Source organism: Tenrec ecaudatus, chromosome 8 (genome assembly GCF_050624435.1).
Source record: "Tenrec ecaudatus isolate mTenEca1 chromosome 8, mTenEca1.hap1, whole genome shotgun sequence".
Classification (NCBI taxonomy): domain Eukaryota; kingdom Metazoa; phylum Chordata; class Mammalia; order Afrosoricida; family Tenrecidae; genus Tenrec; species Tenrec ecaudatus.
In genome coordinates, this window is record NC_134537.1 from 71601094 (window position 1) to 71745272 (window position 144179).

A 144179-nucleotide genomic window follows, 5' to 3' on the forward strand; every position below is an offset into this window, starting at 1 on the left:
CATTTTGCAAAGCATTGTGGTGATACTTAAAATAGCTGGGAAAAGAAATACCAAGTACAACCCAGCAATATAGTCGTTGGATATTATACCCCAAAGAAGTAAGAGACAGAATGAAAACAGATGTATGCTCTTTCATGTTCTTTGAAGCACAGTTTACAACAGCAAACAGCTGGAAACAGACAAAATAACATTAAGTGTAAGAATGGATAAGAAAATTCTTGTACATACACATTGGAAGATTATAAACCCCTGAAAATAGTGATTGTACCATGAAAGACCTCATGACATGGATGACCTGGAAACCATTATGCGGAGGAAATTAGTGAATCACAAAAAGACAAACATTGTATGAGACCACTGCTATAAGAATAAACACCAAGAGAAAGGCAGGCTTCTACTCTCAGGTCATATAATCTTCTAATCTAGTCTCCCAAGCAACAAGGTGATGTGGCAGCATAGTGGTCTTGAACCATACACTGACCCCTTATTTGTACACCTTAAAAACCACTTGATAAAGTCTCACCTTAACTAGGTCAGCTTCCCATGATGTAGGGATAGGGAGAGGATCTATCAGTTCCTTCCATATAACATAGATACACGGTACCCCAAATTAACAGACACTCTTCAAATAGTGATTAGTGAATCTTACTGGAGATACACGGCAAGAGGTAGAGTCGGGGTATGTCTACCTCAGAGAAGGCAACTCAATTTCTCTTGGAAGGTATGTTAGGCATGGTTCTCTAGGGAAACAAAACCAGGACACTTATTGATTTTTTATATATATATATATATAATATATATAAATAGCTTTATATAGTGAGAAGGAATATAACAAAAATTATTCCACACAGCAGTACAAAGGTTAAACTTACTTTTGTAGAACAGTTAATATATTGAAGGTCTTTAAATTCACAAGGGCCACTGGTCCAAGGTCAAAAAAAGCAGTCAATGGAATCTGGCAAGACAAGCAGAGTCTGCCCAGCAGGCAGCAGGCAGCAGGCAGCAGGGTGGAGCAGCAACAGCCAGTAGTGAGAGAGTGTAAAGAAGCAGGCCCTGAAGGAATCTCAGACTCTAGCAGTACACACCAAGTCTGGTTGGCTTGGCCTGCAGGTAGTGCAATATATGATTGAGGCAAAGGACTAGCTCAAGCAGCAGCATGCTGGTCAAATCACCAGGGAGAAAGAGAGAAGGAGGCCAACTTTCGAAAGCATTTATCCTGGTTGCCCTTCAATCAAGCTGCAACCTGACTAAACACTGCCCACGTGATTCTACGGAAGCCTAGTTGGCACAATAAACCTAACTATCCCAGAGGATAAACCAGGTGGGGCAGCCTGTTGGGGGGATGAATGCTCAACATTAGCTATGCAGACCAACGGGAGAATAAACCTGTTTTCATGTTCCTAACAGGATACTTTTAACCTGCTTGGTGTGTTTGTTTATTTGCCCCGTGGGTGACCCAGGCCATGTACTATCGACAACCAGGACTTTAGACTCCTTTTGAGGTACACATTTTTCATGGGGCACATTAAAGGATCCGATTTGGGACTCCCACTAAGTGAATTGGAATTTACCTTAAATACACCTGTTGCAGATTAAAGCAACTGAAATACTTCATTGAATTTAACACTAAATGCCCTCATATGAGAAGTAAATTATCAGTATTTAAGATCAGCGATTCTCAACGTGTGGGTCATGACCCCTTTGGGGTCGAATGACCCTTTCACAGGGGTCACCCAATTCATAAGAGTAGCAAAATTAGTTATGAAGTGGGAACAAAAATAATTTTATGGTTAGGGGTCACCACCACATGAGGAACTGTATTAAAAAGTCGCAGCATTAGGAAGGTTGAGAACCACTGCTCTAAGACTAAGGATGTGAATATCATTGGACTTTGGTTCAAAATTCTTGATTTTAGGGTGCCCAATAAATGGCAGTTCACAATTACCATATGTTTTCTATTTTCATACTCTTTGACTTGTTAATTAAATGTTTAAATCCAGTAGACATACTATGCCTTTGTGAATGAGCCTTACTGAAAAATTTCCCTATTTCTAACTGTTTCTTTTTTTTAAGGGTTTAACAGTGCATGCTTTTTATTCTCTTGCTTTGTGAGCTTATATATATTAAAAAAAAAAAACCAAGGGAAAACCCTGAACATTTGTTATGCCTCTTGTGTTTAAAATTTATATATATATATTTAAAAAGATAGCCACTAATTTGCTTGGGTACCGTGGTCTGTTACTTTAAAGTTTATTTAAGAATGTTTTTTAAAATAAGAACAACAGGTTCAAACAATGACTACCCCATTCCAGAATTTAAGCAGGAGACAGTAGTCTCAAATAAAATTATGGCAGCAGTTCAAATGTGACCAAAGTAAATGTGTATTTTCTGAACACAGCTAGGACTCTTAGCAAGGCTAAGCCTAAATCAAATCTGAAACACATTTGAAAAGAAAATGCACAAAAACCAAAAAGGAAATTTGAGATGTTTTTCATTGAAGGTAAATCTTAATTCTATTAAACTCACAAATATACTGATTGAAATACCCAGTCCTAGTTGTGATCTAAAACACACATTGTAAACATACAAATATCTATTCTCTCCATGTGTCAGCGCCCATTCGTATCATGGTTTAGAAATGGGAGAGTGGATTCCGCTTAAACTGCAAGTCAGTAGGTGTTTCTTTACAGCTAACTAGCAAAATTCATACGAAATCATGATTAAAAATGATCTTCTTTACTTGTTACCTCACAAGGAAACACCTTCAAAACTACATTTTGTTAACATTTCTGTAATAAAATGTAGAAAAGCTGAACTACACAAATATTGAAAAGTTAAAAATTCCTTAATTTTTTATTCCTGGTACCACTGCCACAATTTACAGGGCAATATACCTGATATAATGAAAAGGAAAAGCTACAACAGATAAAAGACCTCCGGAATGTACATCTCCTTGACACTCCATTGTATCTGTCAATAGCTGCACTTTTGGCAAACTGCCCCCGACAGTCCTGAGCAGGAAGGGCTTCCTGTTGAAGCTGCAGTAACTTTCTGACTGCGGATCGGATCGTGGCTCCTTCTGTGGCAGACTTTGCCAGTTGCTCTACGCACTCAGGACGGCTGTCTCAGAGTGACCTGCAGCTTTCCTGACAGCGCCTCGCTCTCTCTCCTGCTGACAACTGGAGTCCTTTTCTTGGGAAGTTTTAGAGCCCTCCGTGACCACCACTGTCACCACCAGAGCCATAACCACCACCCGGAATGACTGCCAGAGCTTCTTCCACCAAAACTAACTCCCCCCCACCCTTGGGTCCATAATTTGATTTCTGTTGTCCACTGTAATTTCCACAATCATTATAGTTCCCACAAACACCCTAGTTACCACCGAAAATTTCCTCCCTCATTGCAACCATCATACCCTCCACCTCCACCACCATATCCACCACCTTGGTTCCATATCCTGGTCCTCCACCACCATAGCCCCCTCTACTACTGTAACCAGGACCTCTGCCATAGTTGCCACCAGCACCTCCAAACCCCTTATAACCACCATCACCTCCTCCATAACTCCCTCTGCTGCCACCACCTCCACCACCATAGCCTCCTCTTCCACCAAAGTTCCCACCGGGACCAAAGTTACCTCCAGCACTTCCAAAGTTTCCTCCTCCACGGCCTGTAGAGTTGCCAGCTCCACCTCCACGACCTCTCCGATCCAGCAGCCTGCATCTCTTGTTTCGACGGACCCTTTTCACGTCACAGTCATGCCCATTAACAGTGTGATATTTCTGAACAACAATTTTATCAATGGTATCATCATCAAAGGTTACAACGGCAAATCCTCCCTCTTTTCCACCCTGCCTGTCCTCCATGACTTCTATGGGTTCACTCTTGCCGTACTTTTCAAAGTAGTCTCTCAAATTTTATTCTCTGTCTTTTTTTATGCCACCAACAAGCATTTCCTTCACTGTTCAATGGGCACCAGGCTTCATGGAATCCTCTCTTGAAACAGCTCTCTAAGGTTCCACCACACGCCCACCAACCTTGGGGGCCAGGCACACCCTGCTTCTTCCACCTTTTCAACACAAAAGGAAGTTACTTTAAGACTTCAGGTGCTATATATTTTGGTAGCCGGGCACTCTAAGCTTTCTTCACCCCCATTTGCTTGTACACCCATTCTCTTCAGCGGCTTGAGGCGCTATATCTTTTGGTAGCTGGGCACCATCAGCTTTCTTCACCAAATTTGCTTGTGCACCCATTGTCTTCAGCAACTTCAGGTGCTATATCTTTTGGTAACCAGGCACCATCAGCTTTCTTCACCACATTTGCTTGTGAACCCATTGTCTTCAGAGATCGTGCCAGGAAGGTGATCATCTCAGACTGCCCAATTGTTATAACAAAGTGTTCTTTTGTTGAGGGAGTACTTGTGAAGGGGCCCTCTGTTCTTCTGTTTTCTTAGCACTCAACCTATAAATATATGTACATAGATCTATTCCCCTCTCATCATATGTATATTTACATCTTTATATGCCTATATTTAAATCTCCATGACTACCCTTTGCCTCCTAGTCCTTTCCTCTATTTCTTTGTACTTTCCTCTTGTCCCACTATCATGTTCTGCCTTCATTTGGGGTTTAGGAATTCCTCTCGGTTGCATTGCCCTTGATCCAGCCCTGCCAGACCTCCCACACCCTCCTCGACACTGATTTTGGATCACTTGTTGTTTCCTTGTCCCTGGGTTTGTTAACCCATTTCCTTTCCCCTGCCTCTCCTACCCCCTTGTCCCCCTGGAACTGTCATCCCATTGTTGTCTCTTCTGGCTTGTTTATTCCACCTATCCCTTCCAGGTAGACAAGCTATGTACTATCACAAGACTGATTACAATGAGGCAACAACAGAAAGTAAAACTATAGCTACAACAACAACAACACACACACAAACATACATACAAATAGTTCAGGGTCTGTTTGTTGTCCTTCAGGGGTGCTTTCCAGTTGAGTCTGATGGGGTGTCATGCCCTGGCACAGCCTGTATCCCTGGGGACTTCATTGTTCTGCTCTCCCCACTGCTCAGCTGCATGCCCCCAGAGGCTGGCGTTGGCGTGGTGAACTCATGGCGGGCACAATTCCCACCATGTGTCTCTAATGTTGTCCCAAATGGTGCTATGGGTAAATGAGGAATGCTGTGGAGCAGCCATCTACCTGAAGAGACAACAAAACCCACATGGAAGAAGCACATCAGCCTGTCCTGACTTGATTGCTGAGGACAAAGTGGGTACATAAGCAAAAGTGGCGAAGAAAGCTAATGGTGCCCGGCTACAAATGATATAGCATCTGGGGTCTTAAAAGTGTGATGATAAACAGGCAGCCATCTAGCTAAGAAACAACAAAGCCCACATGGAAGAAGCACACGAACCTACTCTGACACGATCGCTGAAGACAAAGCGGGTGCATAGACAAATGTGGTGAAGAAAGCTGACAGTGCCTGGCTGTCAAAATATATAAAATCTGGTGTCCTATAGGCTGGAAGATAAACAAGGGGCCACCTAACTGAGAAACAACAAAGCCCACATGGAAGAAGCACACCAGCCTGTGAGATCACAAGGCGTCGTAGGGATCAGGTATCAAAAATTCAAAAAAATCATAGCATTGTGAATGAAGGGGAGTGCAGAGTGGGGACCCAGGGCCCATCTGTGGGAAATTTGACATTCTCTTGGAGAAGGTCTCCAGGAAGAAGACAAGCCAGTCAGGGTGCATTATAGTAACAGTGAAATATGCAATTTCCCTCTAGTTCTTGAATGCTTCCTCCCCCCCCCCCCCCAACTATCATGATCCCAATTCTACCTTACATATCAGGTTGGAGGATGTTCACTGGCACAGATAGGAACTGTAAATACAGGGAATCCAGGACAGATGAACCCCTCAGGACCAGTGGAGAGAGTGGCAATATCGGGAGGGTGGAGGGAAGGTGAGGAAGAAAGGAGGAACAGATTACAAGGTCTACATATAACCTCCTCCCTCGGGGACAGACAGCTGGGAAGTGGGTGAGGTGATATGACCAAATGGTGTGAGATATGACAAAATAATAATAACTTGTAAGTTATCAAGGGTTCAGGAAGGGGGAGCAGCGAGGGAGGGGAAAAATGAGGAGCTAATGCCAAGGGCTCAATTAGAAAGCAGGTGTTTTGAGAATGATGATGGCAACATATGTAAGAATGTGATGGACACAATTGATGTATGTATGGATTGTGATAAGAGTTGTATGAGCCCCTAATAAAATAATTAAAAAAAGAAGAAGTCACAAAACCAAAGTCCCTGGGACGTTTTGTTTTGGGGGTTTCTCATCACCACACAATCTGTGAGTGTGCCCCATTTCTCAAAATAAACTATCATCTGTAGTTTCTAAGCTCAGACCACCAATAAACACAACTGCTCAGATTCCTTTGGCTCATGACCAACCCCAACCCCCCACATCCTCACTTGGTCTGGGGGGTACCGGGCAGCAGTTTTACTTCCATTTTGAGACTGGTCTCCAACTCCATTTCTTTAAAGAGTGTATAGTTACTTAAATTTCTAATTTGTACAAATCAAGTATTCATGTATTTTATTAATTTATTTAAATTGATACCATTGGATAAATTAATTATAATATTAATAGAGTTACCATATGACCCTTAGAAATAATTTATATTTTCCAATAAAATAGTAAGATGTCTTTAAAGCAAACCATGGATATATATATATAATAGATATATGAATGGATTTTGAGATTGCATTTAATCATAATTATAATCTAAGAACACTTAGTTCTTATAATATAGCATTGCTCAATACTTGCCTTAAAGAATAGATCACTGAAGATATGGGCACTATAGCATTTGAGCTCTTAAAAACTTGTCATAAAACAAGCAGCTACTTAAGTGAGGCATCAGCGAAGTCCATTTGAATTAGCCCACCAGCCTGTGTGATCCAAGGATTGTAAATAATAAAATGTAAATTTAAAGGAGGGAACTGTAATAGAGCTTAAATTGTGAACACTCAGCATAGGTCTCTGGGTGACAATGAAAGCCCCAAACCTAATTGCCGAGTCCCCTATGTGGATTAAGCTTCTGCTGGTTCTCCCCTGACTCTGCACCGAATATGGAAATGGCCTTTTTACTAGACAGGTTCATTGTAGGATTGATTACTACTATTGTAATTAGATTAGAATATGACACTCTGATAATTGATCTCTCTTTTGATCCAATCTATGTTTGTTCTGTTTTTTAATATCATCTCCTTTTTTACAAATGAGGTTTTTCTGTTCTATTCTGCCATTGCTGTTGGGTTTTTGTTTTGTTTTAATTTTGTATGATTTTTGTATATGAAATCCACTAAAGATAAATCTATAGTGATAACAAGTGAATTAATAGTTTCTTCTGGTCATGGTAGGAGAGATTGGGGGGAAAGGGAAAGTTAACAACAATGAGTACAAGGAAGAAAAATGTCCTAAAATTGAGTGTGGTGATGATTACCCAATTCCTTTGAACGTGATTGAATTACTGAGATATAGGATATGCTAACTATATGTCAATAAAATTGTTTACAAATGGTGGGCTAGGTAGACACAACACCTAGAAGCTCTCCCACAAAGAGCACTAATCACTGTCATTGAGTCAATTCCAACTCCTGGTGACCCTGCGTGACAGAGTAGAACTGTTTCCACGACTGCAAATCATTGGGGGAACAGATAGCCTAGTCTTTCTCCTATAAAACAGCTGGTTGATTAGAACTGCTGACCTTGTGATTGGCAGCCCAATAAGTAATAACAGATAGGCGAGACAAGATGAAATGCATACAGATGATAATATCAAAACCCCGAGTTTAAGAAGAAAGCATAGAGAAGTGGATCGCATAGAATTAGAAGAAGCAAAACAAAAGTGAAGGAGAGAGGCAAGAGAAAGAAAACGGGGGCATTCTCAGCTGGCACAAACAGCATGGCCGTTTTGAACTATTGCAAGCAGCCTTCCTTTAAGACGGTGGTCCGAAAGCCCAGACACACACCATTGCCTGGTAATGAGAAAGGGGGAGTCCTCCCTTGTTCCCGACCTCCTCCTAGTGACCAGAAAGGTGGCTATCCCCATCCTCACACACCTGGTAACCAGTAAAACCAGCACCCCAGTACAGTTTCTGCTCTGCCTGAGGCTGGGCTGCATCCTTGTAGACTGTGCTCCCAGTGCACCAACCACACTCTGACAGACCAGCAGCAAACGCAGTGCTAAAAAAGCAGTCTGTTGTCAACAATCATACGCAAACAATAACATTTTCCCGTTACAACCTGCCCAGCCCTCGGCTGTGGCGTGGGCACCAGAAGAGTCTTCTGTGAACAATCATACTGACTTCAGGCACAGTTTTTTTGTCTTTTTAAATCCTTCAAAAACATAGTTTCCTTTCTTCCCCCAACCCTGCATTCTTCTGTCTCAATATCCTCTCCTTCTCCCTCTTCCTGTTCCCACCCCTGTCCTTGGTCTCTTCTTGTCATAAAAATCTTCTCTTTGCGTGTAAAAATATTTCTCTTGCTTTGCTTTTCCTTATAAAAATGGTGTCATCAAATCTTTATCTTTGTAAAACTGACTTAGTTTGCTAAGCATAATATTCTCTAGTGTTGTCCATGTCTTGCAGTGTTTAGGAGAATTGTCATTGTTTTTTATTGATGCATAGTATCCCATTATATGATTGTTTATCCTTTCCTCTAGAATTAGAGGTTTTGGTTGTTACCATGTTTTTGCTTTTTGCTATTATGGAAATTGCTGTAATATAACAGGTGTGCATATGTCTGACCATGTTGTATTGTTTTATTCTTTTAGGGTATGTACCCAGTGTATACCCAGATTGCTGGATCATACGGTAATTGCATTTGCATTTGTGGAAGGAAGTGCCATACTGATTTCCATAGCGGGTCTACAGTTTCACCAGCAACATAAAAGTGTTGTGAGCACTCCACATCCTCTACATTTATTATTTTCTATTTCATTTAATTTGGCTAAAAGTGTCCTCATGAGTTGGTATTGTATTGTTTCCATTTGTGTTTCTCCTCTTGCTAATGAATATGAACTTTCCTTCATATGGTTGTTATGAAATTATCTATCCATGTCTTGTGCCCATTCTTTGATTGGGTTATTTGTATTTTTCTTCTTAAGATGTTATTTTCTATTAGATTTAGGAGATTTTCCCTCTTTCTCTTCCCATCACCCTCCTCCCCAAATCTGTGGGTTCTTGTAAATATGTCATAATCTTGGCTCATTCTCAGTCTCTGTCCTGTCTCCGATGATGTGGATACTTTTCATTTTGTTCAGTACTGTGTTTATACCTTGTATTAGGGTCCTTAAATTTGTTCCCATTTTGTTGTTGATGGTCTTCATGACTGTATGCTTTATATTTAGGCTTGTGATCCATGTTGAGTTAGTTTTTATTCATAAATGTGAGCCACATGGCTCCTGCTTACACATGGATCCTGTTTCATTCTTTTGGAGATGAAGAGCCAGTTTTTCATGACCATTTGTTGAAAAGGCTATCTCTTTCTCACTTCATGCGGTTTAGTCCTTTATCAGAGGTTAGGTGTCTATGGGTTTTGGTTGCATTTCTGGGTTCTCAATTTTAACCCATTGGTCTTCACATATATCACTGTACCAGGCTGTTTTGATTGCTGTGACTATATAATAGATTTTAAAGTTTGGTAGTGAAAAAACTCCTACTTTGTTTTTATTTTTTAATACTGTTATATTTGTCCTGGGTTTCTTTCCTTTCAATATAAAGTTGGTGATTGTTTTTCCCATTTCTTTGAAGAATTGTAGTAGGATTTAGATAGTAAATGTGTTGAATTTTTAAGGTAGTTTAAATAATATTTTCAAAATGTTTATTCTGCCCATCCAGGAACATGGGAGCTTGTTCCATTTGTGTAAATTTTGTTTTGTTTATTATAGGAATGTTTTATAGTTTTCCTTGTGTAATCTTTTGTTTCTCTGGTAAGATTTATTTCTAAATATTTTATTTTTTGTTTAGTTATAATAAATGGCATGTCTTGAGCATGTATAAACTATTTCCCAATTAAAGTCCATGAGGAAAGATGACATGTAGGTTGGCAAGAATTCCATCTAGGAGCAAGTTCCCCTTCTACCTGCATCCTATGCTTCCACCCTGCTTTGCAATCTCCTTGGCTGGAAGAGAAGTTCTGCCAATGCCTTATTTTTCTACTCTTCCCACCTTGCCTTAAAAAAAAGGTTTATTTTTCTACTTTTCTTTTTAATTTTCTCTCACCCTCTTTCTTTAAAAAATTTTTCCTTTGCTAATTTTTCTCTTCCTAATTTCTTTTCTTGCTAGTTTTATGCACTGTATTTTCTTTTTCTCTAGTTTTATTTGTCCTTTAATATCTCATTCCTTAGAGTTATTAAATTATCTTTTGTCATTGATTTCCTGCTTTCTTCAATTAATATTCATTTTGGGTGTTTGGGTTTTGTTGTTGTTACATGTTTTCTCCCTCCATATCCTCCGTCATTTTTATGTTAATGGGACACAGAAACATTGTCCAAATGAGCCAGCCAAACTTGTATCTCCTGTAGCCGTACTTATGGGAATCGGCCACTCTTCACACCTGTACTGCCTGATCACAGATAAAGAGATGCTAACACCAGGAAACAATGACCTTACGTGTGCTACTCAAAGAGTGAGCAGAGAAGAACTATGGGCACACTAACATTCTCTATCACACACAATAGAAAACAGGTGGCGAGTGCCTAAGATAACATGAAATGTAGTCATCAATTAACTACAACACCACCACAATGACTCACCTAAAAAATTGAGACATATTGACTCAAACAAGTGACTGAGTTGCAGAGCCAGATTACCTTTCGAGTAAGAAATGTCATTGCTACTATCTGATAAGAAAATATTTTACATGCTTTTTAGATTCTATCAGCCAATTGAGAAAATATTGAGAACATTGAGGATAAAGTCAAGGAAAATCTAGAAAAACTAGTATTAAAAAATACAAGAACAAACTGGAAAATAAATGAAAAATTGAAACTGTAAAAATAGCTAATTAAAATCCAGAAGTTTAATACTAATATTTTTGAAATAGATCAAACATTAGAAAAACAAAGAAACCTGTCTAGAGAACTGGCCATAGTTCAAGACATCAGGTCAGCTCCCTAGATCACAGACATATAGAGGACAGCACTAAGAAAGAGTTCGGAGAGAGCAGCTGGATCCACAAAGCCCCTCAGGGACTTCCAGAAGGAAACTTCTGACTCAGGGGTCAGCACTTGACACCTCATCTGGACTGGTCAGGGAATATTCACAAAGGTCAGCAGTTAGACCTGGAACTATTCATATGTTTGTTATATATATATAATATTTATATATTATTATTATTGGTGTCTATCTACATAAGATGAACAGGTTAAGCAATCCCAAGGATAAAGCCATGGAACTAACAGTTGGGGGTGGGGGAATATGGGAGAGGAGAAGATGGGGGAGGGGAGCAGTGAGCCAATTACTTCAGGGACAGGGAGATAGCAAGGGATCTAAAATTGATGGTGAGGAGGGTTTGGTGTCCCTGGCAGGGTTTAATCAATTGTAATGTATCTGAGAGGAATTACTGAGAGGTGAATGAGAGTTAAGCATGATAGTGGGACAGGAGGAAAAGAAGAAAAAAAGAAAAAAGAAAGGAAGGAAGGAAAAACTAAGCAGTAAAAATTATATATAGATATATATAGATATATAGGTATAAGTATAGATATGTATATATTCAAAGATAGGTGTATTTATTTAGATATGATATATAGGTACATATAATAGGGATGCAGACAGACTTTGGGCCTCTACTTAAATCCTACCTCAGTCCAAGAATGGTTTGTTCTAATAATGTGGCAATGTAGGCTACTCATCTTCCCAGCACAATCACTAAACACAAAATGGGTGCATATGCAAATGTGGTGAAGAAAGCTGATGGTGTCTAGCAATGAAAAGATATAGCGCCTAAGTTCTTAAAGGCTTGACGTCAAACAAGTGGCCATCTAGCAAGAAAGTAATAAAGCCCACATGGAAGAAGCTCGCCAGCCTGTGTGATCATGAGGTGCTGACAGGAAAAGGCATCAGAAGTTTAAAAACAAGCAATCAAACTGATATGAAGGAACATAGGCAAGGTGGAGACCCAAAGCCCACCTGTAACACAATTAGTCCCTCACCGAAGGGATCATCTATCCAGGGTACAGAATAGCACTGTTGAAACACACAACTATCCTCTAGTCCTTTTAAATTTCATCCTCCCACGATTATGGTCCTAGTTTTACCTCACTAATCTTGCTAGACTTACCTATGTGTGTGGATACAACCAAGACCTTTCGGCGCACAGATTTCAAGATAGAGTAGCCCCTCAGAAGTAGTAAGGGGAGTATTGACTTGCTGTGGGAAGAGAGGGGGAGTGGGGTGGGGGGAGGTGGAATAGACAGCTCTGATGACTCTACAACACCACAGAATGGACATCAAAACTTAAGGAGAATGTACATGGGCTGGTGTAAGTTAAGGGAAAAATTAATATATAAAATATATTGAGGGTTCAGGAGGGTGATAGGGTGGAGGAGGGAGCAGAAAAGGTAAACTGATATCAAGGAGTTCCAAAGAAAAGAAAATGTATTGAAAATGATGAGGACAGCAATTGTACAATTATGCTTGATTTAATAGATTGCAGATTTTACATTTTAGATTGTAGATTTTATTCTGCAAGAGCTCCCAATAAAATATTTTTTTTTAAAGACAAAACAATAGAATTGAATTAATGGAAGACCAAAGCAGTGAATGTCAAGACAAATCTTCTAATAGTGATGTACTAGAGAGACAATCATAGAACAGGCAAAAAAATCCAAAGAAATGCTACAAATTATGTGCTACACCATTAAGAGGAATACCTTTTGTGTGACTGGATGTCCAGAAAAGAAGAAAATTTTTTTAAAAAGAGAGGAGTGGTGGAACAGAAAAATTGTCAAAGAATTGAGAAAGGTTATATATACATTCTCAATAAAATAAAAATATTTATTAAACATTAGAACAACAATGAAGAACATACCAGAAAAATTGCAAACAAAATGCATTTAGCACAGGAGACTTGTGGATCAAAGAAACCAGCAGCATGACAAAAAAGATACAGCAAAATGACAATGATAAATTCATAACTATTGATTATTGTACTCAATAAATTAAACAACCTATAGAAGAAACAGAATAGCAAAATATACAAGAAAGCAGGCTTATTCAAAATACTCCCTACAAAAGGCATACCTTACACACAAAGAAAAACAGACTAAAACTTATAGATGAAGAAAAAAATGTCAAGCTAATGAAATTCGAAGAAGAGCAGGAGTGGCAATATTAATTTCCAGAAAAGAGGCCTTAGGAGAAAATATGCATAAAACACAAAGAAGGCCAAATGTAATGATTAAAGAGTTACTGTAACTGAGATAGAAGTTGTGACCACAATCAACATACAGGCACCCAATGAAATATCCTCAAAATATGTAAACAAAACTTTCATAATTGTAGAGAGAATTAGAGTGCTCTATGGACTCATAGTGAGGAGCTCTGTTGATATGGTGGTTAGATGTTCTGCTTCAATCTTCAAGGTCATGGGCAGTTCAAAACCACCAGCAGCTCTGAGGAGAGAAGGGGGTTTTCTACACCCACAAAAAGTGACCATCTTGGAAATTCACAGGGTTATAAAGGAGCTCAATTATTATTCATTCACAGTAATCATATATTTATGTAATTCATGTAGTGTGGTAATTTTGATTTATAAAAATATAGTAATTGTAGCGATGAAAACATTCAGTACAGCTCTTGGTTACTGAAGTTTATTTCAAACATTATAATGTCAAAAGTGTATGTTCGTTACTTTTATATATTGTACCTGGTAGAGCCTCATGTGAAAACTAAGAATTTTTGAAGAACCTGAGATTTTACCCTACTTGCAAGCTAAAATGTTGTCCCTGCGACTAAGTCTATTCTGATTCATAAGACCCCTTTAGGACAGGGTAAAACTATGCCTGTGGGATTCTGAACTGTAACTCTTAATGGGAGTAGAAAGCCTCATCATTCTGTCTCAGAGCAGCTGGGAGGTTTGAACAGCTGACCTTGAAATTTGCAACCCAATGCATAATCACTGAACCACCAGGGCTCTCTCTTATGAATTAATGGATGTTGGTAGAAGAAAAAAGATTCCAACTTCAACCTTTTTTTTAAAAAAATTTTTTTATTTTAACAATTTATTGGGGCTGATACAATTCTTTTCACAGTTCATACATATACATACATCAATTGTATAACGCACATCTGTACAGTCTTTGCCCTAATCATTTTTTTCTCTTTTCTTCTTTTACATTTTATTAGGGACTCAAACAACTCTTACCACAATCCATACATATACATACATCAATTGTATAAAGCACATCCATACATTCCCTGCCCCAATCATTCTCAAGGCATTTGCTCTCCACTTAAGCCCCTTGCATCAGGTCCTCTTTTTCCCCCCCTCCCTCCCCATTCCCCCCTCCCTCATATGCCCTTGGTAATTTATACCTCATTATTTTGTCATATCTTGCCCTATCCGGAGTCTCCCTTCCCCCCTTCTCTGCTGTCCCTCTCCCAACTTCAACCTTTATTTGCCACTGCCACTTCAAGACTATTGAGTCAGTGGAATCATATGACCCACGTGGCAAACTGACTGCACAGCAGCCTGAACCTGGTGCAGAACCTTCTCTTTTCTGGGCCCCTCCCCAAACTAGCAGCTTTTCAAGTCACTTCAAAATTAAGCTAGCGCATCATACTCAAACAAGGGACATATTGCCTCTGAAAACCCAAGAGGCTCACCAGGCATTGTGCCTTCCTTTTAGTTATAGGAGGAGATGCATCCAATAACTTACCTTCACCTTAGTAGGACTACCTTGACATTCTCCATTCCCCTAGAAATTTCACTGACGTAGAAGGCATCTGAACTCGAAGTTAATTTTTTACCTCTAGCACAAGATATTTTACCAACAAGTCTAGAGCCATTGATATTTTTTTCTTACTGTGTCTAAGCAGCATAATCCTGTCAATATAATGGACCACTGAGGACAGGGAAGCTGATCAAGTTACTGTGGAATACATTGTGGCACAGTGCTTGAGAGCTGATGGAACTGTAAGGAGGGTCGTGACAGTGTATTTTTGCCTTTGTGGGTTGAAGGCAAACTACTTCTAATAGTTCTTTGGAACAAAAATTGAGAAAAAATCATTGCCTAGATTAATAACAGGTACCAGGAGAAGTATTAATTTGCTCAGGCAATGAAATCGTGTCTAGAAGAGCAGCTTCAATTTGAGCTCATACCTGCTTAGGCTACACTGATGGAAAATGGGAAATGACTACAGAAGGACGTTTGAGACCCACTGGAACCACTATAAACTGAATTTGAGCTCCATTATTAACTTGACTTTGATATGCTCCCACTCTGACTGGTAGGTCTTCAAACATGTTGAAAATTCAGAGCTAAGGCTGGGTCATCTCCCCAAAATAAGCTTGCTTCTTTTTCCCCAATGAACTCCGAGGAGAAGGCTGGGAGAAAGATGAACAGTATAAACCTTTTACATTGTAATGGAGTCCTTCCTCAGAGGGACCTGACCTCCTTTCCATTCAGAGGTGTCGGTTCTGTAAACAGGCTCAAGTTGGGAATTGACTGAAGGGTCGTGACTGTATATTCTAACAAATTGATTAGACTGCCCTTCACTTGATCTAAATGTTTTCTCCTTGTGTAAATCAAGCAAATATTTAGTAGGTTTCCCATCAATTTCACTCCTAGGGACACCCTTCCTGAGTAGCTAACACCATCAGTCTATACAATGATTACTACTTTAACTCTGCTGTCCACTAAGGGAACCATGCCCACAGTCTCTATCAGTGCTGCTCTGTGCCACCTACCATCCTGGGGGCCTACTCAGCCCTATTGCTCTTGTGTCTTCACTCAACCACAGAACTTTCCACTGTCAAACCTAGTTTTGATAAAATAGCAATCAAATGTGTCTTCAGAGATGCTGCGACTTCCTTCATAATGTATATCTTAATGTTTGGGTAAAGGCCTATTCTTGGGGCACTCTATTATGAGTCTATGGGCCTAGCCTGATAAATACACTACAAGATGCCAATTTTCCGAATCCCTTTTTTGACAAGATAGGTCTGATACTTCAATTTGATTTATAGGCCATATCACCAAGGACATTTCTTTCAATTGTATTAAGAGTGTGATCAGACTAAGGGGAAGAATACCTGCCCATCCTTTCCCAACTCCTTGGTTGATCACAGAAGATCCCATCATAGACTTGATTACATTAAATTAGTTCACATCATGGTAGAATTCTAACCCAATAAAGTTGACATAAAACCTAAATACGATAATATTATAAGTACACTGAATCGATGGGGGACAGAGTTATGAAAATGTCTTTGTTATGGACCTCAGTGTCCACTATCTGGAAAGCAGAAGAACTCGATGTCTCCTAGCTACTGCTACTGACTGCTATGATCAGCTTCTGTTGGCACGTTCTGAATAGAGTGGGAGAAAAGTGCACAATAAAATACAGAATCATGTAAAAGATATGGCTTACTGGTTAGATAGTTATGGATAATAAAGACTGATGAAACCTCCAAGAGTATGGCTCTTCATCATCATTCAAATACAGAAGTAAACTCATCCACTGTGGATGAGTTATCCAATCCAACAATATATAGATTTATAAAGTGAACCATAGCAATAGTGATTTACACACTACTTAGAATAATCAACTACTTTGATATCAAAAGGGCAGCATTTGCCCAAGGTTCAAACTCAAAAGTCAGGAAGGGTTAGGAAAGCTAGAGGAATGGAAAGAGGAGGAAAGAGGGAAAAAATGGGATAAGTGCTGCTACATTGTGGGAATTTCAATCTACATGGAAAAAATGTCCAAGAGTTGTTGAATGGAAAACTGGTTTTCCCTGAACCCTTTACTAAACTCATAATAAAAAATAATAAAAATGAGCAAAGTAGCCCACAAAGTCCTCATTGAGATGGTAAGCTGAAGGCAACGTCCTAGATCACGTCATGAGGACGGACATATTGGTGAAAAGTAAGCCTGGCAAAAGGTTGCTGAAAGTGCGGTGAGAGAGACTAAAAAGAAAAGCAGCACATGAATGTAAAGGGGCTAATGAGGGGCAGCTTTACACAAGAACAGCTCTAACGAAAATGTAGATGAGAAGTGCAGGGCACACTAGCATAGGCTGCTGTGACCATGGCACGGATTTTGGCTTTCATTCTGAGTGAAATGAGTGAACTATTTAGATGGTTCTGAAAAGCAACATTATCAGCTGAACTTTTTTAAAGGATCACCTTGGCCAGACGGGAAAGTAGGAGCCAAATTATGGGGCTATTGCAGTATTCAGTCATGGTTAACACGGTCTTATTTCTGGGTGTGAAATTAGGCTTGAGGCACTTAGGAGGTTTGCAGGGATTTTTTCTGTGTAACTAAGAATCAGGGCATCAAGACATAGCCTCTCATTTCCAATACTCGCATAAAGCATTTTGTTTTCCTCTTAAATATACCCTCAAAGATTAGAGCAAGAATTCGCTAGGTAATTGCAAGACTGAACATTGTCCATTTCAAGACAGCGACACTTAATTTATTGAGTTCTATAATAATGTTCTAGAGGACCCTGTAGGCACTTCCTTAGATTTGATTTTCTTTAATATCTACAATTACCCTGAGAGGAAGATTTAATTTATCTATTTATGGAGGGAAACGTTTTTCACAAAGAGAAAAGAAGCTTTCTCACAGTTTAAAAAACAACAATCCCTATAATAAATGGAAGATGAAGGTGTGTTCAGGATAGGGGATTTTCTTCCACCAAATAAATGTGTAGAATGCAGGCTAACATTTGGAAGACTTGCCCTGTTAGTCCTCTCTCCCTGCCCAACATGACAAAGTTTTGTCTCAAAGCCAAAGCAGATGGCATTGCTGGTGATCCAGAAAGTGGAACAGTGGTCTGACCAAGGGGCTGAAACAGTACTAGAGACTATCTGAAGTGGCTTAAAGAACATTGACAGGCAAGATAGACGGGGATGTCAAAGTTGTTTTGCTGAGATTACTTTATTTTATTCTAAATATTCCAGAATATTTTTGTTCAGTCCTAAAAATGGGAAAATTAGAATCCAGAAGTATAAGGAACGATATAATGAGATAAATAAATGGGGAAGATTCAAATGATGCATGTATAGTTGAGAGAATGAGCAAAACCATGGAATAAGTCAAGATTTACCCACACAAATAAAGAGGGAAATAAATTGACTTACATGTGACTTAATACAGACAGAAAAATTGGAAGATGAGAAAGTGTATGCATATATATTAAAGTAGGATATTGTACCACATTGAGACTTTTTGGAAGACAGTATTAAAAGAAATGCATTATTTTAAGCAATATTAATTGGTCTTACTGGAAAAAAACTCCCACAATATTTGAGACAGAGGGCATTTTTGGAAATGAGCCAACTGTCACTGACCTTGATGATTATCTCCTGGGGCCTCTGATGCAGGGAGGATCCTGGGAGAATCAGAGCAAAGCCCTACCCAGGGAGCTGAAACAAGGCTTTTCAAGCACGAGCGGCTAAGGCTCAAGAGATCCTGGAATCAAGCCGGGACAATGGATGCTGGCAGATTACATAGTGCATTACGAGGGAAGGAAAAATAAATCCCTTCCCCGTGCCATTATCTTCACTGTTTCCATGATTATCCCAAGGACAAAAACTAGGCTTTTATGCTAAACCTTTTCCTTTTAACAGTTAAGAATGCCTGTCTTTGGAAGCTCTCTCTCTCTACTCAAACTCTTTAATTTGAGACACTAGGGAACTCTTGGCTAGTTAACAAACCTTTTCATTTCCAAGAAAATCCATGGGTTTGACCACATAAGCAGTTGGAAGCTCTCACCTACGAACTCCTAATATGATTAGAAACAGAGTTTGTTAAGTTAGTGCTTCTCTTTGAAAAACAATGGAAAAAGTTATATATATGCATACAATTATATATAGCATTTATATGTATATGTATTCATATATATGAAAATTTTGTTATACATTGGGGACATGGATGAACGCTTCATGGGACAGATCATCAATTCGTATGCATTTTGCTTCATCTCATTTGTTGCAATCTTTTCAAGATACCATCACATATCTCACTTTTTCTTGTGTTTCCTGTTTCCATTCCTCCTTTCTTTTCTATTCTGAGTTTTGTCCATGCTGCATTAAAAAAAATCCCAAATGACTGATCATTCTAAGATGTGTGTACCTTACTAGTATTATTGACTCCTTGTGTTCCTGTTTTTGTGTGGATAAAATTGAGCCATGGGAGTGAATTCATTTCTAGAGGTAAAGAGCAGTGAAGACCATAGTCTCAGGGATTGCACCAGCCATCATGGACAAGTAAGCCCAATCTCTTTTATTATTTTGAGGTTTCCCCCCACATCTTTCTACCACCCTGTCCAGGACCTCCTAATGTGGTTCATTTCAGAACAATTGGGTGTGGTAGCCTGTCACAGTCTAGGTCATCTGGTCTCAGAGTCACAGAGAATGGTGTTCATGTGGTCCTTGTGATAATTAGGTTTTGTGTGAACTTGACTGAATCAGTATTCTCAGTTGTTTAGCGGTAACACTCAGTAATCACACAGGACTTGACCTGACACAGAACAATCATTGTCAATCAATTGGAAGCCTCCCAATTGGGATAATATTAGGGTAGGATGCAAGGCACTAAATCAGGTCACAGGCCTGAAGCCATTAAGTTTTCTTGGTGGTGGACTGCTTCCTATATAAGTGGAAACTGTGGAGAAGCTTGTTTGTCTTTTTCTAGCCCTAGGTCTTACATCTGATTCATTGACCTCTGATTCTTTGGACTTGCGCTATTGGCTTGCTGTATTGTTTGCCAATTCTAAGAGTTGTAAGAGACCAGCCATCTGACCTGTCTACTTTGGATTAAGCAACTCTGAACCCACCATCCTGTGGTCCTCCTACCAATCACCAGCCCACACAGTTAGTTAAGTCAGGAGACACCTCTTGCCAACTCCCTGACCCACGGGCTTGGAACCTTCTTGGACTAGGACCTGGCCACTCTACAACTACATAAGCCATTTTCCTATGTAGATTTCTCTCTGTATGTACAGACATAAGTTTCACTGGTTTTGATTCTTTAGAGAACCTAGCCTAAGAAAGTCCTTTCGTTCATTGGACTAAATGTTTCCATGTGTCTTCAACTTTTACTACTCTTTTTGCCTCTCAGCAGAGACATATAAATAGCTGCACTTCAGATTGCTCATCCAAACTTTTAAACTTTTAAAACCCCAGTTACTACTCATCGTCTTGTGAAATATGTTATTCCAATATACCTAAATGTTTTCTGGTACAATGGTCCTGAATCCTAGGAGCAGCAATTCATTCCCTTAAGGTATATTATTTTAGCAGTCAGTGTGACTTTCAATATTCTTCGTGAGCACCATAATTCAAACACATTGATTCTTCTTTGGTCTTCTTTAGTCAATGTTCATCTTTCAGGTGCATATGAGGCAATTGAAAATAACTTTTAAGATCAATGCTACATTATTAACTTAAAGAACTAAATGGTGAACTAAATTTTTAAAAATGTTTTATGCATAACATATGATTAGCACCTCACTAACTCATAGCAATCCTATAAATCAGAGTAGAACTGCCTCAGGGTGTTTTTGAGACTGTAAATGTTTATGGGTGGAGAAGGCCTTATCTTTCTCTGAGGGAGTGGCTGGTGGCTTTGAACTGCTGACCTTGTGGTTGGCAGCACTTCACCACTAGGTATCCTGATCCCTACTCCTATACTGGAACATGACCATTTACAAACATGCGAGCACCTCGCTTTGTAGGCACCACTAAACTAGATCAAATCAGAGACTCATAGCTTTTCGAGAGAGACAAGCAGAAGATTTCCACACAAAAAAATCTTTGGATCTTAGCACCTTTGTGGGATTAAAACATGGCTACTTTGCCTGTTTGAGTAAATTATCAACACCATTAAAGATAGTGCCATTTTCACAATGTGATCATTTACGTTAGTTTCTTAAAAGGAAACCATTGTTTCTTTTGATAAGTGTTTAATGAGTTCTTTAAAATTCTAAGCACTTTTAAAACTCACTGTAATTAAATTGATTTTGATTCACAGCAATGCTATTGAGAGAATAGAACTTGCCCATGAGACTTCCAAGTTTATAAATCTTTATGAAAGCAGACCATCACAACTTTCTCCCAATGATCATTTGGTGAGCGTCAACTATGGACCTTTAAATTAGCAGTCTGGGGCTCAACCAGTGCATCACTAGGGTTTCTTAAGTATTCTTTACGCTTCTAGAAAGAGAGCAGTGAAGGAGATCCTTGCTCTCATGAAGCGTAATAAGGAAGTGGTTGGTCTTAGGAAACACACGAAGAAACATTATATTATAAATAGCAGGAGATATAAAATGATTCACACCCCTTCATTTCTCTAATGTACAAAGGGTGTCTTTGTCATGCAGAATGATTGTCTGGCCTGTAGTAAGGAAGAATGACCTTTGAGTTGCTTTGTAATCCACACACCTTCTTTTCAGACCCCATTTGTCTTAGGGAGCCTGCAACTGAATCAGGTGAAAAGGGAAAATGCACACGTTACATCTGTAATGAGAAGCTCTTCTTGAAAAGTGTCAGTCCATCTCAAATGAGTCGAGGGGACTTTTATTTTTCTTTATTTTGCTTGCAGCTATATTTTATTTATGTAATGTTATCATCTTTCTATAAGGCAGAGAATTCTTTTAAGTAATAGAAGTCTCAGTGGTAAGGCAATCTTTTGAAAACAGAAGAAAGTAAGGAAAGGGAAGAGGTTGGTGTTATTAGGTGACTTCTACCAACCCCAGTACCCCACTGTTAGGGTGCTAATTCTGACTCATGCAACCTTTCATGATAGAGTAGAACTGTCCCTCTAGATGTGAAGGCTGTAAGTTTTTACAGAAACAGAAGGCGTCATTCTTCTCCCAAAGTGCCCGGTGGCTTGGAACTGAAGGCGTTGTGGTTTGCAGCCCAGTGTGTGCTTCACTTTGCCACTAGGGCTTGTACAGAAAACCCCATGGTACTTTTTTTTAATTGCCTCGTATGCATGTGAAATTTGGACAACAAATAAAGAAGACCACAGAAGAATCGATGGATTTGAAGGGCGGTTTTGGTGAAGATTATGAAAGCTCTGTCAAGAATATTGAAAGACTGTCAGCAGAACAAACAAGTTTGTTGTAGAACTAGACTCAGGATGCTGCTTAGAGATGAGGGCAGCAAGATGTCATCTGCTGTGTTTTGGACATGTTTTCAGGAAAGCAGGCCCTGAAAATGGACACCACGCCTGGCAAAGTAGAAGGCCATTGAAAAAGAAGACAAGCAACGAGATGGATTGACGTGGTGGCTGCAACACTGGGCTCAAACATGCAGTGCCAAGTTTCCCAGAGCAATTGTTCTTCTGTTGGAAGATCCAAACATGCTGGCAGCCAAACCTGTGTTGGCTGATGTGGAAAAAGAAAAGGGGACTGCGGGTGGGGGAAGGTGCCGTTTCGAGATTTAGAAATGATCTTTGGAAAAGGCATATATGTCATTTCAATATTTTAAAGTTTTTGTTATAAACTATGAAAAGGTAGGACAAAATCTAACTAATGCCATTATGAACTAATAACACGACTATTCAACCTTGTGGTCAAGATTGATTGGTTTGCTCAGCTTTCTAAAGCTTTGCTGCCTGAGGTACTGTCCTAGACGGGGCCATAATTATTATACATAATGACATTTTGAAAACTCAACCATATCGTTCCCAGATAGTCCCACTTCTCATTCATCCTTTCCTGGACGAGTGCAGGCCGTGTATTTTAAATGACATTGCTAAAAAAATAGACATCCAGTTAATTTCTTTTATATTCAGTGTTCCAAATACACATTCTGGAGGTAAACATATCCTGAGGCAGGCATTTTTTGCACCTGTAAATCAGGTGGATGTCTTTGGAGATTATTAGTTCTATTATGCTGCATTGTAGGTGGGAAGTAATTTGCTTCCTTTGTTGTTTTTGATCCATGTTTATCATCTTCTCCAAGTTGAAGTTATTTATCCAAACAGTGCAAGTAAAGAACTGGGAGGAAGGGAGATTAAAATAAGAAGGATGTTCCCTGCTTTTAAAATGTAGCACTGAGCTAACATATCTCATGAGATGAAACCAAGTTTCAGACAACCTAGGAGGAGGAGAGATTAATTAAAATTCCTGGCTACAATGGGGAATTTAATATGTGTTTGCAAACTATTTGGTACATTGTTTTTAATAATTATTAGCAGGCAATGAGCCTGAAAGGGCAAATGAAAGTTTACCAATCTTTATCATCTTTATGTAGTCAGTCCTGACACAACTCCATACTCTTGAGGCTCTGTCCCAGGAGAGGATTTGGTTAAGATTTGGGTAAGGTAAATTTAGGCATGTTTTAAAGATAGCGAACTTGGTGACTTGGGACAGAATGAAGACTGACAAAAGACATGGAATTAAAATAGAGAAAATTCTGTGAGCTGCTGATGCAGTATTTGCAGTTCATGTGTCTCTTCCTTCTTTTATGCCTTAACGTAGGCAAAACAATAATGATATGCTACATGCTTAATAATATTTGTTTATTATTGATTAGTGTTTTATTTATTTACTCTTGCAAAGCCTGGATTTGGTCTAATTTGCTCATAGAATGTTTTTTTAATTTTTAACTTTTTGCTGAATGTTTAAATAATGTGTGGTGATTGACAGAGATACTACTACTAAAACAGACAGTGCCAGGCATAGACCCTTTGTTACTGAATTAATTCCTAATTAGAGTTACCCCCTGTATAATAGAGCACTTTCTTGGTTTTATTCTTTCTAGAACCATATCACTTAGATTTTCTTCCATGCCATTGTTGGGTTGGTTTGTGATCCCAACCTTCAGGTTAGTACTTGAATATAATACTTGAATAAAATCCAAGGATTTTAGCAGGCACAAAGCTAATGCATAATTAATGGTCATCATTTCTATCTGCTAATTACATCCTGGATTTGTTATTCATTAACTTTGTGGCATTGAACAAGTAACTTTAATCCTAACTTCTTCATATAAAATGGAGACAATATTCTTTCCTAGCTTAAAAGGTATATCCTCCTCAATACTCTTATCACTTGAGATATGTTATATGTTTATTTGTGTGTTTCTTTCTTCCCTTTCTTGTAACCTACTATCATTTAAGCCCGATGAAGGTGGGGACTTCATCTGTTCACTCATTAGTATTTAAAACAGAGTCAGGATTTATAAAAATATTTACTGCATGAGAGCCCATATACAGTTGTAGAGATGTGTTTAATAAAGAGCCTATTGCTTATTAAGTCCTTATAAAATTAACACTAACACTTACTATTCTCATTACTAATAGATATTGTCTAAGCCACAGAGTAGTACAAATATGGGGTTTTGTAGATTTTGTTACATAAAGAAAGTTCAATTAGGATAAATGTATAGTTTTGGGTTAATAGGTGAATGATATCATTTTTATAATTAACATATTACTTGATTTTATGTAAATCAAAACTTTAAATGTATTTGAAAATAGTCCTTATATGGAATACTAATTCTTTTAATTTATATTTATTTTTAACTGAGTTACTAAACAATACATTTTTACTAACTTTCAAAATCATTGCATGTTTAAAGAAAAAGTTCACTAATGTGTTTGTGGTGGCTCTAAATGAGTAAAGAATTATTTTTAATTAAAAAAAATTCAGGCAACACTGTTTCTGAAAAGACTCTTGTTTCTAAGATTATATGATAATTTATATTTTAACTATTAGTAGTAGATAAACCCTACCTGTCGCTTGGGATAATTAAGCTGTATTGTACATGCATGAAAACAAAACTCATCGCCACTGAGTTTATTCTTATTCATTGTGACCTTCTAGGACAGGTGGCATTGCCCTGGAAGGTTCTCAAGTGTCACAATCTACGGGAAAGCTCCTAATTTCTCTGTATAAACATATACTGTTTAGAATTCAGATAACGATTTCTTATGGGTAGAAGATAAAAGGAACAATACTCTGTAGGGAAAGTGGTTTTAACATCACCAAGTCTTTCATTAAATTTTCATTGAAATTTTTATTTCATTCAGATAGTCAAGAATTGCTAGACTTCAATAAATATTTTCTCTTTTACAGGTCATTGGTTTCCAGTTTTAAGAGTAAGTATTGTTTTTAAAAATGTGCACACTGAAAAATATTCTGTACACAGAACATTAGAAAGAAAAGCACTGCATTAATTGACTACTTAAGAATAACATAATTATGATATCAATTTGCTACATGATATACAAAGCACATTTCCTGTATTTATTAAAAAAGAAATTACTTCAGTAATTATCTAGTGAAAGAAGCCTATTTATATTTCAGTATACCATCTTTGAATGTTTATTATTTTAATGTTTTCTTTCATTTTTACATTAAATTTCCTCTCTTAGTTGTTCTTCTACAACGTGTTTTCTAGATTTCATATTACGTGATGATGATTCTAAATCACTTATTTGATAAAGCAAGCAACTTATTTTATATGTATTAGAGACATAAAAGAGACAATGGAGCTTTTATTTAATTATTTTTAATAGAAAATTATACCACAGTAAAAATCTTTTCCATACTCAAATACTTTCGATTTAAGTACTCCTGCTGACCTGGAGTCCCACTCAAGACAGGCTCATTTTAGTCCATGTGAACAGAAGTTCTGATACTTTTCTAAGAGTAGTCGAGGGAAAAAAATATAATTCTTTTTTAATCATTTTATTAGGGGCTCATACAACTCTTATCACAATCCATACATACATCAATTGTGCAAATCCCATTTGTACATTCATTGCTCTCATCGTTCTCAAAACATTTGCTCTCCACCTAAGCCCCTGGCATCAACTCCTCCTTTCGCCCCTCCCTCCCGTCTTCCCTCTCACTCATGAACACTTGATAATTTATAAATTATTATTTTGTCATATCTTGCTCTATCCGGCGTCTCCTTTCACCCATTTTTCTGTTGTCTGCCCCCCAGGGAGGACGTCACATGTATATCCTTGCATTCGTTCCCTCTTTCCAACCCACCCTCCCTCTACCCTTCCAGTATCGCGACTCACACCACTGATCTTGGAGGGATCATCTGACCTAGATTCCCTGCATTTCCAGTTCCTATTTGACCAGTGTACATCCTCTGGTCTAGCCAGATTTGTAAGGTAGAATTGGTATTTTGATAGTGGGGGAAGAGGAAGTATTTAAGGAACTAGAGGAAAGTTGTATATTTCATCGTTGCTATATCGCACCCTGACCGACTTGTCTTCTCCCCGAGACCCTTCTGTAAGGGGATGTCCAGTGACCTGCAAATGGGCTTTGGGTCTCCAGTTCGCACTCCCCCTCTCATTCACTATGATAACATTTTTGGTTCTGATGATGCCTGATCCCTTTGACACCACGTGATCACACAGACTGCTGTGCTTCTTCCATGTGGGCTTTGTTGCTTCTAAGCTAGATGGCCGCTTGTTTATCTTCAAGTCTTTTAGACCCCAGACGCTATCTCTTTTGATATCTGGCCCCAATCAGCTTTTTTCACCACATTTGATTATTCACCCGCTTTGTCTTCAGCGATTCTGTCGGGAAGGTGAACATCATAGAATGCCAATTTAATAGAAGAAAGTATTCTTGCATTGAGGGAGTATTTGAGTGGAGGCCCAATGTTCTTCTGCTGCCTTAATACTAAACCTATAAATATATGCACATAGATCTATTTCCCCATCCTCATATATAAATATATTTGCATATGTACATGCCTTTATTTAGACCTCTATAAATGCCCTTTGCCTCCTAACTCTTTCTTCTATTTCATTTGCCTTTCCTCTTGTCCCACTATCATGCTCAGTCCTCATTTGGGTTTCAGAAATTTCTCTTGGTTACATTACCCTTGATCAAGCCCTACCAGGCCTCCTACGCCCTCCTCACCACCGATTTGGATCACTTGTTACCTTGTCCCTGGTTTTGTTAACACCACTACCTTTCCCCCTACCTCCCACTCTCCTCTCCCCCTGGACCTCTTGGTCCCGTTGCTTTCTCCTCTGGATTTGTTCATCCAGCTTATCTTATTTAAACAGACCTGCGGAGATAATAACATGCTCAAAAACAAGACAGAGCAAAACCAAGCAACAATATACAGCAAAACAACAACAACAAACCAATGACAACAAACAAACAAAACAAAACACAACAAGAAATAAAAGCTTATAGTTAGTACAATAAGTGTTTATTGGCCTTTATTAGTGTTTTCTAGTACAGTCTGTTGTGGGACCATACCCTGGCCCCAAAGTCCACCTTCAGCATTCACTGGGGACCTCGCTGCTCCATTCCCTTGCTGTTCTGTTGCACTCCTTTAGCGTTTTGTCTCGGTGTAGCGGGATCAGATCAGGGCACAATTCACACGCTGTATCTCCGGTGTTGTCCCCTGTAAGGCTATGGGTCAGTGAGGGACGTCATGTGTCATAGTGGGGCCAGCCATGTGGTCCTCTCTGTGGACTGGCTGCTCTAATCTGGAACATTGTCCTCAAGGCCTGGTTGGCCAGGATGTGCTCCACACTCTCCTCCTCCCTCTTCATCTGCTCCCGTTTGCTCTGATCAGACATGTCCCTCTCCTGGAGCTGCAGATTCAATGCCCTCCTTTGAAATAAATTCTTCTGAGGGAGGGGCAGGTATCCAAGTAGTAGTTGGGATTGGGGCCAGCCCCTCAGACCTCTCCACTGGTTCCCTACTCCACGCTGGCATGTTGCATTCACATCTTGTAGCACTGGGTTGAAATGTGCTCCCTTTTTCTCTGTGGAGAGATCAACAGCACCTTCACCTCAGGTGGGTTAGCGCCCTGTGTCCCCGCTACCCATTTCTTTTTTATTATTTTTCCCCTTTCCCCATCTCCTTTATAGTTGGCTACCATAGGTATCCCTCTTTTTGGTTTGTACCCTGCCATATTGCCCGTTCCTCACCCCAGGGATATTTGTATACAGTAGATTTTTCCCTATGCCTCTTTTGCATTTTAGTTCAAAGCTTACCTCAGTGGACTCATGTTGCATTTGTCCTTTTTTGTTTGGCTTACTTAGCTTAGCATGATTTCCTTCAGTTCTTCCCATGCAGTGATGTGCTTCATTTGTTCATCATTGCTTTTTAGCGATGCATAGTACTCCAATGTGCGCATGCACCACAGCTTTTTAATACACTCTTCAGTTGAGGGAAATTTGGGTTATTTCCATCTCCTTGAGATTGTGAGCTGTGCCATGAAGAACATTGGAGCACAGATGTCTGGCTGTGCTTTGTTTCTTGCCTCTTCTGGGTATATGCCCAGTAGGGGATTGCTGTGTCGTATGGTAACTCCATATCCATCTGTTTTAGGTATCGCCAGATCAATTTCCATAGTGGCTGTACATACTTACAGGTCCACCAGCAGTGGATGAGAGTTCCTATCTCACCACAGCCCCTCCAACACTTGTTGCTTTCTGACTTTTTAAATTGGGATATCTTTGATGGTGTTGGGTGGTACCTCATTGTTGTTTTAATTGGAAATTTCTCTTATGGCTAAAAATCTGGTACATTTTCTCAAATGTTTGTTGGCCATTCAGATTTCTGCCCCTGTGAACCTTCTATTCAGGTCCTTTGCCCACCTCCTCAGTGGGTAATTAGTTTTTTTTTCTTTTTGGAAGCTAGCAGAGTATTATAGATTATACGTTTGTGTCCTTCCTTATTTTTGATAGTCTATATAGTCCCTTTGCCAAAACTCTCAAGTTGGTCCCAATTCCCTCATTGGTTGTCTTAAGAGTTTGGGGTGTTATCTCAAGGTCTGTGATCCACCTTGAGTTTATTCTTGTGCTTGGAGTGAGTATATTTTCCATTGGTCTGAGTTTCTGTCATTTTTCCAATTCCATGCAGTTTTGACAACTGTGGCTGTATAGTATGTGCTAAAGTCAGGTAAAGCAAGCCCTCCCATGGCGTCCTTCTTCTTGAGGAGTTCTCTGCCAATTCTGGGCTTCTTCCCTCTCCATATGAAGTTGGTAATCAGTTTTTCCATTTCTTTGAAGAAAAATGAGGGTAATTGTATCGGGATTGCATTAAACTTATATAATTCTTTTGGCAGAACTGACATCTTATCTATATTGAGTCTTCCAATCCATGAGCATGGGATATTCTTCCATTTGTTGAGGTCGCTCTTGGTTTCTTACAATAGTGCTCTCTAGTTTTCCCTAAATAGATCTTTTGTTTTTTCAGTCAAGTATATCCTAGATATTTCAATTTGTATGTGGCTATTGTGAAAGGTACCACTTTTTTTTATATCTCTTCTTCTGTAGTCTTATCCGATGTGTTTAACAGTCTGATGGACTTCTGTTTGTTGATCTTGTAGCCTGCCACTCTGCCAAACTCCTCTATTGCTTCCAGTATGTCCCTTGTGGAAATTTTGGGATTTTCCATATATAAAATCATAGCATCTGCAAATAACAATAATTTCACCTCTTTCTTCCCCAGACGAATACCTTTGATATCGCCTCTTTGCCTTAATGCTGCTAGCTAAAAACTCCAGCATGATATTAAATAAGAGTGGGGACAAGGGACATCCTTGTCTGGTCCCTTTCAATGGGATTGTGTTAGTCTTTTCTCCATTGACTACCACGTTGGCTGTTGGTTTTTCATATATAGCTTGTATTGTCTTGAGGAACTTTCCTTCCATTCCTATCTTCTCAAGTGTCTTAAACAGGAATTGGTGCTGGATGTTGTTGAATGCTTTTTCTGCATCTATCGATATTATCACGTGGTTCTTATATTTTTAATGTAAATGTGATGAATAATACTAATGGTCTTTCCTCTGTTGAACCATCGCTGCATCCCTGGTATGAATCCCACTTGGTCATGATGAATTATTTGTTTTATATACTTTTGTATTCTGTTGGCTAGTATTTTGTTAAGGATTTTTGCATCAATGTTCATTAGGGATATTTGTCTGTAGTTCTTGATTCTTGTGGGATCCTTGCTCGGTTTTCGTATCAGAGTTATACTACCTTCATAGAAGGAGTTCAGGAGTTTGCCATCTTTTTCTATGTTCTGGAAGAGTTTGTGTAAGATTGGTGTTAGTTCTTCCCTACATGCTTGGTAGAATTCTCCAGTGAAGCCATCTGGCCCAGGGGATTTTTTTGTTGGTAATGCCTTGATGACCTTTTCCATTTCTCCTATTGCTATGGGTCTGTTGAGATTCTTGACATCCACCGAGGATAGTCTAGGCAAGGATTGTTTTTCCAAGAATTTTTCCATGTCTTCCAAATTGTTGAATTCATTGGAGTATAATAGTACTGTGTAACTATCCTTTTGATTTCATTAGCGTCTGTTGTAATGACCCCTCTTTCATCCCTTATTCTTGCTTTTGAGATTTGTTTCCTCCTTTCTTTGGTTAGGTTTGCCAGTGGTCTATTTTTCCTGTTTATCCTTTCAAAGAACCAATTTTAGCGATATTAATTTTTTACATAGTTTTCTTATTTTCCCTCTCCTGAATCTCAGCCCTGATTTTTATAATTTCTTTCTTTTTTGCTATAAGTAGGATTGTCCTGCTGTCTCTGCTCTAGTTTTTGTAAATTTTGTGTCAGCGTATCAATCATGAGTCTCTCTTCCTTTCTTAGGTGTGCTTGTATTGCTATGAACCTTCCTCTGATGACTGCCTTTGCTGTGTCCCATAAGTTTTGGTATGTCGTGTTCTCATTTTCGTTGGTTTCTAGAAATTTCCTAATTTCATCTCTGATCTGTGCCAGTACGCACTCCTTTTGCAGTAGAGAGTTATTGATCCTCCAATTGTTTGCTCTTGTTTTCTTTGTCTTCCTTTTGTTGATTTGAGCCTCATGGGACAGTAGTGAGAGAAAAGGTCTATATTATTTCAATGTGCTTAAATTTAAGTAGATTTGCCTTGTGCCACAGCGTGTGGTCTATCTTCGAATATGTGCCAATGGGGACTTGAAAAGAATGTGAAATTATTTGTATTTGGATGAAAAGCTCTGTAAATATCTATCAGGTCAAATTGTCTAATTGTGGAGTTTAGCTCTCTAGGGTCCTTGTTCAGTTTCTTTCCCTGTAATCTATCTTTCTCAGTGAATGGTGTGTTGAAGTCACCCACTATAATGGTCAAGTCTGTGGTTTCTTTTTTAATCTTTTGGAGTGTTTGACATATTCAGCAGTTCTCTCATTCAGGGAATATATGTTCACAATGCTTAGTGGTTCTTTGACTACCATTCCCTGGAGCATTATATAGTGTCCCTCCTTATCTCTTTTTATGGTTTGCACTTTGAGGTCAATTTTATCCGAGATAAGGATTGCAACCTCTGCTTTTTTTGTATTGCTGTTTGCTTGGTAGGTCTTTCTCCAACCTTTGATTCTCGGCCTATTTTTTGTCTGTAGCCTTGAGATATATGTCCTGTAGGCAGCAGATTGATGGGTTGTGTTTTCTAAGCCAGTCTGCTAGTCTTTTAATGCCTGAGTTCAGGCCATTGATATTCAGGGTTATCATTTCCATCTTCAGACTCTGTGATGTCATCTTATACCTTTTGTGTTGGGAGTTTTCCTACTTTCCTTTCTCATTAGTGTGTGCTTTGTGTGTGTGTATGTGTATCATTCTTGACTTCTTTCCATCCTTAAACCATTACTATCTTGGGGTCTGTTTTCTCTTTGTTGCCCTCTGGGTGAGGTTGTTGCATGTGATGGTCTCTTATTTCTGCTTGGTGAGTGTTGTTCTTCTGCCCATACTGAGTCGGCAAGGATCTTTTGTAAGGCTGGGTTTGTTCTAACGTATTCTTTGAGTTTTTCCTTGTCTGGGAAGACTTTTACTTCTCCATTGATCTTGATCAATAATTTGGCTGGGTAGAGTATTCTTGGATTTGCGTTGGTTTCCTTCAATTTTTGGAATATGTTACTCCACTCTCTCCTCTTTTTCATAGTTTCTGCCGATAGGTCTGAGCATATTCTTATGTGGGAACCTTTATATGTGATTGCTTGTTTTTCCCTAGCTGCTCTCATGATTTTCTCCTTTTCCTCAAAGTTGGACAGTTTAACTATTATGTGCCTTGGTGCCTTCTTCTTGGGGTTCAGTCTTGCTGATGTTCTTTCAGCCTCCTGAATGGTTCCCTGGTTTTCATTCATTAGGATGGGGAAATTTTCCTCCAATAATTCTCTCACTATTGTTGCAGATGACTTCTTTGTTGTGTCTTTCTCTGGTAAGACAATAATTCTAATGTTGTTCCACTTGATAGCATCAGACATAGCTCTTAGGTTTCCTTCAGCTTCTCTGATGATCTTATTAGATTTTTGTTCACGTTTGTTAAAGTCTGCTTGGCTGTCCTCCCAGTCACTGATGCGGTTCTCTGACTCCTCCAATCGATCCTCAAGGCCCGTGTTTCTCCTACTGGTTTTTGTTATCTCCTCCCTAACTCCTGTATTTCCCTTTGGTTTATGGCCTTTATCTCCTCTATCATTTCATCCTTTTTCTGTATTGTTTCATATCCTGTATGACTCCAAGCAGCATTCTAAGAATTTCTTTCTGTGGCATCTCAATGTCTGCTTCTTCTATGTATGTTGTTAGGATCAGGGCATCTTCTGCCATTTCCTTTTGTATTTTGTTGTTTCCTGTTTTTTTGTTGAGGTCGTTGGGGCTAATGGCTGTTTGCTTTGCATTGTTTTAGAGGAACCAGGTACCATTTTCCAGGGAGTCGAAGAGCACTGGCGCTCTCTGGGAGATTTATAGGAATGCTTCTTCTAACTGCCTACAGCTAATTTTACTATGGGATTAACCTACCTCTTTATCCTCCTGTGGCTTCCCTATAAGTGGAGTTCCCCAGAAGGCTGGTGGGTTGCCTGCTTTGGTGTTGCAGAGGTTGGGCAGAGGTTCCGGCAACATTTTGGAATGTTGACGAGTGTTGGCTGAGCTGCCTTATGCCCCCAGGTACACAGGCAGGAATTCCCTGCTGAGAAATTGGCAGAGTATCCCCTGGAGGGAAAGCGGGCCTTTCCCTAGCCTTGGGCTAGCTACCCAGGATGGAGCTCACCTATCTGAGTGTGGTACAGGCATAAATGCCCTAGGTCAAAGGGGGTGTTCTGTAGGTCAGCAATGGAATGTGAGAGAACAGGAAAGAGGCAAAGAGAGGGAGAAAAATTAAAAAGTAAGACCGTTTAGACGATGCAGGAATACAGGGAAGTGAGGGAAGCAAAAGCAACTATGTAGCTGAGTCCCACTCCCTTTCTATGGAGCTGCAAAGGGTTTAGTCCCTGCCCTGAGGCAGCACAGCAAACCCTCTTTGCAAGCCGCAGCTGAGCTGCAAGAAAAGTCGGGAGAAAGCCGCTGAGCAGCCCTTAAAGAAGTCGGGGGGCAGAGAGCAGAGATGTAAACAGAAGCAGCAATGTAGCTGAACCCTGATCCCTGCCAGTGGAACTGCGAGGGTTTGGGTTTAGTCCCAGCTCACACACGGCGGCAGCAAGCTGTGGCTGTGCAGTGTAAAAAGCCCTGCTCAGCCTTCCATTGCTGTGTGGGAACAGAGAGTAGAGATGTAAACAGAAGCAACAATGTCGCTGAACCCTGATCCCTGCCCATCGGAGCTGTGAGGGTTTGGGTTTAGTTCCTGCTCACACTCAGCAGCAGCAAACTGTGGCGGTGCAGTGAAAAAGCCCCTGCTCAGTCATCCAAGGCTGTGTGGGAATAGAGATCCGAGATGTAAACAGAAGCAACAATGTAGCTGAATCCCGATCCCTGCCTGTGAAGCTGCAAGGGTCCTGTCCCTTCCATGAGGCAGGCAGGGGGGTGGGAGTGGGGGAACTGCAGCTGTGTGTGAGACCAAACCCCGATACAGGTTCCAAATGGTTCTGGCTCCGGCAGAAACAGTGGCTAAGTCAAGGTCAAGTCCCAGCCAGCTTCAACAGAGGTAAGTCAAAAGCCCCCAGTGCTTCAAAACCCCGTGGGTCTGTGCCTACTTATCTTTATGATGCTCCTTCTGCGTTCTAGCAGTGTTGAATGTCCCTCTGAGCAACTCTCCTGGGCTGGATTCTGTGGAGTCCCTCTGGTATGTGTCACTCTGTGCATCTTCCCGGAAGTGTAGATTTAATTTTCTTCAGCTTCAATTGAGGTTGCATCTGAGCAATTGATGCTGTGTTCCTATTCTGCCCTGACCACAGTTTGGCTTCTCCGTCATCTTTTTCCATAGGTGTAATTGATTTGATTTACATGCATACTATCACACGAGACGCATGTGTACAGTGGCTATTTGCATTGTCAAAAAAATGTATTTGTCATGTTTTTCAAAATCCTGTCATGTGATCTTCAGGGTTCTTTCTACGAGCAGGGCCATGCTTTCCCACTGCTGACCCTTACTTGTTGCTTCGCATTCCAATCGCCAGTCGTTACCCATGTGTCTGGATTGCTTGTAGAGTGCAGTGAATTATTTAATGCGTCTCTTCTAGCAATAGTTAGTCTTCATTACTCCTAGTGACCTTCTTCCTCATGGGTCTGGGTAAGAAGATTGGGGAAGATACTAATTGGATAATAAGACCCAGCTGTGAGTCATTGTTAACAAGGTTAACGGTGGTTGCCATTCTGCTGGTTAGAGGAAAGGAGAAAAAAGGGGGATTTCACTATCAGCATGAGTGAAGAGCCAAAAGTGGAGCGCACCCATGGTGCCCTCAGGGTTATGTGCATTGAATCTCCATATGATATGAGGAGAAGCAGAGGAACAGCAACAACACAGCCCAACAAAAATTTTTTTTCTTGGTGTCTTGGCTTGTAGGCTTGTTCCTGGATTTATTTGGGGCACTGACTCAGAAAATTGCATTCAATAGGCCACATAAGCTCTAGTTTCTTAGATATGGTGTACCACTATATTTTTAACTATTGAGATAAAACTTATTAATTATTTTTAAATATGAGAAGAATCCAGACCCACGGAATGTAGGATAAGGCAAATGGTAGAAATATTTGAAAAAGACGGAGCTATCTAGGAACTTCCAAGGAAACACCTCCATAGATCCTGGTGGCTAGTTGGTTACACGTGGAGCTGTCAATCATAAGGTCACTGGCTCAAGCCCACCAGGTGCTCTTCAGCCTTTGAACGATTTAAAAAGTTTTAAACCCAAAGGGGAAATTCTCCTCTACTACAAAGGCAAAACACAGCTTGAAGAGTGAAAAAGTAAAAAGAAAATTGAAAATGCCCACAGATAGAAGTTTTGAGGGCAGTCTAGAGAGTTGAAAATCTAAGACTTCATAGCAGTTTTCATCAATATTTTGAATATCTAAATTTTTCTTCAAATTATGTGGTAAACCTTTCAGAACACTTTTTAACATATAGAAATCAATGGATAATTTGTGTTAAAAGTTTAACTCCAAGTTTCCTTATAAGCAAAATTCTAACTTTTCAGGGCCTCCGTGCCCAGGTGGAGCTGCTGTGCCATCTTCTAGCAATGCTGGAACACGGTAATTTTCATAAAGAGACTTGAATCTGCCAGACCTATTGTGGATTTCAGAACATTTTAATCTCTACTTGTTGAATCACAGTCAGTCAATTACAACTCATAGGGAATTTACAGAAAGAACAAAGTGGGATTTCTCCCGTGGGTTTCTGGGAGCAGAAAGCCTCGTCTCTCTCCTGCAGAGTGACTGGTGGGCTCCAAGTGCTGATCTTGTCAGCAAACACAGCCCACCATCCCACCAGGCTTCCTGGTTTACTGCGCGCGAACTCTGATTTCTGGCCCCTTTTTGAGATAACAAATGGAAACTGCCTGTTATTCAGTTTTTTAAAAAGGATAAAGTGATACTTGGCCCAAGTAACTTGGGGGAAATTCTAGGTTCGTGAAAGTTGCATAGCTCAAATCTATCTGTGGATCTAAGGACACTACGTGAAGTATAACGCCTATATCTAGAGATGTAATCCCCTATAGAAATAGGGTTTCTCAGTTAAGTTAATGAGGGCATATTCGGGCAGGATGTGTCTCAGGCCTTTTAGATAAAATATGACAGATTACGGACAGAGGAACAGGTAGAGAGGAGGGAACAGAGAAGACATGTCTCACAAAGATCACTGAGAACCTGAGAAACAGATGCCAAAAAGAGAGCAGGACCACTGCTCAAAGCCAACAGAACATTTTCCCCAGGATCCAACTCCTGGTCTTGGTCTTCTACCTTCCTACACCATGAGAAAATATTATTCTGTTTGTTAAAGCCCCGTACTTGTGCAAACTCTAGTAGAACGAAATAACTAGATAACAGTGCTGAAAAAACTGAGAAGGGAAATGGTCCCTGAAAGGAGAGCTACAAGTAATCTGATTAATAATCCAATAATTGGAAGTAAGATAGACAGAAATTATCTTTGTACATTTTAATAATGCCCACCTCAGAGCGCCTACCACAGGTCTAAACAACCAGGTGGATGGGATGGCCTGGTCAATAGATGTCAACCAGAGAATAGCAGGGAGCTCATTGGTCCAACCACATAGACTCTTATGCTATTAGAGTTCTTGGTTTGCAGAAGGCTCTGCATAGTAGTGAAAGCCTTCAGAGTCTCTGAGTGGATTAAGCCTGCATTGAATTCCTTCTGACAGTTAATCAAGGATGTGAAGAGTATTGCCCTCAGTCAGAGAGAGGAGCTCTGGGAAGTGGATTGCACCCCCTGACCAGCCCAGGGATCAGAGGTCTTGGGGACTAGCTTTGGTGTGTCCTAGAGGGAGAGACAGCCACACTCGGCTCCTATAGTCATGACTCATGCCCTGACTGCCTTGGTTGGAAGGCCCTGGACAAATCTTGTAAGATCTAGTCAGTTTGACATCTGTGTATTCTCTTTGAAGCAATCCATCTGTATAGTTGCCTTTTATGTTGTTGAAAACTGGATTTGTAATGAAAAAGTCATTGGTCTTTTAAAATTTTATAAAAATTTTCAGTTCTATCACCAAGATCCTATTTTCCAATCTCTGTCTTTTCATCTTTCCAACTTTTCATTCCATTTGCCAATAATTATCAATGCATACACTATTTTACTTCAAGATAAATCTTGAATTGTTCTTTTTGACAACTTATGGAAAACAATTCATTTCGACGGTGTCATTCCCTCCATAGAAAACTATGTTTTTGTGCTTCAAAACCACCAGTACCAATCAATTTCAGATCACTAACTCCTAGAAGATTGATAGTTATGCATTCCATTTAATATTTTAATTCCAATTTTTCTAGTTTCATACTTTGCACATTCTAAATTTCAATGGTTAATCGATGCTTTCAGCTGTTTCTTCACTCTTTGAGTCATACTCCATCTGCACTTGAAGGTCCTGAGGGTTTTACTCCATCCAGGTCATTACCGTCCACTCTATTTTTGAGAAATCAACTCTTCCTCAGTCTCATTTTGAGTACTCTCTAACCCGAGGGACTTAACTTCGGACACTATCTCTGACAATGTTCTGCTTCCGTTCATGAAGTGTCTGAAAGCAGTTTTCCATAGTCGGTGGGTCAGGAAGCCACCCACCGCTCTGTCTTGTGCTGGGGCTCCTGGTTCTTTTGTTGCCTCTCTCTGCTGATTCTCTAGGGTTATATCTCTCACACAGTCTCCATAGAGTTAGCTCTCCTGGATTTCATATACAGAAAATCAGACAACACAAAAGGAAGAATCAAATAAAAATGCCCATAATAATGACAACATAAAATAGAGGAAACACCTCAATAGAAAAGAAAGCACAAAATAGTAAAAATGCAGAGAGGTCAAATAATAAAAACTGGGAGGTCAAATGAAAAGATGTTATATTTTAACTTAACCACATCTTCCGTAATTGACTTTATAATGTTCTCTGTCTGATAGCATAGCTATTCACATACCTGGATTATTGGAAGAGCGGATTCACTGGAGGCTTAATCCATGTGGGGACCCTGAACATAGATTTGGGGCTACCACTTTCATTCATAGCCTTCTGCAAACCCAGATTTCAGAATTTGAGCTCTGATGCCATTCTCTCATTAAGATTTGGACTATATTATTTACAATTCTTGGACCACACAGGCTGGTGTTCCTCTTCAGTGTGAATTTAGGTGAAGCCTAACTTAGATGGCTACTCATTTTAAGACAAGCCTTTAAAATGCTAGACCCTATTCTTTATGATAAGAGGACACCATTTGTCTTCTTCACCATATTTTGTAGTAGCTCTCATATCTTCTGTGATCTCTTTATTCATATGAGTATGGATTAGGACCATTTCAAAAGGACTAATTATTCTTGCATTAAGGGTACTATCAAGTGTGAGCTCAACATTCTTTAAAGTATCTGCGGTTTATATCTGTATCTGGCTCCGTTTTGATACATCATTACAGTTGTCTGGGAGAGAACACTATATATCTAACATGACAATTCTATTGATATTAGCATTAATTTTGTCATTGTTATTGATTTTAAAACTGTCTACAAAAGGAAATTGTACTTCCGGAGGTCTACCTTTTATACCAAAAGTCATAAATTGTTGGTTTATACAGATTAAAAGCTCACATCATTGTACAGTATTTACAGGAAAAATGAGGGTTGGGGATAGGGCAGGGCTTATATAATCATTTACAAAAGCATAATTATGCCTGCTAGAATAATACATGTTATCAAAAAAGCAAAGAGAGCATGGCAATAGCAAATATGTGGTAGTCTTATTGACGGCCACCCTCAAAACAAGAGATTTGAACTAAAGTCCTAAGAAATAACTTTGGAATAGTGATCATTTCTGCTGCTTCTTACACTAAGTGTTTAAGCCTTAATTCCAAGGGAATATATCAGTTCCTTAAGCCTGCTCTGTAAGTTTAAGTTTGTAAACATTTTTAAGATTTGGAAATCTCACTCAGCGAGTCCTTGAGTTTCTAAAGAGACCCTTTTAGAATGCTATAGGTGGACAATGTAAGAAAAGAGTTGTTAACAACAAATCCTCCCTCCTTATGACTAACTTCCAATTATTATGGATTTATTTAATTTGTTTTATGTGTCCTACTCACATTTGATTTTCTAAGAAGGGCAATAGAACAGTCTTAAACTCACTTTATAACTTTAGTCTATGACGGACATCTCAGGATGTTAATTATTGGGTTCTGCTTCCTGCCTTATTACACCAGAATACAAGAAATGTTAGTTGTGATGTTTGTCATTACTAAGATAATTCATTATTTGATCTCATAGACTATAAATCCAGACTCTTAATTGTTGTGCATCTACTTTGAACAAAACAAAATGACATGCATTGCCATCTGGTTGATTTCAATCCATAGCGACATTCTATGACAGGGTAGAACCAGCCCTGTGGGTTTTCAAGACTGTACATCTTTCTAGAAGTAGACAGATTCACTCAGTAGGACTTCAAAGAATAGAGTTGAAAATATTTTTATGTATGGTTTCATATTCAGTAGCCTATGTAAATGAGACACAATAGCACTTATCAACTTTTGAAATATGAAAAAATAGCAATTGCTCTCCATAAAGAAATCTATTAGAATAACATTCACAATGAAGATGATATAATAAACAAATTACTTAAATTTGACTGGAACACTTTCCTCTCCCTTTCAGGCTTTCCTTAAAGTATTAAAAATAAACATTTTAATAAAGAAAGTGCGATTAAATTCCAGCAGGAAAAAACAGTACTTGTTATGAGATTCTTTGAAATGAGGAAACAAAGCTTAATTGGTTAAATGAAAATAAAACATTAATAGGTGATTATTTTCTTAGGAACAAAATAATGAAAATAAGGAACACCTGTAGCTGCTCATCAAGAGTAGGTATCCAAAGAGATGTATTTTTTTCATGTTAGATTTTGTCTTCTTTTGTCATTGAACTAAACACCAGGAGATCTGGATTTGGCTCTCAGTTCGAAACTATTGCCATTTTGCCTAACAACATGAATTCCAGGATCTTGGTTACCTCTTCCATAAACCGGATGCATCATCTGTCACAGCAATAATCTTTTAAGAGTTTGTTTCAGTGATTTTAGTTAAGTGACTTCATTAATTATTGATAAAAGGAGAAAATATTGAAGCTGTCCAGGATTTCAGTTATGCTTGGATTCACAAAAAGTGCTCATGGAAGCAGCAGTCAAGAAATTAAAAGATGCATTGCATTGGGAAAATGTACAAGATGTCTTTAAAATGGTAAAGAGTAAGGATGTCACATTGAGGACTCAGGGGGTCCTGACCTAAGCCGCTTTCCCCCCCAATCATATTATATTCATGTAAAAAATGTGCAGTAAATAAGGAAAATGGCAGAAGAATTGGTGCATTGTCAACACTGGTGAAGAACGCTGAAAGTATGGAAGAACTAGCAAATCTATCTTGGAAGAAATACAGCTGCCGTGTGTACTTTGGACATGCTATTAAGAGAGACCAGTCTCTGGAAAAGGACTTCATGCTTGGTAAAAGGTAAGCAAAAGAAGGGAAATTGTCAAGGAGATTGCTGGTTACACTGGCTCAAACATAATGATTGTGGAAATGGCATAAAAGTCAGAACTGACTCAAGGCCCCTTAACAGCAGTCTCTATAGAGATTTTAATCAGAAATAATCATTTGTCGAAGAGACCTAGTGGGCAACATTTATCCACATTGTTCATAAGAGGAGACAAAAATAAATTTATTGTCATATATTGTCAAATAGCCTTGTCAGTGAGAACAGACTAAGCTTTGTTCATTTAAAACAGTCACAAAAAAATGGAACACCTCTCACAGCATCCTCTCATTGGGATTGGTTGTAAGAAGGGAAAATGGGACACTGATCGATTTGTAAAGAAGATATTAGTGTTTATCAAGTTTGTCTTTGACTCATGGTGATCTCACGTCATTCAACACTACCACAAGTGGTTGTTGACATCCTTACTGTGTTTCATAGTACTTTTATTACTGATTCTTTGGAAGTAGATTTCCATAGCTTTCTTCCTAGTTGCATTAGTCTAAGAGCTTTGCCAAAACCTGTTAGTTCACATAGAAATACGCAAACAGCCACTGTCAGATGGGCGGGGGCTATGCATGAGGTATATTGGTTTGGAACAGAATTTAGGACTTGCACGTGTTAATTGAGATTTTTACTACCGAACTTCTATGGCAATAAGGCCAATATAAAGACCTAGAGGGAAATGGGATACATATAACATAACTGAACCAGGGAAAGAGCTTCCAAAGCTCAGAATACAAAAATCAAACTCAAAGATATGTGATGTTGGATTAAAATCAGGATAGATGGATGATTAAAAAAATCAAACCTATTTTCATGATGAGGTTACAGATCCCTTGTGACCTGAATTGCCTGGCAACATTCATGTCCAGAGTAGTTGAGAGCCACCTTGGACCCACCAGCAGAAAGACTTTTGGCGGTTCTTGTGGAATTATGAGTTTATACTTGACTTTTGTAAGTTTTACCAAATGGTGCCTACATGTTGGCATATTTAAAAAAATGGTTATTGTGGTGTTTGGCCAAATTGCGAGCCTCGGAAACACTTCTTTTAAATTTCAACATATGGGGGGCATCTAAAGGGGGATGATATCAAGGGGTACTAAGAAAATATCGAATGTTTTGAAGCTGATTGTGGAAGCATTGTAGAGTACTGCTGGATGTGATTGAACTATGGAATGATATGATAACTCTAATAGCTCCAATGAAATGGTTTATGGGGAAAATTCAAACCTAAACTATCATCAAGTTGATTCCAACCCATAACAACCCAGCATAAGGCTTCACATGCTTTATCAATCACCCCAGAACAGACAACCTCATATTTCTCTGATGCAAAGCCGGATAAGTTGGAATCAATGACCTTATGCCTATCAGCCCAACATGATCGGACAGTATTTGCAGGGTTCTGAAGCTTACAAATATGTAATTAACAACATTTCATCCAAAGATGATTCTTGGTGAATACAAAACCAAACCAAAGCAAAACAAAAAACAAAACTCAAATGATCCATTGCCATAGAGTTGAATCTGATTCAGTGACCTATAGGGCAGAATAGAACGACTCCAAAGGGTTTGTGACGAGATAAATCTTTCCAGGAGTGAACAGCCTCCTTTTTTCCATTTGGAGTAACTTGTTGGTTTGTACTACTGACCTTGTATTCAAGCAGCCCTGTTTTTAACCGACTGAGCTATTAGGATTCCTTTGGCGAAGCTGTGGAGTTCTAAACCACGTCAGAACTTTCGACGTGAGTTTATTAGTTTAGGAATGATACCAAGAAACTCTGAACTGAGCTCACATCAAAAGCCTCTACACAGTTCAGTATGGAACAATTTCTGAATGTGCTGCCTAGTAGTAGAAATCTAGGAATATGTGTTCAATAACTAAAATAGGTAATGCTTGAATGAAAAGGCTTTCTATGAAGGGATATTTATAAAACTAACACCAATGGTGTAGATGAGATATTAGCTATTTACCCGAATGAAGTTTTATTTTCCCCTCCTTTCAGGCTCATTCATCCAGAATAAACTGCAAGGCCACAAGTAACCTGAGGGGCAGTGCTTCCTGTTCCAATACTCACAATTACTCTGCATCTCTTACCCCGCCCCCGGCCTCTTCACAAAAACGTCCCTGGCTAGGACAGAAGAAGGACCTCAGGGGCCTTAAGAGTTCAGGGTCCTGGGTGTCCATGGTAGGCAAACATAGGTAGAGGTCGCTCTTCTTCTCTATTCGGATCACTGAGCACACTGCTTATTAGGTAGCTGGATGGAAGGTGGTAAACATCCTAAGATTCTGGTTGGATGTAATGCTGACTGAAGATACTCGTCTAGACCCAGAGCTTAAGCCGTATGTTTATGCATAGATTTTACCAGAGCTCTCCTGTAGATGTTAGTGGTTACTCTCAAGCCTAAAAATAAAGTGATATTTTCATTTCCTTTGTTCCTTATCTGTACCACATGCCCAAAGATTTCTTCTGGGAAAATAATGTAATTTCGGTGCTGATGCATTGGGAATCCCTTAGGAAAATTCTCTACTTGGGCCCTGAGATTCTTTGCAACTGCCGTACAATGGTTTTATTTCTCAGGAGAGGCAGCTGGTACTAACAGACTGTGGCTATTGTCTATTTTCAATAAACAAGAGAGAGGCTGAAGAGCTTCATGACATGGCTGCTCATCCCTCTTGGTTCAGAAATTATGCTTGTTTGAATGTCATATTGCTAAAAAACAATATAGAAAAACTGCCCCCATGTCCCATATTAAGTAGAGTGTTGCCATTGTATATTACTAGAAATTCACAATTTTCCATATAAATATGTACACATACATTCCGTATATATGTATGTGTATATGCATATATGTGGTATATGTATCTGTATATATGCATATATATCCATCCTGCTCCTGTACCCTCTAACTTATGATAGCTGCATGCTTAGAGAACTTTTAGGGATCACAAATCTCAGACAAGCTTTCATGTTCACTCCAATTGCTAACAAATTAACAATGAATGGAAGTGAATTTTAAGATGCAATTGTTAGGCAAGGGGGTAGAGCAATGTGGATAATGGATGCTATTTATACCCAAATTAACATGAAATAGAAGGAAAGCAACTCACTAAAATAAAAATAAATCCATGCATTATTTTAAACAACAACATTGCTGACATTTAATCGATTCACTCTTAGCTATCCTGTAGGATATGGCCTTGTAGGAATTTCCTAAAGTGTACATCTTTACAGGAGTAGAAAGCTTCATTTTACTTCAAGTATGGTTTTAGGACAGCAAAAATCCCATTTAGAGAGATCCTAAAATTCTGATGTCTACACCTGTAAAGAAAAAACAAAACTATTATTTGCTGTCAAGTTGATTTCCACTCATACTGATCCCATGGAAGTCAGACTTGATCAGCATTCCACAGGATTTTCAATGGCTTGTTTTGGGTCGTATATTTCCTGGTTCTCTGAGGTGCCTCTTTGTGCGGGAATAGTGTCCCCATTGCATTGGGGCGAGGCACTGATAGCATGCAGTGAAGCAGGAGGGGGAGCAGACGGATGAAACCCCGGAGAATACCAAAAGCAGACTTTGGAGATAGAGTGTGGAAAACACTGCAAAACACTTGTAAAGGCCAACAAGCAGACCTTGAACTATTTGTAGGCATTTCCATTTTTGTCAGTGGATTTCTCTTTGTTACTGTTATTTTGTTCTTGCTTTCCGGTGTTGTTTTCATTGTTTTGTTGATCTTGACTTCCTTTGTTGTTTTATTTGCCTTTGCCTGGTTTTTGCACTTATTAATGTATCTGCATGTGTATCTAGATAAGATAGGTGGGATAAATAATTCACAGAGATGAAAAGAATGGGACCAATGGTTCTGCGGGGATACGGGAGAAGGGGTGTTGGGAGAAAGGAAGGGTTAGGGGAAATGAATCCAGTGACAAGAGAACAACAAGTGAACTAAAATCAATAGAAGGAAGGTGGTAGGATGCAGTCTGTGTTATGTCACTTCTTTATGATCTATGCCTAGAAGAGGTATTGTGGGATATATGGAATATCTCCCCCACAAAAAAAAAGCATTTTATTGGGAGCTAATACAAATGCTATATATATCATTCTATAATTCAATCACATCAAGCAGTATTGCACAATTGCTACCACAATGAATTTCAAAACATTCTTTTCCTTTTTGAACTCCTTGATATCAGCTCCCTTTTACCAATCCACCACCCAACCAAACACACACCACTGTATTCAGAAATCCTTATTCTTCTTGCTGTTCTCTATAGACTCATCAATCCTGGGTTAATATACTGAAAAACAGAAAAAAAACATATAACAAATATTCAAGAGGGTTATCTCCACTGACAAAATATATCTGAAATAAACACCAATATGAATAAAAAAAAATACAGAAAAAGTTGGAAACCTGATCATCCCCAATGTGCATCAGACGGGCGATCAGCTAACACAGTTTTAACCGCTCAAGTCAGGTTTCTCATTTAGATCTTCTATAGTTATCTATACAATGCACTCTTTGGCCACCAGTTTCTTCCCATTCTTTTTATGGAGAGAAGGGAACCTGGAGGCTTATTTCCTATGTGTTTCTCACAAATGTATCTTGGGCTCACCCTGTCATGCAAAGCATTCTGCAAACCAGAATCTCACAGATTAGGATCCTTACTATTCCCTCCTTCAGTTCGGATTATATGATTTACAATCCTTCTGATGTCGGTTTGTTTCTTTCTTGTGGACTTGGTTGACATTTTGCTTAGATGGCTGCTTATTTAGAAACAAGCCATTAAAACCCCAGACACTGTTTTATCTTATAGCTGGACACCATCTAATTTCTTCACCACACTTTGCTATAGCACTTATATTTTCTGTTTTTCCTTCTTGAGTGAAATCAGGACCATGATGTACGAACTAATTGTTCTTAAATTGGAGCTAGGATTTGGTTCAAATTCCAAACCCATTCCTGGATCTATGTTTTTTTATTTTTTTAAATCTGCCTTGTGTCCCTTTCAAAATCTCCTTGTTAATTTATGGTCGAGAGTCTTATCAATAATCCTCTGGGGAATAAAGATTTTCTATTAATATTGTCATTGATTTGTCCCTGGTACAATTTTTTTTAAGTACTGTTGAGAGAGGCCTATTGGATCAATGCAGCCTTACTCCAATATATGGGATTTCTATTCCCAGTCATTTTATCACTATATCACTTTCCATGATGGTTGTACATATTTACACACCCACCACCCTTTCCACTTTTTGTTTTGTTTTCTTCTTCTTTTTAACTTGGGCTTTTATTGTTGGTGTAAAGCAATATCTGACTGTTGTTTTGATATGCAGGTCCTGGATGACTAGTGATCATGAGCATTTTTTGTAGTGAATATCATTTTTGTTAAACTGTCTGTTCATGAGTATAATTCATTTAATTTAATTGATAACATATTCAAAGATACAACTCAAGTTCAGAGACAAAAAATAGGATTTGAACATATATTCTGGAAGGCACAATTCAATTCAGAGTAGCTAGTAAGTAGAGTTATTTTTAAATCTATATAATCCTGTTTCATCTCTTTCTATCTATCACTATTATATAAATGTGAGTCTATTTACCCATTTTATGAAAGTTATAGCACAATATACTCATATTCTGAACCAAGTTTTAAAAAACATAAGACTACATTTTAAAGATGATTCCAAATTTATCTATGAAGTATGATAAAATCATTTATTTATTTTATTTTAATCATTTTATTAGGGGCTCATACAACTTATCATAATCCATACATATACATACATCAATTGTATAAAGCACATCTGTACATTCTTTGCCCTAATCATTTTCAAAGCATTGCTCTCCACTTAAGCCCTTGGCATCAGGTCCTCTTTTTTTCCCTTCCCTCCCTGCTCCCCCATCCCTCATGAGCCCCTGATAATTTATAAATCATTATTTTGTCATATCTTTCCCTGTCTGATGTCTCCCTTCATCCACTTTTCTGTTGTCCATCCCTCAGGGAGGAGGTCACATGTAGATCCTTGTAACCAGTGCCCTCTTTTCAACCTACTCTCCCTCTACCCTCGCAGTATCGCCACTCACATCGCTGGTCCTGAAGGTATCCTCTTTCCTGGATTCCCTGTGTTTCCAGTACATCCTCTGGTCTAGCTAGATTTGAAAGGTAGAATTCAGATCATGATAGTTTGGGGGTGGAGGGAGCATTTAGGAACTAGAGGAAAGTTCTATTTTTCATCGATGCTACATTGCACCTTGACTGACTCATCTCCTCCCCTAGAACCCTCTGCAAGGGGATCTCCAGTGGCCGACAAATGGGCTTTGGGTCTCCACTTTGCACTTCCCTCTCCATTCACTATGGTAAGATTTTTTTTGTTCTGATGATGCCTTATACCTGATCCCTTCAACACCTTGTGATCACACAGGACTGGTGTGCTTCTTCCATGTGGGCTTTGTTGCTTCTGAGCTAGATGGCCGCTTGTTTACCTTCAAGCATTTATGACCCCGTACACTATACCTTTTGATAGCCGGGCACCATCAGCTCTCCTCGCCACATTGCTTATGTACGCAGTGATCTTTGTTGCATGCTCAAACTCAGTGGTGGTTCCACCAGGGGGAAGACCTGGCAATCTTCTCCAGTAAAGATTACCACCGGTGAAACACACCACGAGACAACCCCACTCTCATACAGGTTGGAATTGAATAAATGGTATACAATAACATCAGTATGACATTGCATGCAATTAATTTAACTCCTTCCTATCTCTCTTTTTTTTTAAATCATTTTATTGGGAGCTCCTACAGGTATCATAACATTACATAATTCAATTAGATCAAGCATAAGTGTACAATTTCTACCTCAATAAGTTTCAAAACATTTTTCTTCTTGAACTCTTTGATATCAACTCCTCTTTATCCCCTTACTCCCCCACCCTACCCTTCCAGAATCTTTATTTTATATTATTTATTTGATGTATTGTACCCCATCTAATATATACAGTCACCTACAATTATGTTATTTACTCCTTACAGGTGGGGTTAAACCAACATTCTTGGTATCAGCTCGCCCTCTCTTCCCATATCCTCGGGAATCATTACTCCCATTACTGTTTCAGAAGGTTTATCTATCTTAGTTTTCATGCATTGAACTGTCTTAATTATACAAATGATCAAATGCAGATCTAACAAGATTAATGAGGTAAAACAAAGACCATAATAGTAAGAGGAGGAAATATTAAAGAACAAGAGGATAGTTATGCGTTTCATCAGTGCTATATATTGCACCCTGGATTTATATCCCTTCATATAGCCCTTTTGTGAGGGACTGCCCAATTATCATACAGGTGGGTTTGGGATCTTCACTTTGTCCATGCTCCTCATCAATTTGATTGCTTGTTTTTGAACTTATGATACCTATTCCCATTGATACCTCATGTTCACATAAGCTGGTGTGCATTTTACATGTGGGCTTTGCTACTTCCCTGCTAGATGGTTGCTTGTTTAACTGCAGTGATTTAAGACCTCAGATGGTATATCTTTCATAGCTGGACACCATCAACTTTATTCATCTTTGCTTATGCACCCATTTTGTCTTCAGCAATCATGTCTGGAAGGTGAGTATCATACAGTGCCACGTTATTAGATAAACTGTTCTTGTGCTTAGGTAAGATTTGAGTAGAGGACCAAAGTCTATTTGCTTCTTTGTTGCATTTACATATACATACACATAGACAGATACACCTATATTTATATTTGTCATATCTAAATTTATACCTATATGTATAATTTTATTTTCTTTCTCTTTTAATATCGTTTTATCTTTACTTGAGTTGTGTTCTAGTTTTTATTATGGCTTTGGGAAGACTGTGGTGCATGAAGTCTTTCTGTCCAGTTTCATTGTTGACATTAAAATTTTGTTTGGTCCTTGTTATTCCATCACAAAAATAAATGCAGTTGTGTAGGAGTATTGGAGTATTTTAATAAACATTGAAGCAATACTTCACTGCTGAGACTAAAATAAACTACCAGAAAATGAAATACACACACCCTGTCCCCCACACAAATGTAATCCCCACCCCAAAAAGCTTTGTATTTATATATTTTTTAAAATATAAACACTCGTTATCTTCAAAGTGCTCTCCATTACACTTAATCCATTTGAAAAATCTACAAAATCATTCCTGGAACTCGTCTGTTTGGATGGTTGACAGCATCGCGCTCGTTTTTTTTTTTAAACTTCACCTCTTCTATGTTGCCAAATCCCTGTCCCTTCATGTCCCTCTTCATTCGTGGAAATGAAAAGAAGTGACACAGAGTGAGGTCAAGTGAGTAAGGTGTGAGGGGCAAGAGAGGCATGCTTTTTGCGTCCCGAACTGCAGCACTGAGATGGCTTCGTGAGCAGGTGCATTGTCGTGGAGACAAAACCAGTTCCCCATCGGCCACAAAGCAGGCCTTTTTTTTCGCACACTGTTAGAAAGATTTATTAACAGTCTGATCTGGTGGAATGAACTCCATATGCACTATGAGTTGTTGATCAGGAAATTGACAGATGTCCAGAGCAAGGTTTGCCGTCAATCAACATTCCACCTTTTTGGAAACGAGTTTTTCCCATAGAACTCTCCTGGAGTTTTTCCCATAGTGCTGTCCTTGTAAACTGTGTTCAACATCACAACAGTTACTGAGACATTTTTTTCCTCAGCAGGAAGCAAAATTTCACAGTCACACAGTTCTCTTTTACTGGCCATCACAAAGAACGAGTTTCTGAGTGAAACTGCTTTTACAAAAAAAATTCACTGTTGCTGGAAAGAACCTTCCCAGGTGACGGCACTTGGTGCACTAACTCAGAGTGAGTTTCTTGATTCCTGCCTAGTGGGAGAAATGCATACTATAAAAGCTCTGTTATGCCCAGTGCAATTCCAGGTTTGTTTGTTTTTATTGTATATATAAAATCGGAGGAATGTCATGTACAACGTTGGAGTGGAAAGTTTTTTCTAATGATAATACAAAATCCTGAAGCTATAAAAAGCCTCATATATTCATCTAAATAACAATCATACAAATATATCATAATAATCTATATGGAAATTCAACCATGGGAAATTACAGATGTGAGACATATTTGTAAATTCTGTAGGCGGTAAAGGGGTAATTTGCCCATAGTTGAGCATTAGAGGAAGAAGAATGACAAAACATAAACTTTGAGTTAAGCTTAAAAATATACTAGTAAGCAATTAAAAATTAAAAAAAGAAAATCTGTGATTATTAAACACAGGAAATGATAACGTGTCTTATAATAAGGGAATTAAAACAGTTACCTTTGAGAGCAATAAATAACAACAGGATCAAGATATTTAAATCAAGGCATGTTTCTTAGGCAGCTTATATATTTAAAAGATTCGTTTTTAAATTAATGGAATAAATAATAAAAAGAAAATTGTGAAAAAATATGGAGGCTAAAAATCTCTATAATTTTTATCTAAGGATGGAAAAAAGTCAAATAATCTGTTTATATTTTATCCCAATTTCTTTTTATCTCCTGATGATTAAAAAAAGTAGTTTTATTGACATATACTTCACGTGTCATATAATTTAATAACGCAGCCATATTAAGAATAGTTGTGCAATCATCACTACACCAATTTCAGAATATTTTCTCCTTCTTTTACTCATTGTTGTTAGTTCCCCATTTCCCTCTAACCTCCCCTGCCATCTTATCAGGTAATTATTCATCCAGTAATTTTCTCTATAGATCTGCCTATCCTGAACTTCATATACAGAAGATTATACAAAACACAAACTGGAAATCAACAAACAAACAATCAACAACAATGACTAGACAAAACCAAAATTCTTTTGTCACAAAAAAACAGAAAATATTAAAAACTGAACCAACTTTAAAATGGGTCAAAAGGGAAATCAGAATTACATTTTAACTTAGCATTTTCCATAATCATTTTTACAATGCTCTTTGTCTAATAGCAAGGCTACTCATGCCCTTGGATTCTGGTCATGGGAGATTCACCAGAGGCTTAATCCATGTGGGGCTCTGAAAATGGACTCTGGGCTTCACTATCATCCAAAGCCGTATGCAAACCAGGAGTTCATAATTTAAGCTCTCATACCATGTCCTCTTTCAGATTTGGATTTTATTATTTACAGGTTTGGATCACCCAGGCAAAGGTACCTCTCCCATGTGGACTTAGTTAATGCCTCATGTAGAAGGCTGCTTATTTGAAGATAAGCTGTTAAGACCCTAGATGCTATTCTCTTTGAAAAAATGGGTATCATCTGGTTTCTTTACCACACTTTGCTATAGCACTCATATCTTCAGAAGTCTCTTCATGTCGGTAAGTATGGAGTATCAAGTAATGCTATCTCATAAGAACTAATTGACACTATATTGGGTCTAGAATTAAATGTAAGCCAGAAATATATATGGTTTACAGATATCTCTCATTTACTTTAGAGACATCATTATAATTTTAACGAGAGAGAACACAAGAAACCACCCTCCTGGGGACATAAGATGATTCTACTGATGCTGTCATTGATTTAGCCAACAGTATCGCTTTGAAGACATTGTTAATAACCATGGGAATTTATATAAGCATAGGCTAGCTTCAAACAGAAATACAAGTATTGTTAGCTTGGAAAGATGAAACTCTTAAGTGACTGGACAATATTTACTTGAACAATAGGGGTTAGTGAGTGAGTTTATTATGCCAACCTGGCCGATAAACACATGTGAGGTTAATTGAAGTGCAGGGAGATAAATGGCCCAGTGAGCCTTGCCTTTCTAGATCTCGGGTCTCTTGCTTTGTGATGTTTGGACCAGGGTGCAGCTGCCTTAGAAGTTCCCTGCTTCAGCTGGCAAGGCTGACTTCCTGCAAGTCCTGCTCAAGGAGAAGCCACATGGACCTACACCCCAATGCAGCCCTGGGTGCTGGAGCAGCTGTGTGGAGACCCCTGCCAGTGCTGAGATGTTTACACATTCACTGACTTGGCTTTCCTCCTGCAGTCGGCATGTTTGCATCTGTTTTGTGAGATGCAGGAGGACTATGTGGATTGGTGTTAGACATATAGGTTTATGGGTTAATGTTGGACTTGTGGACTTGGGCAGCACTGGGTTGGGATGTTTTCTTCATGTACACTTAACCTTTATATAAAACTATATCTTATACATGAGTTTCTGTGGATTTGTTTCTCTAATGTACCTAGACAAACACAGTTGGTGATAGGGGAAAACTTTCAATAAACTCAAACATAAAAGTATAACTACGACTACCAGACTAATATATATTATATGAAAGCAAATTTAAAAATCCCCAAATACAATGCCATTGAGTCAATGCTGACTCATAGCACCCTGTAGGACAGGGCCTAACTGTCCCCTCTTATTTTCTGAATCTGTAAGTTTTTATAGGAGTAGAAAGCTGAATCTTTCTCTTACATAAAAAAATCAAAGAGAGCATTAATATAGGAAATAAATGGTAGTCCTGGTCCACCATTTATTGCGCACCCTCAAAACAAGAGATGTGAACCAAAGTCCAACGACCATCAGTTCCACAACCTTGGGATAGTAGTCATCTGCTTCTTGTCACACTAAGGTGAAACTGGTAAATTTGAAGTAAAGGCCAATTCTGAGGTTTACACACTGAATTCTTCTGATGAGGCCTACAGAGGATGTAATGCTCCTTGAAAGGACAGAGTCTAATCTCTTGCTAGGTTAGGGATAACCCAAGGCTGGTTTATACAATTTTTAAAGTACAGAGACATCAGAATGAGCATGGATTTTTAATTTTTTGATAAAAACCTCTTTATTCAAATAATTTATTTTGCTAAAAATTTTGTAGTGGTTTCGCCGAACATCATCGTGTGCTATTTTAATGATTGTTGAGGGAGCTAGAAGAGAAAATCAAGAAGGAAAGTTTTCAAATTGTGCTGTTTTGCATTGAACTAATCGTAGGTGTTATCCAGTTCTAAAATCAAATGTATTTCTCCAATCTGGCCTTGTTTTCCACAAAAGGTTTGTCTATTTACTTTCACAATAATATTGTACAGACAACTCATTAAACATTCATAGTGATTTTAGATATGAACTGTGGTGGTAAACATTACTTCTATGTGTCCCACCTGAACTGTTGGGACTCAAAGTCAGCATGTGAAGCCAACCTCCAAAAAACAAAAGCACAGTTTCAAAAAGGCAGGTGAAAACTCAATTATTTAGGAGTGAGAGAAATCAGTCCAGGAGAGATCTGAAGTTGAACAGGAGCTGCAGAAAGACAGAGTAAAACAGAGATAGGTTAAAACAGATATAAGAGAGTCCTGAAGATACGCTCTGCTGACTCTTCTTTTGAGTTCTACCTAAACAAAGATTTGTTTTCACAGTAGAATTAATATGTGGTGGAAATGAGTTTATGAAGTTCTCTGCCCAGCTTCTTTGCAGTTATGTTCCTATTAGAATCTGAGTTTCTTTGCAATCAATGCAACTGCCTTTGGCATTTCCAGAAACTAAACTAGCTTGGTCATTCCTGATTAGGCTGGGTGACTGTTTGCCCAAGTGCAGTGTTCCCAGGCTTCGAACAAAGTACCCACTGCTGACCAGTATCGCCATGATGATGTCCCTAGCAGAAGGCATCATGAATATGTATGTGTGAGTTAGTAGCAGCATATTATAGTATTGGTTGCATGGCTATTCTTTTTTTAATCATTTTCTTGGGGACTCATACAACTCTTATCACAATATATCCATCCATCCATCCATTGTGTCAAGCACCTTTGTACCTTTGTTGCCATCATCATTCTCAAAACATTTGCTTTCTACTTGAGCCTTTGCTATCAGCTCCTCATTTTTCCTCTCCCTTCCTGCCTCCTCTCCCTCATGAACCCTTGATAATTTATAAATTATTATTATTTTGTCCTATCTTGCACTGTCCGACGTCTCCTTTGGTCCACTTTTTTCTTGCCCATCCCCCAGGGAGGAGGTTATATGTAGATCCTTGTAATCGGTTCCCCCTTCTTCCCCCACCCTCCCTCAACCCTCCAGGTATTGCCATCTCACCACTGGTCCTGAAGGGATCATCTGTCCTGGATTCCCTGTGCTTCCAGTTCCTATCTGCACCCGTGTACATCCTCTGGCCTAGCCAGATTTGTAAGGTAGAATTGGGATCATGATAGTGGGGGTGAAGAAGCATTTAGGAACTAGAGGAAAGTTGTATGCTTCATCGTTGCTGCACTGTACCCTGATGGGTTCGTCTCCTCCCCGCAACTGAGTCTGAGGTTTGGCTGTCCAGCAACTTAGCTTTCTCTTTTTCATTTTGGTAAATTTGAAATTAAGAGGAAATCTCTTAACTAAGATTTTAATCTTCTTCTTTTGTTTTGTGCTTAAGACAATCCCTTAGTAACCAATATAAACTGAGAAGGTCTCTGTTGCTTGAGAAGGACTTGTCATTCTTTGGATGACAAAACATTAGCCCTTCTTTTAGGTGTCCTCTTCCTAAGCCTTCTTTATATATTTCAGAAATTTCCAACCCACCCATCTTGGTGGAAGTCAGGGACTTCTATGTTACTAGATTTGATGAAAGCCCCTTTCCCATGACCCATTTCCTGCAAGAGTGCAGCTAGCGTTGTAACCTAGCCTCCAAGCATCTGCTGTACCCATGCTGGACTTCACCACGAGAGCTAGCAATTCTGCAAAGGAAGGACTTAATGGACTTCACTCCTAGAGTAGTTGCAGTAGCAACATCATTTACAGAATCAACAATAATAACAGTTTGAAAGATAGTAGGTTAATGAAAACATTACCAATCACATCTTCTGTACTCAGTCATCAGTATGTCTCATGGAAACCATTGTGCAGTGTAGCTTCTAGACACTTTGGTTGCTTGCACAGTCTCTGAGTAAGCTTTCTCAGCATGAAGGTTCGTTCTCTTAGCTATATGGAACTATCAAACAAGTCTGATTTCTGATCATATTGACCACAAGTAGTGTTTATCACTTACACAGTGCTGTGAATTATTTGTAAAAAGAAGAATACATCCAACCCAAGTGTCTCAACTTTCCTTTTGCCTTAGACCGCCCATTAGGGAGAAATTCTTTGATGCAATTTGCTAATAAGATTAGGGGGAAAAGGAGTTTCACTGTTTCATAAACAAACTATTAGACGTTATGTAGCATACCACATCCTTTTATTTTCACTGCGAATGCACTCCAGTCCCCAGGACAGGAAGAATCGAATCTAGTATTTGGAATTCACCGGCTCAGCATGCTTTTTTCCTTTCTGTTGTTATTGGAGACGTCAAGGGCAGAAGTAAGAAAGAAGAGGAAGGATGCAAAAGAGAATGAAGAGAAAACCCAGGGAAATAGCATTTTTATGGAGGAATGTAGACACTGGGTGAGATTTAAGAGTTACTTATAATGGTCTCCATTTAAGAAATGTTCCTAACCTATGTGAGAATGAATAAGCTACTATTCTGGTAAAAAACAAAACAAAACAAAAAAACCCTCAATTTCTCAGCTGCAGCCAAGGTTTGCTCTCAGTTCCTGAAACATTGCAGTTTGGATTTCATAATGAATTCCTCTTGACCTCTTGGAAAGAAAATAAGGAAGATAGAAAGCTGGGGGGATATTCTGAAAATAATAAATTTGGGTATTTGTTTCAGGTGGTTCAGAAGAATTCAGACCTAATTTATGGACTAAGAATCATGCACTTCCTGCTTGTCCACTACCTTAATATTTCACATTTATGGCAGTAGTAAAACAATACGCAGTTTTTGAGGGGTGCCCTCAACTGAGTTTTGGCTCATAGTGACCCTATACACAGAAGAACAATACACGCCCGGTCCTGCAGCATCTTCACAATTGTTCTATTTGACCACGTTGTTGCAGCCTCTGTGCTTTCGTGATACATATCTGGTGGGAACAATAATGAAATGTGAGGCAAGAGTACTGCTGGTGGTGGTGGCAAGGATTAAGTGTCAATATCACCTTGACTGTGCTACTCAGTGGTTTGGCAGCTATGAAATAATGTCATTTGGTGTTCATGTAATTGGGTAATCTGAAAACCTTAATGTAGTCATCCTCCATTTTGTGATCTGATGCTGTTATCCTCCATTTTAGCACAATGTCTTTGTTTGCATGATGGCATTACCTTTGGAAGCTAATCTTGTTAATAAGTGAGAAGTGGTTGGAGATAGTTTCAGATTCGATCCTTGTGTCATGCTAACTTTTCACCTTATGCTTAATTATCCCAGATCTCCACTTCTGGTTTCACACTGGATGATCTTCCATGGACCTGAAACACAAGCGTTTTCAGTGTGCTAATGGAGAGTTCAATACTGCTTTTGGATAGAAAGACAAATGAGAGTAAATGCCTCCAGGGATCCAGAATTTTGGCATAAACAACATGGAACACAAAAAAGAGTAGGACCAGGCCATCATGACAAAAGCTAAAGTGATTATTTGTCTTAAGTTTTTGGGGAAAGTCCCAGTCTATGGCTATTGGCCCAGTATAAGAGTACCCCCTTCTCATACAGGAATTGATTCCATGGCAATGAGTTATGTTTGATTTGGGTTTGCCCCTTTTTAATTTTAAAAGTGTCTCAGTTTGAATGATAAATCGCGGAGTCACATTAAAAAAGACTCACTGCAATTGAGACCATTCCAACTCATAGCAACCTTATGAGAAGGTCACGTTAACAGTTGCTCAAAGGCTCAGCACAGATTTACCTCATTTGATTTACGTTTCAAACCAATCTTTGCTAGTTGAGTTTTGGAAACAATGAGATTTAGGGTATGGATGTTGCACCTACCCACCCCCCATACCTTATATTCTCTTATCTGTCACAAATACCCTTCCCTTCACTCTTTACTTTGAAATTTCTCTTTCATCTTCTCAAACCTAATCAAATATAGAATCAGCTATGAAATCGCTTATCAATTTTCTATGTATTAGTGTTTCTGTATGTATAACCATACCTTAAACTTGGGAATTATCACTCTGTTTTTAATTATCTGTTTACTGGCTTTCCCTACTTGGTTGTGAGCTTTATGATGTACTAAGCATATCATATTCATATTTCTACCTTCAGTTCATAGAGTAAATACAAATCAATGAAATAGAGCAGTGAAAGGTAAGCGCATGATCACTGGTATCAGAGACTTAAGTTCATCTTTGAGTTCTCCTTATTTAACTGTATGATTTGGGTAGATATTTTAATAGAATAAATACTTTACCACCTTTGAATATTATACTTTTTTCCTCAACTGTATAATATGAAATTAAATAGTTTGAAAATTGAAGCAATATTTGTTGAATTCTAAATATGGTACTTAATACAGACCCAGGACTCAATAAATGATGGTGATACGTTTAATTATTATTACATATATATATTACCACCATCACTAGTTTGGTAAAAGTGAGTTATTCAGTAAATTTTGAATAATGAATGGAGAGCTCTGGATTCCTGTTTTTGTTTTAAAACACAAGAAACTAGATTTTGAGGTATGTCTTAGTGTTGCCTCCATTCTGAAATGCTACTGTGCGGGCATTCTTCGCTTGTTTATTCAGGACCATGAAACACCCATACATGGCAGTTATAATAAAGCAGAAGTACTCAGTTTTTGGCTTTTACTTTTCAAACATAAATGTTGATGTCTTAAGTAGGACACTTGGAAGAATACATAATTCATCAGTGATAGCCAATTCCTGTCCTGGTGAAGATGCATTTCCTTAGACTGGAAAGGTATGAAATGTTGGCAGTTTCTCTTGAATTAGCAGCTTTCCTCATTCGTGGGATAAGTTTGTAGAGTGTGGTGGTGAGAAAACAAACTTCAGACTGTTCTGGGAAATCCAAAACTAGAGATGGGAAAATCACACAGAGTTCGTCATGCTGCAACATAAAGAAGCTAGAGAAGAAACTGGAACAGGCTGCGTCTTATGGAGAAGGCAGAGGTATTTAGACAGCCCTAAAACATTTCCTTATCCTGAGCATATATTATTGAATCATTTTCCCTGCTGAGATGGTACAGAGTTTCAGTGTATTGGAATGTTTCAGATGTCATTCCTTTGTCCTCTTTTCTGCATTCATTTGCACGATGATCTCAATCATTCTCCTGGAGGAAGGCTATTGGTAAAGTGTTGGATAGCAAACCATAGGGTAGCAGTTCAAACTTCCGAAATGATGCGTGCAAGAAAGTCCGGGTAATCTGTAAAATCCATATGAAAATCTTATGGGGGAATTCTGTCCTGGCACATGGGATCATGATGAGTCATGATATCAACAATATATTCAAATGACTCTCAAATTGGCTTCTCTGGCTGAACTTTTCCTCTTAAATTCTATCACTATAATTCTAATTCTATCATTGCCTTCTGGACAACTCTATTTGAGTAGCTTTAGGAACCTTGAAATGGACATGTTCGAAGTTAAACTTTTTATCTTTATCCTACAAATTAATTCCTCTATAAGTGTTCTCCAAATTGATCCATTTCAGTTCACAATTTATTCCAAGACATATCAGTTATTTGCTGTTCTTTCTTTTACACTACACATCATTTTTATGTAAATTAAATCAGCTTTAGTTTCAAAATGTTTTCCCAGTGTTATGCTTTTTACCATCTCCACTAACCTGTGCTAAACCTCCCTCATCATTGGTCTAGATCAGTGTTTCCCAAAGTGGTCACGGTCACCCCTGTGGGTGATGAAACTATTCAGCGGGGGCTGTGGGGGTGGGGAGGGGAGATGCAAAAGCACGTTCCTAGGCTGTATCCTGGATTATAAATAGTGCAAACATTTTTGGTTGTCAAGGGTACAGAATAATTTTTTGATGTGACACAATGGTAGAGCAACTAAATTTGGGAAAATATGATCTGGATTCAATGGGCTCAAAAGCTCCGTGAAGATGGCGCACAAGACCGGGCAGTGTTTCCGTCCGTTTACATAGAGCCACTATGAGTTCCGCCTAACTGATCGATCTATGCGTTAAAGGGATTGATCAGGTAATATTAATTCTGTGGCTGAAACCTTTAAAGGACTTCCAGTTTCCTTCACTGCAAGTCAGAGCCCTATGTACATCATTCCTGAGCAATGGGCTTATACTTTCTCAGTGGCTTATCGCCTTCTATTCGGTGACGCACTGGTCTCACCTATGCTTGCCAGGCATGCTCACTCTGGTGATGGATTTTACTTTTTTATCCTCCCTAAAATTCTCTTCCCTTAGAAATTCCAGCCACTGGTTATCTCCAAATTGTCATTCAGGTGTTGCTGTGACATTTTCTGATCACTCTGTTTAAAACTATAACCCTGCGTGTCATCCTGATAACTTCTTGACCCTTCCAGTTCTACTTATTATCTCCAAAGCAATCATTCATATTTGGCATAGTAAATGTTTTTGTATTCGTGTAAGCATATTCTATTTCATTTGACTACACTCTATGCCCATTAAGAAATTTGTGTGTGTGCCTTCTGCTATATTCCCAGAATTTAAAACTGTGCCAAATATGGCATAAACAAAAGCCAAAGCCTGGGCTATTGGGTCCATTCTGGCTCATAGTGATAGGACTAGATACAGTAGAACTTCCCCACAGGGTTTTCAGGACTCCAATGCTGATGGAAACAGATCGGCATGTCTTCCTGTCTTTGGCAGCTGGTGAGTTTGTACTACCAACCTTCCAGCAAGCAGCTAAGAAATTAACCACCGCACCGCCAGAGATACTCAGGTATGGCATAGATGTTCAAAACCATATACAGATCAGGAGTATATGATAATATAGAAAATAAATTAAAATTCTGGAGGAAATTGACAAACAGAAAATTACTTTTTGTACATGTAATCACTTGGCCTAAATTTTAAAACTGCTACATCATGATTCAAAATAAAATTGAACCACCCAGGCCCCAGTGATTGCCCCTACAAAACCTCAGAATTAAATAGCTCTTGGATGATTTAAAAGCATTTGTTTTCTCCTCATCCATGGATAGCATTAAAAGAGTGTTTGTAAAGTCATTCCTAGTGGTAAGACCAGGGGCCTGTTTGGTAGCAAGGAATCACAAACACTTACTGCATAAGGGAGGCATAAGGAGCGTTTTGTGCAAGACTGAGTTCTTTTTACCCTGATAGTTCCAGTGTAAGGAGGTCTTTGATGTTGGGGTCTTATTGCCAGGAGGCTCTTGTGCAAGGGAATGCAGTTTGCTCCAGACTCCTGGGCCGCTCTCAAATTCTCCAGGCTTTAAGTTAATTTTCACCTGTGAAGGAGGCTGAGTGGTCCTGAGAGGATCTACTAAAACAGGTCGATGGGGGACATAGCCTTTAAGACAGAGCTAAGAAGAATAAGAAGTTCAGTATCTAAGAAAGGATTTTCCTAACATGCCCTGCTCTAGATATCTTCAGAGGCTTTTCTCGGCTCATCCGGACTGCACTGCAAATGATGGACCTCATCTAGTACGCTAGCTTACATTTCTATATTTGGGTTCTCTCTGCTGTTAGGGGCTCATCACACTTCCGGGATCAAACCACTTCCTTGGCCCACTTTAACAACAAAAGTCCTTTGGAGATCCTTGGAATGATTTTTTTTCTGGATCTGATGATATAAAAGCTTAAATTGACAGCTTCTTAGCCAAGGAGCAAGATGCTCAACTTTCTTCTGCTCTCAGCCCTGCCCAGGGCAGATGTGCCCTAGTTTTGGAAGGATGAGGCTCAAGGATGGCATGTTTAGTGAATGGCAGTAATCTGGAGAGGTTTGCAGGGCCAGCAGTCAAAGTCAAGGACCTCAATTGGGATGCCAAACTGAGAGACACTGAATAAGTTGGTTCTGAGGCCATCCTAAAAATCTGGAGATGCATATCAAAACAATGATGCAGCCAGCAAGCAAGCAAACAAACAAAAAATCCAACAACAATGACTAGATGAAATACAGGAAAACCTCAATCAAAGAGGAAGTAGAGGATATCAAAAAGTGAAACAACTCTAAAATGGGTCAAAAGGGAGATCAGATGATTGGGTATTACATTTTAATGTGACTGCACCTGCCATGATTGAATTTATAATGCTCTGCCTGATAGCAGGGTTAGTTAGATCTCTTGACTATGATCAGAGGGTATACACCAGAAGCTTAATCCATATGAGAACCCTAAAAATGAATTTGGGCTTCCACTGTCACCCATGGCTTTCTATAAATCAGGTGTTCACCATTTTAGCTCTGATAATATCCCCTCCTTTGGATTGAGTTTCTATTATTTATAATCTTTGGATCATACGGGTTGTGTGCTTCTTCCATGTGGGCTTAGCTGATTTGTATGACTATGCTTTGTTTTGAATGATTTTATGAATATGAAATCCAGGACACGTAGCTCTGTAGAGACAGTGATTGGATAAGGGTATGGCAGAGAAGGATGAGGGTGGGGCGATGAGGAGCTAACAACAACGAGTGCGAAAGGAAATGTTCTCAAGTTGGTTGTGGTGATGACTGCACAAATCAAGATGATTGAATGGTTAAGTTTTATGATATGCCAAGTATATATGAAGAAAATTAGTTTTAAAAATGACTAGATATCACCTTACATTACATCCACACAATAGAAAAATTCAAAATAACAGAATAATACAAGCTGGATCTGAATTCTTATACACTGTTGTTGGCCTTATAAATATTCACAACCACTATTGAAAGTGATATGACACTGCCCAAAACAACTTGGAATAAAAATACCATAAGGCTCAGCAAAACTTTGCTGGGCTTATACTCCAAAGAAATAAGAGACTAAACACGAACAGATTTATGATCTTCCATGAGCATTGCAGCACAGTTCACAATAGCTTGACTCTGGAAACAGCTCAAATGCCCATCAGTAAAATAATGGAAAAAGAAACTCTGGTACATCCAATACAATGAAATACTATGCACCCCCAAAAAGACAGGGATGAAACCATGATACATCTCATGACATGGATAGATATGGAAAACATTGTGCTGAGTGAAGTTAGTCAATCACAGAAGGACAAAAATTGTATCAGTCCACTACTATAAGGATACACACCAAGAAGAAGGCAGGTCTCTGCTCTCTGGTCACATAATATAATCTAATCTCCTAAGCAACGAGGGAGAGAGCCTGCCTAGTGTCCATGAACCGTATATCATCCCCTTTATATGAACATCTTTAAAACTGATTTGACAGAGAATATTTCACCTCATCTGGGGTCAATTTTTCAATCTGGGGTGGGGGCAGAGGAGAAAACTATTCAGTTCCTACCACACAATAGTGTGCTAAGTTCCCCCAAAACAAAGACAGTCCTATAAGAATTCTAAGTGAACCATATTGGACAGTGAATTCAATATGGGGGATAGGGAGAAATGTATGTCTTTAGAGGCAATTATATTTCTGTCAGTGGATAAACTAATTGGAGCAACCTCCCAGCAGAGGGAAAAAAACAATCATACTTATATAGATCCCAAGGAGAAAATACACTGGTACTAGCTCCTTAATTGGGCATATCTGACCTAGTTTCTTCCAAGCCAGTGGTGACCCAGACAATGTGCTCTAGACTACTGGGAATTCAGTCTCTATCCTTTCAAAGCCCTGGGCATTGAAGACCCTGTTCTTTCAAGACCCTATCCTTTCAAGACTCTGTCCCATCATAGGGCACACAAGAAAGATTCAATGTGGAAACCCCACTAAGCGAACTGGGCTTCGCAGTCAACTCACCTATAGCAGATGCACTCTCTTGGACTTCAGGCTGAACCACTCTAGTGTGAGAAGAAGCAGATGACTTCTGATGCACATCCCAAGGTTATGCAGTTGATAGACATTGGACTTGGATTTAGATCTCTTACTTGGAGGCTGGCCACTGAATGGTGGCCCAGGACTAACATATATTAACTATTTCAATGTCATGCTTACTTTCTTGAGACAAGTGGTAGTCTGCTAGCAGATTCTACTTTTGCATATGAGTGTTATGAAAGTTTTGCCCCATCACCAACTTCCATTATTCATGTAAATAGAATCCAGTCACTTAAGAGTTTAAATTGTAAAAGTCAATAGTTCAAGTATTGAAATCTGAAGTCATTCAATTCTTGTATAATATCCTTTTCTAAGCAGTACTCTAAATTCTATACCACTGGCTAAATTAATTAACAATACCATCGATAGAACTACCTTATGAGCATGATTTATAATGTTCTCTATCAATAAAGTGATAATGATGTGGCTAAAGTGAACCAGGGACTCACATAATCCAGAGACACATGTATGTGTTTTGGACTCAAACTTAATTCTAAGCCCAATTTAATAACCCTTCATTCTTATGACATGCCTCTACTGTATGCTTGCCCTCATGAAGAGATCACTGAAGGTATGGGTGCTACAGCAAAGTGGGTGAAGAAACCAGATGATAGCCTGTTATCAGTAAGAATAGCATCTGGGGTCTTAAAGGCTTGTCTTCAATTAAAGCCAGGACGGGAAAGCACACCAGCCCATATGATCAAAGGGTTTTAAGTAATCCAAATCTGGGGGAGGGAATGATATCAGAGCTTAAAATGTGAATGCCTCGCTTGCTGAAGACTATGGGTGATGGCGAGCCCAACATTCATTTCAGGTCCACGTATGGATTAAGCCCCCTCTGCACACAGTCAACATGTGAACAGCCTCCATTCATAAAATCAATAATGCCGGATGTAGTTAGGTTGAAACTGTATCATTTGATCTCCCTTTTGGTCCATTTTAAATTTGCTTCCGTTTTAAACAAAATTTCCTGTTTTTTTAATGGAAAACTTTCCGTTTTGTCTACTCATGGTTGTTATAGTTTGTTAGCTTCCTGTCTGTGTTTTGTATGTTTCTCTGCATATGAAATCCAGGATAGGGAAATCTATAGAGACAGCAGCTGATTAATGATTTAGGAGGTTGACGGGTAAAAATGTGGGTAAATATGGGGCCAACAACAAGTAGAAGAAGAAATTGTTCAGAAATTGCTGGTGGTCATGATTGCACAACTCTTCTTAATATAATTGAATGATTAAATTTTATTATATGTGAAATATATGACAGTAAAACGATTTTAAAAACAGTGAATATACTCATACCCAAGCCTTTCCTAGTCACTTGCTTGAGATCAGATGAATTTGTAGAATCGGGAATTTGGATTCTTACTTCAGTTTGATTCTTTCATTCTCTCAAGAACTAGGGGTAAGAATTTGGAGTCTGCAAAAAATAGAGGGGCAGTATGACTTTGGCATCTTGTGAGTCATTACTGAAGCAGGAAGTTCATGACTGTGAATTCAGAACCCCTTGACTTCAAATTGAACAAATACTGGTTATGCAATTTGAGAGAAAATAGTTTCAACCCTTTGTCCTCTCAGGTTACATTATCTGATGTAAATGAGCTAAGTTTCATACACCTCTAAGAGTATATCACACATTTAAGACCATATTAAGGTTTCTAATTCATGGCTTTTCTAATTTTTAAAATTTCAGAGCAATACCTAATTTATTATATACTTTTCTATCCCATTTATCTTTTCTTCTTTTCTTTTTTCATTTATTATGCCTTAGGCCTGCCACTAGCACCTAAACTCTCTATGGCAAAAAGTTGCTGACATCAGGAATTTAGAGACAATTCAGATGGGAACGTTCATCTGAGGTTTCCCATCATCCCGAATGTCCTGTGAGTGGCAGGGGCATGTTGCCCCAAGGAAGAAGAGGTACTTATCCTTGACCCAGTTACTAGTAGAAGGCTGACAGAGAGTAGTGATGTTAATCCCCAGAAGAGTTAATACTCACTCACATATAGATTTTTCATGTAGCCTTCACTTGGGTGTCTATTTTTATTTTAAAGCATTTCCAAAGTGTTGGATAAAATCAGAATTACTGAAATTCTTTTCCAAGTGGATCATCACAAAACTTGAAACCAGACAATTCCATCCAAATTCCTGACCGTTTCTAATTACAATCTCACAGTATAGATTTGTAAATACATTTATGCAAGGTGTTTTGTCACAAATCCAAATGCAGTCTGATCTTCTGTGAGGAAAGCCCCAGATGTGTTAATACACTCATAACCCTGGAGAGAATGTGCTATATCAGGGCTTAAGGATGACTTTCTTAAGCACCTGGCTAGTGATCACACAGTGAGGGGAAGGACCCGGCCCCCAGCTGTCTTGTACCACAAGGCAGGGCTTGTTACCTACTCGCACTTGGAATTGTGCTGCGTGTCCCCAGGCTGGTTCTTTGCCAGGCTGAGGATGACATGACCAGGTCTCTGACTTCAAATTACTGGATTCTTGTCTGTGGTAAACTCAATCTGATCCCAAAGTTCTTAATGAGAATAGGAGAACTAGCAGTTTGTAGCTGGGACTAATTTTTAAAATCAATAATAATTTTTCCTCAAGCTGACAGATGGGAACTGTCAATGCTTTATTTATTTTATTGAAGAAACCCTATAAAAAGGAAGCACAAGCGATAATGTGCCAGGCAGAATGATGTCATCGGAGAAACCAGGTACTGGGAGAAACACACATGCACTGCCTGCAGAAAGAAGCAATTTACTAATAACAAGGTACTTCATACCTGCCCTGCGTGGCAATCAGTAACTGGAGATTTTCATGGGTACTGAAGACAGGTCGGAGTATCCTGAGACATTTTCACTAAAAGTCAATAGGACATTGCCAAATAGAGCACTGATAGAACAACACTAATCAAGATGACACAAGGTAACGATTTTAATGGAAATGAACTCCTCTTTGGGAAATGTCTTCTTTAGGTCCACCTCTGGGGGGTAAAAAGTATATTATGGTGTTCATGTGGGAATAAAGTTAATTAGCATTTACTACATTCATAATGATTATAATTTGTAATGAAAAACCTTACTTAAAAATAACTTCAATTTCCGTTTATGCAAGCAAAATAATGTACAAATGCAGAAAGTTTTTCAAAATTATTCTTAAAAAGGAAATAAAAGACACTAAATTGTAACAGAATAATTTTATTTCAGTTATGAAGGTATTGTGGGTTAGGTTGCAGTTGCTCAGTACAAGGCCAGTGGTTCAAGCAAAATATAAGACGTTCTGTGCTCCTGTAAATATTTTACAGTCACAGAAACCCAGCACAGCATCACTATGCATCAGATCAACTCAATGGCAGTGGGTGACTGTATATTATTATGAATCCTGCTTTTATCCACTAAGCCTCATAATGTAAGCTTAAGTAAAGTAGAACATAAAATCTAGATTAAAGTACAAAGAAGGGTATTAGAAGGTGATTCCATGAGGAAAAGATACATTGTAGAAGGTTTCAACACAGCAAATCTTTACTAACCATTTACATTTTATAGTTTTGTCTCCATGAAAGTTATTGATGAAAAATTCTTCTAATCTTTTTTAGACCAAATATTTTGGGTAAAAGCTGGAGCTATTGAAGATATTTATAAGTAGACCAAGAATTGTGCCATTTATAAGTAGATAAACATATATGCTATTTTGTATTTTATAAATATAAAAATATTTATAAGTAGAATGATATTTTTTTAATTTGAAGGTGTTGAAGATATTTATAAGTAGGCCACTACTTCATGTTACGTTTTTAAGTAAAGTATTAAGAGTTTCCTCTTATTAAACTATGACATTAAAAAGTGAGATAATAGATAACAACTACCGAGGCTGATTATATATGTATAAAACTCAACACCACATGAGATGTGATTCCTTCATTTGGAGATTTAGGGTCCTATTTGATGAGACATCCCAGGAATAGTATGGCATAGCTCTGGTCTACTCCCTTGTTCGCTGTGCAGTGCTTGAAGTTTGAGAAGCTTTCATGCCATCATCCCAAGCACAGCGTGTCTCTATTCACTGGGAACAACAGAAGGAGCATCAGTAGTAGTAGTAGGAGGAGGAGGAAATGGGATCTGTGACCAATTGCCATGAAACCAGAAGAACTAGGGAGCATGCATCTACAATTGCTGAACATTTTGATCAATGATTCCATTGAAAAGATACATATTCCATAGGTAATAGATAAATCACCAGAGTTAGATGTTGTGCTTTGAAATACTAAGTCATTGACTTCATTAAAAACTGAACCTTTACCAAATGCTTGTTTTCCAAATTTGAAGACATGAACTCCCATTGCAAAAGGCTTATTACTCCACGCAGAGGAGTCACAAGAGGAAGAAGTTTAAACATATTATTGAAACTGAAAAAAGAATTTGTTATAATTTTAACTGAACAGAAATACAAATTTTATTTTTTTGTAATGACTTATGACTTTCACAACTGTGTTATTTGTTGAATTTAAAAAACTTGATTAAACTTGCTGCTTCAAAGAAAAATATTTTAACATTTATGCAGGAAGACAAAATTGAAAGTTTTACTAAAAATATTAACATGGAAATAGGGTGGAAAATGGTCTTTAGAAATGTTTATAGCTATAGCTGATTTTATAATTGGAAATATTTTTCCCCAAAATTTAATTGTAGGAATAATTATCTTATCATCTGAAGTGCTTGGAGACACAAGTTCAGAAATAGTTCCTTTTAAATTTTTATTCTAAAAAACTAGATTGAGTTTATGGACCCTACTCCATTGAAAACACACACACACACACACACACACACATACATAACATTCACAGTTCAAGAAGACTTTGCTGAGTTCCTAAGCAATACAGGTTTAAAACATGCATTTCCTGAAAACAACAACACGTTAAATTAATTCTGTCTTGAGATTAGGACAGAATTTCAAACAATTTATGAAATTACCCTAAAATACTTTTGCCATTTTGTACTATGCATTTATTCAAATCAGCATTCTCAGCATTAGTGATTACAAAATCAAGCTATTGATCAACTCTATAAAAACATTAAGAAACTCTATGTCTTGTGGTGTCAAATATTCCACCAATATTTAGTTTTATTTATGTAAAAATAAACAATATATCCATCTCATTAGTACACAAATTTGCTTTAATCTTTAATAAATGATGAAATTATATGTCATAAAAGCATTCTTTTTAAAAAAATTTCTTGGAATGGAAAAACTAATTGCTGAGTTCATATGGATCCAGGGTATATGAAGAACTTTTTTAAAAGAAGCACTGTGGTGGCCTTAGAAGTTGGCCTTATGGGACGATGGCATCTCCCATGAACCATGTCAGAAGGACTCTACAAGGAAGCCAGCTTGAATGAACTTGGCCCTTCCTCAAAACAACCTGTAACCCTTGGACTTAGGACTGAAATTCCCCAATGCAGAAAGAAGCAAATAAATGACGGCCATCCCAAATTGTGGAAGTGGCAGTTGTTGGACCTTGGTTGGGATCCCTTGTTTAGTGGGCATCCAACAACAGGGGACCCGCATATTTTCTATCTCAATGCCCTCCTTGAACTAATATGACATATATTAGTATGATAGGCAAGGATCTGCCCCTGCAAGGAAGGATACAGAAAATGTTCTCCTAAAACCAAACCCCATGCTCAATGTAAACAGAGCTCCATCATTTAAGAGTTCACTCTGTACAAAGCAGCAACTCATGGATTGCAATTCACAGCTGGACTATACTTGCATAAGCTCCATTTTGTCAACAGTACTTAAACTCAATGCCACTGGGAAAAAAATTATTGTTGTTATCAATGGAATGGCCTTACACCCAAAGGAGGTTATTGATAGTGTTTTTCCTTTGACACAAAATGAGAATAGACAGCGGAAGTAAGCCAGAGTCATTCATAACACGTGGACAAGCAGATGTTCTCAAGGCTCCCACCCAATTCTAGCCCCATTGATTCTAATAACATGGCCCTGCTTGATGGCCACCTTCATTAAATGATCACTGAAGATATGGAGGTTAGAGTGAAGTATGCTCAACAGAGCAGGTGGTGCCTGGCTATCAATGGAATAGTGTCTGTGGCCTTAAAGGCTTGTTTTCAAACAAGCAGCCATTTAAGTGAGGGATCCATATAGAAGGGGTAACCAAATTGCATGACCTAAAGATGACAATAACAAAATTCAAACACGATGAAGGGAAAAGTATCAGAGCTGAAGTTGTGAGCACTCAATTTGTAGAAGGTTGTGGAGGCCAATGGGAGCCCAAATTCCATCTGCAGAGCACCTGGTCAGATAAAGCCTAGGACACAGCCTCTGGCTACAGTTGCGGGATTCGACAGATTCACACAGAAATCATTGTAAACTTGATTATGGTGGATAAAACTATGGTAAAATATGACACTTCCACTGTAAATCTTCTCTTGAGGCTTTTTGGGTAATTCAATATTTTGCCTATGGAATCTTTTCAATCTTCCAAATTGAGTCTTACATTTTTGTTGTTGTTCTTTCAATTAAGGAATGCTGTGTATGTTCTTCCATTTTGGAGAAATTGGGCTAAAAAGGTCACTGTGCTGGAATCAAACTTAGAAGAGTGATTTGACAGATTAGAGAGGAGCTTTAGGAGCAGGGAATTTATGTTAATGAGGGAGGATCAGGTTGGTCGGTACAGGAGCGTGAGAAAGTCCGCACAACTTAAAAGACGCACAAAAATCACTAAGGGGACACTTTGAAACTGCTAGATTGATAAGACTTTTGCTGGTTATATCATCAGAAACGCCACAACAAAATAATATAATTCAGAAAAAAAATCACTGGAATAAGATATATTTTAATAAAATAGGCCATTGAGAATTGACTCTGATGCATTCACATATTTTAATATGCTAGTTCCAGATAGAAATCGGCTCAGAAAAATTAATTATTCACACATACCAAGCATAATGCAAAGAATATACATCTCAGAGGAAAACGGACTTTTATGTCCTCTATTTTGTCATAAAACATATTATACACATAATCAGTCCGTGATCACAGATTACATAGTTCACCTTTTAAAACTGTGAATTCCCCCTGAAACTAAAGTGTATACAGTATATCCTGTGTTCATTCTAAATACAATGTGAGGTGAATGAAAGAAAGTCTGCAATATTCTTTCTATCATTGTATCATCTTTGCATCTGGAAAAGACATTAGAAAAAATTTTGTTCCATTACACATCTTAACAGATGACAAAGCAAAGGTCCATTCACAGACATTGAGAGTCGTGAAAATGCTCTTTATTAAACTTGGTTTTAACCAACACCGGGTGACCCAAATGTTTTGTGCTCAACTACTAAACTAAAGGTTGGAGCTTTGAGCTCACTTAGCAGTGCTGAGGAAAAATGGCCTGGATATCTATGCTATGAAAACTATAGCACACAAACAAACCCCAGTGTAGCAATTCTTCTTTGTAAGAGTCAGGATCCAATGAACACAGTTCAGGGTGGTTTATGTGTCAGCTACATATGAGGATGATTACAATGAGCCATTATGAAGATATATATTTCGCAAAATATGAAAGTGAGTCCATTGGGCATTAAATGGCACACAGCCCATAAATGGCTACCTGAGTTTGTGCTAGAGCTTTCAAAGTCAGCACAGTTTTTACTGCATTGTTTATAAGAAACAAAAAAGGTTTTAACTGATGTCTGAGACAGTTCACCTTCAGAAAAGGCAAGTGCAAACCCCAGTACCTTGAAATTCAAGAATAACATAGTGAGTCTAAGGAGTAACAGCAGTTCTCCCTTTCTTTTTTCTTTGGAGGGTAGCCAGTAACTTGCACTGCATTGTAAATCATCTACAACTCACAGGTTGTATTTCTGCCTGCTGTTAATCAGATATTTTTCACACCACCAAATACACGCTCTCCTCCACTTTTTACTGGACTCGGGGAAGCGAGAAGTATAATATATATCAAAAAGCTACACAAGTGGTACTTATGTAGGATTTATTCTGTACATCCATAGCTCTCCAAGAGATGAAGAAAAACTTTGTAATTCTTGGGTGCCCAAAGGAAAAAAGGAAAATCTCAAAGAGAAGTATATTTGATTTCATAACCTTACAAATCATAAATCATGCCCAGTTTTTGTAAAATCACTTATTAGTATGATAGATTCCATTAGCTTAATGTGTGTGCATGAGAACACTACACTCATGAGGCCATCTATTTTCAGCAAGAGAGAAGGAGAAAAAGAGAAAATAAAAAAAGAAAGCAGGTCCTTAACATATCTTAGGAGAGAGATCGTGTTGCCCTCGATCCCTGTCATATGCCACAGGAATTACTTTCTGATTTGCGGACCACTCCCTCTATTGACCTAGTTATAAAATTTGGTACTCTTCAACTAATTATTCTACTTCATTTCCATAATATTTCAATAAGCTTAATTAAGATGAGATATATACTGCCTTACAAATCCCTGCTTCTATTTGTCTGCCATTTCAATGGCAATCACTCTAGTTCACACTTTATTATATTATATATTGATTATGGCAATGCCTCCTAATTGCTTCCCCTGCATCATGACTTTTCATTGTCCAATCTCTTTTCCTTAATGGTATCTCATTTCCTACAGTCAGTATATTCACACATATGGCTGCAAACTCAATGTCACAATCATCCCACTTTCCAGGCTTACCAGATTCGCTTGCAATTTCCCAAATTTACTAAGAATTATCATGTGTCTGAGCCCTGGGTAATGTCCTATGTCTCCCTTCCCACTGCTCCAATCTAGGAAATCTCATTCAACTTCAGGGGACTGGTTAAAGTGTCACATTTTCTGTGAAACATATCTGGAAACTGCAAAGCAGAATTACTTATTCTCTCATCTGTATTCCCTTATAATATTGTCTGTACTATGATAAGACATATACCTCCAATGACAATGCTAGATGATATTCCTTCTACTCCACTATTGGTTTTATGAGGGCTGGAACATATTGAATGGACATGAAAGAAGAAATGCAAGTTATTATGAACTTCAAGGGTATTTGGGAGCATTTTAAGTATAGAGATCGGTTGGTACTTAAAATACCTACAAGGGACCCTGCAGCAATTGTGTATATATATATATATATATATATATATATATATATATAAATAAATTTGTATTGTGACATATTTCTCTAATCCATAATAATGAAAGGACTTGTAACCAAGCATGTTACTAACATGACATTTAATAGTTATTTTATAACATCTACAAGGTCTATGTAGTCTCTCATGGACAAAGTTCCTTAATCTACTCCTCATTTTTTTAATCTATGGGCTCATATCTAATTATGATAAACATATGTAGATATTGGCATCACAGCATCTATATTTCTATATATTTTGGTGACTTTTGAATTGTTTAAGGATTAAGACATATCTTCTCACTCTGAGAACCAGAGGATGCTAATCAGATTTGGCACATGATTAGGACAGAGACAACTGTAAGTTAATGCTGCAACTTCCAATTTCAAAACAGAAATAAATTAGTCGAAGACTTTTGGGAAGATGGTGATGGAGTAACACATACCAGAGAGACCCCGCAGAATTCAGCCCAGGAGAGTGGCTTAGAGGGAAATTCAACACTGCTGGAACACAGGAGTAGCACCATAAAGATAAGGGAATTCTTGACTGTGTGCCTGGGGTCCTATGGTAGTTTGGCCTACACTTGTCAACGTTCTAAGCTGCTGCAGGAAACTCTGCACAACCTCCACAACACCAAAGCAGGAAACCCACCAGCCTTCTGGGTCATTCCCCTGAGAGGGAAGTCACAGGAGGATAAAGTGGTAGGTTAATCCCATAGTAAAATCAGCTGTAGCAGTTCAAAGAAGCATTCCTACAAGTCTCTCAGAGAGAGCCAGTGCTCTTCGACTCCCTGGAAAATGGCACCTGGCTCCTCTAAAACTACGCAACAACAACAACAAAAAAAAAAAATGGGAGAAACAAAAAAACGGGAGAAACAAAAGGTAATGGCAGAAAATGTCCTGAGCATAATGACATGCATAGAAGAAGCAAACATTGAGGTGCCACAGAAAGAAATTTTCAGAATGCTACTTGGGTCATACAGGATATGAGGGAAACAATACAGAAAAAGGATGAAATGATAGAGGAGATAAAAGCCACAAACCAAAGGAAAATATAGGAGCTTAGGGAGAAGGTAACAAAAACAAGTAGCTGAAACACGGACCTCGAGAATCGACTGGAGGAAGCAGAAAACCGCATCAATGACTTGGAGAACAGCCAAGCAGACTTTAACAAATGGGAACAAAACTCTAATAAGATCATAAGAGAAGCTAAAGAAAACTTAAGAGCTATGTCTGATGCTATGAAGTGGAACATTATTAGAATTATTGGCTTACCAGAGAAAGACACAACAAAGAAGTCATCTGCAACAATAGTGAGAGAATTCTTGGAGGGAAACTTCCCCAGCTTAGTGAATAAAAACCAGGCAACCATTCAGGAGGGTGAAAGAACACCACTAGACTGGATCCCAAGAAGAAGTCACCAAGGCACATTATAGTTGAATTATCCAACTTTGAGGAAAGGGAGAAAATCATGAGAGCAGCTAGGGAAAAACAAGAATCCCAAATAAGAATATGCTCAGACCTATCAACAGAAACTATGAAGAAGATGAGAGAGTGGAGTAGCATATTCCAAAAATTGAAGGAAAACAATGCAACCCCAAGGATACTCTACCCAGTCAAATTATCGATCAAGATAGATGGAGAAGTAAGAGTCTTCCCAGACAAGGAAAAACTCAAAGAATATGTTAGAAGAAGCCCAGCCCTACAAAAGATCCTTGTCGACCCAGTATGGGCAGAAGAACAACACTCACCAAGCATAAATAAGAGACCACCACATAGAACAACCTCACCCAGAGAACAAAAAAAGAGAAAAAAGACCTCAAGATAGCATTGACTTAAAGACGTTAAGAATTCAAAGGCTGCTGAGGGAAGGAGGGACCAGACTTCAACCCAGTGCTCCAAGATGTGAATGCAGCATGCCTGCGTGGAGTAGGAAACCAGTGGAAAGGTCTGGGGGGCTGGCCCCAACCACAACTACTAAGTGGACCTGCCCCTCCCCTCAGAAGAATTTATTTCAAAGGACGGCACTGAATCTACAGCTCTGGGAAAGGGACATATCTGATAGGAGCACACGGGGGCAGAATAAGAGGGAGGTGGAGAGATTGGAGCACATACTGGCCCACCAGGCCATGAGGATGATGTTCCCAATTAGAGCAGCCAGTTGATATAGAGGACCACATGGCCGACCCCAATGTGAGACATGATGCCCTCACTGACCTATAGCTCTATAGAGGACAACACCAGAGACACAGTGTGGGAATTGCACCCGATTGAATCCTGCCACACCAAGGCAAAACATTAATGGGGTGCAACAGAACAGCAAGGGAATGGAGCGGCGGGTGCCCAGGGAATGCTGAAGGTGGACTTTGGGCCCAGGGCTTGGTGCTCCAACAGACTGGACTGGAAAACACTCCTAAAGGCCAACAAACGATCCTTGAACTAACTACAAGCTTTTCTTTCTTGATGTGCTTTGTTTTCTTTGTTATTGGTTTGTTGTTGTTTTGTTGTATATTGTTGCTTGGTTTTGTTTTGTCTTGTTTTTGTGCATGTTTTTATCTCTGCAGGTCTGTCTAAATAAGATAGGCTTATGAAAAATCTGGAGGAGAAAACAACGGGACCGACAGTTCTGGGGGGACATGAGAGAGGGGGAGATGGGGGGAAAGGTAGTGGTGTTAACAAACCCAGGGACAAGGGAACAATGCAAATCGGTTGTAAGCATGGTGTGAGAGGCCTGGCTGGGCATGATCAAGGGTAATGTAACCAAGAGGAATTGCTGAAACCCTGGTGGGGACTGAGCATGATAGTGGGACAGGAGGGAAGTCAAAGGAAATAGAGGAAAGAGCTGGGAGGCAAAGGGCTTTTATAGAGGTCTAGATAAAGACATGTACATATGCAAATATATTTATATATGAGGATGAGGAAATAGATCTATGTGCATATATTTATAGGTTTAGTATTAAGGTAGCAGAAGAACATTGGGTCTCCACTCATGTACTCCCTCAATGCAAGAATACTTTCTTCTATTAAATTGGCATTCTATGATGCTCACCTTCCTGACAGAACTGCTGAAGACAAAGAGGGTGAACAAACAAATGTGGTGAAGAAAGCTGATGGGGCTTGGCTATCAAAAGATATAGCAACTGGGGTCTTAAAGGCTTGAAGGTAGACAAGTGGCCTTCTAACTCAGAAGCAACAAAGCCCACATGGTAGAAGCACACCAGTCTGTATGTTCACGAGGTACTGAAGGGATCAGTTATCAGGCATCAAAGAACAAAAACTCATATCATTGTGTGCTCACCTCCCTGATACAACCGCTGAAGACAAATTGGTGCATAACCAAATGTGATGAAGAATGCTGATGGTGCCCGGCTATCAAAAGATATAGCGTCTGGGGTTCTAAAGGCTTGAAGGTAAACAAGCAGCCTTCTAGCTCAGAAGCAACAAAACCCACATGGAAGAAGCACACCAGCCTGTCTGATCATGTGGTGTCAAATGGATCAGGTATCAGGCATCATCAGAACAAAAAATCCTACCATAGTGAATGACGGGGGGAGTGTGGAGTAGAGACCTAAAGCCCATTTGTAGGCCACTGCACATCCCCTTACAGAACGGCTTTGGGGAGGAGACGAGTCAGTCAGGGTATGATGTAGCACCAATGAAAATACAACTTTCCTCTAGTTCCTAAATGCTTCTTCCTCTCCCCTCCCCCTCTGTCATGATCTGAATCCTACCTTGCAAGTCTGGCTAGACCAGAAGATGTACACTGATACAGCTGGTAACTGGAAACACAGGGAATACAGGGCGGATGATCCCCTAAGGACCAGTGGTGTGAGGGGCGATACTGGGAGGGCATAGGGAGGGTGAGTTGGAAAGGGGGAACTGATTTTAACGATCTACATGTGACTTCCTCCCTGAGGGGCAGACAATAGAAAAGTAGGTGAAGGGATATGTGGGACAGAGCAAGATATGACCTAATAATAATATATAAATTATCAAGGGTTCATGAGGAAGGAGGGAGGGAGGGGGAAAATGAGGACATGATGCCAGGGGGGGCTTAAGTGGAGAGCAAATGTTTTGAGAATGATGAGGGTAATGAATGTACAAATGTGCTTTACATAATTGATGTATGTGTGTATGGTGATAAGAGTTGTATGAGCCCCTAATTAAATGATTTAAAAAAAAAGAAAGAAAGAAATTAGTTTTATTTCAGCAGTGATTAGCAGTAGTCTAGAATAGCCATACTGTGTAGCCCTTAGCTCTTAGCTCTTAGACACACTTTTTCTCCCCAAATTATTTTACCTATTTCAAGACACAAAATACTGGGTATTCAGAAAGATTGGAAATTAAGTAAGGTCCCAATTAAATAGAGTCTCTACTCATTCAAAAGTCAATGCAAATAACTCTGTCATTTCATCCTTTGTCTTTCAGACCAGTGGTGTTTCAAGGATCTGTAGAATCCTGAAATGGTGACACTACCTAAAATGTTGGTAAGAGACATACAACAGAGATCTCTTAGGTTTGTGGAAATCATTAGACTCTTCAATAAGACCATAATCTGATTTTGAAGAACTGTTCTAGGCTTTCAGCTTAGAACTGCAAAGATAAAACCCTTGACCATATGACACCAAGTGACTTGACAACCCAACTTGAACTAGTTGTTTTCTGATCAAATCAACCCAGATGCTTTTAATCACAAACAGTAGCCCAGCAGCAGTCCATCTCCAATGGAAAGGGAATACACAGAGACATAGAGCCATGCCAGAGAAGTTTCTGAAGACACCAGCAAATGCAAAAAGAGCTTATCACACTCCCAAAGTGTTGCTTCACAAGGGGAAATTCACTATTATTAGCTGACTGAGGGGAAAATGTAACCTAATTTAAATAGATCTGCATAACATATTAGTACCAGGTGGCAATAAACAGCATTACAGCCTAACTAGGAAAAGTAGATAAACTAAATCCAATGGATAAAACTTTATTTTGTACATGGTTTTCCTGATTTTTAGCAGAGATTGTGTGTTAGTCCAGGTAGACTCGAAAAACAAATTTAGGAAGACTCATATGTGTGTACAAAAGAGCTTTATATACAAGATCAATTGAATATTTAGAAAACATCTCACCCAGTCCAGATAAAAGCCATAAATCCAATATTAGCTCATATGTTCAACAACAATCTATAAAGTCCTCTTCAGACTCACGAAACACATGCAACAACGCCAAATGCAGGAAGATCACAGACCAGTGGGTGCAATGTCTTGTGGATCCAATGGTGATAGAAGCATCTCAGTGCCCACAGGGGTCTCCACATGACTCCTCTAGGTGCCAGGGCGCAGGGTCTATTAGCATAGTGCCATGTGTCATGTCAGTTGAGTATCTTTCAGGGAGTGAGGAGAGAGAGAAAGTGTCTCTTGCTTCCAAGGAGGAAAGCAGGAATTCCCAGAATGCTCAGGAGAAGGCCATGTTCATTGGCTTATGACCTGATTGATAGCCTAGATCCCACCCCTTCACTCGCAATCCTCTGAAGTTCCAAATGACACCAAATTATGCAGCTATGACAGATTGACTCAGGTACAGTTCTACAATGATCTCTGGGTTATTAGAACAACCACACATTTGAAAGAAGGGATATGACAAAATGATAAGGAAATGAGCCATGGTGGTCGAGTGGGTAAATATTGGCTTGCTAACTGAACAATCAATTGTTCAAAGCCATCAGCCACCCTAAGGAAGAAAGATGAAGCAATCTACTGGTGGTAGTTCCATAATCTGTTGTCATTTGAGAGTATTAAGAATGAAGAAGTGAAGCTTAGTCTGTCAACTTGTTCACAGCTTGATGACTTAATTTGGTGGTGCTAAAGAGATAAATAGCTCACTGGAGGAGGGATAGACACTCACTCCCTGTGAGATATTCCAGCTAGTGCCCTGAGCTGGAGAATCCACGTGGAGACCCCTACAGCCCTGAGATGTTTCCACTGCCATTGGATCCACAGGGCTTTTCACCCACTGGCCTGAGATCTCCCTTCATTCGGCGTCATTGCATGTGTTGCATGAATTCAAAGAAGAATTTATAGATTGGTATTGCACATATGGGCTAATATTAGACTCGTGGACTTGATCTGGACTGGGATAGGACGTTTTCTCAATATTCAATTACTCTTGTATATAAACCTCTTTCATATACACATTTGAGTGTCTATGAATTTGTTTCTCTAGTCTACGCAGACTGACACACTTCTGTGCAATTTTACAGCCTCAGAGCAGGTCTACTCTGACTATACGGTCACTATGAGTCAGAATCAACTCCATGGCTGTGGGATTTGGGGCATGATAAGGAATTTAAGACATATGAGAATAAATTCAGAACATCACTCTTTTTTCTCCAAGAAAACATATGGAATATTTGCATTGCCTCTATCTTTGTCCTCAAGGATAATTTTCTCCTATTTTTCTGCTCCATTGAGTAGAGATGTCATGTATTAGTCTGCATTTTAAAATTCTTGTCAGGAAAGAAAGAATTATCAGAACATATTCAATTCCATTTCAAAATAAACATTATATTTTAGAATAGCTTCAATTTATAGAAAAATTATTTTAAATGCACAGGGAGTTCTCACATATTCCTTAGTCAGGTATCCCTGTGTTGACATCTTACATGAATATAATGCATTTTCCAAAATTAACAAAACAATATTTATATATTACTATAACATCTATACTATTCAGATTTTCCTTCAGTTCATCTATAGAAACTTTTTCTCCCAGGATTATATCTATGATATTAAATTTTATATAGTTCTATTTCTTTTTTTGGTCTTTCCGACTATCCATTTCTCAGAACTTCCTGGTCGGGATGACCTGGACAGCTTTGAGGAGTACTATTCAGGTACATTCGTGTAACGTTTCCTGGGTGAGAATTGTCTAATGCTTTTCCTCTAGGTTATCCTTGGTTGTTAGATAGAAGATCACAGAAATACAATGTCATTTTCATCAAACCAAAGATACATGTTATCAACCTGACTTAGTACTACTGATATTACATTATTTGTCACTTGGTGGAGATAATGTTTGTAAATTTCTCCACTATAAAGCTACCTGTCATTTTTCCTTTCCACATTGTACTCTTTGGAAAAAAGCGATTTTTGGCAACCTACACACTAGGACTGTGCAGTTATGTTGTACCTTGGGGGGGGGGGAGGCAAAGTATTTATAAAAATTATGTGAATTCTTTAATCAGGAGATTTATCTATTTTGTCATATTTATCTATTCAAGCTGTGTTTTAAATCAGTATGAACCTATGTGTATTAGTCCTGCTTGTCTAGAGAAACAAATCCAGTGATACTTATCTATGTATAAGAAAGAGGAGGAAAAAAAAAGAAAATGATTAGGGCAAAGAATGTACAGATGTGCTTCATACAATTGATGTATATATATGTATGGATTGTGATAAGAGTTGTATGAGCCCCTAATAAACTGTTTAAAAAAAGAGAAAGAGCTTTATATCAAGAAGTAATTATATATCATTGTGGTAGTTATGTAATCTGGCGTCAATTCAAGGATTCATAGTGAAGGGGTGGAGTCTAGCCTATCAATCAGGTCGTAGCTTGATAACCTAATTTGGAGGTGCTAAGGAGATAAATAGCTTGGTGGAGGCAGGACGCAGGTAGAATCCCTGGAAGACATAGCAGCTGGCAAGGCACATGGAGCTGCACTAGGGCCCTGAGCTGGAGAAGCCACATGGAGACCCCTGCCAGTGCTGAGATGCTTACAAAAGCACTGGATCCACAAGACTTCCCACCCACTGATATGTGATCTTTCTTCATTTGGCATCATTGCATGCATTTCATGAGTCTGAAAAGAACTTTACAAATTGGTATTGGACATATGTGCTTCATCTGGACTGTGACAAGATGTTTTCTCAATATTCAATTGCTCTTGTAGATAAAGCTCTTTCTTATACACATATGAGTGTCTATGAATTTGTTTCTCTAGTCTATCCAGACTAGCACAATCATGAAAACTTTCCAGTTCAGTTTAACTCAAGTCCACAAGTCTGTTGGTAGTTCATAAGTCCCTATTCTGACTCACATAGTCACACGCCAGTGACATGAGGTGAACCAAGAAGCAAGAAGAGCACAGACTGGTGGGTGCAGACTTGTGTGGCTTCAAGGTCAGTGAAAACAAGGCAGGGTGGTGGCCGCTTTCAGGATCGGGTGGGCCACATACTACTCAAGGCAGGCAGAGTCCCAGCAGGGAGGAAGGCAGAGGGGCAAAGAGAGAGATTGTCTCTGTTCCTCTTAACCAAAAACTACTGACATCGAGCATGCATCAATGGGCTGTAACTAGTATTTCCTATCAGCGTATGCAAATTTAATTTATACTTTGGATTATAATCTAACATTCTATTTGCTTTGATGCTCAAGTTATTTCTGCTTAAGCCATATGGAACTCAGTTACCATATGAATTTGACATATCTCTATCATTGTGCGTGTGTGCGTGCGTGCATTGGAGTTTTGTGTGTGTGTGTTTTCTTATTTTGTCATTAAAAGATACTTCAGAATCATTTATTTCCTACTCAGTCCTAGAGTTAGCAATTATTTTCCCAAGGAAAATTGATTCTTTTCATTAAAAAATGAACTTAGAAATAAACATCTGGGTGTTAGGTGTGTTCATTGCAATTAGATTTCCTTGACGTTTAGACAAAGCAAGTAGCAATGTTCGTATACAAAGCTATTTAAATATGCATACATTTAAATATGTCCACATACAACAAATCACGTTGATATTACTCTGAACATGAGCTTATGATGCTTTCTCTAACTTAATCCTTTGCCATGTCACACGCTAGCCTCCTCCCTAAGCTGATGTGACTTTTCACTGAAAATTCAGTGAAAACAGGCTTCCACTTTGTGCTACCCATTTAACTCTAATTTTCTTCAATTCTTTACTACATGTATGATGGCTTCAGGATTGTTCATCTGTATTCGCATGGGAACGTAAGGTTGTTAACATGCAGTGCTTGGGCACAGTTTCCTTTGCTTTCAGTTTTGCAGGTGCCACTCATTTCCAAAGTTGCTCAGTAAGCACTTTGCTCTAGTGAGACTGATTTACGGATTTTTAATAAATGAGAATCTTTCCTCATATTCTGCATTTGATCCCGGGATCCTCAAGCTCCTAGACAACGTTTCTATATATTCCATAAATTACTTGTTGTACTATAAAGTTTTACATGTCTTAACAAATATATATTGTCATGTGTTCAGTTATAAATTGTCATACAGAATCATGTCACCACTTTCAATTTTTCTTAACCTTAAATATGTGCTTTACCTTTTCAACTTCTTTCAGCTGTCCCAAATTCTGCAATCTATTGATCTGCTTACCATCTCTACAGTTTTGCTTTTTCTGGAGTTTCATAGAGATGGAATACTATAGACCATAGCATTTTCCCACTTTGACTGAAGCGCACATTCCATTGTATTGCTCAATCGCACACCATTGTGCTTATGTCTGTTTATTTATTGATCCTACTGAAGAATATTCAACTATCGAGGAATATTTTGGAGGCATCCAATTTGTTATAATTATCAATAGAGTTAATATTGCATATGCAGATTTCTGTGTTGACATAACATTGAAAATCACTTGAACAAATACTTAGGTGTGTGATTGTTAGATTATGTAGTAAGACTATATTTAGTTTCCTAAGCAATTGTCTAACTATCTTTGAAATAGTATCACTTGACTTCCTCAAGAACAATGTTGAGACTGCCGGCTGTTCTGAAACCTTACCATTAATTGGTATCATCAGATTTTTGGATTTGAGCTACTGTAAAGGTTGTTTAATAGTTTCTCATTGTTGTGTTCTCAAAGGGTGTTGTTGATAATCTTTTACTATGCTTATTTTCCATTTCCCATCTTCTTTGGTGAACCATATGCTATATATTTTTTTGCCCATTGTAAACATTTTTTTCCTTTAAGGTTTAAATCTTTTATAGTTTGGACATATGTCCATTATCAAGTACATGTTCTGAAAGTATTCTTTCCCAATTTTGGCTTATTCTTTCATTTTTATAACAGGATCTTTTGCACAGTGGAAGTTTTTAATTTCAGTGAAACCCAAGTCTTCACTTTTTTCTTTCACAGACCGTGCTGTTTATCTTGTGTCTAGATTCATTGTCTTATGTATAGGGACTCTGAATACCTATTTCTTTCCAACACAATTTGGCAAATATCAATGGACTGTTGATCTATTTCTGAGTTCTCTATACTGACTCATTTATCTATGTCTATTCTTTCCCCGGTGCAAAATTGCCTTGATTATCATATCTTTATAGCACATTCTGAAATTCAGTAAACGAGCCCTCTAACTTTGTTCTTCAATTTTGTGTTTGCTACTTTAAGTATTTTATTTTCACAGTCTTTTAATTCTACTTGAGTATTTCATGCCATCATTAAACAACCCAATAATGTAATTTTCTTCTTTATTTTGTGTTTTGACAACCAGCCTGTGACAAATGCTAGTCCAACTAGATAATATTGCTAAATACATGGAGACTTTGCCATAGTGCAATGTCATTAAATTGCAGCGAAAGCATAAAGGCAAAATCTTAAGCATGTTATTATCGAGGCATGATCTTGGTTATGGATTCTTCTGCCCAATCTACCCTGCTTATTTTCTGGGGCCTGTTGTTCTGTTAATTCTTCACAAACAAATATATTTCTCCAAAACTTTTATAGATTTACATTCAATTGCTAGTAACGAAATTTTCAACCGAATTCAACTTTGGAGAAGGCACCAGCAGAAGGGTCAAAAGAGAAAAATAAAAGTGTTAAATTGTTAGGTAACCCATTATTTCTCCTGAGGGTGTAATGGATTCCATGTTGAGGGGCTAACTGCAAGGTCAGCATTTTAAACCAACAAGCTACTCCATGGAAGAAAGATGAGGTTATCTATTCTCATAAAAATGTAAAGTTTTAGACCCTCTAGAGAGCAGTTAGTTATCCCCTGTCCTGTAGGTTGCTCTGCATGGAAATGGACTCTGCGACAGGAAGCCAGTGAGTTGTACAGTCTATGATGAAATCAAATGAAATGATATTATTTATCTTCAAAGTTGAGTGTCTGCCACCCATGCTAGCTAGTGATGAAGCAGCGTATTAAAACAACATCTATGACAACTCACACATTAATTGTGGGGCTGTAAAAGGCAATATCTAACAATCTTATGTGTCAGAACTGGGCAGGATCCATCCCTAGAACTACAGAAAATGAGCTTACCTTTAAGAAGTCATGTCAATTGCTGATCCTGGAAGGCTGTTTGATCTTCTAGGCATAAAGATGGACATCCACATTTGGGTCTTTTGATTTATGACGATGAGATTTTATGCAAAGTTTGATGCTGAGATTCCATAGTGATGTTGTTCAACTAAGTTGGGCAGGCCTTATGGACCCTATTGTCCCATTCATCCTTGAAAGAATATGGTCCCTGCCCAGAGCAGTCCACAGAGGCTACATGAAGCCCCATTGTGCCTCAGCAACATGTTTATAGAGTATGCAACCCACAGAGGCGTATTCTTAATGAACTATTTGTTGTCACCTAAGTATTGAAACAGAGAGAACATTAGACACAGCCTAAGAGATAGTGAATACATAATATGTTTGGGTCTTAAGAGTATCACTTAGTGGAATGTGATAATTACCAATTGTGTTACCCAGCAATTTTAAAAAATCATTTTACTGGGGGCTCATAAAACTCTTATCACAATCCATATATACATCAATTATGTAAAGCACATTTGTACATTTGTTACCCTCATCATTCTCAAAACGTTTGCTCTCCACCTAAGCAACTGGCATCAACTCCTTATTTTTCCTCCTCCCTCCCCACCCATGAACCCTAGATAATTTATAAATTATTATTTTGTCATATCTTCCACTGTCAGACATCTCCCTTGACTCACTTTTCTGTTGCCCATCCCCCAGGGAGGAGGTTATATGCAGATCCTTGTAATCAGTTTCCCTTTCCAACCTACACCTCCTCCCCCCCTCCCTGTATTGCCACCTTTAGCACTGGTCCTGAGGGCTCATCTGTCCTGGATTCCCTGTGTTTCCAGTTCCTATCTATACCAGTGTACCTCCCCGAGTCTAGCCAGATTTGTAAGGAGAAGTGGGATCATGATAATGGGGGAGGGGGACATTTAGGAACTAGAGGAAAGACTTACTTGTGAAGCTGGGTGGCTTCCATTACTAGTAGTTCCCAACAGCATTTTGCTTTTGTAAACAACCAGAAAACAAAATTTAACCACTTGTTGGAAGTGGGTTTTCCAGTAGTTAAAAGCTGTTTGTCTGGCACTTAAGATGGAGTCCCAAACTATTTTTTTCTTTTATCATAGAAATACTCAGAGGATCACGTTTATTTCTTTTAAAAATACCATTTCCATTTAATTCTAGAAGTGTGCTGTACTCTCTCCGTGATGTTGTCAGAACACGAGTGAACCCAAGGCAATGTATGAATACCCATATGTATTATTACCGCTGGGCTCCATGTGAAGAATCAGTCTCCTCCAGTGCACATTGGGAGACCCATCTGTTTCTCAAATGTGCAATTACAAAAGTGGTGCTTTTAGGTGAATGTTTTCTCCATTAACCAACTATTGCAATCATATTTACTAAAAAATACCTATTCAAAATATCCTGTGATTGTTAATTTTATGTGTCAACTGGCTTAGACCATGGTGTTCACTTATTTAGTCAAACAGTAATCTAGATACTGCCATGAAGTTATCTATAAATGATTACATTTAAAGCAGTTCACTCTAAGTGTGTTAGTCTGGGTATTTTGGAGAAACAAATCCACAGAAACTCATGTATAAGAGAGATTTTTATATAGAGGGTAAGTGCAAATGAAGAAAACATCCCAGTCTAATACTGCCCAAACCCACATGTCCACCATTAACCCATATGTCCAACACCAATCCAAAAAGTCCTCCTCCATCTCACAAAACACACACAATAATGCTGACTGCAGGAGGAAAGCTGAGTCAGTGAATGCGTAAGCATCTCAGCACTGGTAGGGGTCTCCACACGGCTGCTCTAGCACCCAGGGCTGCATCGGGGTAGGTCCATGTAGCTTCTCCTCAGGGATGTCTTGTAGGAAGTGAGCCTTGCCAGCTGGAGCAGAGTACTGGCAAAGGCAGTTCCACCCTGGTCTGACCATCATAAAGCAAGAGACCCAAAAACTAGAAAGGCGAGGCTCACTGAGCCATTTATCCCTCTGCCCTTCAATTAACCCCACATGTGTTTATGGACAAGGTTGGCCCAATAAACTAACTAACTCACTAAATAATCCAAGAGTGTTATTTTGAGGATGAAGGTCTTGCTTGGATCCACAATCAATGCTCATGAAAGCAGCAGTCAAGAGAACTAAGAATACATTACACTGGGTAAATCTGCTGCACAGACATCTTTAGAATTTCGAAAAGCAAGGATGTTACTTTGAGGACTAAGGTAAGTCTGAACAAAGCCATGATATTCTCAATTGCACCATATGCATGTTAAATTTGGACATTGAATGAGGAAGACATTAGAAGAATTGATTAATTTGAATTGTGGTCCTGGAGAAAAGTATTGAAAATACCATAGACTGCTCGCAGAACAAATGCATCTGTATTTAAAGAAGTACAGCCCAGAATACTCCTTAGAGGTAGGGATGGCAAGACTTCGTTTCATGTACTTTGAACACATTGTCAGGAGAGACCAGTCCCTGGAAAAGGACCTCATGCTTACTAAAGCTGTGGTGTGGTGTGAAAGGGGAAGGTCCTCAACACGGTAGGTTGACAAGATAATTGTAACAGTAGGCTCAAACATAAGGACAATGGAGAGGATGACAGGGGACCTGGAGCAAGGTTTGGTTCTGTTGTAATAGGCTTACTATGAGTTGGACCCAACCCCACGGCAATGAACAGCAACAAAATTGCAACATATACATCTCTACCTGATGCTCATGTTCCCAGCTAAATTGATCAGATTTAAAGCAACATCTACATATAAGGAGGGATAAGTTCTTAAGTCTAAATGTGATCTTTTGTCTCCAACATTCAAATGGTGCATTAAGTTTCCTTTTGGCTATGAGAGGTTCATAAGGTGTAGAATGGGTTCTCTGGAGAACAAAACGAGTGAAGCATACACACACACACACACACATACATGTAGTATATATCCACACACTCAGGTATGGGGTTGTGCTGTCAAAGAATGGTTCACACAGTTGTTGTTGCTAGGTGCCACGGAGTTGGGTTTAACCCGCAGAAACCCTATGCACAGCAGAATAAAACCCTGCCCAGTCCTGTGCCATCCTCCCAATTACTCCGATGCTTGAGCCGATTGTTACTATGATGGTGTCAACCCATACTGTTGAGGATCTTCGTCTTTTTCACTGTCTCTCTACTTTTCCAAGCATGTTGTCTTTTCTCCATTTGCTATGCTATGACTTCTTGATCCTATTGTGAGATTTTCGGTCTTTTTACATTGGGTCATACATAATCCATAGTGAAGGCTGTGATATTTGACCTTTATCAGCAAGTTGTGGAAATTGTAGAAGCTGGCAAATTCAAGTCCGTGAGTCAGACGTTTGGCTATAGGCTTCCCTTGACTTACAAAGTTGCAAGATCACTAAAGAGACAACACATTCTGACTGCAGAGAAGAATGAATCTAAGATCACCAGGGAAGATGGCGGGCTGATGATGACTCCTAGGCTTAGCAGGCAATTAGATAGGTTGTTGGTTCAAGTCCAAAGATCATGAAGTCTTTAAACCAGATTCAGGCTGCAGCAAAAAGCAAACCTATCAACTACTCCAGAGGAGAAAGATATGGGAGGCAACTTCTGTAAGGAATTATAGCTTTGAAAACCCTTTATGTATGTTCTACTTTGTCCTGTTGGTTGCTGTCAGTTGGAATATGGCAGAGAGTTTGTGTGTGTGTTTGTGTGTGTGTGTATGTGCATGCATTGCTCTTACTTCTACCTCACTGTATTCTTGCTGGAGTGTATGGTCTCCTCTAGTCTATAGATGGAGACTTTAGCTCCATTCTACTTTCCTTTCTCTTTGAAAGTTATTAACTTTGTGAATGCAGGAGTGAAGATGGGTGGCGGAGGAGGAATTTTTTCTAAAAGCAGCATTGTGGCTTTTTATTTCCTCTGGTAGAGGGAAATGAATCCCCGTAAATTATGGTGGAGACAATTTCAATGAGTGATCATTGCTCAATATTTGAATTGAATTTTTCAGTCCTCATCTGGCTCTTCTCTGGGAAACTGTTTTAACAGCAATCTCCACATTGTTTTGTATTTAGATACCTTCAGCAAAGGAGTTTATAACTGTCCTTGGTTTTGTCACAGATTCCAGAAACTTGGGAATCCTTTCCCCTTTAAATGTCTTATTTTCCATCTATTCTCTGGTACCACAATGAAATCAAGTGTAGTACTCCATACTGGGCACAAGACAGATTTCTCCCAGTTATTCTCTGGGTGAAGTGGTCGTCATCAACACTATCATATTTATTTTGTAGTCAAGGCTGGGTTGTTTATGTTACACGCCCAAAACAACTTCCATGGAAGCATGAGGTCTACCTGTTTACCCACAGTACAGTCATTGTAACAGAAATCTAACACCCAGAATCTTGTGAAGCATGAATTCTTTTTGGAAAGACTAGCCTGGATGTTGGCTTGATATATCAGCAATTATGAGAAGATCTTGTCATTATTATGTGCCCTTTCAGATTATAACCTTCTTTGCTCCTCCATCACTCAGCCCCTATACAAGAATCCAGCCACAAACAAATCATGTTGATAGATGCCCCCTTCTCATTCTGTCTCTCGGTCCTCATTTTAGTGCACAGGTACATTGCTGTCCATGCGTGGCTCTAGCTGTAGTGATGCAATATGGCATTATCATTTCAGTGTCTTTTTCCCTATGCTAATGAGATAATTTTGGATCACCCAAAGTGAACGGGTTTCAGTAGAGCTTCCAGACTAAGAGTAGACCACAAAGTAGGATTTGGCTCCATATTTCAGAGGAAGAAGCCACTGAAAACCTTAAGCATAACTTGGAAGCATTTTCATATACTGCAAACCTATAACAGGAAGCAGATCATTGTCAGAGATGTTGTTCATAGCTGGTCCTCCCAGGACTGAGGGCACTCAAAGTATGGCTGAAGAGATGATATCGTTGACCATGGTGACGTGAGTCTGGTAGAGCCTGTGGGAGTGGAGCCTTTGTGATATTCATTTACTGATGGGGTTTCACTCAAGGTAACGAGAAACAGATGCAAAAATCCTGAATGATTGGGACTTGGATTGTGAAAAGTATGAATTTAGGAACATTGGAATTGACTAAGAATGAAATAAAACACATGGAGGTCTAGATTCTAGGCACTAATGAATGGAAACTGACAAGTATTGGCCATTCTGAATAAGAAAATCCCATTACTTTTTAATATGCTTGGACTAACACAATGAAGAGGATTGGGATGGCATTTAATGTCAGAAAGGATTCGTCTAAATCCATCATGAAGCACAATGTTACCTGTTACCGGATTATGTCTCTCCATCTTCAAGGAAATCCAATTAATACAAACATTATTCAAATTTATGAACCAACCACAAAAGCTAGTGGTGAAGAAAGCGAATCCTACCAACTACATCAATCAGAAAAGAAATTCATCAAACATGCGATCAAGATGCATAGATAGTTAATAGTGATTGGAATGCAAAAGTTGGAAACAAACAAGAAGGAGCAGTAGTTGGAAAAGATGGACTTGGAGAGAGAAATGAAGCTGGAGATCACATGATAGAATTTTACAAAACCAATGACTTGTTCATAGCAAATACACACAGAAATCAAATTGACTAAATCTTTGGGAAAACACCATGGAGAAGCTTCATATCAGCAGCTGTAAGCAGGCCATGGGCCGACTGTAGAACAGCCAATAAATTGCTCATATGTACATTCAGGATAAGGCTGAAGAAAATTTTAAAAAATCCTCAGAATTCTAAATTCGACCTTGAGTTTATCCCACCTGAATGTTGAGAACAGATTGGACACATTGAACACTAATGGCATATGAGGAGAGGACATCAAAACAATCATCCATGAAGAAAGCAAAAGGCCCTTAAAAGACAGGGAAGAAAGAAATGATCAAAATGAATGTCAGAACAGATGATAAAATTTGCTATTAATTATTGAATACCTAAAGCAAATTGAAGAAAGATGAAGTCAGGTGTTGAAAAGAAAAATTTCAAAGGGCAGCTCGGGAAGATAAAGATTATAACAAAATGGGCAAAAACTTGCTCAGCATATCTAAAACAGGATGAACTCAAGAAAAACTTCAACCTCAAATTGCAATTTTGTAAGATTCTATTGGCAAAATGTTGGATGGTGCCAGCAGCATCAAGAGAAATGGAGGGACCCGCTGAGCCACATACAAAAGGAACGGGTCAAGAGTCCATCCTTTCAGGAGGCAGCATATGAACAAGTACCTGTGGTGATAATGGAAGAGGTTCAAACCGAATGGAATGCATTAGCCAAAAACAGGACTCCAGGAATTGACAGACTACCCATCGAAAAGTTTCAGGAAACTTGGAAGACAACTATCTGGCCAACTGAATAGAAGAGATCCATATTTGTACCCATTTAAAAGCAGGGTGACCCAACAGAATGCTCAAACTATAGAATGATAGCACTGATATCACACAAAGGTAAAATTTTGCTTAATATCACCCAAGAACAGTGACAGTAGTATATTGACAGGGAATTGCCAGAAGTTCAGGCTGGATTCAGAAGAGGACATGGGACATGCTCTATCATTCCTGATGTCAACAGTATCTTGGCTCAAAGCAGAGAATACCAGACAGAGGTTTACTTTTGTTTCATTGACTATGCAAAGGTATTAGACTTTGTGAGCCAAAATAAACTGTGGATAAGCCAGAGGAGAATAAGAAGTCTGGCGCCCTCCTTGTGCTCATGTGGAACTTGTACATGGAGCAAGAGGCACTTGTGCGAACAGAACAAGGGCATACCCCATGATTGAACATCAGGAAAGGGGTTTGCCATATTTGTTTAATTTATATGCTTAGGAATTCTTCAGAGAAACGGGATTATATGAAGAAGAGTGTGGCATCAGGACTGGAAGAAAGCTAATTAACAACTTGTGTATGTGGACGACACAACCCTTCTTGTTGAAAGGGAGGAGGCATTGAAGAATTTGCTGATGAACATCAAGGATCGAGACTTCCGGATGGATTAGAACTCAATGAAAAGAAGATCAAAATCCTTACAATTGGACCAAAAGCTTACCTCATGATAGCCGGAGAAAAGGTAGAAATTCTCAAAGGATTTTATTGTGCTTGGATCCACAATCAATGATTATGGAAGCAGTAGTCGAGAGATCAAAAGGCACATGGCACTAGGTAAATTTGCTGCATAGGACTTATTTAGTGGCTTGAAGAACAAGGGTGTTACTTTGAGGACTAAGGTGTACATGACCGAAGCCATGATATTTTCTCTTGCATCGTATGCCTGTGAAAGTTGGACATTGAATAAAGAATACCTTATAACAACAGAAGCATTTGAATTGTGATGCTGGAGAAGAATATTGAAAGTACATGGGCTGCTAAAATGATATCCCAATCTGTATTGGAAGAAGTCAGGTCAGTGTGCTCTTTAGAAGAAAGGATGATAAAATTGTCTTACATAGTTTGGACATGATGCCAGGAGAGATCAGTCCCTAGAGGGGACATCTTCGTTGATAAAGTCAAGGGCAGTGAAATAGAGGGAGGCCGTGGATGAGATGGAGTGACACAGTGGCTGCATCAATGGGTGCAGGCACAGGAACAATTCTGAGGGCGGCTCAGGTGGCTCTGTTGTCTGTAAAGTCATAGGTAGGAACTGAGTCTATGACAGCTAACAACAACAACAATGAAATAATTTAAATTAATACCTGCATTGTTTAATATTTCTTTCCTCTTCAACTATAATTTAGAAGCTACCAATATTATTTTTAGATAAAATAATAGCTAATTATATGGGGGAAAGTTGCATATTTTAGTTGATATTTTCATATTTTATAATATAAATATGTAGTCTTAAACTGTATATATTATAAAATTATTTTATTATACTGGTACTCACTGGTATGAATTCCTTGATTTTATACTTTTGTAGTTTTATTCTTTCCTAGCTAGAAGAGCCTTATATTTTTAAACTTCTATGATCGATTAATTTGCCAAGTTATGTCAGTGATAGTTCACTTTTTAAAAAGAATCCACTCAGAATATATTGAAACTGTGGCCTGAAATTTCAAAACTTAAATTATTATTTTACTTCAATGCACTTTTGTTTCATTTTTTTTGTTACTGATTTACTTTATAAAATGTTTTTAATGGAATTTATTTCATTCCTCATTTGGTATCAATAAATTTCTTTTTTTTTCTAAATTTTTGAGAACTTGCTAGTTGTTACTCATCAATTATGGATTGAATTTTTGACTTTGTTTTTAATTTTGCAATTTTGATTGATTTCTTTGTTGGCTCTTTTTTTTTACTCAGCTTCTTTAAAAATACTTACATTTTGAATACTGAAAAAATATGAGAAAATAATTAATAACATCTACTGTGTAGCTTTTAAATACAGGCACACTTGTAAAAGTTTTAATACATAAAATATTTTACATTTGAAATAATCTTTTGAGGTCGGTACTATTAATAATTATATTTTACAGATGATGAAATCAAGGCCTAGAGAAGTTAAGAAACTTAACTTAAAGTTGTGAAAACAATACATCTGTGCCTTGCAGAATTTTATTTTGTTTTCTATATAAAATATTTCTGGACACATATGCTTTCAAGTAACTGTACTTTTCTACAAGAGAACAGTTTCAGAGTATATATCTATATATATTTACATGCACACGTAGCTTTCTTTTTAGTAATCTTTAAATAAAATATATTCATTAAAGTTTTTAAAAATGGATCCACAACCAATGCTTATGGAAGCAGCAGTCAAGAGAGTGTGGGATCTTAAAGGCTTGTCTTAAAATAAGCAGCCATTTCAGTGAGGCATCAACAAAGTCACATGGACGAAGCACACCAGAGCCTGTGTGTGGTCCAAGGATTGTAAATAATAAAACCCAAATTTAAAAAAAGGAATAGTGTCAGAGCTTAAGTAATGAATGTCCAGTCTGCAGAAGACTATAGGTGACAGAGGAAGTCGCAAATCCATTTGCAGAATCCCCAGATGTCTGTGGTGAATGTCCTCTGACCCTAGTCAAGGCATGTGAACAGCGTAGTTATCCTACAGAGAGCATTGTAAAGTTGACTATGGCTGATGTAGTGAGGCTATTTCATGAAATAACCTATCATTTGGTCTCCCACTAACCATTTTAAAATCGTTTGTATTTTAATATTTTCTGCATTCTCTTTGATTGAGGTTGTTTTGTGTTTTGCCTCGTCATTGGTAGCTTATTTACTTATTGCTTTGAATGGTTTCGCATGAGTTTCTGTATATGAAACCTAGGATAAGTAGATGTATAGGGATTGTAACTGGATAAGGGCATGGCAGGGGAGGATGGGTGGGGCTTTGGAGTGGGCGGGTGTCAGGGAATGGGAGCTAGAAGCAATGTGTATGAGAAGAAAATGTTCTGAAATTGTTTGTAGTGATGATTGCACAAATCTTCTAAATATACAGTTAAATTATTTGGCATGTAAAGTGTATGCCAATAAATCTGTTTAATAAAATGCATTTCATAAACGATTAACAAAAAAGAGATTAAATGACACATTGCATCGGGTAAATCTGCTGCACATGACCTCTATAAAATGTTGAAAAGCAAGGAAGTTACTTTGAGGATTCAAGTGTACCGGACCAAGGCCATGGCATTTTTTATAGCTTCACGACGAATGAGGGAAGCAGAAGCAGATTTGATGCAGTTCAACTATGATGCTGGCAAAGAATACGGAAAATATTATATACTGCATAAAGAACAAAGAAATCAGCTTTGGAGAAGCACAGCCAAAACGTTCCTTAGAGCAACTTTGTCTCATGCACTTTGGACAGATTATCAGGAGAGACCAGTCCCTGGGGAAGGACAGCATGCTCGGTAAATTAGAGAGTCAGTGACCAAGCAGAAGGCCTTCTGTGAGATGGACTGGCATGGTGGCTGCAACAGTGAGCATGGCATAGGACAGGGCTCTGTTGCGTTCTTTTCTACATTGGTAGCTATGAATTGAACCAACTCTATGGCACCTATCAACACAACTGAGATTTATAACAGTCACAACACTGGGTTTCCTTTATCCTCTTTTGCATTTATTATGGTACTAAATCAATGATGAGAAAATTGTCAAGCTAGTTATTTACTTATTTGATAAGGCCCTTAGTAATATTTTATTGTCGATTGAATGTTAAGTGGTCCCTGCTGTTAACCACATGGCCAGCAGTTTAAACCACCAGCCACTCCTCCAGAGAAAAATGAGGCTTTCTACTCCAATAAAGAATCTTGGAAACCCACAGGGATGATTCTACCCTGTTCTGCACGGTCACTATGAGTCAGAATTCACTCAATAAGAGTGGGTTTGGTTTTTATAACATATTTATTAGAACATTTAGTACAGGGACAGTGCACTACATTTTTGGTTTGGGAAGAACTTGCCAAAATGTATAATATAAGGTAACTTGTTTGCTGAGAGTGAGGAGGACTTGAAGCACTTGCTATTGAACATCAAGGATTGTAGCCTTCAGTGGGAGATGCAACTCGATGTAAAAAAGCTCAAAATCCTAACAACAGGACCAATCGGAAAGAGAGAGAGAGGGGGGCAGGGGGGAGAGAGAAAGAGAGAGAGAGAGAGAGAGAGAGAGACTCCTTTTCTGCTCACATACCCTCTTTTAACTGGACATTTTCTGTGGGGGATATTATATTTGCAGAGGTTGCAGACAGAATTTTACCTTAAAACAACTCTAGATCAACTTTCCTCAGACTTTTTGTCATAAGTAATAGGAAGATTTTAAAACTTTTGTCCTGAGACAATAGAACAAGATAATTCACAGAATCTAGATCCCATCAATATTTTATAAAGGATTCTTCCTCATTCCTTACTCTCCAATTCTAGACCTATTGACTAACTAGCACTATCTTAACCTGGAGTCTTTAAATATTTAAAGAATAAATATCACAAAGAACAAATAGAGTTGTTTGGGAAGTAGTTTTTTAAAAAATCCAGTCTATGATAACTAATATATTCTAATGTGGACATATATCTGAACTTCTCTAAGCCTGCGTTCACCATTTGTACAGATGGGCACATTAGCGATGTGTTCCTGCCCTCGTGCTCAGCACTACTTTATCCATCATGCGCCCAGGAGCCAATGAGGAATCACACTTTCCTGGATTGTTTTTATCAACCTGTCCTGCACTTTGATCCATAGCCTGATTTCATTCTCCGGGACTCCACATTCCTGGACTGCGGTTTATGCTTTAGCCAGGCTCTTTGCATCTGACATGGGGAGATTGATAGCTTTATAGCTCTAACTCCTGGTTTCTATTCTTGATAGGGATTTATACCCACTCTTTCCATTACATTTTGACTTGTTCTGCATAAACACATTTTTATTATCCATTCTTAAATCTCCTTATAAATTTCCTATAAGCCATCACAGCATCCTGTAGTTTTACAATTATTTTTCTAACAGCTTGTGACTCTTTTACCATAATATGTCTTTGTTTTTCTTTCTTTTTCTGAAGGGTGAGACTTCAGGAAATTAATGCCTGTATTTCTGCTTACAATTATAGCTCCAGTAGTTGTCAATGTCCTATTACAAAATAGGCAATTATTATAAATTCACAATGGCTCTCAATAGAACCAGGTCTTCAATCCCAGCAGAACCATAGTGACAGGGTCATACTCTAGATAGAAAATCAGCTATAGGAGTCTGAGCATATTGCTATAATTGGGACAGTTTACAGCACATAACAAAAGGTCGACCCAGATTCTATTTTTCTATTTCATTAGTATCTTTTAAAGTGAGTATATGCTCTGAAATGTATTATTAATAAAAATTATTATATTGGGCTCAATACGGTTGGATTTGGGTAATTATTTTTTATTAACTTACCAACCACTTTTATGTCATGTATTGTGATGCCTATGTAGACTTAAATTTAGAAAATCATTTGTCTGTCTACAATTCTGTAAAAAAACCAAACATTTGAATAAAGTATAAAGCCTCCTACCCCAAACTCATTTTACTCTAACTTTTTATATGAAAATGTGCTACAACAACAACAAAAAAGCTCAAGATAAATTAGTATGTTCATGCTTTTATTATATATATTACATAATTTTAGATTTGTTACTTAAAATGTATAAAATGTATTTTGTACATTGCAAATTTATAGTAAAGTGTACACAAAATACTTCATATTAACATGCAATTTTTATAGGCATCTGTGTTAGCATCAGTGATATTTATTATACCAGCTGCCTATATATAAATAAAGGGCTTTTCACATATTTCAAAATTTGCCTAATTAATACACACTCTGATATAAATTTGGCAGGTCAGTCTAGCTGACATTTTATCTAGGCATAATCTTGAGGCTCAAAATATCTGTCACTAAAACAAATACATGTAAACAGAGTTTCAAAAACATGCCCGCAGTATGGATGGTGTTAGTATTTTGTGGCTGTGCATGTGTTTGTGTGTATGTGTGTGTGTGTATACCGTAGCATGCAATACTATACCTTTTCGTGCGCTTGATATTGACACACATCTGCTTAAATAAATATTCCACTGTCATATGGCAGGAACAAAATGTTTGCAGGCCGATATGGATGAATAAGTGGAAAAGTTTGCATTAACAAGGAAGAATAGAGTAGTTTTGTTTTTCTCTTAAGATTTCAAGAACTGAGTTAGGGAATCAAAATTTTTTTTTCTTTGGGAATCTTTTTAAAAAATCATTTTATTGGGGGCGCGTACAATTCTTATCACAACCCATACATTCATCCATTGTGTCAAGAACATATGCACATTGTTGCCATATCATCATTCTCAAAACATTTGTCTTCTACTTGAGCCCTTAGTATCTGCTGCTCATTTTCCCCCTCCCTCCCCACTCCCCCTACCTCATGAACCGTTCATAATTCATATATTATTATTAATTTGTCATATACTACACTGTCTGAAATCTCCCCCTGCCCCCTTCTCTGCTGTCCCTCCCCCAGGGAGGAGGCTATATGTGGATTCCTGTACTCAGTTCCCCCTTTCTACCCCACATTCTCTCCACCCTCCAGGCATCACCACTCTCATCACTGGTTCTGGAGGAGTCATCTGTCCTGGATTCCCTGTGTTTCCAGTTGCTCTCTGTACCTATGTACATCCTCTGGTCTAACCAGATTTGCAAGGTAGTGTTGGGATCATGATAGTGGGGAGGTGGGAAGGAGGAAGTATTTAAGAACTAGAGGAAAGTTATATGTTTCATCGTTGCTACCCTGCACCCTGCCTGGTTCATCTCCTCCACACAACCCCTCAGCAAGGGGTGTCCGGTTGGCTACCATTGGGCTTTGAGTCTACACTCTGCAGTCACCCACATTTTCAATGATGTGATTTTATGTTCCTTGATGCTTGATACTTGATCCTTTTGACAGCTTGTGGTCACACAGGCTGGTGTGTTTCTTCCATGTGGGCTTTTTTGCTTCTGAGCTATATGGCTACTTGTTTATCTTTGAGCCTTTAAGACCCCGGACGCTGTATCTTTTGATAGCTGAGCACCATCTGATTTCTTCACCATATTTGCTCATGCACACGTTTGGCTTCATTGACTGTATCAGGGAGGTGGGTACCCACTGATATGGTCTTTAGCTCTTTGATTTGAATAAAATTTTTTAATGCACTGACTAATTTAAGTCACATCAAATAGTGTTATAAAGATGTAAAGATAAATCTATGTGCTATGTTCTATTTATGCACCAGTACTTTAAAGAAAGAGTTATTTTTAACTATCACGCTGCTGGTTTTAGGGAGGAGTGATTGTATTATCTAGAAATATATAGGCTTTGAGAAGGAAACCTGTAAAGATGTGGAGAAATAGGATATATGTATATATATATTATTAATTAGATATACAGAATATCTAAATAATAAAAATTAAATAATATCACAAATATAATTATAACTATATTTAGAATAACGAATTACATTTATGACTTCTGTAAACAAATTAGTTCCTTAAAGTTTTAAAAGGCAAAGCTGTAACCTTGAGTACTAAGGTGAGCCTAACCCAAGTCATGGTACTTTTAATCACCTGATGAGCATGTTAAAACTAATAAATTAATAAGGAAAATCAAAGAAGAACTGCTGCCTTTGATTTAGGGTGTTGGAAGAACATTCACTGTAACATGAGCTGCCACAGGAATGAGTCCATTTGTCTTGGAAGAACAGCTCAAGTGCTCCTGAGCAGAAAGACCGGCGAGACTTCGCCTCACATGCTTCAGCAGCAGAGTTCTTCCTTGCGTTTGGCCAGGCCGTCAGGGGAGCAGCCTCCGGAGAAGGATGCCGATCTTGTAAAGAGAAGGAAAGGGCCTGTGAGGGCGACCCGCACCTGCGCAGAACTTTGTTTATGCAGCGCCACAAGTCGGGGAACTCATTTGAAGATTTCTACCAGCAACACAGCAAGGGTTATTTTAAAAGCCTCCTTTAGGCCTCTGTGTGGAGAAGAGACTACGAGAGAAGGACAAAGGAAAGAATAGGGAAGACTGTTGAAACGATCGATCGCAGTGATCGACACATGCCCACTCACCCCTCTACAGGGGGAAGAACAACGGACAACCTCGGGCTTCAGAGACGGCGGTCGGTGTGAGAGATGAAAATAATCACAATGCACACTCTACCAGGGAGTTATGGGGGGGGGGGGGTGAGCGGGGGAAAGAGCTGATCCCAAGGGCTCAATAGAAAGTAATGTCTAGAAAAGAATGAGGGCAACCTATGTACAAACATGCCTGAGTCAATTGATGTATGGATTGTGATAAGAGTTGTATGAGCCCCAATAAAATGATTTTTAAATGGTAAGAAAAATTAGAGTAAGCTTATTTAAACAAGCAAGTAAGCCAACAGATAAACAAATAGAAATAGGTGACCTTCTAGAATAGTTGATACAAGGAAGATGGATCAAAAGAAATAACAAAACCCTGTAAACAATACTTCAATTATCTTGTTCAATGAAAGTAGTTTTGATATGACTGAAAATTAGAAGATATACCTTGGTCAAAGAAAGCAAGAAAGGACTCTTATCTATAATGATTAAAGAACTCCAAAGGTCTAGATTTCATAAATTTTGTTACATGACTTAAATAAAACCATGCGTTATTGTTAAGTGCTGTGGAATCGGTTCCAAGTCATGTACCACAGAGCGACACACCCACTGGTGCGGCACCGAGCTCACAATTGTTGTCATGTTTCAGCCCAGTATTGTAGGCAGCCACTGTGTCAATCCATCGTGTCCATTTTTCATTGCCCCTCGACTTTACCAAGCATAATGTCCTTTTCCAGGGAATGGTCTCTCCTGATAACATGTCCAAAGTCAGTAAGATGAAGTCGCACCATTCTTCCTTCCTTCAAAGGAGCATTCTGGTGGTGCTTCTTCTAAGCAGACTTGTTCTTTTGTCAGTCCATGGTACCATCAACATTCTTCAACATCACTGTAGCTCAAATTAATTGACTGGTCTTCGGTCTTCCTTGACCAGTGCCCAACTTTCCCATGCAGTATGAGTCAATTTAAAATACCATGGCTTTGCAACACTTTTAAAAGGTCTCGGTACAGCAGATTTACCCAATGAAATGCATCCTTTGATTTCTGGATTCTATTGATTATGAATCCAAGTGAGACAAAAACCTTGACAATTTCAATCTTTCTCCACTTATCTTGATGTTACATATTGGCCACTTACGAGGATCTTAGTTTGCTTTGCATTAAATTGCAATCCATAGTGAAGGCTTCAATCCTTGATATTCATCAGAAAATGATTCCAGTCTCCTCACTTTCAGCAAGCAAGGTGGTGGCATCTGCACACTGCGGGTTGTTAAAGAATCTCCCTTCAATCCTGATGCTGCATTCTTCTTCATATAATCCACCTTCTCTGTTTATATGTTCAGCATATATATGGAATAAGTATGATCGGAGTATGCAATGCTGATACATACGTTTCCTGATCTTAATCCATGCAATATTCCCGTGTTCTGTTACTCAATTGACTTATGATCCTTTTCCACATGAGCACAATGAAGTGATCTGAAACTCCTCTTCTATTCAAGGCTATTCATAGTTTATTGTTACCCACACAGTTGGATGCCTTTGTATGGTCAATCAAACACAGATAAACATCTGTCTGGTATTTTCTTCTTTGCCCTAAGACCTATGTGACATCAGAAATAATATCCCTTGTTCCATGTTCTCTTCTGAATCTGGCCTGACCAAATGGTCTTCAGCAAAATTTATTGGCATGTGGTATCAATGATATTTCCCTAGGATTTGAACATTCTTTTTCGTCACCTTTATTTGTAATAAATAGAAATAAAGATTTTCTTCTAGTAACTTAATCTACAACCTGTCTTCCAAAGTTTTTGGCACAGATGAGTGAGTGCCTCATCAGCTTGTTGAAACATTTCAATGGATTATTTATCAGTCCTTGGAGACTTGTTTTTAGCTAATGCCTTCAGGCCATCTTTTTGTTTTGTTTTATTTATTTATTTTTTAAAACATTTTATTAGGGGCTCATACAACTCTGATCACAATCCATACATATACATACATCAATTGTATAAAGCACATCTGCATATTCCCTGCCCCAATCATTCTCAAAGCATTTGCTCTCCACTTAAGCCCTTTGCATCAGGTCCTCTTTTTTTTTCCCTCCCTCCCCTCTCCCCCTCCCCTCATGTGCCCTTGGTAATTTATACATCGTTAGTTTGTCATATCTTGCCCTATCCAGAGTCTCCCTTCCCCCCTTCTCTGCCGTCCATCTCCCAGGGAGGAGGTCACATGTGGATCCTTGTAATCAGTTCCCCCTTTCCAACCCACTCACTCTCCACTCTCCCAGCATTGCCCCTCACACACTTGGTCCTGAAGGTATCATCCACCCTGGATTCAGGCCATCTTTGACTTTTTCCTTCAGTACCCTTGGCTCTTGATCACATGTTAATTCTTGAAATGATGAATGTCAACTAGTTATTTTTTTTACAGGGACTTTGTTTTCTTTCCTTGTTGTTTTTATGCTTCCTGCATTGTAGGAGGCGTCTGGCTGATCAAGGTGTTTACTAATGGGTGACTATTTAGTCCCCTGTGCCTCTAAGTCTCTGCAGACAAAAGCATTGCAAAATGAGTATTATTTGTGACTTTGCTGCTAAAAACATTGAGAGATAACTCAGTTATTTAAGATCTCTTTGAAGCTCTCTTGAATCTTTCATATCCTTGTGATTGTCTTTGAACCTAGTGCTTTTATTATTCTAAGGTTAAGAAACTGTGACTAGTTAAGTAACATTTGCATAGATAAGAGTTTAGGAATGTTTAAGCTCTTTGATGTTTGTTTTGTAACCAATTCCCTGTGTAAGAAGAGTATAAAAACCAAGCTTCAAATATACTCCAGACTTCAGTCCATCAGATTGGAGTCCTCCCGATCCCATGCTTTGTACATAGCTCTTTCTTTTCCTTTCATCCGCACGCCCCATTTCGAACCCAGCTTGATGCGGGGTAGCTGGTCTAATCTCCCTCACTGCATCACTTAATATTTTGCTTATAGGATCTTTCAATATTGTAACTTGAGGCTCAGATTTTTTCCTTGGGTTCTTCCAGTGTAAGATACACTGAAAATGTTCTTCCTTTTCAGTTTCGTAACTCTATGACTGTGCAAATTTCATGGTAATATTTTACTTTGTCTTCAATAGCTGCCCTTTGAAAATTTATGTTTTGTTCTTTTACCTCAACAGACAGTGTGCTTCTTCCATGTGTGCTTCTTCCATGTGGGCTTTGATGCTTCTCAGCTAGATGGCTGCTTGTTACTCTTCAAGCCTGTAAGACCCCAGACGCTATTTCTTTTGATAGCTGGGCCCCATCACATTTTTCACCACATTTGCGTATGTACACCTTTTCTTCAGCAATCGTGCTGGGAAGGTGTGCATCCTGGAATGCCAATTTAATAGAACAACATCTTCTTGCATTGAGTAAGTGCTTGAGTGGAGGCCCAATGTCCATCTGCTGCCATAATACTAAACCTATAAATATATGCACATAGATGTTTCCCCACACTCTTATATAAATATATTTACATATGTACATTCCAGTTTTTAGCCCTCTATAAATACCCTTTGTCACCTAGTTCTTTCCTCTATTTTCTTTTACTTTCCTCTTGTCCCACTATCATGCTCAGCCTTCATTTAGGTTTCAGTAATTTCTCTTTGTTACCTTGCCCTTGCTGAATCCCTACTAGGCCTCTCACACCCTCCTTGCTACTGATTTTGGATCACTTATTGCTCCCCTCCCCCTGGTTTGGTCAGCACTACTTTCTTACTCCCTTCACCACCTCTCCTGTGTCCCCCTGGAACCATTGTTCCCATTGTTTTCTCCTCCAGACTATTCATCCAGTCTATCTTATCTAGATAGATCTGTAGAGATAATAATATGCACCAAAAATCAAGTCATAGCAAGATTGGCGATGAGTGAGAACACAGCGATGACAACAAAAACAGAAACCAATTACCTATAGAAGAATAGATTAATTAAAAGAAAAAAGTTTAAAAAATAAATAAAAACCTGTAAATAGATCAACGTCTGAATTTTGATTTCTAGGAGTGTCCTTCAGTCAGTTCCCATTGGGTACCATGCTTTGGCCCCAGAGTCTGTGCTTTGTACTCCCTCAGGGGCTCCCTGCTCTGCCGTACACTATTAGCGGTTTGCCTCAGTGTCACAGGGTCAGACTGGGCCAGTACTGACCCTGAGTCTCCAGTGTTGAACTCCTTAGGGCTATCAAGGGATGGTGTGCCTCATAGTGTGATCAGCCATATTGTCCACTCTTTCCATTGACTGTTCAGAGTAGGGATATTGTCCCCCAGGCCTGATGGGCCAGGAAGTGCTCCACTCTCTTTTCCTCCCCCTTCATTTGTTCCCATTTGCTCTGATCAGACATGCCCCTCTCCCCTAGCTGCAGCTTCAGTGCCATCCTCTCAGGTAAATTCTTCTGGGGTGAGGGGAAGTTGTCCATATAGCTGTTGGGGGGCTGAGCCTCAGGCCCCTCCCCTGGCTCCCCACTACTTGCTGGCACACTGCATTCATCCAGCACTGGCTGTATATCTGGTCCCTCTTTCCCTGTGGAGACACAAACAATACCCTCCCCTTGGGTGGGTCAGTGCTCTATTCCCTCATTATACCCCTTTTTTCCCCTTTCCTCCCTCCACCCCCATTTTAGTTGACTACCTTATGTACCCCTAGATTTGGTCTGTCCCCTGCCATACTACCTGGACTTCACTCCTGGAGTGTTTGTATACAGTAGCTTTTCCCTGTGCCCCTTTTGCACTTACCTTTCTGTTCTCTCTCATATATATATATAAACTTACCTCAGTGGACTCATGTTATACTTGTCCTTTTGTGCTCGGCTTATTTCACTTAGCATATGCGTTCATCACTGCTTTTTAGCGATGCGTAGTACTTCATAGTATATATGTACCACAGTTTGTAGTCCATTCATCTGTTGATGGAAATTTGGGTTGTTTCCAACTCCTTGCGATTGTGAACTGTGCCACAATGAACATTGGAGCACAGATGTCTGGCCGTGGTTTGTTTCTTGCTTCCTCTAGGCATATTGCCCGTAGGGGGGGTGCTGGGTGATATGGTAACTCAATTTCCATTTGTTTGAGAAATTGCCAAATCGATTTCCATAGTGGCTGTACATACCTACAGAGTTCCTATCTCACCACAGGCCCTCCAACACTTGTTGCTTTCTGGTTTTTTTGAATTGGGCTACCTTTGAGGGTGTTAGGTGGTATCTCATAGTTGTTTTGATTTGCATTTCTCTTATGGCAAATGATCGGGAACATTTTCTCATATATTTATTGGCAGTATGGATTTCAGATTCTATGAAAGTTCTGTTCGGGTCCTTTGCCCACCTCCTCAGTGGGCAATTAGTTTTTCTCTTATTGTAAGTTTCCAAAGTAGTGTAGATTTTAGTAATAAGGCCTTTGTCTGATGTGTCATTGCTAAAGATGATTTCCCAGTCTGTGAACTCTCTTATTACTCTCTTGGTGAATGCTTTCGATGTACACAGGTATCTTATCTTCAGTATATCTCACTTGTCAATTGTGACTCCTCTGTATTTGTATCCTTCCCTATTTCTGATAGCCTATGTAGTCCCTGTGCCAAGGTTCTCAGGTTTGTCCCAATTCCCTCATTAATGGCCCTAATTGTTTAGGGTTTTATTTCAAGGTCTGTGATCAACCTTGAGTTTATTCTTGTGCATGGAGTGAGGCAACGGTCTTGCTTCATTTTTCCGCAGGTAGATATCCACTTTTTTCCAGCACCATTTATTGAAGATGGCATCTGCTTCCCATTTAATATTTTTGGGCCCTTATCAAAGATCAGTTGCTGATGTTTTTATTTCTGGGTCTTCAGCTCTTTTCCATTGGTCTGAATATCTGTTGTTATGCCAGTACCACACTGTTTTGACTACTGTGGCTGTATAGTACATGCTAAAATCAGGTAGAGCAAGCCCTCCAACTTTGCCCTTCTTCTTGAAGAGTTCTTTGCTAATTCTGGGCTTTTTTCCTCTTCATATGAAGTTGGTAATCTGGTTTTCCAATATTTGAAGAAGGATGGTGGTATTCGTATCAGGATAGCATTGAACTTATATAGTGCCTTGGGCAGAACAGGCATCTTTACTATATTCAGTCTGCCAATCCACAAGCGTGGGATATTCTTCCATTTGTTGAGGTCATTCTTGATTTCTTGAAGTAGTGTTTTATAATTTTTCTCATACAAATTTTTTGAATTTTTAGTCAGGCATATCCCTAGGTATTTCAATTTGTTCTTGGCAATTGTAAAGGGTAATGCCATATTAATCATCTCTTCTGTGGTCTTGTCTGATGTGTAGAGCAGTCCAATAGACTTCTGTTTGTTGATTTTGTATCCTGCCACTCTGCCATATTCCTCTATTGCTTCCAACACTCCATTTGTGGAGTTTAAGGAATCTTCATTATATAGAATCGTATCGTCTGCAAATAATGATAATTTTGCTTCTTCTTTCCCAGTTGAATACCTTTAATATCTTTACTTTGTCTTATGTTGTTAGCTAGGACCTCCAGTATGATGCTAAATAGGAGTGGGGACAGGGAGCATCTTTGTCTGGTCCCCTTTTTCAGTGGAATTGTTTTCATCTTTTCTCTGTTAACTCCCGCATTAGCTGTTAGTTTTTCATATATGGCTTGTTTAATATTGAGGGATTTTCCTTCTATTCCTATGGTCTTAAGTGTCTTAAACAGGAATGTGTGTTGGTTATTGTTTAATGCTTTTTACACATCTCTCGATATTAGCATGTGGTTCTTATCATTTTTCCTGCTAATGTGGTGAATAATGCTGATGGTCTTTCATATGTTGAACTATCCCTGCATTTCTGGTATGAATCCCACTTGGTCGTGGTGAATTATTTTTGTAATATGCTTTTGTATTCTATTGACCAGTATTTTGTTAAGGGTTTTTGTATCAATGTTCATTAGGGATATTGGCCTATAGTTCTCAATTCTCATGGCACCTTTGCCCACTTTGGGCATCAAAGTTTTACTAGCTTCATAGAAAGAGTTTGGGAGTTTTCTGTCTTTTTCTATGTTCTGGAAGAGTTTGTATAGGATTGGTGTTAATTCTTCCCTCAATACTTGGTAGAATTCTCCTGTGAAGCCATCTGGCCCAGGGGATTTTTGTTGGTAATCCCTTGATTACCTTGTCTATTTCTTCCTTTGCTATGGGTTTGTTGATGTTATTTTATCCATGTGGGATAGTCTAGGGGCTGATTGTGTTTCCAAATATTTGTCCATGTCTACCAAATTGTTGAATTCGTTAGATTATAGACCTACATAGTATTGTGTAATTATCCTTTTGATTTCATTACCCTCCGTTGTAATGTCCCATGTTTTATCCCTCATCCTTGCAAATGTCATTTGTTCCTTCCTTTCTTTGGTTAGGTTTGCCAGAGGTCTATCAATTCTGTTAATTCTTTCAAGGAACCAACTTTTAGCGGCATTTTCTCCATAGTTTTCTTGTTTTCCCTCTCCTGTATCTCGGCTCTGATTTTTTATTATATCTATCCTCTTGCTATTAGTAGGGTTGTTCTGTTGACTCTGCTATAATTGGTGTAAGTTTTGTGTCAGTATATCATCCATGAGTCTCTCTTCTTTTTTAATGGGTGAATTCAGTGGTATCAGCCTTCCTCTGTAAATGCCTTTGCTATATCCCACAGGTTTGAGTACGTCATATTTTCGTTCTCATTGGTTTCTAGAAATTTCCTGATTTCATCTCTGATCTGGGTCAATACCCACGCCTTTTGCAATAGGAAATTGTTCATCCTCTGATTGTTTGCCCTTATTTTCTTCATTGCCCTTCTGTTAATTTCCAGGTTTATGGTGCAATGATTGGAGAGCGATATCTGTATAACCTTTATGTGCTTGAATTTATGTGTTTGACTTGTATCCCAGCATGTGGTCTATTTTCACATACGTGCCTTGTGGGATTGAAAATAATGTGATTTTTTTGCATGTGGGTGGAAAGCTCTGAAACTATATATCAAATCAAGCCATCTAATTGTGCTACTTAGATCTATAGCCTCCTTGTTTTGTTTCTTTCCAAATGATCTGTCTTTTTCGAGAGTGGTGTATTAAAATCACCAATTATAATTGTTGAGCATGTGATCCCTTTTTCTTCCTTTGGAGTGTTTGATTTACAAATTTTGCAGGTCTCTCATTAGGTGCATATATGTTTATTATGCTCATTGGTTCTTGATCTATTGTTCCCTTGAACATTATATAGTGCCCCTCCTTGTCTCTTGTTATGTCCTGTATCTTGAGGTCAATATGGTCAGATATTAAGATCGCTATCCTTGCTTTTTTTGCATTATCATTGCTTGATATATTTTTCTCCAGCCTTTAATTCTCAACGGTTTTTTTCTGTCTGTAAGCTTGTGATGAGTCTCCTGGAGGCAGCAGTTTCTTGAGCCAGTCTGTTAGCCTCTGCCTTTTAATGCCTGAGTTCAGGCCATTGATATTCTGTCATGTTATCTTGTACCTTTTGTGATGGATATTTTCCTATCTACCAATCTTATCTGCTTGTTTTGTGTATGTGGTTTATGTTTGCCTTCTTTCCACTATTGAGCTAATGCTATCCTGGAGGTTGTTTCCTCTTTGTTATCCTATGGGCAGGGTTGTTCTATGTGATTTTCTCTTATTTTCCCTCGTCGAGTATTGATCTTCTGTCCATACTGGATCTGCAAGTATCTTTTTTAGGTGTGGTTTTCGTTTTATGTATTCTTTGAGTTTGTCCCTGTCTGGGAAGACTCTTCTCCATCTATCTTAATAGATGATTTGGCTGAGTAAAGTATTCTTGGATTTGCTTGTTTTCCTTCTATTTTTGGAATATGTTACTCCATTCCCTCCTCTTCTTCATCGTTTCCGCTGATAAGTCTGAACATACTCTTATTGGGGTACCGTTATATGTGATGTTTTACTTTTCCCTAGTTGCTTTTATGATCTTCTCCTTTCCCTCATAGTTGGATAATTTGACAATTATGTGTCTTTGTGACTTCTTCTTGGGATTCACTCTGGCTGGTGGTCTTTCAGTCTCTTAATGGTTGCCTGCTTTTCATTTATTAAACTGGGAAAGTTTTCCTCTAAGAAGTTCCTTGGTATTTTCACTGTTGACTTCTTTGTTGTGTCTTTTTTCGGTTGTCCAATTATTCTAATATTGTTTCTTTTCATAGCATCAGACATGGTTCTCAAGTTTTCTTCAGCTTCTTTGAATGTCTTATTTGACTGCTTTTCCCGTTTGTTGAGGTCTGCTTATTTGTCCTCTAGGTCGTTGGTGTGATTCTCTGCCTCCTCAAGCCTATTTGCAAGGCCTGTCAATTTGTCACTGGATTTTGCTATTTCATCCCTTAACTCTTGTATATCCCTTTGGTGTGTTGCCTTTATCTCTTCTATCACTTCCTCTTTTTTTCCTGCATGGCTTCCCTCATATCCCTTATGAATTCAAGCAGCATTTTGAAAATTTATTTTTGTGGAAGGCCAATATCTACTTCTTCTATGCCCATCATTAGGTTCATGACTTCTTCCGGCATTGTCTTCTGTTTCTCCTGCTTTTTCATTGAAGCTGTTATAACTGGTTGCTGTTTACATGTTGTTTTAGAGGATCCTGGAGCCATCTCACTGAGTTGAAGAGCCCTGGGCTCTCTTGTGGGATTTGTATGACCACTTCTATGAACTACCTGTCGGTAGCTGTTCTGAGGGATCAGGCTATTGCTGTATCTTCCTGTGGTTGCACTCATCCAGAATTCTGCTCCTTGGAATGTGTATGGGATATTTCTCTCATGTGACACCGGTCGAGTTCTTGTGGGCCCATGAGTGTGTCACTTCCCTGGTATATCTCTAAGTAGGCTTCACAGTTCTTGGAGCATCTCATCTGGCCTGTGGTCTTTTCCTCTGCAACTGTAGTGCTGAGGAGGGCGGGCGGGTATACCCTCCTTGGTGTAAAGTTCTGAAATTTGTAGGGGAATTACTGTAGACAGAGAGATTGTGTTGGAGGTTGGATGTATGTTCCCACAGTAGAGTTGAGCCCCACAAGTGGTGGTCAGGCGTTTCCCACAGTCATTTGTAGGGCTTCAGAATTTAGGCTGGGGATGCCCCCACTTTTTGTAGGGTAGAACTCCCTCCTGCTTGGTGTGTTTAAGAGGATCGGAGTGCATTCCCCAGCTGCTTACTAAGCCAATAAATGCAGGTGGGAGCTCCCCAAGTTGGGCCTTCAAAGTTTCCCTAGGCAGAGGGGGGTGGCCTGGAAGCTGCTAGTGTCTTGTGACAGGAAAGACAGTGAAAGGAGTAGAAAAAGAGAGAAAGAGGAAGACACAGACTGGGGCAATAATGCAAAGCAAGCTGACACCCACTCACCAAGCACAACTAAAATGCACAGAGTAAACAAAGGTGAAAACAGTAAAAATAAAAGAAAGAAAGAAAAGAAAACAGCAAGGGAGAACTAAATCAGCTGAGGCTGTTGTAGGAAATAGAAAGAACTAGATGAAGAGGAGAAAAGAAGAAAACATGAAAGAAGAATGCAATGAAAGAAAAAAAGAGAAGAGAAAAGGAAGGAGAAGGAGAGAGAAATGTTAAAATAGTTAAAGAAATAGCTGACCCCATGCTGTGCTGTGTATAGCACTGACTTGTCCTGTGTGCAGCAGTGTCTTAGGGTTCAGGCTGCCCACTGACAGTAGAATGTTGACCCAGGCCGAGTGTAGAGGTCTTGGAGCCATCAGTGGCATGTGAAAGAATGAGAGGGAGAAGAGATAATCATACAAGCAGAGAGAGAAGCGAAGAGAAAAAAGACAGAATGAGGAAAGAAAGAAAAATCAAATAAAGAGGAAAAAGGTGAAAGAATCAAACTGAGTTCAGCAACATTGGCTATGTTGGCAAAGAGGGAGGAGATAGAGAAGGAGCAAATAAAGAATAAAGAGATAGCTGATCCCTGATTGAATGTGGGGCCACGGGTGTTTAGATCCTGCCCACAATGGCAGGTTGGTGTGCCCTTTTAATGCAGGGACCCAGTGGTGCTGGCCAGAATTGACCTAGTTGATGAAATCACCTTAGAGGTCTGATGGAGGTTTCCTAGCAGCTCAGCGCTGTGTACATGTGTGTCCCAGCTACCTTGTGTGGTGTACAGCACTCCCACAGAGAGCAGGCTGGAGTTCATCCTGCTGTTTGGGTTGATTTGCCCTACGTGGAGGATAGTGACCTGGAAGCCAGTAGTGGCATATGATAGGAGAGAGTGGGAGAGAAGAGGAGAAAGAGGGGAAAAAAGAGAAAAAAGAGGGAAAAAGAAGAAAGAAAGGAAAATACACCAACACAAACTTGAGCTCATTGAGACTGAGTGCAGTGGGAAAGATAGAAGGGCTAGTGAATAAAGTGAGAGAAAAAATAGAGTAGTAGTTAAGGAGATAACTGAGACATGATCACCTGTCTGTGAGGCTGGAGGAATGCCAACTCTTCCTCAAGGTAGCAGGGTGGTGTACCCTTTTGATGTAGGGTTCCACAGATGCCGTGTGGGATTACTTCAAAAGCAAGATCACACCCATTGCCAGGCATCACTTGGGTGCTGGAGTTCGCTGGTGTACCTCCCTTGTGCTGTATTTAGCACTGCAGCAGGGGTGAGGTGGGGGGCACTGGGGTGTTCCCACAGTCCCACCTAGGGCCCCACTACAGGCAGGGTCTCCCCAGCTATGTATAGAATCACTGAGAGGGAAGATGGGATTATTTTTCTATCTAGTCTGCTGGTGCTTACTAGATCAGAGGATTTTTTTTCTTTTTATCCCCTGGCCAGCTAGAATAAAATCAAGTGAAATTGTCTCTCACAGTCACTGGGCTGAAGCTCTGTGCTGTTTAAAGCTGACACTTGCTTCAGCAGGTCTTTGTTATGCAAAAATCTGCCAGGCCTGTAGCTGAGTTCTGGCATTCCTTAGCTAGGTTTCTTCTTATGCTGATTTTTGTTAAGGCCCTCCTGCCTATGTGCCTGTTGGAGCTGAGCAAACATATTTGGGTTTGAGTTTTAAACCAATAATATATACTTCACATTTTTTTTATTATTATGCTTGTGATGTGCTCCAATTTGGGGGCTGTCAGGCTGACCCCCAGAGGGGGAGTTACAGCTTATCAGGGGGGATTGTTTCCTTCTCGGCCAATTGGAACTAAATTTGCTCCCTGAACTCTCAACCTTCCACCTATTTTCTCCCACACCACCATCTACCTGAGGTAATAATCTACTTTTTCATCTACTCTAAATTATGGCTACCCGCCACCACCACTACCCAGGCTGTGAGTTCAAGGCAGCCAATCACACGGAGAGCTTCTGCTTGGGGTTCCCCATCTCTGGGATTCTGTCCCTTCTCTGGCGTCCACCTGCAGAAATGGCTGCTCCTGGCAAGGGCACAGTCGGTGCCCAAGGGCTCACCAAAGCTAAAGCGCTTTAGAGCTTTCTTGGTTTGCTTTGTGAGTGGATATCCCACAGAAAAATGGGTTTAGGAGAGACCCTGGTACCCTAGTTCTAATTTCAGGACTCCACCTCCCCGTTTCCTTCACCTTACCTCCCAATTTTCTAGTCTGTCAGCAGAAGCTCCGAATGGATGAGTCCTATCTAGTGGCCATTTTTTCCCCTCCTCGAGACTGTAATTCTTTTTTTTTTTATATGCCACTTGATTTCTTTATTTTTTAACATTTTATTAGGGATTCATACAACTCTTATCACAATCCATACATACATCAATTGTATAAAGCACATCTGTACATTCTTTGCCCTCATCATTTTTCAAAGCATTTGCTCTCCACTTAAACACTTTGCATCAAGTCCTCTTTTAGCCCCTCCTTCCCCGCTCCCTCATGAGCCCTTGATAATTTAATTATTTTGTCATGCCTTTCCCTGTCCGGCCTCTCCCTTCACCCCCTTTTCTGTTGTCAATCCCCCAGGGAGGAGGTCTTATGTAGATCCTTGGTATCCCTGTATTGCCCCTCACACTCCTGGTCCTGAAGGGATCATCTGCCCTGGATTCCCTGTGCCTCCAGCTCCTATCTGCACCAGTGTACATCCTCTGGTTTATCCAGAGTTGCCAGGTAGAATTCGGATCATGGTAGTTGGGGGGGAGGAAGCATTTAGAAACTGGAGGAGAGCTGTATTCTTTATCGGTGCTACATTGCCCTCTGACTGACTCATCTCCTCCCCTAGACCCCTCTGTGAGGGGATCTCCAGTGGCCGACAAATGGGCTTTGGGTCTCCACTCTTCACTTCCCCCTTCATTCTCTATGGTAAGATTTTTTTTTTCTGATGATGCCTTATACCTGATCCCTTCGACACCTCATGATCGCACAGGATGGTGTGCTTTTCCATGTGGGATTTGTTGCTTCTGAGCTAGATGGCCGCTTGTTCACTTTCAAGCCTTTAAGACCCCAGACACTATCTCTTTTGATAGCTGGGCACCATCAGCTTTCTTCGCCGTATTTGCTTATGCACCTATTTGTCCTCGGCGTTCGTATCATGGGGGTGTGCACCCAATGATATGATTTTTTTGTTTTTTGATGCCTGATAACTGATCCCTTCAGAACCACGTGATCACACAGGCTGGTGTGTTCTTCCATGTGGGCTAATTGATTTCTTGAATGTTGTTTCCATGACTGTTGATTGTGGATCCAATCAAAATGCAATCATTGACAACTTCAACTTTTTCTCTGTTTAACATGATGTTTATTAGTCCAGTTGTAAAGATTTTTTTGTATTCTTTACACTGAAGTATTAAACCAATTTGATTAGAGAAACAAATCCAGGGACACTCATATATGTGTAAGAAAGAGCTTTATATCAAAGAGTAATTTGTTATAATTACTTTATATAATATACTTTATATAATTAAATTGATATAAAGGATGTAATTCCTTTATATCAAGGAGTATATTGAGAAAACATTCCAGCCCAGTCCAGATTAAGTCCACAAGTCTGGTACTAGTCCATAAATCTGATACCAGTCCATAAATCCCTCTTCAGACTCACACAGCCACAAGTGATGCGGAATATAGGAAGAGTACAGGCTGGTGAATGAAAAGTCTTGTGGATACAATGGAAGTAGAAGCATCTCCAGGGCTTGTTCAGATCTTAGCATGGTTCACTAGCAAGGAAGGAAAAAGCAGAGAGAGGGAGGGGGGAGGTTACCAGAACCCTCCTTATGAGAAGACCACATCCACAAGGAGGTACCATCAGGCTGTGACCTGACAGGCTAGACTCCACCCCTACATTCCATATATCAAGTTGACAGGAAATTATGCAACTATCTCAAAGTATAATCGATACTGATTTTATTTATCGGTAAGTGCTTCAGGTCCTCTTCACTTTGAGCAAACAGTTGTGTCATCTGCATTTCACAGGTTGTGAATGAGCCTCCCTCCAATCCTGATGCCACATTCTTCTTTGTAGTACAGATTTTTGGGTTATTTGCTAGCGAGCCCCCGCAGCTGTCGAGACTTTTCTACGAGGCCCGCTCGGGGGTTCCTCGGCGACAGGCACAGACCCCTGCAAACATGACGCGTGGGAGTCCGGTCAGCCCGCGCCCAACATGCACCCCCAACAGCCCACCTCCAGCCATCCGTGTGCACGTGGTCCCCGGGCTCGCGCTCACGCACCAGCCACAGCCGGCGGCCCGAGCCTCCAGGCCGAGACTGTAATTCTTTATGGGATTTGAAAGTCCTGTTTTCCTATTGAAGAGCAGCTGGTGGTGTATTGTTCTGGGTACTGTAGAGAAAAAAATCCACAGAAACTCATGAAAAAGAGAGAGTTTTATATAAAGGGTAAGTGAGCATCAAGAAAACATCACATTCCAGTGCTGCCCAAGCCCATAAATCCACCATTAATCCATATAACTGACACCAATCCACAAAGTCCTCCTCCATCTCACAAAACACACACAATGATGTCGACTGCAGGAGGAAAACCGAGTTAGTGAATGTGTAAGCATCTCAGTGTTGGCAGGGGTCTCCACATGGGTGCTCCAGGACCCAGGGCTACATTGGGGTAGGTCCATGTGGCTTCTCCTCAGGGATGTCTTGCAGAAAGTGAGCTTTTCCAGGTGAAGCAGGGAACTGGCTAAGGCAACTTCACCTTGGTCTGACCATCAGAGAGCAAGAGTCCCAAGAATCGAAAGGCGAGGCTCACCAAATGATTTATCCCTCCGTCCTTCAATTAACCACACATAGGTTTATCGGCCAGGTTGGCACAATAAACTTTATATCAGGTGGTATATGATAAATATTTAATACATTAATCTCGCAGATTAGGACTGATTAAGCAGACCCGCCCCAGGTACAGACCAAACTAGTAGAAGGCCTGGGGAAATAGCAGAACCCCTAAGAGTGTCTCTTCTTGTTACAGACTGAACAGTGAACTTCAAAGCAGTTCTTTAGTTAATTCAACCATTAATGCCAACTATATCCTGGGTTTGCTGCATGAAAGTTTGTATAATTGAGCAGTTTTCTGTGTTTTACACTCTACCTCATCCTCGAGTTGTTTGCCTTCAGGTAGCTCCCCTAGCGGCCCAAGTAACAGCTGGTTTGCTCTTCCAGCAGAGCCCAGTGCACGTAGGCTGTGTCTCCGCCATTGAAGAAATGCCTCTGGCAAGATTTTGTAATGCAAAATATGAATTACTTTACTTTCAAAAGTCTAGAACTTTTAATAAAAGTAAAGTGGTACATGTAGACATGAGACTCAGGATTCTCATCACTAACTTTTAATATGCATATTATCTGGTATTCAAATCAGTATAGTTAGGTTTTTCTCTAACTGATAGAATTGTTTATTTTTGTTTCCGAGCTAGAAACTTTAAGGTTTAGTCAAATTTAATAGGTACAAATATGAAATCTGATATAACGTTTTAAATCTTGGCGTTTCTCCTTGCCAGTTGTTTTTCTTGAATAAAATACTTAATCTCCTTTGCTTCAATTTTACCATCGTTAATACAGGAATATATTAGTGCTGCCTTAGGGAACTATATAAACTAGCACAGTAAAGATTTTGACACAAATCACGGATTGTTAATTTACTAATTAAAAATTATTGGTGAGAGAAGAAAGAGTGCATACTTTTTATAATAAAAACAAGACTTGGAAAAACATATACTACTTACTACTCTCATGCTAAGGCTAATTCTCACAGATTTCATATTATAGGACATTCCTACAAGCCTATGACTAGAATTAAACTCCCTGCCATTGAGTCAAAGTGGACTCACAGCGACCCTCCAGGCAAGGTAGATCCGGGCCTTGCATTTCTGAGACTGTCTCTGTTCGTGGTAGTAGAAAGCCCTGTCTTTTTCCCAGCGGAGTGGCTGGTGGTTTCCATCTGCTCACCATGCAGATTGAGACCTAATGTGTAACACTAACCCACCAGGGCTCCTTTACTGACTGAGAGCACCTTTAAAAATTTCAATTAGTATCTGTGGTATAGATTGCACCCACAATGTAAATGTGATACCATGTGCTACAAATACATTGTAAAGTGGATACAATCATCTTTCATTTTATATGTAACATTCAGGAAAACAGAAAAACGACTCCAAGGACAAATAATGATGTGGGTAAGTAGAGGTGAATAAGAACATATGACAGACAAGCACACACTTATTGAATATTAACATTAAAGATGTGCTCATGTAACCTTGAATATGTTAACAATCAAAGATGACAATTTTAGTATAGCAGAGAAATAAAAAGTCTGCCACTAATTTATCATTTTGCCTGTTCAACTGTCTTAATAATGGCATTTTTGTCATTTCTGAACTTTTGTATTTCTGTAATTTGGAAATAAGGTGAAGAGATTATTTTTGTTAAAGAGACACTCTATGTTCTCATAAATACTCAGTTAAAAGGAATGAATCTTTTCTTGACCTGCTTGAGTCCTTTGATATTTAGACTCCAGTTAATTTCTTTAAGCAGCTAACCAACCTAATTTAAAACTGAAAGGAAGAATTCAGCACGTTGTTATGTCTGCTGCAACGCTGTCACGCTGGTTCTTACTCAGACACCCGATCTCCAATAGCGGGAAACTCTGCCTGATCGTGTGCCTTCTCATATTTACCCTGTGTTGGAACTCCTTTTTTCAGCCGCTGTGCCAATCCATCACATAAAAAGATCATAATTTAAAGGCATCAACGTTTTCTGGTCTTCTTTATTCATTGTCCAGCTTTCTCATGCATGGGAGATGATGATAACACCTTGATTGTGCTCTTTGGCTCTTGCTCTTTTTTGAGCACAGTTTCCAATGAAATATGTTGTTTGAGTTCTTGACTTGTGCTTTAATGGACATTGATCATGGATTAAAGTAAAATGAAATTTTTCTCTTTTAAAGTTTTTTCTCTTTTAGAACGAGGTGTAATTTACTCTTCAAAATCAGTGCATCCAGTAGTCGTCTTTGCTTTCAACAAGCAAAGTTATGTCTACTACATATTGTAAGTTATTAATGAGTCTTCTAATACTTCTGATGTCACAGTCATCTTCACGGATACCAGTTTCTCAGATTATTTGGTCAGTATACAGTCCTGACACACACTTTTCCTGTGTCTCCATGTTCTGCTAAAATGACTGCCTTTTGATGTATATACAAATGTTTCATGAGCACTATCAAGTGTTATGGAATTCCCATTCTTCACAATGCTATCCATGATCTGTTATGATTCACACAGCTGAATGCCTTTTCATAGTCTATAGAACATAGGTTAAAAAAAAAAAAACACTTTCTGGTATTTTCTACTCTCAGCCAAGCTCCATCTGATAACAGCAATGCTACCCTTACACCCAAATTCCCTTCTGAATCTGCTTTTAATTTCTAATAGTTGCATGTTGATGTGCTGCTGCCATTTTTGAACTAAAGCAAAATTTTACTTGTGTGTAATATTAGTGGTATTCTTTAATGCTTTCTAGATTCGTACGCATCACTTTTCTTTGGAATGAGACCAATGTGAATTTGTTCTGGTTAGTGGTTCAGGAAGCTTTCTTCCAAATTTCTTGAAGTAGATGAGTGAGCACCTCCAGTGTTATATTTGTTTGTTTAAATGTTTCAATTCATGGATACTCCCCCCACCACCAATACGTTCAGTACAGCTAAGATTTCTTGCTTTAATACCATTACCTGCTACCTCTTGAAGTGGTTGGATATTGATCAGATCTTTTTGGTACACTTACTCTGTGTATTCTTTGTATCTCCTTTTGGTACATCTTGTGTTAAATATTTTTCCCAGAGAAACCCTTAATATTGTTAAATTCTAATGAGTATAGTAAAGCACAGTGACTTATACCACACCATTTAAATTCACTAATGCCCAGGATATTTGTCTTTGCATGTTTTACTTCATTTTTACAACTTCCAATTTTCCTAGACTCATACTTTGTACAATTTATGTTTATGAATGGAAAATTTCAACTTTTTCTTCTTATTTTGATGCGTGTCACATCAGTGAATAAGGATTCTAAAAATCTTACTTTTCTACAACATTAATGTGTTAGATAGGGTTCTCTAGAGAAACAAAACCAGGACACTAATAATTTTGTATATATTATATAGATAAATAGAAAGATAACATAAAAAGTTAACTAATCTATAAAGTAGTCCAAATGTCTCAGTGCAACTCACTCCCATGAGACAGCTAGTACACCAGCAGTCCTTCAAGTCTTGAGGGCCGCTGGGTAGTCCTCTGTGGAGCAATTCTGGCTTTCCGGCCACAGGCAGCAAGCAGCAAGCAGGTCACCAACAGTCAGCCAGGTGACAGGGTCTGACAGTCCCCAGCTCAAGAGATGTAGCATGGCGAAGCAGGTTTTGAAGGAACCTCAAGTGACAGTGGCACAGTCCACAGGTTAGGTGTCCCACAGGTAGTATGGCTTGCAAATGGAGGCACAGAACAAGCAAGGCAGTCGCACACTTGTCTGATGATCAAAGAACAAGAGAGAGAAAGCGAGAGGCAAGTCTCCCTGAGCTATTTATCTCTCTGCCCTTCAACCAATCTCACATGTGTTCTTTGGCCATGTTGACACAACAAACCTAACTATCACAATTAGAGTTGACTTTCCTTTGAGAAAACAGCTCTTTCTCCAACATACTATGAATGATTTGCAACACGAGGGGCTCATCTTCAGACCATTGCTATGCTTGAGTTGTGTTTGTGCTCAGCACGTAGGCTACCATGTCTTTCTTCCTAGTGTATCTTAGTCTGGAAGATATGCTGAAACCTGTCTGGCATGTATGTTCTTGTGAGTGTTAAAAATACCAGTGGCATAGCTTCCAGAATTTCAGAAATACCCAAACCAGTACAGTGTGACAAAGTAATAGATAAAGGTGATATTAAGATCTGTGATAGTTAGGGTTTTTGTGCCAACATGGCACCTGTAAGAAGATATGGGTGGAGTTTAGCTTGTCAATCAGGTCACCTTTGACGACCTCTTTTCAGCTGCCACAAGATAAATGCCTCTCTGTAGAGAGGCCACTCTTTCTCTCTCCCTGGTGGTCAGACCAGTGTGTTTTCTGATCTAACTGTCCTGCCTCATCATGTGTGCTGTGCTGCTTGTGGGCCTGGCAGTGTTCTGCTCCAATGGGCCATGTCTGGTGGACCTTGTCATCACTATGCCTGATTTTCCACTTTGTGGATCCACCCCACCTTGCTGAGTCTGCTGCTTGTGGGCTGACTTGGACATTCTTGCCACCGCTCCAGCCACTGTATAGGCAGCCATTTTGCATGGCTCTACCATGAGGCTCTACTGTGACCTGTTTATTTAAGCTGCACTACTGGCCTCTACTACACCTCGCCACTTCATCTTCCTACTGTCAGCTTCCTTAGCCTTGGGCTAGTAGCTGTGGGAATTGGAAAGACCTTCAGTATATTAATTGTCCCACAAAAATGAGTTGAAGTGAGCTCTCTGTACTGCTGTGTGGACTGATGTGCTGTTATATTCTGTTTTGCTATATATGAGGGGTTACTCAAAAAACAAACAGACAAACAAACAAACAAACAAAACCCAGAATCATACTGGATGGAGTGGAGCTTTCCTAATACAATTTTTTTCCCCAGTAGAAAACATTGAGCAACTCACTCTGAGTTAGTGCACCAGTGGCATCATCTGGGAAAGTTCTCCTTGGTCATAGTGAATTTTTTTATAAAACCAGTTTTGCTAAAACCTCATGTTTTTGTAATGGCTGATTTAAAAGAACAGCGTACAGCTGTGAAATTTTGTTTTCTGCTTGGGAAAAATGCTACAGAAACTGTTGTGATGTTGACTACAGCTTATAAAAACAACACTATAGGAAAAACTCAAATGTATGCATGGTTTTCTTGCTTCAAAAAAGGTGAAATGTCAGTTGACGAGAAACCTCATTCTAGATATCTGCCACCTTCCTGAATGGGTGAAAATCCTGACTCATAACGCATTTGGAATTCATTTCACCAGGTCAGAATGTTAATCAAGCTTTCTATTTAGAGGGCCTGATTTATGGCGGATGGGTCTGGTTTTCCCATTATGACAGTGCGCTTGCTCATGCAGACATCTCAGTGCACCGGTTTTGACAAAAGCAGCATGCCTCTCTTGCCCCACACACCTTACTCACCCGACCTCACACTGTGTGACTCCTCTTTGTTTCTGAGAATGAAGAGGGACACGAACGGACAGCAATTTGATGATGTAGACGAGGTGAAGGGAAAAAATGAGGGAGGTGCTGTCAGCCATCAAAACATGAATTTGAAAAATGTTTCTAAGAATGGAATTGCAGATCTGACAAATCTATTAAGGATAATGTTATAATGTATTAAGCATAATGAAATAATATATTGAGTATAATAGAGAGTACTTTGAAGGTGATAAAGTAAAACAAATACATAACTTTGGGAAAAATCTGTTTCTTTTTGGGTACTTTTCATAAATAAATAAATATGTATATATATCCTGGTTTTGCTTCTCTAGAGAACTCTGCCTGACAAAAGATCTTTTAGAGTAGTGCACTCATCTGATTAAAGATTCTTTCTCAAAACCATACAGAACAGCTTTATCATAACTGTAAGTCTCTAATGCTTTGATACCCCTCAGGTCTCAGCTCTTACAGTCTCCTGCTTCCCCCTCCTTTATACCCCTCATCTTTCTGCTATTGCATTCCAGGCACAATGGCCTTCTTGCTTACCCATGGGAATATTATTGGATCTCATTGTGGCTGTGAAGATTGCCATGGAGTTTAATTGAGCAGTCTTGACCTCATGATAGACATCAAGGCCAATAGTGATTCATTTACAATGAAGTTCTTTTTGTTGCCTGTTGGTGTCATGTCTCTTTCAACGTATAGTGACCCTACGTGTTACAGAGCAGACGTGTGTCAGAGCTTTTCATGGGCTGTACCTTGCTAAAAGCAGACCACCAAACCTCTCTTCTGTGCTACAGCTGATGGGTAGGAAGCAGCAGATTGTAGGTAAGGAGTCGAGTTAAATGTGCAATACGTTGTCACTTTAAGAACCTTTGTCATGAGGTAGGCTTAAATGAATTAGGGACAAAAATGATTTTCATAAATATGCTTAATTCCAAAGGGATGCCAGATGGTTGAGAATGTGAGAAAAATACCCAAACTCTAGATCTAAAAGTATGCTTAACCACTGTGGCTGTGTATTGCGGAGTGAGCAACAGCTCCGGGGTAGGTCTTTCTTGTATTTGTTTCTGTTAAGGACATAAACTAGTAGCTTAATTTAGCAGTGGTTTTTAAGAAATCACTTTTTTGATGATCCCTAAATGTTCATTATTACAGGTTTCCTGTGTCTCATATCCCCTCAGCACGGTGTCTTCTAATAATAGGGTTTGGTCGAGATATTTTAAAATAGTAAATATTTCATGTCTGCTTATTTAACTGCCTAGGATAACTTTCTTAAAAATTTGCATTCCTAAGCAAAATTTTTTTCACTGATTGTATGTGGGCATAAAACATGCTTGGCACAGAGCCTGAATACAGATCACCTCTTTCAAAAGGACTAGTTTTATGATTCCCAACATGTTGTGGCACCTCACTGCTGCCACAGACTTAAAAACATTTTTTTAAAGTTGCTATGGAGGCGAGCGAGACTCATGGCCACTTCCCATGTGTCAGAGTAGACGGTGTGCCACAGTATTTCCCGGGCTGATTGTCAAGAGTCGAGCCTCGAGGCTTTCTTCTGAGATGTCTCTGGTGGACTCAAATTGCTGTATGGTTAGCAGCACAGCCGCTGTTTGTGCCACCAAGGGAATCCTTAAGAACAAAATCAAACAAACAAAATGAACAAAACAGAACCAACCAACCCACTGCCATAGAGTCGATTCCTGCTCACCGAGACAGTCTCTGGGGCTTTGTGTATCTGTCCAAACACAGAGGGCCTCCTCTTTCTCACTAGGGCAACTAGTGGGTTTCAACGGATTACCTTGCTATTAGCAGGCCAACACATCACCAGGGTTCCTTAAGCTCTGTTGTCAGATATTAAAATGCTAAAGAAGTTGAGAATTGCTAAAAGTGTATCAGTCTAAATAATATGCTTACCATCACAGATAATGGTTATTCTTCTTTTTTTAAAAATATTTTATTAGGGGCTCATACAACTCTTATCACAATCCATACATATACACACATCAATTGTATAAAGCACATCTGTACATTCTCTGCCCTAATCATTTTCAAAGCATTTGCTCTCCACCCAAGCCCTTTGCATCAGGTCCTCTTTTTTTTCCCCCACTCTCTCCCCGCTCCCCCCTCCATTGTGAGCCCTTGATAATTTATAGATTGTTATTTTGTCATATCTTGCCCTATCCGGAGTCTCCCTTCACCCTCATCTCTGTTGTCCATCTCCTAGGGAGGAGGTCACATGTAGATCCTTGTAATCGGTTTCCCCTTTCCAACCCACTCACCCTCTATTCTCCCAGTATCACCCCTCACATCCCTGGTCCTGAAGATATCATCCACCCTGGATTCCCTGTGCCTCCAGCTCTTATCTGCACCAGTGTACAACCTCTGCTCTATCTAATCTTGCAAGGTAGAATTTGGATCATGGTAGTTGTGGGGAAGAAGCATCCAGGATTTGGGGGAAAGCTGTATTCTTCATCGGTACTACATCGCACCCTGACTGATTCATCTACTCCTCTAAACCCCTCTGTGAGGGGATATCCAGTGGCAGACAAATGGGCTTTGGGTTTCCACTCTGCACTTCCCCCTTCATTTACTATGGTATTTTTTTTTGGATGATGCCTTATACCTGGTCCCTTTGGCAACTCGTGATCACACAGGCTGTTGTGCTTTTTCCATGTTGGCTTTGTTGCCCCTGAGGTAGATGGCCGCTTGTTCACCTTCAAGCCGTTCAGACCCCAGACATTATCTCTTTTGATAGCCGGGCACCATCAGCTTTCTTCACCACATTTGCTTATGCACCCGTTTGTCCTCAGTGATCGTATCATGGAGCTGTGCAGCCAATGATATCATTTTTTGTTCTTTGATGCCTGATAACTGATCCCTTAGGGACCACGTGATCACACAGGCTGGTGTGTTTTTCCATGTGGGCTTTATTGCTTCTGAGCTAGATGGCTGCTTGCTTATCTTCAAGCCTTTAAGACCCCAGTCACTATCTCTTTTGATAGCCAGGCACCATCAGCTTTCTTCACCACATTTACTTGTTCACCCGCTTTGGCTTCAGCAGTTGTGTCGGGAGGGTGAGCATCGTAGAGTGCCAATTTAATAAAAGAAAGTATTCATGCATTGAGGGAGTTCTTGAGTAGAGGCCCAAGGTCCTTCTGCCACCTTAATACTAACAAAAGACCATTAGTATTATTCATCACATTGACATGAAAAACTATAAGAACCACATGAAATATCAATAGATGCAGAAAAAGCATTCAACAACATCCAGCACCAATTCCTGTTTAAGACACTTATGAAGATAGGAATGGAAGGAAAGTTCCGTAAGACAATACAAGCTATATATGAAAAACCAACAGCCAAAGTGGTAGTCAATGGAGAAAATACTAACACAATCCCACTGAAAAAGGAGACAAGACAAGGATGCCCCTTTTCTCCACTCCTATTTAATATCGTGCTGGAGGTTTTAGCTAACAGCATAAGGCAAAGAAGAGACATCAAAGTATTCGTCTGGGGAAGGAAGAGGTGAAACTATCGTTATTTGCAGATGATATGATTTTATATATGGAAAATCCCAAAAGTTCCACAAGGGGAGTACTGGAATCAATAGAGGAGTTTGGCAGAGTAGCAGGATACAAGATCAATAAACAGAAGTCCATCAGACTGTTATACACATCAGAGAAGATCACAGAAGAAGAGATCAAAAAGGTGCTACCCTTCACAATAGCCAAACACAAATTGAAATATCTAGGGATACACCTAACTGAAAAAACAAAAGATCTATACAGGGAAAACTATAGACCACTATTACAAGAAACCAAGAGAGACGTCAACAAATGGAAGATATCCCATGCTCTTTAATTGGGAGACTTAATATAGTTAAGATGTCAGTTCTTCCAAAAGCACTATATAAGTTTATTGCCATCCCAATCCAATTACCATCATCTTTCTTCAAAGAAATGGAAAAACTGATTACCAACTTCATATGGAGAGGGAAGAAACCCAGAATTAGCAGAGTACTCCTCAAGAAAAAGGACACCGTGGGAGGGCTTGCTTTACCTGACTTTGGCACATACTATACAGCCACAGTTCTCAAAACTGCATGGTATTGGTACAATGACAGATCCTCAGATCAACGGAAAAGAACTGAAAACCCAGAAATAAAGGCATCAGCATACAGACAGCTCATCTTTCATAAGAGCCCCAAAAATATCAAATGGGATGCAGATGCCCTCTTTAACAAGTGGTGCTGGTAAAAATGGATGTTAACATGCAGAAAAATGAAGCAATACCCTTATCTCACTACATGCACAAGAATAAACTCAAGGTGGATCACAGACCTTGAAGTTAAACCCCAAACTATTAGGGCCATCAATGAGGGAATTGGGACCAGCCTGAGAACTTTGGCACAGGGAATACACAGACTATCAGAAATAGGGAAGGACACACACACAGAGGAGGCACAAACGGACAAATGGGATATACTGAAGATAAAACACTTCTGTACATCAAAAGAATTCACCCAGAGAGTAATAAGAGAGTCCACAGACTGGGAAAACATCTTTAGCAATGACACATCAGACAAAGGCCTTATTACTAAAATCTACCATACTCTGCTAGCTTCCAAAAAGAAAAAAAAAAACTAATAGCCCACTTGAGAGGTGGGCAAAGGACTTGAACAGAAGTTTCACAGGGGCAGAAATCTGAATGGCCAACAAACATATGAGAAAATGTTCCCGATCTTTAGCCATAAGAGAAATGAAAATTAAAACAACAATGAGGTACCACCTGACACCCTCAAAGGAAGCCCAATTCAAAAAATCAGAATGCAACAAGTGTTGGAGGGGCTGTGGGGAGACAGGAACTCTCATCCACTGCTGGTGGGCCTATAAGTATGTACAGCCACTATGAAAATCAATCTGACGATACCTAAAACAGATGGAAATAGAGTTGCCATATGACCCAGCAACCCCCCTACTGGGCATGTACCCAGAAGAGGCAAGAAACAAACCAAGACCAGACATCTGTGCTCCAATGTTCATTGCGGCACAGTTCACAATTGCAAGGAGCTGGAAGCAACCCAAATTTCCATCAACTGACGATTGGATTAAAAAACTGTGGTATATACATACAATGGAGTACGCATCACTAAAAAGCAGTGATGAACATATGAGGCACATAGCGGCATGGGAAGAACTGGAGGAAATCCTGCTAAGCGAGGTAAGTCAGGCACAAAAGGACAAGTACAACATGAGCCCGCTGAGGTAAGTATTTAAAAAAAATGCAAAAGGGGCATAGGAAAAAAGCTACTGTATACAAACATTTTTGGGGTGAAGACTGTGTAGTATGGCAGAGACCACATCAAAACCAGGGATGCACGTGGTAGACAATGGGGGAGGAGGTGGGGAAAGGAAAATAAAAGGATGAATATAAGGAAGAAAAGGGGAGTGGGGGCATGGGGCACTAACCCATCTAAGGGGAGGGTATTGTTTATATTTCCACAGGGAAAGTGGGACCAGACTTCAATGTGGTGCCGCAAGGTGTGAGTGCAGCATCCCGGCGTGGAGTAGGGAACCAGTGGAGAGGTCTGGCTGTCCCCAGCACCAAAAATTAAGTGGATTCCTGCCCCTCCCCGGGAAGAATTTGTTTCAGGGGATGGCATTAATTCTGCAGCTCTGGGAGATGGACGAGTCTGATCAGAGCACACGGGAGCGGATGGAGGGGGAGGAGGAGAGAGTGGAGCACAGCCTGGCCCACCGGGCTGTGAGGATGCTATTCCTGATTAGAGCAGCCAGTTCACAGAGAGGACAACATGGCCGGCCCCACTATGAGACATGATGCCCCTCAGTAACCAAGGGCGATACAGGGGACAGCACCGGGGACACAGCGTGCGAATTGCACCTGACCTGGTCCCACCACACGGAGGCAAAGCACTGGGGGAGTGCAGCGGAACAGCAAGGGAATGGAGTGGCAAGGTCCCCAGGGAATGCTGAAGGTGGACTTTGGGGCCAGGGCGTGGTGCCCCAGCAGACTGGACTGGAGGACACTCCTAAGGGCCAACAGTCCTTGAACTGACTACAGGCTTTTCTTTCTCGATGTGTTTTGTTCTTTGTCAGTGGTTTGTTGTTTTGTTGTCTGGTTGTATACTGTTGCTTTGTTTTCCTCTGTCTTGTTTTCATGCATGTTAGTGTCTCCACAGGTCTGTCTGAATAGGACAGGCTGGATGAACTATCTGGAGGAGAAACAACGGGACCGACGTTCTGGAGGGACTTGGGGTGTGGGGGGTGGGTAAGGGAGGGAAGGAAGTGGTGTTAACAAACACAGGGACAAGGGAACAACATGGGACCTAAAATGGTGGTGAGAGGGGAGTGGCAGGCCTGGTGGGGAATGATCAAGGGTAAGGTTACGTAAAGAAGTGGTATAGCTGTAACCCAGGTGGGGACGGAGCATGATAGTAGGGCAGGAGGAAAGTCAAGGGAGATGGAGGAAAGAGCTAGGAGTCAAAGGGCATTTATAGAGGTCTAGACAAAGATATGTACATGCAAATATATGCATGAGCATGGGGAAATAGATCTATGTGTCTATATTTATAGGTTAGTATTCTTCGTATCACTTTGCCATACAAAACCAACAACACTCACTGCCCCCAAGTCTACTCTGGCTACAGTGGCCCTACAGGCATTTCCCTTTGGGTTTCAGAGACTGTCAGTGTTGCAGCCGCAGAAAGCCTGTCTTTCTCCTACAGCCTGGCTGCTGGTTTCAAATCACTGGACTTGTGGTTAGCAGCACGCCGTGTAACCCATCACACCACCAGGGCTCCTGAGCTACTGTACTGCAAGGGGTAGTTTCATTTTCCTCAGTAGGATTTTAGTTTTGTCATGAATAGAATCTAAAGAGTTTCATATTGTTTTTAGCCATGTATTTTCAGTATTCTGCCATAATATTTTATGTTTTTAAAAAATTTCCCATGCCATGTAATAATCTTCTCAAACTTTAATGGTTTAAAGATACATTTAGGTTTTCTCCCCTTTTGGCAAATTATGATGGGAAAAAGCTTCATCTCTAGACTTAACTCTAGTGCCCACTGGGATTGCCTGTCAGAAACTGGGAGAGGCATTTTGAAAATGATTTCTATCATGCTGGTGCTACCTGTTTGGGACTTCAGCTGGCATCAGTTTCCTCTCTTTGAAGCAGTCTCGGTATAGCTGAACCATTATGTGGTGGTTAGAATAGCCCCTGGTAGCTAATAGCTATCAGGTTCATTGTTAGACTGGATTCAGGATTGATACAGAATTGGTTAAGCCATATTATTATCACTGAGCTAGGTCAAAGGACCACTTCAAGGTAAAGGATAGGCTTGCACATCTCAATACCAAAAGCCGTGGTTCATTATTGTTGCTGTTGTGTGACATCCAATTGGTTGCAGCTCCTATTGACACAGATCAAAGCACTGCCAGTTCTGTGCCATCATCATCATTGTTAAATTTGAGCTCATTTTTGCCGCCACTGAGTCAATACATCTTCCTTGATGAGCTTCCTCTTTTGACCAAGCATGAGCTCCCTTTCTAGGGTCTAACCTCTCATGATAACATGTCCAAAGTATGTGAGATGAAGTCTTGCCATTTCCCTCCTAACGGGAATTCTGGATCATTGAGAATCACCACATATTACACTTTCCAGTACTTTTTCTCTGAATCGACTTCTCTATGTGCACTGATAATCTCCTTCCTCGTGGTATTGTTATCAGCACAAGTTAAAAACCAGGCGCATTGTAAAGATTTCTGAGACACCAACAAGAAGTCTTGGACATTTCTCAGATAGGTCTTTTACATCAAGTTCAATGAGAATAGAATGGAAGTGCTTGCATTACGTATAGACATTTCAACTTAGGGAAGGTCCCCCAGCTGACTGAACTCCTTGAGGAGAACTAATTTACTACCATTTAAAATAAAACTTCTCACCGATTAGAATGATGGTTCACATGAACAGGATCTCAATATGAATGAATGCAAGTTGAACGCTGTGACTATCAGGCCTTATTTTATAGTCAGTAAACTTTAATCTGGCAATCCAGATATCTTCTGTAATATAAGATTAATTTCTTTTTGATTTCTCACATTTAATTTGCTTGTGACAATTCCAGCTGGACTGAGCATCAGATCCAGAAGGATCAATATTTAGACTTCTCTACTTTTGAGCCTTCTATTTTCCTAAATTTGATTTTAATTATCAATGCAGAATGTGTAGAGGTTTGTGATTATGAACTCAAAATATTTTATATATTTCTGATAAGGGTGCAAGGGAGTATGAAGCACAGAGAAGAAATGATGAAATCCAGTATTCAACTTTAATCTTGTGAGAAGTTTGGAACAGATGGCCCATTTGAATAGAAATGCTGTATTTCTTATGAAAATAAATTTTACCCCAGGCAAATGTTGTAGCATTTGATATTCACTTACCTTTCTGATTAACACTGCAGCCATTACATGGGCATATTAGATGTGGAATTTAAATGGGATAAGCAATTTTAACAGATTTTTAACCATCTTTATTTGTTCATTAAAAGTGAAAAAATCATTCATAGCAGAATAATTGTTTGCATAATAAAAGGTTATTGTATGTTGTATCATTTCTCAAATACTCTCATAAATGGAAATTGAAGCTGTTTCTCAACATTCTTACTTTTATGAAGAAGCTTGAAATAATTTACCAAAAAAAACCCATGGCTTTGACTCTATTTATTCTATTTCTAATAAATATTTTGAAAGTTGAAACTTTGAAATATAGATTGAATAGGCAGCATTTCTATCACTCTAGAAAAGTTTTTCCCCCTTTTCAATGAATTACTTCTCTGCCTTTGGAGCGCCTGCCACTGTGATCTCACGTAAATTGCTGCTGTTCTATGACTTAATATAAATAAAGGTATAGAGGATGCCCTCCTACATATCTGCCTTCTGTTACATAGTCTCTGTTCTTTTTAATTCATGTGCTGTACTCCAAGAATGAGGTGTTTGTTTTCATGGCTAAGCTGCCCTATTACATGGATAGACTTAGTGGTGGGCACCAGCCCTCCACACGGCTCTGTTAAAATGGCCCTGTGCTCAGGCGGCTGGCAGACACCAGTGTGGAGATGCACTTGATGCCCACAGTGTTCCTTCCATTCCTTGGTATTAAAAAATTAGATGGAACTGCACTTGTAAAAACTTATTCATTTCACAAAACTTGTTCTGCTCTTGATGAAATACATTTATATTTCCTTGCATTTGTTCCTTCAGTAAACAAATATATAATTTAAAGAGAAAGGTGCCACTCAACCAGAGGGTGACAAGTTGTCATTCATTTCAACTTTGTATTGTGCATGCTCCAAATTCCCAGGAGATATTATGAGTAAATTATGAAATTACTAAAAGTATTCAAAGAGATAAAAATATTGTCAACACAATGGCTGTAAGTTCAGCAGAAGCAAAAAGTGCTTTTCAAAGAAAGTATGTTCAGAGGAGAGAGGTTGCCTGCTCCTAATAGATGAGACACAATGACGATTCTATGACTCACCTACCTCTAAAGGAATGTTATCCTACTTCTACAGTGAAACGATGGTTAAGGGTAAATCACACATTTTGGTGATGCTCAGATAAAAGCAAACAAAATTACAAGTAAAGAAGCCAATCAAGAGGCAATATGGAAATATCTTAACAGTTTTGTTGGTTTTTATATTATTTAATAGTCCTCATTAATAGTTTAGAACTCATTCTAGTTTATGTACCGCTTTTGTTATTCTTATTTATGTATTAACTGTATTAAATGAAAAGCCCCCTTTCAGTATATATTTGTTATACTTCAAAGGGTCATTGGGGCAGCAAACCGGTTGTTAGCTTATTTGAAACCCACCATCGGGTCTCCTATTGCTTATTTTTTCCATGCTCGTGACAGCATTTTACGTCATTTCCTATTTCTGTGTGGCTATTCAGTGTCTGGAGTCAATGTTAACATATATGACCTCGAATGGCAGAGGGAAGCTGACCCAGGCTTCTGCAGGCTGTGAGCTCCTCGGGAGCTGATCCCGGAGTCTGTCTTCTGCAGAGACAGGGAGTGAGATGGAGCACTGACCTTTGGATTCGTTGCCAGGAGCTGACTCACTGTGCTACCGAGCTGCTTTCTTCCTGTTTTTAGCTATTATGAGTGAAGTTATTGTGAACATTTTTGACGAGATTATTGTAGGAGTATATATTTCTCTTGGCTAATTATCTAGATGTATAAAGTGTTGAGTTCAGTGGGCTGGCCTGTTTCATTTTATAGGAAAATTCTAGACACTTTAAAAAATGGTTATATAAGTTTAATCCCCTACGAATAACGCGTAGAGTGCCCATTATTTCCCATCTTTGACATTATTTGGCATTAATAATTGGACATTACAATTTAATGGTACTCATTCTAGCAGATAGGAAATGCTATGTCATTGTGATATTAAACACGTTGCGGACGGATCCCGAGTTTACTTGTGTTTGGCGCGCCATCTGTTACAGACGGATCACTAGATAATTCGTGATTTCTACATGCTGTCTTCAGATGCCATATGCTTGGATATATTTTAACTACTTCGTCTATTTATGTATTTACATCAGTAGTGAATGTATCAAACTCGGTTTTCTTCATGTTACAAATAAATATGATAAAAAATTGATTAGATGTAAACCCATATATGGTTTAATGCAAAAATAAAAACCCCTAAAAGCCGAAAAAGTACACGGCCACTTGGGTAAGTTGGTAAAAAAAATCCGGTCTTTAATGTGTTGATATGCATTTCCCTGTTGACAAGCAGTTGTGTTCCTTTATTCGGTACATCTTGGCCATCTGTATAACTTTTGTGAAGTGTAAAATTCAGGCCTTGATCAATGTTTAAAATAAATTGATTTGTATTTCTTCTTATCTAATGAGGACATGGGTTTTTTGTTAGATAAAAGTAAATATTTTCCAGCATTCTGTGGCTTGCATTTTCATTTTTTAATAGTATTTTTGATGAGTTAAAGTGTTTAATTTTTATAAAATCCTATTAATCACCTCCCATCTCTGTTTTTCCCCTGTGCGATAAGATGTGCCCTGTGTATGCCTAAGGGCATGCAGATCTCCTCCTCTGCGCTTTCAAAAGTCACCTTGTTGCTGTTGTAGTTTGTTGAATACATAGGGGCCCTCCCCTGTGCATGGCAGAAGGAAACACTCCGTTGTCCTGCGCCATCCTCACAATTGTTCCTATGCCTGAGCCCCTGGATGCAGCCATGGTGGCCATCCATTTTACCAAACATGATGCCCTTCTCCGGAGATGGGTCTCTTCTGACAATATGTCCAAAGTATGTAAGACAATGTCTTGCCATCCTTGCCTCTAAGGAGCACTCTGGCCTAACTTCTTCCAATACAGACCGATTTGTCCGGTTAGCAGTTCCTGGTACTTTCCAGATTCTCCTCCAGCAGCACAATTCAAATGCATCTCTTCTTCTACAGTCTTCCTTATTCAATTTCTGCTTTCACATGCGTGTGATGAAATGGAGAACACCGTGGCTTGGGTCAAGGTATACCTTAGTCCTAAAAGAAATATCCTTGCTCTTCATTATTTTAACTAGGTCTTGTGCAGCAGATGCATCTAATGCAATATGTCTTTTGATCTCTTGTCTGCTGCTTCCATGAGCGTTAATTAAGGATCCAAGTAAGACAAAATGCCCGAGAACTTCAAACCTTTCTCTATTATCATGATGTTACCGAGTGGTCAGGTTCTGAGAACTTTGATCTTCTGTGCACCGAGCTGTCATCCACACAGGAGGCTACACCCTTGATCTTCACCAGCAAGGGCTTCCATTGCTCCTCCTTTTCAGCCAGCTGGGCTGTGTCATCTGCATGCTGCCAGTTGCAAAACCTCCCTCCAATTCTGATGCTGCACTCTTCTTCATGTAATCCAACTTCTCCGATGATGTGCTCAGCCCGTAGTTCGAATGCACACCTTTCCTCCCTGGCTTGAAACTTTTATATTAAGCAGTATGCCCTTATTCTGTTCACACAACTGCCTCTTGATCCACGTGTAAGTTCTGAATGAGCAAAATGAAGTGTTCAGAATTCCAATTCGTCTGGAGGTTATCCAGAATTTATTATGGGTCACGCAGTTGAATACCTTTTAATAGTCAGTGAAACATAAAATAAACATCTTTTTGTTATTCTCTTCTTTGAGCCAAGATCCATCTGACCTAATCCCTTATATCCCTTATTCCATGTCCTCTTCTAAATCTAGCCTGAGCTTCTGGCTATATGCGGCTATAACCATCATTGAATGTTCTTAAGTAAAATTTTGCTTATGCGCAATATCAGTGATAGCATTTTATAGCTTGAGTGTTCTGTTGAGTCGCCTTTCTTTGGAATGGGCGCCAAAATGGAACTATTCTAATCAATTGGTCAAGCCATCTTCCAAATTTTCTGGCCACCACAGTAAGGCAAACTGATAGACAAGTGGTGGCCATAAGTATACATAAACCTTGATGCTTTGTAACAAAGCCCATTAACTATATATACGTATGTTCTATGATTCTATTTGTTTATTCGTTATGCAATACCACACAGTTTTGATTTTTGTCACTTTACAGAAAGCCTTGAAAGTAGGTAATTTAATTTTTCTTATTTGGCCCTTTAGCACACTATTTTGGCTATTTTCATCTCCACTTAAGTTCTCTAGCTTCATAATTTCTACAAAATTTTTCTTGAATTCTTAGTTTTAAATGAGATGAAATCTAGACAAAATAAAATTAGATAGTTTGTGTAATCACCCCAACAACATCCAATTTTCATCACTTTGAAATGTTCATTCCTGTCCACTTCAACTCAATTCCTTCCACCCCAAATTCACCAATGATTTGACTTGTATTAGCACATGTTAGTGCTTATATGTGTTCCAAGGAGCCCTGGTGACTAAGCATTGGGCTTCTAACCTAAAGGTTGAAAGTTCTAACCCACCAACCACTCAGGAGCTCAGCAGGCTAAAGACAGGGCTGTCTGCTTCGGTAAAAATCTAGAGCTTCATCAACCCTGTGGATCAGTTCTACTCTCTCTTATAGGGTCACTGTCAGCTGGAATCAGCTTGGCAGCAGTGGACTTGGGTGAAGGGACACAAATGAAATCACACTGGATATATTCTTGTGACTTTCATCTTTGTAAGGATATAATATTTCTGAAATTTATTCATGCTTTTACATACATTAGTATTTTGCTTTAGCTCTTGTTTACTTCCTTGAACTAACTAACCCCATCACATGAAGACTCCAGGCAGAACACAGGGAAATCCTCCTAACCCTGCACAGTATAGCCATTTGTGGGGAGCCATTGTAATGCAGAGGATTTTCACTAGCTGAATTTCAGAAGCACATAAACATGCCGTGCTTCTCAGTCTGTCTTCATTTGGAAGCACCATTGAAACCTATCAGCCTCGTGGCAACATGCAAGCTTCCATCGACAGAGAGATGGTGTCTGTAGGCGAGATGCATTGATTAAGAATCCAATGGACTCTTCCATAGGGAAAGTGGTGATTCTACCACTGAATCGCCAATATTCCATTGATGTAACCAAACACTGCCGATGGACTTTTAAAATCTCCCTTTTGGCTGTTATAAACATTCTTGTACAAGTCTGTTGTGGACATCTTTACATTTCATTGGGCAAATATATATAGGTGATACTGCTGAATAATAATAAATAGCTGTATTTTTAACTTCATAGCAAACTGTCGAATAGTTTACAAAGTGAAAGTACCAATTTGAATCTTACCATCAAACTATTAAAGTTTGAGTGACCTCTTATTCTCACTAGTATTTGGGTGTTTTCAACTCTGTCAATTACTAATGAGAAAAAGTAGCTGTGAAAGAAAGTAAATATATGAAGAATTAACCTGAAATTTTTCCTAGTGTCATGGTAACTCAAAGTTACAGTTTGTAATTTTTACAGTCAAAATTATAATTCTGTAACAATAAAGCCTTATTTGACTTAATGTAAAACATACTTAAAATTTTTTATTGTCAGTGTGTATTAGCCAAATAAATTCCTCATGATTACTTGAGTCTTACAAATGATTTGGAATAGATGTATGCAGTTGTTTCTCCTCAGACAAGTAACATCTATTAGATATCGTTCTTTTTGATTCTAGAGTTCCCCATGTTTCTTAGCTCCAGGTCCTTGTAGTGTTTGGGACACAATGAGTGATCTGCAATTGGTAGGTTTTTCTCTTGTTCTCCTCAAAACATGGCCAGATCAATATTATTAGCTCTAGTTAATTGATGAGGAAGCAGTAATTTAGAGAGGTTAACTAGCTTGGCCAAGGTTGTATGACTGGTAGGTTCTGAACTCAGCAACTCTGTTCATGTTCATTCAAACTTGTCTTTGTTTTAATGATTACTTTCGTAGTCTCAGTCCTTTGTTAAGTCTCCCCTTCAGGAAGTGGGTCGTTGAAATAAAGGCAAAGTTTTTAAGGAGCTCTGGTGGTAGAGTGGGCTCCATATTCCTTTGCTAACCACAAGGTTGGCAGTTCAAACCCACCAGCTTCTCCATGAGAGAAAAACATAAGGCAGTTTGCTCCTGTAAAGATTTTAGCCTTGGAAATTCACAGGTGCTGTGCTACTTGGTCCTATAAGGTCAATGTGGGTTGGAGTTCACTCGATCACCATGAGCTTGCTTGTTTACTTGATCTAACACGTTTCATTTTTATCAATTTCAAAAGCAATTGACATCATGGTCCTTGCTCTCAAAGAGTTCTTAAAACTCTTTGCTTCGAGGAAATTCACAGTAAACTATACAAAATATAGTGATATGCAGCATCAATACATTCCAGAAAAACAAATGAATCTGTCTTAGAAGTGCAGCCAGAATGCTCTTGAGAAACAAGGATGGTAAAAGTTGGCCTCCCATGCTTTGGATATGTTATCAAGAGGATATGTTGACATGCTTGGTAGAAACAATGGGTTCAATCATAACACAAATTATTAGGATGGCATAGAACAGGGCAGTGTGTCCTTCTCTTGACACAAGGTCACTACTAGTCAGAAATGACTTGACAACACTTAACAATCACAATATCTTGTGCATTGAATACTCAATCAAAAGTTCACAGAAGAGTTGTCATTTGGGTTCAGTAGTTAGTCGTTCAGATATAGTATTAAATAAGATTTTACTTAAGGCCCTGCACTACATTCTTCAGAAATTATAATGATGAGTAAACAGCAGGAATACAATTAGATAAGACAGAGAGATGTATTTATAAAATGATAATACCATTTAGGAATGTGTGATTAAGCCTAGCAAATTCACTAGAGGCCTTGTAATGGTCTCTCACTATCCATCTTGCTTGCTTCTTCAGAAGAACTCTGTTTTTTAATCTGTGTGTGTGGTTGTTTTAAGCTGGTCTCAAAATTGCCTGGTTAAAAAAAAAAACCCTCTTTGTGCTTTGATAGTTAGCTTGGTTTGGTTGATTAAGTTGTGAGCAGTGGCAATAGGTAGACAGTTTTGACAGTGCTGTATTGGAAGACACACTTTGCTGCACACCATCACGCACTCACTGGCACGGAGTCAGTTTCCACTGATGGTGAGCCTCTGAGACAGAGGAAGAAGTTGTCCTCTGGGTTTTTCTACGATTGTAAGCCTTTATTGGAGCAGGTAGTTTCCTCTTTCTCCAAAGCAGGGCTCCGATGCAGTGATTAAAGCGCAGACCTGATCTTGAAAATGAGGGCCATCTCTCCAGTTGAGTAGAACTGAAAGCTGGAACAAGCCTATGACTCTGAGTCACCATACTGGCTCTGGGAGCAAAAATTATACTCAATTTTACTTAGGCTACAGCCTTCTTTTACCATTATCTGGAACTAAATATAGCCCTAACAAATACAAAGTGGTAGCAACAATGACGCCTTGGGGTTGAGTGGAGAAGAAAGTGATTTTTGAATGAAGAGACTGGTAAATCTTCATGAAGGAATGGCACTTAAGGGAAGCCATGATAGATGGCTATTTCAGCTGGTGGAATGGCGAAGAATGGCTTTACGGTGTAAAAGTGTCGAGTTGATAAAGGTCACAGAAAGGACCAGATGCTTTTATTCATGTCTCTGTTCACTAAATGAGCAAATGAATATCTATTTTTGAACACAGAAAAGCAGGAGCTGGTTCTTTGCCCTCCAGCGACACTTAAAGCAGTGATGAGAGAAGACCAGTGCACAGTCCTTTGTAGCAAAGTCAGTGAGAGGAAGACAGCAGGGTATTCTAAGACCACATGGAGAAGGACCACCACCTCAGACAAGGGGAAGAAGATCACCGAAGTGTCCCTCTGTGAAACTAGCTGCTGGGCATCAGGTCATTTTCATCAACGTGTAAGAAGGATGCAAAGAATCCCCCCCCACTGAGTGCTACCCAAATGTCTGACTGCACAATTGTACGTAACACAGCAGCTGCTATTTCCCCTGTGAATTCATTCTGTGGCCCACAGGATCTCTAGAAACAGGAGCCAATGCCACGGTACTTGAGAACAGCTTTGAGCATGTAGCATAAATGACGGAAACACTTTTGCATGTTTCTTCTTTACTAAACATACACAGCCTCTGATTCCCCAACCCCTCGTTGGAAAGAATCGTTTCCTTCTGGGCATCTTTCTCTTCTTAGGTGCTATCAAGTCAGCGCCAACTCCCACCAACTCGACTAAAACTCAGACCAAATCACCCTAAAAAGGAGCACCGCTCTGCCCTGGCTCATCCTCACCACTGTTGCTGTACTGAGCTCAGTCGTGCAGCCCTGGTGTCAATCCCTTTCACTGAGGGCCTTCTGCACTGACCATCAATGTTAGCAAGTCTGATGTCTAAGTCCCAAGTCTGTGAGACAAATCTAGATGTGCTCACTTCTAAGGATCACTCTGGTTTTACTTCTTCCATGACAGGTTTGTTTGGCCATCCTTAGTCATTGTCCAACTTCCACATGTGTGCTGTGCATTGGAAAACTGGACAACAAATAGCAAGCACTCCTTCTCTCAAGGCAGCAGAAGAATTAATTTCTTGGGTTTGTAACTTGATTATGTTAAGGATCACCCCTTGGTGAAATTAGATAAATCACTCATGTTTGGATTACATGACAGGGTTTTTACTAATAAGCAGAGGCCTGTTTATTCATTGTTAAGATTCCATCAATATACAGCCTCAAATGAAATTACAGGAAAGCTTAAATGAATAGTGAGAGGAAATGAAAATACATAGAGTCCCTTGATCAGTTTCCAGTGCTACCTATATTATTAACTTGTCTTATTTTTATTTCTAGGGACTTTTTCAATCAATCTTGATAGAATTAAACAGCATAAAACAAAATAAAAGTGATTAAACCCAATACAGGAACATAAAGGACAGCTTATTTCAAGGAATTTGATTCCTGGAAATCAAGTTAAGTAAAATGGAAAATCGAATTAAATGGAAGTTACACTTTGACTGGCTACCTTTTTTGAAATCATCGTACACAGTTAGGCAAGCTAAAGGAGTCTGCTTGAGCAAGTGGCTACCAGCCCAAGCAGAATAACCATGCCACATTTATTTTCCAAGACGATCAAATCATTTCAGTAATTTCATAAGTTACCTGCTGAGCAATGTGATAGGCAGACAAATTGATTTACCTTTGCATTTTGAAGCCAAAGATTTGAGAAAATACAATATGCTGCAATACTTAAGAATATCTATTCACAATGAGAGAGACATCCATGTGAGAGGGAGGTTTTCATGAATGCTAATCAACGAATGTCTGTGAACTTCCCCTGGAAGCAATTTTCTCCTCAGCTTCAATAAAATCGAGTCTAGCGAAACTTTACAGCTGTGGAATATTTTCATTAATATAACTTCCTTGCATTGCCATATTTGACTAAACTGGGTGATTGTATATAATTAGTACATTGTGCTTCCTTAATAATCATGGCTACTTTAATTAAACAGTATATTGGGGAAAGAAAAGATAAATTACACAGCACAGCTTGCAGTTATTATCTTGGTGATTTAGGTCACCTATGTACCTTATTGTGATTTACTTTTCCTGCTAATTCACAAGTCATGTTATATGTTGAAGTAGCCCTGTTGGGGCAAGGGCTAAGTGTTGGGGTGCTACACCAAACCTAATGGCCAGCAGTTAGAACTTCTCAGCTGTACCAATGAGAAGTGATAAAGCAGTCTGCTTGTGGAAATACCTGTAAATATCAGGTATTTATTAAATATTTGAGAATCTAACTAAAAATAATAGAATGTGGGAAGATTTGAAAGTAGCATTAAATACACTTCACCTATTAAACAAACAAACAAACACAATGCAGTATTGGTATATGTGGAGAATCATACTGTATACCAAGCAAATATAACAAAAAGTTTATATGTGTGTGTGTGTGTACATAAACACAAAGGTTATATATATGTGTGTGTACACATATACAATTTACTTAATAGATGCATATACCAAGGTGATAATATATTTCTTCAATTTGTAAGATTATATTTTCTTTATGTTGGAGTCAAAACACTTCCTATAATCAATGCACCTTATTTATTTCCTTCCAAAATTATTCTTTCATCTTTGCTACATCTTAAAACTGATTGTGCCAAAGACCTTAATAGATGTAAGTTCCTCTGCTCTCTGCCGCGGTTAGGTGATATCTAGGATACAGATATTTACCAATGTATTCGGGGAACAGTAACAGAACTATCTCATGCTTAAAAAGAAAGGCTGAACTGCTTTGGATGATATCTTTTTTCCTAGGTTTGTGTTTAAGGGTTCTTTAACTTCCACTTATTGATATGACTCTGTCTTCTAGAGCAACCAACAATTGGTATAATTGCTCTTTGGTAAGGGCTCCTTAAATGGTAGGAATTTGGGGCACTCTCCACACTGTGCTTACAAAAGGACAGCAGTAGAGGGCGTATTCTCATGTCAGGTAGACCCGAGTGAGCAGTGCAGCACTGCCTCTTGCAACGCATATGACTTTGGATGTCTCTTCAGTCTCTTCCTGCACCTGAGTCTGTCTGCAACGATGGCACCACACCATAGAGTTTAAGAGTAAGTGGACTAGAATAAATGATACTGTTCCCGACGTTTAATGAATGAGCTACTTTGCCTTCTTAGATATTTTATTATGTTGCAAAGGTAGTAAAATCCTGCTGCATGAGCTCCGGGAAGTCATAATCTACTGAGAGAACTAACCACACAGACGACTATGAAATAAACACAGACGTACTTAAGATGCAGTATAAGCACTTAGTGATGTCCGTGTGAAATGAGACGGAAACAAATGTCTTGGTAACAATTGTTCTCTCCCTTTCTTCGCTCTTGAGACTTTCTACTTTCATGAACAGTTCGAGTCTCAGAAACCCACAGCAGTTCTCCTCTGTCCTACAGGGTGGCTATGAGTAAGGGTCGACTCAAAGAAGCGAGGTTTTCTGCCTACTCATAGCCCAACTGCCGGATGAAATAAATGAAATACATGCCATTATGTAGCACAGAATTCCTCATGGGTGAAGTTGATCCAGAAGAGTTTGAGTGACCTTCACCAGCGATCTGGACATATCAACATCACTCTGTGCTCCCTGCAAACCCTCATCACACAGATGCTTCAAGGTCGCGGGTCAAAAAAGTCATCGGCCCATAATGCTTATGTAATGCTATCTCACTGATTTTATAAAGCATGTCAACATAATTATGGATAAGGAGAGTTAAACTTTGATTCACCCTTCCACACCCTCACTTATAATTTTGGCAATGGTACGAAGAACTGTTTCCACTCTCTAGGTCCAAGATAAGACAGGATAGGCAAGATGACTTAGGCAGAACACTTAAGAAAAGCGCTCGCTCTAGGGGTCATCTAAAGGCAATGGAGTAGCTCAGAAGTGCTTCCTTAAACTTGCTGCCTCAGACCACTACTTGCCTCACTCTAGCCCAGTGGTTCTCAACCTTCCTGATGCTGCAACCCGTTCACACAGTTCCTCATGTTGTGGTAACCCTCCAACCATACAATGATTTTCCTTGCTACTTCATAACTGTAATTTTGCTACTGTCATGAATCAGGGGACCCCTGTGAAAGGGTGTTCAACCCCCAAAGGGATGGTGACCCACAGGTGGAGAACCACTGCTCTAGTCCCTTGCAGAATTGGGTTTTTGAAATATGGGCACTTCTGAGGTCACTTGCAAATATTACATTGTAAAGCTTATGAAGTGACTCAATAAATAAGGCTTTAAAATGCATTTCAGCTGTAGTATCAAAAGCAAAGGAATGCAAGATGTGCTTTCTATTAAATATAACAATTAAAAAAATTATCCTTGTATAAATTACAAGCCCCAGTGTTGATACATTCACAATGAAATAAAAAGTTGAATTCTATTTAAAAGCTTGTGAAAAGTAAACATGAGAGAGAGAAAATATGAGAATGTAAATAAAGACCGATGTCTTTGTTGATAAGAGAGAGAGGAGCCTTTAGTGGATGCTTAGATATTTTATTTATGAAAGTTGATAAGTCACGTTTTTTAAAATTAGGTACAAGATAATTCAGACATAACTCCACCTATTATAGTTTGGATTATCATAAGTAAACTGGAGGAAAAAGGAGAGTGAGGTAGTTATTTATTGTGCCAACCTGGCCGATAAACACATGTGGGGTTAATTGAAGGATGGAAGGATAAATGGCTTAGTGGGCCTCGCCTTTCTAGTTCTCTTGTCTCTTGCTTTCTGATGATTGGACCAGGGTGCAACTGCCTTAGCCAGTTCCTCTTTTACCAGGCAAGGCTCACTTCCTGCAAGACATCCCTGAGGAGAAGCCACAAGGACCTACCCCAATGCAGCCCTGGGTGCTGGAGCAGCCGTGTGGAAACCCCTGCCAGCACTGAGATGCTTATGCGTTCACTGACTCAGCTTTCCCCCTTTAGTCGGCACCATTGCGTGTGTTTTGTGAGATGGAGGAGGACTTTGTGCATTGGTGTTGGACATATGGGATAATGTTGGACTTGTGGGCTTGGGTAGCACTGGGTTGGGATGTTTTCTTCATGTGCACTTAACCTTTATATAAAACTCTCTCTTATTCATGAGTTTCTGTGGATTTGTTTCCCTAAAGTACCCAGACTAACACAGAAAGGATAAACAAAGTCCCCTCTGAGGCTGTCATGCCAAACATTAACCAGGATGCTACATTTAGCTACTTCCCGAACTTGATCTGATTACCTACCCTCCGGGTATCGGTTTCTCATCTCTAAAATGGATTACTGAAGATGATTCCACATGTTTAAGTTATTGCGAAGAGTAAAGAGGAAAATCAACACAGCATCTTTTATATGGTAGATTTGTTATTGTCCTGAGGAAAGTGTGGTCCAGTCTTGTGCCATCTTCATGCCATGGATGTGTTTGAAGATGCTGCTTTAATCCACTTCATTGGGTGTTGCTTTCGTTTTCTCCAACTCTCACATTTACCAAACGTGGTGTCCTTCGAGAGCTGCCTCTTTCAGTGACTATTGCGAATATTAATTAATGATCAGTTTAAAGTGTAGGGAATGAAGGATTGAATGAGATAGCTGAAAAATCTCTTTTCTTTAGAGAATTTAGTTTGTTCTCAGAGAAGAAAAATAGTAAGTGAATAGACGAACTGCACACTATGACAGTTGATGTTCAGTACTATGGACAAAATTAGCTAAGCAGGAGAGACAGGGAGAATTGGGATGGGTCAGAAAGTAAATGTAATTATGCAATTGTCAGGAAACACAGCAGTGACAAAGTGGCATTTGAAAAAGAACTATAAGAAGTAATGGACCTAGTCAAGTGGATACTTAGTAGAAAACCATTTCAAAGAGTGAACCGCATTCTTGGGTCCCAAGAAAGCACTGGGCAGGTCTGCAGGAAGAGCCTCCCATCACAGGATCTAGTGTGATGGGAGAAATATTTCAGAGGGGTGGAGGAGAAATTAAAGAAATCTCTTAGACCAGTAGAAAGATTATGGCTTTTATTCCATTGATATGGACAGAAATGAAATTTATATTATGTAAATAATAGCGAGTAATAGGTATGTGTATTTGGAATTGAATGTAGTGGATGCTTCTGTAAAGGCAGAGGCAGGAGAGCAGGCAGGAGGCTATTGCAGAAATCAGAGATTAATGATGTAGAAGTGGTAGAAGGCAGAGACAAAAGAAGCGATGAATCTGGCTCTTTTGCAGAGTTAGAATCCCCAAGGTTTTCTGGCAAACAGATCATGGCATGTCCCGGAGGAAGAGTGACAAGGATGACTGTAAGCCTTTTGGTCTCAGTCTCGTTGAAGGAGACATTTCCACCAGCCTCAGGATGCTAACTGTAACCCCAGCTGCTCCGTCAAGAGTTACAGTCTTAGAAACCCGCAAGAGCAGTGCTACCTGTCCTATACCATCGTTGGGAGTTGGCATCGACTTGATAACGGGGTTTTCTACTTACTCCAGGAAAAAAAGCAAGACTGTCTGCTCCCATAAAAAGTTATAGTCTCAGAAACGTGCGGGGCACGTCTCCCTGCCCTAGCTATAGGGCTGCTATCAGTAGACATTGACGTGATGGCTGTGTGTTGTCTTTTAGCCTGGTCTATTTCCTCCCAGAGAACTTGCACTTCTCCTACTTTAATACTCAGTTCCCAGGTTTATTATTGAATGTTTAGTCATTGGAATTTATTACTATACGGTTAGCTTCACTAGAAGAAATAAAATCATTTTTGTCTTGTTCAGGATTTCATCCCCAAGGTCTAACGTGTTATTAGCTATTCAATACTTATTGAATGAATGAGCACCTGCCGGCAGCCAAGGAGCAACGTATAAAAATACTAGATGTGATCATTTCTATGAAAAATTGGCAATGTTTTGGTGAAAAACATATAAACAAGAAATGATCAAATGGCAAAAGAAGGTAACATATCATTAATTGTCCATGTAAGTTGATTTACTTTTTTCTGCAATGCAAACTCAAGAGGTTTAAAGCCATGCACATTTTATTCACCTTGTATATAGGATTAAATAGATACATTATTAATCAAAATCCCAATCGAAATCTTGGAAAAGTAGAATGGTGAGAGAAATTTGCACAGATAAGATGGATTTTACTGATGCTGAATCTAAGTCCAGGATGGAAATTTTCTACTTTATGTCATAAGCAAGAAGGGAACACTCACTCCTTCTACTAAGAAAGCGGGGTGTGGTGGGGTGGGAATAAAGGAAGGGCTTACTTTTAGTGAGAACAATAATGCTTTAATTTTAGGGATTATGCATTTCAGTTAACGCAGTGCTTCAATATGCTGCAGTTAGTTGTCATTGGGTCAGCCCTTACACATGCTGATCCCATGCAAAACAGAACAAATGCTGAAATTCTGCCTGATCCTGCACCAATTTCATGATAATTGGTGTACTTCAGCCCACGGTGATAGTTATAGTATATTTCCAGTGCCCTTTGACCTAAGCCCTATATTGAATAATATTCTGCTATGACCCATGGAGTTGTCATGGGCTAGTTTTTGAAAGCAGCCAAATGCAATGCAGTGAATGACTTGATATCTTCCAGCCTTAATCCCTGTAACTCTCGCCAACTAACTGGGTTAACCGAACTAAAAAATTCATTGCCATTGAGTTGAGGCTGATTCATAGAGACCCGCGAATGCAAATGTGAGGTGGTTGTGATCTATCCAGGAGACTGGATAATTTGCTAACAATGTAACGAATGAACACGATACCCCGTGTGATCGGGCCATGCAAATAAACCCTAATGTGGGACTGTTTAGTGTGGACATTTCGTTAGCTGTGAATCAGAAATGGGGTTTTATTACTCTTGGGGAAAAAGAGCCACCATGAGTGAAACATGAATCAAGAGCCTTGTGCTGAGCCTCCTAAATCAGCGAGAGCGTGAGCGAGAGCGAGAGCGTGAGCGAGAGCGAGAGCGAGAGCGAGAGCGAGAGCGAGAGCGAGAGCGAGAGCGAGAGCGAGAGCGAGAGCGAGAGCGAGAGCGAGAGCGAGAGCGAGAGCGAGAGCGAGAGCGAGAGCGAGAGCGAGAGCGAGAGCGAGAGCGAGAGCGAGAGCGAGAGCGAGAGCGAGAGCGAGAGCGAGAGCGAGAGCGAGAGCGAGAGCGAGAGCGAGAGCGAGAGCGAGAGCGAGAGCGAGAGCGAGAGCGAGAGCGAGAGCGAGAGCGAGAGCGAGAGCGAGAGCGAGAGCGAGAGCGAGAGCGAGAGCGAGAGCGAGAGCGAGAGCGAGAGCGAGAGCGAGAGCGAGAGCGAGCAGTGAACTGACAGCAGCTGAGACAGAAGAACCAGGAGACCAGCCGGAGACAGGGCTGTGGGATTCCTGACCAAGAGAGTAAGCAAAACAATTGTCTTCTGGTCAAGGTTCATTGGAGAAGTGGAATACCTTTGAGCACTTATCGGCAGTGCTTAAAGAGCTTTGTAACAATTGCTCAAGCCGGACAGAGGCCAAGCGGCCTTGGCATCTGGACATGCCTGCAAGTATGGCCGAGAAGAGGCTGTCTTGATTGAACAATTGTGTCCTGAGCCTCCTAGAACTTGAATTGTACTTGAACCTTACTTGCACCTGAATTGTAATTTGACTTTCCTAACAAACTTCATAACTGTGAGTATTATCTGTGGGTGACCATTGCAATTAATTGCCAAAACCCATTACACACTTAAATAAAGAAACAAATATGATTATATATACAGTGCCCATAATAGAATGGCCATATATTTGATGTGGGTTATCGAAATAATCATGCTATACCCATCACAAACATGCATGTTCCCACTTTCGTGAGTGCACACTATACACACATTTGCTAAAACAGATGAAGAAAACAATTGAGTGCACATTAAGTTTAGTTCTCAACTCCCTTAGAAAAGATCTAGGTGGAAGGACCCGTCTTGCAGTGACGATGAAGACCACAAAGGGTAGTCTTGTGGTGAAGTTGAAACCACTGGCACTATCTCAGACCACCAAGGCAAGAGGGCATGGGCTTCTCAGTCCCCTTGAAGTTCTTCCTGGAGCATCAACATTCAGTGGCTCCACAGCAACGAGTCTTTCTTTTATCTCTCTGCAGATTATAATGAATTTCTACCCCAAATTATAGCCTATGCAAAATAAGTACATGCCAAGAGGATATGCTATGAGCTAGCTCTATTCATAAACAGGCCTTCAAAAAGTTCATGGAAAGATAATGGACTTTTTCCATAAACATGTTGAAGCCCCTGTGTGTGTGTGTGTGTGTGACCAGTGTTACAGCTGTCAAAGATGTGTCACCCTGTTGCTTTCTTCTCTTAGACATGATCTTAAGAATATGATTTTGCTGTCAATCATGAGTGCTATATATTTCTTCAGGCCATTCCACTGTAATATTAGACAAAGCAGAGTAACAGTAATTATCCGATGACATTATTCCTAACATAAAAGTGTAAAAAAGATATAGAGGGACATTTTTCAATAAACTTTTAAAATAACAAAAAGTATTTTTTCACACTATTAATGAACCTTTAAGTGTTTCTGTGGAGTAATTAATTAGACCTTCTGACAGCAGAATTTGCACTACTAGGAAATGTATCCTGAATATAAAATAAAGAAATATGCAATAGAAATAATTACAGAGAAATATTATGACATGGATTGGCAATACTCAGGTAATAGGATAATCAATTTTACATAAATTGAAAGGGCGTTAATATAGTGCACACAGTTTCTTATCATTTTAAAATGAGGGTGTTCAAGTCATAAACTAACATAAAATCAGGAACATAATTTAAAACACTGCCACTGGAAAACATTCAAATAAGGCTGGTAGCTCAAATGCAAACCTTTGTACGGTGTGTCTAGCTATATGAGGCTGGCTCCTCTGCTTCTGCAGCATTTCCTAGCCAGACGAATCATGCACTGTCCAGTGGTCAAGATTCTAGATAATTTATCCATTAATTTGTTAAAGGAAAATCCCAGAAACGGAAAAAAAGAAAAAAAAAAAGGGTGGGTGGGTGGGTGGATGTGTTCAAAGAAAACAAAAACAACATGCGGCCACTAGGTGATGCGCTTGTTCCACATTTCACAGCTTGTGGCTCTCCAGACCTGCGCAGCTGGCCCTCTCTAAGGGAGTTTGGAGACTTGTCCACTGCGGAGTATGCT

At 39.3% G+C, this 144179-nt stretch overlaps 1 pseudogene; it reads right to left on the reverse strand.

Annotated features, from left to right (window-relative positions):
* Positions 1-3203: 3203 nt before the first annotated feature.
* Positions 3204-117130, reverse strand: LOC142455430 (heterogeneous nuclear ribonucleoproteins A2/B1-like; annotated as a pseudogene).
* Positions 117131-144179: the final 27049 nt, after the last annotated feature.